At 46.1% G+C, this 144,179-nt stretch overlaps 3 protein-coding genes across 3 annotated transcripts; 1 reads left to right on the plus strand and 2 right to left on the minus strand.

Annotated features, from left to right (window-relative positions):
* Nucleotides 1-1,993: 1,993 nt before the first annotated feature.
* On the plus strand, nt 1,994-17,313 carry ubl7a (ubiquitin-like 7a (bone marrow stromal cell-derived)). The gene is made up of 10 exons (XM_052042706.1): nt 1,994-2,276; nt 5,987-6,106; nt 7,046-7,128; nt 10,712-10,796; nt 11,580-11,637; nt 12,836-12,969; nt 14,054-14,103; nt 15,375-15,542; nt 15,630-15,755; nt 16,056-17,313. Exons 1-10 carry the CDS (start codon nt 2,102-2,104, stop codon nt 16,191-16,193), a joined length of 1,137 nt encoding a protein of 378 aa, XP_051898666.1. The 5' UTR covers nt 1,994-2,101; the 3' UTR covers nt 16,194-17,313.
* Nucleotides 17,314-21,647: 4,334 nt separating this feature from the next.
* On the minus strand, nt 21,648-36,698 carry LOC127585214 (neuronal acetylcholine receptor subunit alpha-3-like). The gene is made up of 5 exons (XM_052042479.1): nt 36,582-36,698; nt 36,440-36,484; nt 32,566-32,675; nt 26,910-27,891; nt 21,648-21,776 (listed from the first exon to the last, which is right to left on the minus strand). Exons 2-5 carry the CDS (start codon nt 36,464-36,466, stop codon nt 21,648-21,650), a joined length of 1,248 nt encoding a protein of 415 aa, XP_051898439.1. The 5' UTR covers nt 36,467-36,484; nt 36,582-36,698.
* Nucleotides 36,699-47,100: 10,402 nt separating this feature from the next.
* Nucleotides 47,101-62,959, minus strand: LOC127585173 (neuronal acetylcholine receptor subunit beta-4-like). The gene is made up of 6 exons (XM_052042387.1): nt 62,914-62,959; nt 58,507-58,652; nt 56,326-56,370; nt 56,127-56,236; nt 53,059-54,031; nt 47,101-47,229 (listed from the first exon to the last, which is right to left on the minus strand). Exons 1-6 carry the CDS (start codon nt 62,954-62,956, stop codon nt 47,101-47,103), a joined length of 1,446 nt encoding a protein of 481 aa, XP_051898347.1. The 5' UTR covers nt 62,957-62,959.
* Nucleotides 62,960-144,179: the final 81,220 nt, after the last annotated feature.

The raw sequence follows: 144,179 nt of genomic DNA on the forward strand, positions 1-144,179 counted from the left end.
CTACCTTGAGTATGCATGGAATGATCTGTACAGAGGGCACACAAACAAAGCTTTTCACTGTGTCTTGGTACATGTGACAACAATAAACTAATTACCAATCCAGACTGATCATGCCATACACAAGAACGTAAAGTCATAGAGTCATACATCACTGAAACAGGCCCTTCGGCCCAACAGGTCCATACCAAGTAATGACGTCCCATCCAAAGCTAGTCTCATTAGCCAGCATTTGGCCCATAACGTTCTAAACCTTTCCAATCCACATACCTGTCCAACTGTCTTTTAAAAGTTGTTATTGTACTTGCCCCACCTCTCAGTCTCTCATGCTCCAAGGAATGAAGTCCTAGCCTGTCCAACCTTTCCCTATAACTCAGAACATGAAGGTAGTAAAGAGAAAACAGAATGCAGAATGTAGTGTTGCTGCTACAGAGAAAATGCAACCAAAGGAATTTCAACCTGAAACATGAACTGATGATTAACCGAGCAACCTGATAGACTACACAGTCGCCTGGGACAGATAATTGGGATAAAGCTCATTATCAATAACAGGACTGGTGCAATGTTGTTTGAATTTGTTACTGTGAAAGAACTGGCAGTTCTTTGTACAGCATCTGTTCCAGAAAAGAGCTTAAATGATCAAATATGGTAGAGATCAGAATTTCTTGCAGTTACAGCTGCTGACCAAGGGAAGAATGTTCAGGAGGATGCACTGCCAAGTAGTAATCTCTTCCTAACTCAATGCCAATCAATCACAAAGGCTGTTTCAATTTATCTTCCTTTTATTGTATGTAGCTTGGAACAAGAAGAGAAAACTAAAGTAAGTTCAATTGCAAGAGATTCCACCTTATTAGATCATTTCAAGGTGTTGATTTTTAATCTGTGGAATTCTACCACAGAAAGTCAAAGTCAAGTTTATTGTCATTTGCACAAGTACATGTAAATAATTGGTAAATTGGTTTATTATTGTCACATGTACTGAGGTACAGTGAGAAACTTTGTTTTGCATGCCATCCACACAGATCAATTTATTACAACAGTGCATTGAGATAGTACAATGGAAAACAATAACAATGCTGAATAAAGTGTTACAGTTATAGAGAAAGTGCAGTGCAGGCAGACGATAAGGTGCAAGGCTATAATGAGGAAGATTGTGAGGTCAAGTGTCCATCTAGGGGACCATTCAATAGACCTATACAGTGGGATAGAAGCTGTCCTTGAGCCTGGTGGTACGTGCTTTCAGGCTTTTTTATCTTCTGCCCGATGGGAGAGGGGAGGAGAGAGAACGTCTAGGGTGGGTGGGATCTTTGATTATGCTGGCTTCTTTACCGAGGCAACGAGAAGTGCAGACAGAGTTGATGGAGGGGAGGCTGGTTTCCGTGATGTGCTGGGCCGTGTCCACAACTCTCTGCAGTTTCTTGTGGTCCTGAGCAGAGCAGTTGCCATCCCAAGCCCTGATGCATCCCGATAGGATGCCTTCTATGGTGCGTCGATAAAGATTGCTGACAGGGATGTGCCAAATTTCTTCAGCCTCCTGAGGGAGTCGAGGCGCTGGTGAGCTTTCTTGGCCGTGGCATCTACGTGGTTGGACCAGGACGGGCTGTTGGTGATGGTCACCCCAACCTCAGCACCACTGATGTAGACAGGAGCATGTGCACCGTCCCCCTTCCTGAAGTCAATGACCAGCTCCTTTGTTTTGGGGACATTGAGGGAAAGGTGGTTGTCCTGACACCATGTCACCAGCCCTCTGCATCTCCTCACCTGAACCTGTCACTCACTAATCCACGGACAGGGGGCGACACAGGGTGTGACCAGGTGCACTCTGGGATTTGTAGTCCCAACATGCACACTGTTGATAAAAAGAGATAAAAATAAAAAAGATAAAACAAAGCTGCCGATACTCGGGATAATTGTTACTGGTGTACCACTCATTTGCTTATTTTTATTTTCCGTTTTAGCCTATTTTTCTCGAGGCTCCGCGGTCATTTCCGGTTCAGTGACGCGGCAAAAAAAGGCTCGACTTCCGGCCCGCGTCTCCCAGCAACCGTGCGGCCTGGTTCCCCGCCCCGCAGCCTCGGACTCTGCTGCCGGCTCTTCCCGGAGGATGCGTCCCGACAGCATCGCCGTCAAGTTGGCGGAGCGGCCGCGGGCCCCCAGGGTGGTGCTGCCGTTGCCCGACGAGCCGCAGCCCGGGCCCGGCGGCGGGCTCCGCATCGCCGCCCTCAAGGAGCTGATCGCGGAGAGGCTGCCCGGAGCGGCGCCCGCCCCCGAGCTCATCGGTGAAGGGGGGAAGGGGGGGGGTGGGGGGTGAGGGAGGAGGGAGGAGGGAGGAGGGGGAAGGGGGGGTGGGGGGTGAGGGAGGAGGGAGGAGGGAGGAGGGGGAAGGGGGGGGTGGGGGGTGAGGGAGGAGGGGGAAGGGGGGGTGGGGGGTGAGGGAGGAGGGAGGAGGGAGGAGGGGGAAGGGGGGGGTGGGGGGTGAGGGAGGAGGGGGAAGGGGGGGGTGGGGGGTGAGGGAGGAGGGGGGGTGGGGGGTGAGGGAGAGGGGAGGTGGGGTGTAGGAGGGATGGGGTTGGGGTGTAAGAGGGGTGGGGTGTAGGGAGTGGGGTATGGTAGGGGTTGGGGTGTAGGGGTTGGGGTGTAGGAGGGGTAGGTGTTGGGGTGTAGGAGGGGTAGGGGTTGGGGTGTAGGGGTTGGGGTGTAGGAGGGGTAGGTGTTGGGGTGTAGGAGGGGTGGGGTGGGAGTAGGGGTATGGGGTAGTGGTGGAGGGTGTTGGAGGGTGGTGGGGGCAGGGCGGGCAGGTTGGGTTAGGGGGGTGGGGTGTAGGAGGGGTGGGGTTTGGGGTGTAGGGGGTGGGGTTTGGGGGTAGGAGGGGTGGGGTGTAGGGAGTAGGGGTGTGGGGTGGTGGTGGAGGGGATTGGAGGGTGATGGGGGCAGGGTGGGCAGGTTGGGTTGGGGTGGTGGGCGTGGGAGGAGGGTGCAGGGCTGCAGGTCGGGAGGGGGAGTTGGAGGAAGGGTGCAGGGGTGGGGTGACTGGGAGCTTGCGGGAGGAGGGGCAGGGAGCACGGGGTGCTGGGTGGGAGGAGGGACAGGGTGCGTTTGAGGGGGGAGGAGGGACGGGGTTCTTTGGGGGGTGGAGAGGAGGGGCTGGAGGCTTGAGGGAGGACGGGTTGGGGTTGCTGTGGGGGAGGGTACAGGGGGAGAGGGTGGGGTGGTAGGAGTGGTGGCTGGGGTTGACTGTAGGGGGGCTGGAATGGTTGATGGGTGGCTGGGGTGGTGGGAAGACTCGGGTGACAGAGGAAGGTTTTCTCCTTCAGGATGTCTTGATGTGTTTAACCACTGTTGAAGTGCTGTCCTTGAATTCTGGTCACTCTTTACTGTAGTTGCCAGCTTGTGCACAGACCTTTCTCAACATAGAATTGTTTCCTAAGGGTGGCCACGTACTCCCCTGTAAAGTATCAACCCCTCTCCCCTTTCTCCACATCTGTGCAAGTTATTACCTCTTGAATGCCAGTGTAGCTCCCTCTCGAAAGCCCTGATTTCATTCTGTTTCTATCACCCTTGCAGTTCCAGACTGTAACTACTATCATTAGAAGTTCACATTTTATCCACCCTCTCACTGTACCTTTTGCTCAAATTTTTAAATCTGTCTCCCTGATCCTCAAATCATCCCCTACTGCCAATAATATCTCCTCGCATTCCCCACCTCAACTAATGATGGTTTTGTACATCTCTATCAAATCTCCTCCCATATTTCCTTGCTCCAGCGGCATTATACCATCTTCAGTAGCTGAATTCCCTCTCTCCTGAAATGAACCTAATGAACTCAGTGACCTTCATATCCTTACTAAAGTAGTGACCAGCATGAAACATTAAATGAACTTCATCCAGTGGGACCCAGTACTTGAGTTGAAACGCAACCAGTGTTTAATGCAGGTTCAACATAACTTCTCTTCTTTAGAACTTCATATCTCTATCTGTGAATCCCAGGATCCCAAATGCTTTACAAATCTTTCTTTCAAAATACCCTGCCACTTTAAAGGATGTGTACACAGATATCTCTGGTCCTGTACGTGCTTCCAAACTGTGCCACAAGAAGTTGGTATTGGAGTTGGTTTGGTATTGTCACTTGTACCAAGGTACAGCGAAAAACTTGTCTTATTTCATTACACAGTGCATTGAGGTAGTACAAGGTAAAACAATACAGAATGCAGAATAAAGTGTTACAGCTACAGAGAAAGTGCAGTGCAGGTAGACAATAAGGTGCAAGGTCATAACAAAATAGATTGTGAGGTCAAGAGTCCATATTATGCTAAGGAACTGTTCAATAGTCTTATAACAGCGGGATAGAAGCTGTCCTTAAGCCTGGTGGTACGTGCTTTCAGGCTTTTGCATCTTCTGCCTAATGGGAGAGGGGAGAAGAGAGAATGTATGGGGTTGGTAGGATCTTTGATTATGCTGGCTGTTTAACCGAGGCAGCAAAAAATATAGACAGAGTCCGTGGAAGGGAGACTGGTTTCTGTGATGTGCTGAGCTGTGTCCACAACTCTGCAGTTTCTTGTGGTCCTGGGCAGAGCAGTTGCCATAACAAGCCATGATGCATCCAGATAGGATGCTTTCTGTGGTGCATCGATAAAAGTTGGTGAGTGTCAAAGGGGACGTGCCAGATCTCTTTAGCCTCCTGAGGAAGTAGAGGTGCCAATGAGCTTTCTTGGCTGTGGCATTGATGTGGTTGGACCAGGACAGTCCATTGGTGATGTTCACTCCTAGGAAGTTGAAGCTCTCAACCCTCTCAACCTCAGCACCATTGATGTAGACAGGAGCATGTGCACCGAACCCCTTCCTGAAGTCAATGACCAGCTCCTTCGTTTAGCTGATGTTGAGGGAAAGGTTGTTGTCATGACACCATGTCACCAAGCTCCCTATCTCCTTCCTGTACTCCGACATCGTTATTTGAGATCCAGCCCACTACAGTGGTATCACCTGCAAACTTGTAGATGGAGTTAGAGCAGAATCTGGCAAAGTAGTAATGAGTGTATAGGGAATAGAGTAGGAGGCTGAGGACGCAGCCTTGTGGAGCACCAGTGTTGAGAACAATCGTGCTGGAGGTATTGCTGCCTATCCTCACTGATTGCCATCTGTTGGTCAGGAAGTCAAGAATCCAGTAGCAGATGGAGGTGTTGAGTCCCAGTTGTCGGAGTTTGGTGATGAGTTTGCTTGGTATTATAGTATTGAAGGCCGAGCTGTAGTCAATAAACAATAGTCTAACATAGGTGTCTTTACTGTCCAGATGCTCCAGAGATGGCATCCATCATAGAGCTGTTTCAGCGGTAGGTGAATTGCAGTGGATTGAGGTTGTCTGGGAGGCTGCAGTTGATGTGTGCCATGACCAGCCTCTCAAAGCACTTCATGATGGTGGATGTCAGAGCCACTGGGCAGTAGTCATTAAGGCACGTTGCCTTGTTTTTCTCAGGGACTGGCATGATAGTGGTCTTCTTAAAGCAGGTGGGACGTCTCCTTTGACAGAATAATTGTTTTTTGTGACATGGCTCAAGGGAATAAACATTGGCAAAATAATGCTAAGAATTCCCCCACTCTCTATGAAAATGGGGACCAGGGGTTCTTTATCTCAAGTGAGGGAACAGGCAGACACTTGGTTTAACATCACATCCAAAAGGCTGTCCTGAACGCCAGCTTTGTGCTCAAGTCTCTAGTGTGGGATGAATCTACAACTTTCTGATTCAGAGATGAGAGTGTTTCCACTGAGCCACAGCAATCACTTCAAAGTGCAGAGTAGGATCGTAATAGCCCTTGCTTGACTCGGCGCTCCCTCATTATTATTGTGTTCTGTGTTGATTCTGAATTTGGAAAGGAGAAGTTCAGTACTGAGCCATGGATGTTGAAACTTTGTTGACCCTCTAGTAGTTCTGAATGACTTGGCCAGGTTGGAAGTGAACTGTTGATTGATGAGTTGAACCAATTGATGTTGCAGAACTGGTGTATTGCGGGCGGAAACTGAAAGATGAGCAGACGCTGGATTTCTATGGGATTCAAGGAGGCTCCACAATCCATGTTCTGAAGAAGTCCTGGCCGGAGCCAGAGCAGAAACCAGGTTTGGAACGTTACTTGTGGTTTATAAATCATTAGACTGATAATCCAAGAGGAAAGTCAAAAGAAATTTTTTTTCACCAGGGACTGTGAAACTTGGAGCTACAGGCTGTAGTTGAGGACAGACTGCATCTCCCCAGGTAGATGGATTTAAGGGAAGTTGGATCAACAGGAGGAAGAAAGGATGGAAAAGTATACCAAGGATGAGATTGAGGATGGGAGGGGGCTCCTTTGGAGCAGAAACATCAGGAGAGACCTTTACTGTGTATTTTGAGCTTTAACTTAAAATATAGTTGGATGGTAAAGAAGAGATTTCTGGTTTTGGTGTAACCCTCATTTGATTCTAATTTAAATATGTTTTAAATAAAAACAAAATGCTGGAAATACTCGGATAAGGCAGCACCTGTGGGGAGAGAAATCAGATTGATGCCTCAGGTCGATGAGTTTTCCTCAGAACTACTTTAACAGTATCGTTACTAGCTATTGGTGGCATCAATCGAGAAAAATCATTGGTGAATTCCAGGGAACGTGGGTTAGAATAAAAAGGGAAATCAAGGGAACTGTTTCACCCACAGACTGATAAGACGTAATCTTTGGATTGCAATGGTGAGGTGCTGGAGACATTGTAGAGAGGTCTGATCAGATCCCAACTAGACAGCTGCAGTCTGTCCTGGGCGTGGTATCTCAGGAAAGTTTTATTAGATTTGGATGGGGTGTGGTGTTGGGCTTGGTTTTAAATTGAGGATAAACTGTGTGATCTTAACTTGCTAGGGATAGTAGTTAAAGCTGGCCTGTGGTTAACAGTCTGGAAGAAGAGTGAGGAGTGTGCTTCACATGCACCTATTATACAAAAATATTTTTGAGTCTCAATGACGGTGCTGTTTTTTTTGTCCTTGCCCACTCCGGACGCTTCAGAAACTGTTGTTATGTTGCTCCTTTACAGAACCTGTGGACCAGGCAGCAGCTGCACGGGAGTTCCGGGTACTCCAGGCAGCACTTCACGCCAGTCCTGCCTACAGGGAAGCGGTAAGTGAAACTTGTGGGAGCAAAGGCCTTTTAGTATGCCACCTTCAGACTTGAGAAGTTTACGGGTACTGCGAAAGTTGGTCATGTGGTTGATAGCAAGGGCAAATGTTCTGGCTTGCAGGCAGCTATAGATGGACTGGTCCGTTGGCAGAAAAATGGTGAGAGGAATTCAGTTTGAAGAGGTATAGGGCAAGGTATTTGGGGATATCAAAACACATTAAGAAGAATGCAGTAAACAGTTGGATACTGAGAACTACAGGTTCTTAGTATCCACTGAGAAGGTATTCAGTATCTCCATGGTACAGAAGGACGGTGGAGTGCAGGTCCATAAATTCCTGAAGGATGGATAGATAAGGTGGTTAAGAAGGTAAGCATAATAAGAACCATGTCAAAACTGTATGAAGCTCTGTTTAGGTCCCAGCTGGAAAACAGTGTAGAATTCTGGTCATCACATTACAAGAGAGATGTGAAGGCAGCAGAGAGGTCCATAGATTGACACGGAGTGGGGAATTTCAGATAGGGGCAGATATTGGATGGGTGGGGTTTTTGCAGCAGGGGAGGCTGAGGGGAAAATTCAATTGATGTATATAAAATTTAGAGATCTTGACGAAATGAACAGGTAGGACCTCTCCTCCTTGGCAGGGGTCAATAACTGATCATGGAATTTGGTGGAAGGATTTGAGGGGTGTTGAAGAATTTTTTCCCCATCCACCAGACAATGGAGGTCTGTCAACAGCTGCTTGAAAGTATAGTCTAGTGAAACTTTCATCACGTTAACATAAACCTTGGCTGAGCACTTGGTGTGCAATAACCTGAGGCTGCAGACTCAGAGTTAGGAAGTGGTCGCTGTTATGTAGCTCCTTTCGACTGGTATGAATACAATAAGCTGAATAGAATTTATGGAAGATAAAGCTGTGATTTCCTGTTTTCCTCCCATTCCCCCATCTCTAAATACTTGCCCCTCCTTTTTTTTGCATTCTCTTAACTAAATGGTTCTTGTTGAAATCTAGCTGTTGATTAGGCTTTGGTGCCTGTTAGATGTTTGGATTGAGCAATTCTAAATGGGAGTAATCTGATGGGTTATTTAACCATAGACCTATGTATACTTGGAAGGATAAATGGATATGGTAGTTGAGGCAAATGGGATGTTGCCTTTCATGCTCTTGTATCCCATAGCTCAGTTAATATTTCCCAGCAGGAGTCTCTAAATAATGATGAATGGATTTACTGTTGTTCCCGGCACATCACTTTCAGTGCCTCTGGTACAAAAGCACAAAATGCTGGAAACAGTCAGCAGGTCAGGCAGCATCTGTGGAAAGGGAAACAGAGATAATGTTTCAGGTCGAAGACCTTTTGTCAGAACTGGGAAAGAGAGAAAACAAGTTTAAACTTGCAGAGAGGGTGGGGAAAGGACAAAGGGAATATCTCTGACAAAGTGAGACCAAGGTCGCTATGATAAAGTTATCTGGTTGATTAATGAAGGTGGTTGGGAGAGAAAACATGAACAAAGGAACGCAAAAGCTGCAAAATGTAGAGTTGTAGGAAATGGCCAGCAGGTCAGTCAGTGCTAGTGGAGAGGGGAAAAACTGGGTCAATGTTACAGAAGAATGACCTGCAGCACAACTGGTCTGTTCTGAGATAATCAGTGAGAGTGAGTAATATGAAGTTGTTAGTTGATATTGTTTCCAGACAGAAGATGAGATGCTGTTCCTCAAGCTTGTGTTGGGCCTCATTGTCATAGTGTAGGAGACCACAGACATGTCAGAGCAGTATGGAGAATTGAGGTGGCAGGCAACAGAAAGATCAAAGTCGTGCCAATGGACTGAATACAGGTGCTCTGCAAAGTGATCACCCAATCTGGTCTCTCCAATGTATAAGAGACCACGCTATGATCACTGAGTGCAGTACATGAGACTGGGCAAAGTGTAAGTGAATCACTGCTTCACCTGAACAGACAGTTTGGGTGCCTGGATGGTAGGAAGGGAAAAGGGCAGGTGTTCCACCTTCCTGCAATTGCATAGGAAAGTGCCTTGAGAAAGGGAATGGTTGGTGGCGATGCAAGTATCTATCCTCCTCTAAATGATCCTTTGGAGTGCTAAAAAGGGATGGGAGGGGAAGATGTCTGGTGATGGAATCTTGTTGAAGATGTACCTGTGGTGGCTGTCTCATCTGACTGCTGGCTAAATGTACCCTGACATGCTGTAATCTGTAAAGCTTGGTATCACAACAGGTGGAGCATTGAACCACTTGGGTTTGATGCTTTTTTTTCCTGCTATTTTTAATAGGTTAATGAACACCAGTTTATACATCATCTTTAATATGATGGGATTTCCTTGCATCTTTCACTGGAGTGTTGTCAAGCAAAATTTAGCCTAAGATACATTGGTTCTGATGACCAAATGCTTGGTCAAAGAGCTAGGTTCCTTGATCTTAAGGAATATCTTGAAGGAGGACGGGTAGAGAGGTTCATGGAGGGAATTCCAGAGCTTGGGGATTTGACTGCTGAATGTGGAGCTGCAGTGGCAGAGAGGTGCCACCCGACAAGTGAAAATTATCTTTAGGTTTGTTGTCAGTCAGAAATGTATCATTTAAAAACTTCACTGTGCTTCCCTGCCCATCTGCCGCCCCATCCCCCTCAAAAATGTATGAAGCAAAGTGAATCATCAGTCTGATTATAATTGTACGCAGTTAACTGGAGCTAAAAATACAATTGATCGAATGTTTGTCACAGATAAAGTGAATGAAATTGGAATGCAATATAAAGAATAAGAACTCTGTTGTGCTCCAGCTCATCTGTCAATGCCACCCTACCCATGTTATTGCATCCCCTTACCCCCCCCCCCACCCCACTGAATCAATCTGAATCAATAAAGAAGATAGTGTGTTTTTAACACTTAGCCCGTTCTGTAATTGCACTGAAAATCTAGAGGCAATCAACATTGAAACAGAATTGAGCCAAATGATCCATTTTGCTTAAATGGAAGGATCCAATACCCCCTACTACTTTTCAATGGTTCTCTCAAACTATATCATGTTTAAACTTAGAAAAAATTAGGAGTGGTACTGTTGATCCTTCGCTTAAATTTGAGGATATTTGGAGTCCATTTATTCAATACTTTCATGTGATATAGATCCCTTTTCAATAACTTTTCAATTTAAAGGAACAGAGTTGACGACATAATATTGCTTTGTTTCTATTGAGAAATTTCAGTCCAGTTTTCTTCTTTTTTTGAAATTTTCTTTTTAGTTTAGTTTGATTATTTACAATTTTTTATTGATTTGGGGATTTTTTTTTCTTTCCTTTCATATATATACACAATAAATCTTTTTCTTTCCTTTTATATTGTATTTATCTACTAAGAGATCGTGAGATCTAAAGATTTTTTTATATTTTGTTATTCTTTATGATTATTTATGCCATGATTGTTCTCCTGATCTCTTTGTATTACATGTATGATCATCGATGTTGTATATTAATATGTATTAATTTGGAAACTAATAAAAAAATTGAAAACAAAAAGAAAGAGAGAGAATTGAAGGAACAGTGAATCAATTTAAAGTAGCTTTATTGATTCCGCTGCAGGTTTTCAAGATGCTGGGTAACAAGGAATCATTGGACCAGATTATTGTTGCTACTCCAGGTCTCAGCAATGACCCCATTGCTTTAGGTGAGTTTGAATAATCTTCCTGGTTCTCTCGAACAGCAATGCGGAGAGTCATTGCTCAAAGTACACGTGCATTATTGTCACCTTGAGTCGCACACCATCCTGATTCATTCCTTCACCTTGCTCAGTACCATGGAGTTCTTGTGTAGCCTCCACCACATAAACCTGTATCTGCAGTGATATAATGCCTTCACATTATAGTGAATTGCACTTTTTAGTTGAAGTGCATTCACTGCTGTTGCATTGGCAAGAGTTTATATGCAGCAAATGTCCCACAAGCATTATTGGAATCAATCAAGTAATAAGCTTCCTACATTGCAAGTTGGGGAAGGAATCTTGACCGGGGCATGGGGAAAACTCCCTGTCCTGTTTCAGAGTGGTGCCATGGATTTTTGATGTACTCTTGAAAAGGCATATAGAGCATCATGGAACAGACCCTCAGTGCCACATTGATGTGTTAGTCTAATGTGTCCCCCTGGGCAGGGGGAATCGGACTCTCGGAACCAGAAACGGCAGTATCAGGTACAGGACGAGGCTAATGTGACTGAGGCAAGCTGCTTGTACACAGTGCAATTCCAAAAACTGTACCTTCATTCCTATTTGAATGACTTGTAAATAGTGGGTAACTAATTCACTTAGAATGCTAGCAACTGATTAATAAGCTTCTTAAATGTATTAGGTGATTGTGGAGATTCAGGGGAGACTTCAACACCTCAGCAATGTAAACCACATTAAGCCAAGTCCAAGTGTTGGGTTTTATTTAAGTTTTGTTTCTTTTTGAACCAGGTGTACTTCAAGACAAAGATTTATTTGTGCTCTTCACTGACCCAAGCCTGCTGGACACGTAAGTGCTGATTTTTGAGCTCTCTTCCCGGGGCCTGCATCTGTGGTTCAGTCTCATCTGCTGACCTCCATTGGTGGGCAAGGCCTGGTGGAGCAAGGGTAGATCTTCACTGGATTCAAGCTGCAATTTGTTTAATTCAGCAGATGCCCAGAACTTAAAGAACACAACTGTTTTTCTGTTATCCTGCCCTGGCTTTTCCCCTCTGTAGTCAGACAGCATGTTGTGGATTATTCCCTTTGTTCTTCGGATTTGCGCTAAACCCAGAGAGAAGTAATAATCCAGTACTTGAATTTATTAATGCATTTGTCAAAAATCTGAGTTCACAAATCTGAAGTACAGTGACTATTTATGTAGTGAATTTGCAGTGGCAGTTTCCCACACTGGAGATGTTTCAAGTGAGAGTCATGACAGTGGGATCTTTAACATCCACCCACATGACTAGAAATGGCACATTGTTATGTTGTCTGTAGTGAAGGTTATGTCAATCATGTACTTGTGATGCATTCTATATAAAATGACAGTGGGTCATGAATCTCCACTTGACTTGGGTGAGGTGCTGATCTGTGAGCTCCAGTTTGTTTGCACTGAGCAGTCGGTAAGCCCCTCTGTCATTGTGTTGCTTCAACCTCCCTGGAGACGGTGGATGGCTCTCGACAGAAGCTGCACAGGTCATGGGCAGTGGTGCTCCACGAATAGGAGATAGTCCGATCCACATTTATATTTGTCATATTCTCTAATGATAGAGAAGGAGGCCATTCACCCATCGAGTCTATGCTGCTCTCAGAGCATTCCTGACAATCCCGTTCCCCTATTTGTCTCCTATTATATCTCGCAAACTCATCAAGTACTGATTTTCCTGCACATCCTACACTACGGGTAACTTGCAGTAACCAGTTAATCTACCTTTGGGATTTGCAAGGAAACGGCAGCGCTGGGGGAAACCCACGTGGTCAAGCGGAATATATGAACTTGCACACACTAGAGTGCACCTATGGACCCGAGTCCCAAGTCGAGGAGAACGCTACAACAACCAGCCCAGTAAGACCTGTTACAGGAGGCACCTCATTTCTCTACTTGGTATTTCAGGAGGCCATTGACTAGACTGATGGAAGGGATGGAGTGCGATACAAAAGAAGGAGATTGAGTTGCTCTAACACGTTACTGCTTTTGATTTTAATGTCCATGGTCTCCCTGACAGGTTAATTTCCTCACACCCTGCACTGGTCAATGCAATGGTGCTGGTTCTACACTCTGTGACTGGCACCACCCCTCCTCCAACTGCTGGCAGCAACTCAAGAAATATTCAGTCTACTTCGTACAGCGAGGTGCCAGGTAAGAATTGTATCTGTGCAAAAACTTAACATTTATATCACACAGCATTTTAACATGGTACAACGTTCCAAGGTGTCTTGTCAACAAAAGTTTGAGATTCCAGTCTAAGAACTGAAGTCAAAGCCGTCGATAGTATATGAAGTAGGGGATGAAAACTACTTAGAATTGAAGGAATGCAGAGTTCCTAGAGATTTGTGAAAACAGAATGGAGATCTCGGCCACTAAGAAAAGGTCCCTATCAGGCATTTCACTTATTGTCCCCCTTTCCTTTGATATCAGACCCTGTTAGTTTGCAGATGAAAGGGTTGGTTACTGTTTTAGCAGTGAACCTTCATTGGACAAATAGGCCAGGTGAAGAACAGTAGCAAACGTGGTAACTCAGCTTGCTGCTTGACTGGATTCACTTCTGTTTTATGACAGATTTCCAGCACTTGTTTTCCATATTTTATTACAATAGGAAGTTTGTAACGAGGGGAAGAATTTGTGTTGCTGGAATTCAAATAGGTTAGTTCCTGAAAGAAAAATTGGCTTTCCATTTTTGGTGTGATTCTTTTGTTCCCCTCTCCTCCCTTTTCCTTTGAGAATTCTACCAGCCATTTCTGCTGAACTCAATTACTGATGTGTTACTTGCAACACATTGTCTGCTGCTTCAGACAGTTTCACAATACCTCCCCACTTTATCATATTGTACTTGTATTTAATTCCCCCAAATGGTTATTCTGTATTTTTAGTCTCAGGTGGGCTTTTATTGTGTTTGATTTGCCAGTTGTAGGCATTCCCTTGACCAATAATTACTCTGAGAGTTGAGCAGATCAGGTTGGATGTGCTCACAGTAGATAGACTGTTCTCAATGCCACAAGTCATCTTGTTAACCCAGGACAAGTTTTCAAAGCTGACTGCACAGGTTGGTTCAATCCAAGCTTCTAATATCTCCCATTCTATTTATCTTTTTAAGGCAAGGCACAGTCCAAACTTGTAGTCTGGTAATCTCGCTATGTGACAGGGGTTGCACGTGTACATAATCACCACACACATTGTCCTGTTTGGAGTTTAATTTGTTACTCTTCTCTGCTCCCTGTTTCAGGGGGATTCCTCTTTGATGGGCTGTCTGACGATGAGGATGAGTTTCAGCAGGTAAACAAATGCCAGCTGGTCACAGAGAAATTGTGTGTGTGTATATCTACACCTTTTGGACCTGGAAATGGCCCTAAACAATTCACATACAATCTCTTTGATGTTTATAGCTTTATTTTCCTTTCCTGTGCTCAAACGTGTTAAGGGTATGTAATTAAATGTTGTTTCACTCTGTGTGAGATTTAATTTCTGAGTTATTTAGAAGTGCTCCCTCTGAGTTTGTTTCAAATTCACCAACACAAAATAGCTGCTTTGCTTACTGGGATTAACCAGCATCTCATAATGCAGGAGTCCTCAACCGTGCTTAGCAATATAAATAGACTTTTGTTTCTATAGCACCTTTCATAATATCTGGGTAACTCAAATTGCTTTACAGGTCCTCCCCAGCTTAAAAACCCCTTGACTTGTGTACAGCCTGGACATACAAAGCAGTGTTTGGGAGACCAGCAGGATGGGCTTGCCAGTTGCTGCGGGACTGCAGGCATCGTCTGCCATGTGGGAACTCGGTTCGTGGCTGCGTTTCCAACTTGTGAACTGTTTGGGTTATGAACAGTTCACAGGAACAGAACACTGCCGTAACCTGGGGAGGACCTGCAGAGTCAATTAAGTACTTTTAGAATGTGGCCATTATAGTAGTATTGGAAAGTAACTCCCGACTATTGTGTAGAAATCTCTCACATACAGCATTGAGTGACAATGACTAAAGTTAGGATAACAAAGGTTTGTTGTTTCTGCTTTCGTTGAGGAGTAAATATTAGGCCAGGGACTTGAAAGAGCTCCCATGCTCTTCGAATAGTCTCTTGGGATGTTTCATGTTCACCTGAGAGAGCAGATGAGCCATCAGTTTAATCTCATTCCAGAGATGACACCCCGATTGCACCACCCCCTCAGTGCTGCAGTGTGTTGTCAGCCTGGATCTTTGTGCTCAACTCTGGAACAGGACTTGAATGCAACCTCCTGCCTCAGAGGTGAGGTTGCTACCCATTGACCTGCAGCTGACACCACTCTTTTCTATGGTCAATGGAGGGCCCACCATCCTTAAGGCCACTGCAAGTTGTCCTCTCATTTTGCTTCTTTTAATGGCACCTTGTGGTGGAAATAATGAGACATTGGAGCCTGTCTAACACTCGCTGTCCAGGCTGTGATGTAGCAGTGCTTGCATCTGTCTTAAATATAGCAACATCTTGATCTGTTTCTAGTTGACTCCTATAAGAGTGGAGAGTGTGTATTCTTGGCAACTGGAACTAAAACCCTTTCTGCTTTCTTCACAGTCGCGGGCCACTGCTTCCTCAAGCAATGCCTCTGGCTCCCGCCCTGCTACGTTGGGCTACAGCGGTTCCGTGGGGCCTCGACCCATTACCCAGAGTGAGCTGGCAACTGCGCTGGCCCTAGCCAGTACACCAGAGAGCAGTGCAGTCACCCCAACGACAGGGACACAGGTGGGTCAATGTCTCCCACCCATGTGCTCCCACTCTCCTTGGCCATGTCTTCTGTCACTAACAAGGTCTGTGCTTCGCTCCCCACAGGGCACATCGTCGAGTCTGTCTCCAGTGATGAATTCGGGTGTGCCATCAGCTGCACCCATCAGTCATGACATATTCAGTCAGGCCCTGCAGCAGGCTCTGCAAGCCTCCAACATCTCAGCACTTCAGGTCAGTGCCTTCGGTAAAGGCTCTTGTGCACACTGCTGAAACCAGGGGGTATCAGGAACTTCTGACCACTTCAGTATCAGGGCGGGGTCTGAGACACCCCGGCTTGATGCAAAAGGTTGGTCCCTGATCTGTGACAATTGAGCCAAAAATTTGTGAAGTGTGTGCACCTATGTGGTGGGTAGAAGAACATACTGCAGATTTTAATGTTGCCAAGTTCAGCTCCTCCGCTTTATTTGGTAGACAAGAACGGGGGCTGGAAGGGGAATAATATCTGACTCTGGCCATGTTTGCCTCCTGCAGAACCAGTGGCAGCCCCAACTTCAGCAGCTGAGAGACATGGGGATCCAGGATAATGAGCTGAGCCTTCGAGCATTGCAGGCAACTGGAGGGGACATCCAGGCTGCGCTGGAACTCATTTTCGCTGGAGGAGCCCCTTAGCTTGGTTGGCCTGAGCCTGTGCAGCTGCCACTAGAAGCAAGGAGCAGAGGGTGCATGGCAGAGTGCTTAATTCCACAGACCGGTGTGTGTTAAAAGGAAATGTAATTATAGGGTGGCATTGGTAAGTACATGGCCCCATGAGAGTCCTGGATCTCTTTATCCAAAGGAAAGGATTGAGAGAACTGGTTCAATTAAAAAAAACATTTCCTGTTGATTTTAAAAAGTGTGGGAGTTGTCTGCTGCTGTCACAGATCATAGTTTATCTGTATTGGAGACACTGCCATAGTTAACTTCCTGGCCTGATTGTCACAAGTTTTTAGATGGGTTGGAACCTGCTATTCTTTTGGCTTTACTTAACAAGCACAAATTGTGCCACACATCAGGTTTTAAATGTTTTGATCGCTGTTATATGCCCTACTTATTGAGTGCCATTCCCAGTTTGGGGAGCTTGTTCACACCTCTGTAGTTGGACATAATTTAAACTCTCAATTCTATTCCTCCCTTCAAAAACAACAATGGAAATTTGAGTCAGCACTCAAAATTCCTAGAAACCTCCTTACTAAAATGCATAGATTTTAGACTACAGTGCTGAGTATTTCTAACTTGAGAGTTTACTTTCAGAGCTGCCTTTTTATGTTGTGGTGTATACTGTCAATGAAGATGTGCATCAGTTATTTTTCATCAAATTACTGAACATTACTGTGTGTTACAGTTTGGTCCATGTTGGACAAGTTGCATGGTTTTGGAAAATGCAGTGACTTTCTTCTTATGACAGCGTAAGCTTCTGAAGGACAAATCTGGCCTTTGCCAACTTGACATTTACTAATATGTTGCCAGCTGAGGAATGATCCCTAACAACTAACTTTTCTGGCAGCTACCCAACCATCGCTTCCCTGTGGAAGCTGGTGTGGTGCTGTGCTGTGTTGCATGGCACTTTAGTTGGATGCCTTGGATGCTTTTGCCTCTCTGCATATGACAATTAGTCATTAGGGGTCTTGGAGAATTGTAATGTCTAAGATTCCCAAATAATCAATGAAGATAATTGGTTTGAGAACAATGGAACTCTTGTGTGTTATAAAAATTTTAAATGCATCAAACATTAAAGATTCCTTTGATCACTCTTTGGGGTTGTGGATTTTACTCTTTCGAGATCCTAGTTTTTCAATTTGTTTGGTTAAAATGTGGCAGTATTATTTTTCCTGATAATTGAATGTCATTCAATGTTTCACATCCAAGGAGTTAATGCATTTTATTATTTTTGAGGTAGAGGTGCACAGGAAAATCTAACGGACAATTGAGGGAGGAATGAGCTGAAGAGCTGGCAGCTATTGAAAAGATCAGGTAGAGGAAAATCGGAGTGAGGGGGTGCAGAGATTGGGTTATATCTGATTAATGCCGCACTCTCAGGACTTTGCCAGACTAGTAGCCGGAGTGTTATATAGTAGTACAATTTTTCCAATAAATCTGGTAAGTTTAAAGGGAATGTAGGAACCAGGGCATTGGTGAGTTTAACAGGAGAGCAGGAGATGAGACTCTAGTGAGCCAGATGCTGAACCACTGAGGTTCCAAAGAATGGGAGAGCAGATTATCAGAGTAATACTGTAAATTGGGCATACTATCTCTGGACATGAGGCTGAGGTGATCTGATTATTGTGATAGGATTTTAACTGGGGTCAGGTAACGCTTTGCCTTTTCCAGAAAAGTCAAATCAGAGAACAAGAAAATTCCGAATGATCTGCAGTAATAGTGCTTTGTGGAACAAGCAGCCAGCCACTGAGCATGAGCTTCCTGGGTAGAAATTGTTGAGATCGATTAATTCAAATACAAATGAGGTTTCTTTCCCCAATCCCAAAAAAATCTCAGGATGCCATGTCTGAGTGACCTGAGACGTGTATTGTCACAGTGCAAGCACTAGTACTGCCCTCAGCAGTATGTTCCCAAGCCTTGGTGTTTACAGTGTGACCATTGTGGATTGCACATGTTTTCACTGGCTGCGATTAGTAAACTGGAAGAAAAGAGCATCTTATCCTGAAAGTTTCTCTACCAAGAGGCTGGCAAAGCAGTGACTGATAGAGCAGAATCACATTAAGTAGAAAATGAACTCGGTGTTGTGTGTGTGTATGTTTGAGAATTTGGGCATTGCTAGCAAGGCCAGTACGTAGTATGTATTGCCCATCCCTAGTTGTTCTTGAGAAGATGGTTAGTAAGCTGCTTTGAAGTGCTTCTGGTGAAGGTGCTTCTGTGGAAGGTACAACAGGATTTAGACCCAGGTTGATGAAGAAAAAATATACCTTCAAGCTAGGATGGTGTGTAACTTGGGGAACCTGCAGGCAGTGGTGTCCCCCTGCACTTTAAGTTCTTGTTCTTCTTGACGGTAGAGCTCATGGGTTTGGAAGGTGATGTCAGAGGAACTGCAGTGTGTTATGTAGATGGTACTGCACTATTTTGTTCTGGTGGTGAAGTGGATTAATATTTGGTGGTGGATAGGGTACCAGTCAAATGGGCTGCTTTGTCCTAGATGGTGTCAAGCTTTAAGTGTTATTGGAGCTGTAGTGATAGACACGGGGAGAGAGATGCAACAAAGGAACAGGCCTGTTGGCCCACCAAGTCCTCAACAACCATCAATCACCCATTTACACTAATCCTGCATTAATCCCTTTTGTTTTTGAAGCCAAATAACCTACCAGCCCACATATCTTCGGGATGGGGGAAGAATGTAGCCCCAGCGAGAATGTGCAAACTCTCTGCTGGCAGCTCACCCAGGTCTTTGGCACTGCAAGGCAGTGGCTCTCCTAGCTGCACCGCTGTGATACCTCGCTCCTAACTTGCTGCTTGTACGTGGCGGAAAGGGCTGGGGATACCAGGAGGCAAGTTGTTTGCTGCAGGACAACCAGCCTCTGACCTGCTCTTGTATTTGGCTGGTCCAGCTGACTCCCAGGATCTTGGTGGTGGTTGACTTGACCAATTAATATGACGAGTAGGTGATCTGATACCCCCTATTGGAGATGGCTGTTGTCTTTTGCGGTACAAGTGTATCAGCCCATTCCTGAATATTGTCATGGTCTTACCGCATGTGCTGAGGAGCTGCAACCATCAGGAAGCATCCCCACCTCCAACCTTATCGTGGAAGGAAGATCCAAGGAGCAGATCTTGAGCTGAGTGGACCTGTTGATGCCTACACTGAGCTTTGGTGAGCAGGTTATTGGTAATGCTAGCAAGTATTGTTGTTGATACCTGCCATTGCTTTGACAACCAGGAGAAGACTGACTTATGTGATAATTGGCCAGGATGGATTGGTATCTCTAATCCTGGGTAATGTTCCCTGCCATAATAATCCTCCCCATCCTGCCTGCTGCTTAGTCAAGAATCTAAGAATCTGACATTACCTGCTAACTGAGTCAGGCCCAACCCCATCTGAATCTGAATGTTTTGACAAAGTATAAACCCCAGCTGACCGATGTAGACATATCCTGTTGGGCTTGAGTCAGGTAGTTAGTCAGGAATATCATACCAGTTGATGTAGCTATTTGTCATCAACTAGGTTCGCCTTATCAATATATCACACCATTACTTTCTCATTAATGAACGTTGGATACAACTCTCCTGTGCTCACTCCCTCTATTGACTCTCCCTATCCCTGCCACTTCCCAGAAGATGTTGATTTACTATTGTGTCAAATCAATTTTTTTGATTTGTCCAAACTGCACCTTTCTACCTGAAATATGGAGCATGTGAGCATTTGCATAGCAATCCATTCCCACGTTTACTGCTCAAGTCTTCGTGGCTGGGGCATGGATTACCTTGTGGAAAAGTACCATTTATCAGGCCCAGAGCAGTCTCTTCACTTCTACCCACGAAGGAAGTCAGAGAGGAATTTTACAGATAGAAAATTTCTAGCCAGATTTCATTGTAACTTGCTGTCTTGGATTGTGTCGTCTTTCCCAGGAGTCCACATGGCTTTTTGATAGTCGATGAGGCAGGTTTGATGAATCAATGTGGAACAGGCTCCGTTTCTTATTAGACCATAAGATATCTGAGCAGAATTAGGCCATTCAGCCCATCGAGTCTGCTCTGCCATTCAGTCATGGCCAATTTTATTAACGCTATTCTCCCCGTAACCTTTAACCCCCTTTAACAATGAAGAACCTATCGATCTCTGTCTTAAATGCACCCAATGACTTGGCCTCCACAGCCCTCGCTGTCAATGAATTCCACAGATTCACCATCCTCTGGCTGAAGAAATTCCTCCTCATCTCAGTTTTGAAGGGATGTCCCTTTATTCTGAGGCTGTGCCCTCGGATCCTAGACTCTCCTAATGTAAACGTCCTCTCCGTGTCCACTCTATCCAGTTCTTTCAGTATTTGGTAGGTTTCAATGAGATCATTGCTTTTTTGAGCCATTGGCAGTGGGTTGGTTACTCGAGCCGATTGTCATCTCCCCGTGATGTTAAGGTTGCCATGCCAATCCTGGTGCCCTACATGTCACCCAGCTGCAATGAGCATGGGATTGATAATCAAACCCATTATATCCCTGCTGGTGTGACTCAGTTCACTGTGATTTGATCTATTTCTACAACACATCACTTGGTAACTGACAGTTATCTCTGGTTTGAGTTCTTGCACATTGCAGTCTCTGAGATCACTCCCTGACCAGTTGCTGCCGTAATTGTTTTGCTGTTCCCTGGGTTAAGAATGCCTGACCAATGGACAACCCTACATATGGACAGGCTCCTATAATGTAAATTCAGAAGTCTGGCGTAGGTACAAACATTTGTTCCTACGAATGGCAGAACTAGTTTCCCCTCTCCATTTTTAGTAATTGTTCTTTCTTAGTCTTATGTTCTTTTGCTGCCATCCATTACAATATTGTTGAGGTGTGATTAGCATATTGAGTGACTTTTGTGTATTTTCCAACTTACGGACAAAATCGACATGGATGTCTGTAAACACGGAACCCATTCGTCACCCGTGAATGGTCTGTATTTTGACTTCCATTTTATTTCTCTCATTTCACAATTAACGTCTAGTGCTTTCCCAGCTTGCTTGAAGAATAGAACTCGCAGTCCTATATTCCACACTCCTTACTATTTCTCCCCACCTTCCCCATCACTTGGTCAACTTGAGACGTTTGACCCTATTTGGTCTTCCTAGCAATTGCTTTCTCAGATTCTGCATAGTCAAATTTGATGTGCATCTCTATCCACAATCCTTCTAAACTCAGAACAAACCTGACACAACACATGCAACAGTCAGTGAGCGGAAAGGAGGATGACAGGTAATTTGCAGAAATGTAAATTTCCTCCAGAGTTGTTCAATCTGCTAGTTCTTCCTATTCCTGCTCCCGACCCTCCCGTCTTCAAACTCCTTAATGTGCAGGATGTTCCAATGTTTTACCCAGTCTTAAACACATTATTAAAAGGAGCGGCTGTGTTTACAACAGAGTCCCCAACCCTGCTCAGATCTCGTTGGTGGACATCAACGGCTGCAGGAATGAGCTGGTTGTTCCTAGGATGCACATCAGGATGAAGATCCAGAGGAAGATCCGATCGATCACCAAGGCAACGTATTTCCAGTCATCCTGTATCTGAAGGGAATGCCGTTAAAGGAAAGTTCAGAAATTATATGACTGAAGTCTAAATGTTGTAAAACAAATGCTCTTCAAACACTAGCAGGGCAGGTACACTATTGACAGGTGCAGATTCATGTTCCCTTTACACTATCCCATTCCTTTACCTGGCCTGTGACAGTAGGGCTTAGCAGAGTAAAACCCCCGCTGTACTTTCCCATCAAATTCCCTCAGCTGAGGGTCTGCGATTAGATACAGAGTAGAGCTCCCTTTCCACTAACTGATCACTTTCTAGTCTTTGTGGATCAGTACCACAAACGAGCAGGGCTTTGAAAGGGAGCAATGACAGATAATTACAGTTTCCTTAGTGATGCCAGTTCAGTAGGGATTGAAACAAAGGTCAGGGAAAAAACCCCACTGAAAGTGAAGTACAGTCATTAACCACCAGGTGTCGACCTCTTCCATGATTTTTCTTTCATAAATGCACGTTGACTTTGCTCAATCATTTTTGTCTATCTGTATTGATATCACAACTACTGATGTCAGGCTAACAGGATGGTAGTGGTTTCCTCTCCCTCCTTCCTCAAATAGTGTGATCATACTTGCTATCCTCTAATCTGCAGGAACCATTCCAGAATCCATTGATCGTTAGAAGATGTTAAACACAGCATCTTCTAATCTCCTCACCCACCTATTTCAAGACTCTGGAACATCCTTGGCATTTTTATTTTTGGTAATATTTCCTTTCTGGTAATATTTCCTTCCTAATACTTTTACTTCCTCATTTGCACTGGAATATTTCTCAAATATTTCTGGGAGGTTTTTTCATATCTTTAGTGAAGACAAAGTATTTGTTTAATTCCTCTGCCATTTCCTTATTCTCCATTATAAATCCTCCAGTCTGTCTGTAAGACCCACATTTGCCCCCACTTGTTTTTTCCTTTCTACGTATCTATAAATGCTCTTACAGCCTGTTTTCGTGTTTCTGGCTAGTTTACTTTCATATTCTGGTTTCCTTTTCTTTATCAATTTTGTAATTATCCATGGGCACTTTCTCTTTTGCTGTTCTACAAGGTGTGCCTTGTACTTTCTGGTTAAACTCCACACTCCCAAGTTGACAGACTGCTACTCTGCAGCAAGATCTCAGTGACGTGTAGTGGTGGGTGTTCACCAAAGCTGGGTAATGCTTTAGACTTTGCATTTGGGGCCTCTTCACGAATGTTGGGTAGGGGTGGGGTGGATTTACCTGCTTTGTAAGTCGATCCAAATGTATAATTCCGTATCCTGACAGCAAGTACAGGTGATCCCCGCATTACAGCCATTTAGTTAACAGAAATTTGCCCTCTACAGAGTTCATAAATCACCACCCAAAATGTTAAGATACGGACTAACGTTCACTCTCATGGAATTAATGTGGGAGAAAAAAGGTAAATAAATCAAACATTTTTCAATTTGCTTTACTTGACGCATGTGCAGATAAACGGCTTCGTGTTACGGACAATCCCAATACGGGCTGTTTTCGAGGCATGCATCCCCCTCCTCCCCCCACCATAACACGGGGGTCACCTGGAATCCCAATTACTTGAAATAATAACACTAGAGCAAAAGGGGGAAAAGAAGAAAATTGTGTGGGGATGGAATAGTTTATGGATGATGAAACAGCAATTGAAATCTTCAGATGATCAAATCTTTCTAAAAATAAAAGTAAAACCTGGGGGCAGGGAAGAATACAGTAAGCAGACAAGAACGCTGAGACATGCAGAAGGAAAATGAAGCTGGGGATTGGCTGATGGAAGCCCCGGAGACCTGACCTGTCCTCAGCCCAACGGGTCACACAACCTTCCTGATCCACAAACAACTGAAGGCTCTCTTGCTGCTACACCAGCACAGCTCGTTCCCTGAGTTGAACATTTATGTAAAATCTGCTAGTAGTCCCAGTAATTTGGTGAGAGAAACCCCACCTAGTGATGGAAGGGAACAATACAGGAGATGTACAATGCTCTTGGAACTACAAAATCACAAGATTCCTGCTCTGGTGTATCTCCTGGTTGAGCAGTGCCTCCATTTTAAAACTCTTACCTTTTTCAAATCTTCCTCCTTCCTATTTCTGTAATTATTTCTAGTCCTGCTACCCTTGGTGATACCTGCACTCCGGCCTCTTGACCATCCCAGAATTTAATCGCTCCACCAGTGGTGCTTGTCCCTCCAGCTGCCAACATCCTAAGCTCTGGAATTCCATTCCCACATCCCTCCTCCTCTCCAGCTCTCCTTCCTCCTATAAGATGCTGTCTAAAACCTACTTCTCTTGAGGAAGTGAAGGGTTAAGAATTGCAACCATACCTATAACTGGTAAACAAAATAAATATATATATGCATTTATATTTCTCTAGCAAGGACTAGCAAGCTGCTGACCCACTAGTTAAGTTGGAATGTTAAGTATGTTAACTGCCTTTGTTTCGGGTAATGGACCATTCTGATAATGTCAGACGGTGGCGATACTGGGTGTAATTAACATCGAGGTGAAGACTTGGTCTGAACACTGAAAGGTGATACCTGCCTTTGAATGCCTTGATTATAACTCAGTTATACTAAGACAAGAGGTGTGATAGCTGTCTCGGGATCTCTATAGCTTGACCGAAACTCGCGGCGCCGTATGCATAGGATGTGTGTGACAATTCCTGTATAAACGTCTGTCTGCCCTTTGTGCGCGGAGAACTCGGGAAGTGACTCTTAGTGAGTGCTGGAGAGAATTCTCCTAGCGGTGCACTGCTAATAAAAGTATTGGTTCGAATCGACCTCGTGGCACTGTGTTACTTACAGCGGACAGAAGGGGAAAATTAATTTCGGGACGACACTCTGACCAAATTTTCAGTCATGTACACTGACATTTTTCGTGGTTTGGCATCAAGTTTTGATTGATAACTCTCCTATGAAGTAACTAGGGATGTTTCTCTCAGTTATTTCACAGAGGGAGGCCATTTGGCTCATTAACTCCATCAGCCTTCCTCAGATATGCTGACGCAATATGACCATCTGTATAGAACATAGAACATTACAGCACAGTACAGGCCCTTTGGCCCACGATGTGCCGACATTTTATCCTGCTCTAAGATCTATCTAACCCTCCCCTCCCACATAGCCTCCATTTCTTTATCATTCATGTGTCTATCTAAGATTCTCTTAAATGTCCTTAATGTATCTGCCCCCACAATCTCTGCCGGCAGTGCGTTCCACGCACCCACCACTCTGTGTGTGAAAAAAAACTTACCCCTGACATCCTCCTCCAATCACCTTAAACTTGTGTCCCCTTGTGTTAGCCATTGTCACCCTGGGAAAAAGTCTCTGACTGTCCACTCGATCTGTGCCTCTTATCATCTTGTGCACCTCTATCAAATCACCTCTCATCCTCCTCCTCTCCAAAGAGAAAAGCCCCAGCTCGCTCAACCTATCCTCATAAGACATGCTCTCCAATCCAGGCAGCATCCTGGTAAATCTCCTCTGCACCCTCTCTAAAGCTTCCACATCCTTCCTATAATGAGGCGACCAGAACTGAACACACTACTCACAATATGCAAGAGCATTTCAGCTGTCCCACTCTCCACAGTCCTGCAAGTTATTTACTCTCTAGGAGTTATCCAGTTCCCTCTTGAATGACTACACACATAATTCACACGCAGGTTCTCCTCCCACCTCTTCCCCCATCTGGTCTGGTTCCACCTGGCCCCCTCTCCCTCCTCCCCTCCCCTCCTCCCCTCTCCCCATTATTACCTCGCTTACTTATCAGAGTCCAGCACCGGCAGCCTTTGTGTTCCTGCTCATCACCCTCCAGCAGCTGCCTCCATCTCTGGCCTCCTTTCCCTTTCCCCCCACCCAGCTCCATCTGCCTCTCTTGTTCCTCTGCCTCCATCCACTGTCTTCCACCCCTCCCCCTTGCCCAGTTCGACCTGCCCATCACCTTTCACCCCTCCTTGGTCCACCAATCTCCTCGGGGCCCCTGTCTCTCCAGTCCCCCTCTCATTATACTGACTATCTCCCTGCTCCACTCTCAGTCCTGAGACAGGGTTTGGACCCGAAACACTGACGATTCCTTCCGCTCCCCCCATCCCACAGATGCTGCTCACCCCTCCACTAATGGGAGCAGTTTCAGTCTCCTCTGCCTAGACACTTCTTGGCTTTAAATACTTCATTCAAATCCACTCACAACCTCCTCTCTTCCAAAGGGATTGACCCCAGCTTCTTCAGTCTGTCTATGTAACTCACATCCCTCATCCCTGGAATCATTGTATAAATCTCTCCTGCCCCCTCTATAAGGCATAGGAAGTGTGATGTCTAAAATTGACAAAATACTCCAATGTAACAGAACCAGCCATAGAGTCACACAGCGTGGAAACAGGCCCTTCGGCCCAACTGGTCCGTGCCGACCGGGATGCCCCGTTCCCCATCCAAGCTAGTCCCACCTGCCAGCATTTGGCTCGAATAACTTCATGAAAAACACAATGATGCCGGTGGAACTCAGCAGGCCAGGCAGCATCCGTGGAGAAAAGCAGGCGGTCAACAATTCAACTTTGATCAATGTGATCAATGAAGAGAGGAAGCAGTGTGTGGGGGGGTGGGGTTTGTGGGGAAAGGGCGTCTGAATTACTTAAAGTGGGAGAATGCTTCTCTTCTTCCTTTTCCCAGCCTCATTTTTACTACCATTCCTTCCCCTCTCTCCTTCCCTTTGACCCATCCCCTGGTGGATCTGCTCTCCCCTCCTCCCCCACACCTGCCCATCACTATCTCCTACCTGCATCTACCTATCACCACCCTGTGCCCACCCCACCTCCCCTCTGTTGTCCACCTATCACTGCTCTGCTTCCCCCTCCTATATATCGGGCTTCCCCTTTTCCTATCTTCAGTCCTGAAGAAGGGTCCTGACCTGAAATGTTGACCGTCTGCTTTTCTTCACAGATGCTGCCTGGCCTGCTGAGTTCCTTCAGCATCATCGTGTTTTTCATCCAGATTCCAACATCTGCAGTCCTTTGTTTCTCTAATAAATTCATTGTGTCTTTCACGTACTTTACGCCTCTATTTACAAAACCTTGAAATCTGGTCTGTTTGTGTATAAATATATTTAATATGATACAATAAATTAACATCTATCTCTCTTACCTCCTTATATTCGTTCTGCAGCTTCATCCGTTCCACAATGTGTGTAATGCTCTTCACGGCTTCCTGAACTTCAGGAGACAAGCCGGAGATTGCCAGCAAAGCATCCGGGGACTCTGCACTGGAGCTCTGTGTCAGACAGACCCCAGTGTCCGGAGCTCTCAGCCTGCATCCCCTGCAGCAAGTGCATTGCAGCCCCTGGCTGCAGGTCTCTGACGAGCTGCTGAAGTCGGAGAGTTCGCCACTGTTGTCCGGTGAGTGTTCCCGAGCTTCATTGCCGCTCCCGGGCCTCGTCATGAACAAGATGCGTGGCAGCGCCTTTAGGAAGATGCTTTTCACCCAGGTTGGCATGGTGTGGGTGGCGGGGCTTCTGTAGTGGACATTGAGCACAAAGACAGTGATGATAATGGAGAGGACCACAAAGATCATGATGAAGAGCAGGTACTCCTCAATGAGAGGGATCACCAAGGAGGTGGATGGCACACTCTCTGTGATGCCCAGGAGAAACACAGTGAGCGAGAGTAGAACCGAAATAGAAAGAGTTATCTTCTCACCACAGTCAGAGGGCAGCCAGAAAACCAGAATGGTCAGAAAAGAAATCATCAGGCAAGGGATGATCATGTTGATGGTGTAGAATAGAGGCATTCGTCTAATGTAAATGGAGTAGGTTATATCTGTGTAGATCTCTTCACAGCAGTTGTACTTGATGTCGTGCTTGTACCCGGGGGCAGCGATGATTGCCCACTCACCGCTTTCCCAAAAGTCCTTCCTGTTGATCTCACTGCCGATCAGGGCCAGGTCGATTTTGGCTTTGTCGTGGGTCCAGGAACCAAACTTCATGCTGCAGTTCTGGTAGTCGAACGGGAAGTAGGTCACGTCCATCTTGCAGGAGCTCTTGAATATGGCCGGTGGGATCCAGGTCACCGTGCCGTTGGACATCAGCAACACCTTGGTCTTTTCATCCACTTGGAAATCGGCAACCGCACTGGGATCGCAATCCAAATGAGCAGAGTGTCAGCAGCAATTCTACGGTCAGCATACTCTTCCCTGCTCTTTCCAGACCATAACCAATAAAGGCAAGTATCTCATCTGCCTTCGTAACCACCTTATCAACCTGCCTTGGTGTTTCAGGGCATTTCCAGTTGCAGGCCTGTGACCGGTGGTGTGCCGCAGGGGTCAGTGCTGGCTCCTCCAACGTTTGTCATTTATGTCCATGGTTTGGATGAGAACGTAGATGGTGTAAGTGGTGGTGTAGTGGACAGTGAGGACCATCAGATACGGGAGCAGAATCAGGCCACTTGGCCCATCGAGTCTGCTCCGCCATTCAATCATGGCTGAATTTTTTTCAACCTCATTCTCCCCTTAACCCCCTTACCAATCAAGAACCTATCAATCTCTGCCTTAACTACACCCAATGCCTCCACTGCCCTCTGTGGTAACAAATTCCACAGATTCACCACCCTCTGGCTGAGGAAATTCCTCCTCATAGATGATGGTTGTCTAAGATCACAGCAGGATACAGATCATCTGGGAAAGTGGACAAGGAAATAGCAGGTGGAATTTAACTCAGACAAGTGTGACGTGATGTATTTTGGGAAGTTAAACTAAGCAGGAGATACACAGTGTAAGGCAGGGCCCTGGGAAGTGTTGATGAACAGAGAGACCTTGGGGTACAAGTACATAGCTCCCTGAAAGTGGCAACACAGGAGGATGGGGTGGCGAAGAAGGCATTTGGCATTCCTGCCTTCTTAGGCCAAGGCATTGAGTACAGGAGCCGTTGTGTCATCTTACAGTTGTACAAAACGTCAAGGCATCTTTTTCTGAGACTTAACATCTCATCTGAAAAGTAGCACTTCTGACACTGCAGCACTCACTCAGCACCACACTGCGGAGGCCTGAGGGGAGACCTGATGGAAGTATATTACTAGAGGCATAGATGGGGTAGATAATCAGAATCTTTTACCCCAGAGTGGAAGTATCAAATATTAGAGGGCAGAGGTTTAAGATGAGAGGGGGGAAAGTTTAAAGGAGATTTTCAAGGCAAGTTTTATTTTGACACAGAGGGTAGTAGGTGCCTTGAGGGTGCTGCTACGGGAGGTAGTAGAAGCAGATACGAGAGCAACGTTTCAGAGGCCTTTAGGCAGGCACATGAATAGGCAGAGAATGGAGGGATGTAGACTGTGTGCTGGCCAATGGGATTAGTTTACTTTGGCATCATCGTTAGCATGGATATGATGGGCTGAAGGGCTTATTCCTGTGTTTTACTGTTTTATATTCCATATATCACTGTGTGTGGTTTTGTTTGATTCGCCCTGTTCTTTGGATTGTACATCACTTCATGTTCAGCCCTATTCTCACTCTCTCCTCTGGACATTGTCAGCTCACACATGGGGCCTGGTCATAAGATACTTATTTTTTTATAAGATATTTATTTAGTAACATGTACATCGCAACACACAGTGAAGTGCATTTTTTTGCATTATTGAGAGTGTTCTGGGGGCAGCCCGCAAGTGTCGCCATGCTTCCGGTGCCAACACAGCATGCCCACAACTTCCTAACCTGTACATCTTTGGAACGTGGGAGGAAACCGGAGCACCCGGAGGAAACCCACACAGACACGGGGAGAACGTACAAACTCCTTACAGGCAGCAGCGGGAATTGAACCCGGGTCATTGGCGCTGTAATAGCGTTACACTAACCGCTACACCACAGTTTCTATAAAATTATAGAAGAAAAACAAGTGCAAATGGGACTAGCTTAGATGGGAACCTTGGTCGGCATGGACCAGTTGGGCCGAACGGCCTGTTTCCATGCTGTATTACTCTGACTCTAACAAAATGTTGGTCAGGATGCACTTGTAATATTAGGTGCAGTTCTGGTCACCACATTACAGGAAAGATGTGATTAAGCTACAGAAAAGATTCACAAGGATGTTGCTTGCATTGGAGGACATGAGTTATAAAGAGAGGTTGGATGGGCTGGGTCTGTTTTCCTTGGAGCAAAGGAGGCTGAGAGGTGATGTGATGGAGATATATAACATTATGAGAGGCACGGATAGGGTGGATAGCCGGTGTCTGCTTCCCAATATTAGGGTGTCCAAAACTGAGGGCATAGGCTTTAGGTCAGTGAGAGGAGCTTTAAGGAGGACCCAAGGGGTAAATTTTTCACACAAACAGTAGCTGCCAGAGGAGGCAGGAACAGGAACAACAGTTAAGAGGCATCTGGTCAGGTGTGTCAATGAACAGGGTATGGAGGGATATGGAATTAATGCAGGCAAATGGGACTAGTGTAGACGGGCATGATGGTCAGCATAGATGTGGTGGGCCAAAGGGCCTGTTTCTCTGCTGTATAACTTGATGACTCTATAACTTGGGCAGAAAGTTACAGAATGTTAGGCGCAAATTACATTCCCCACAAATTGATTTTCCTCGATCTTTTATGCTAGAAGCTAGTTGTGCACACACAACTACCCACCCCCACAGGATGAACTAAATGATCACATACGTCTGTAGGCCTTCCAGGCAGCTCAGTTAAGCTGCTTCTTTTGGGCAACAGTCTGCACATTGCTTACAGCAGCTCAAGTGAAAAGCTCACCCCAGCACGCTGGAACATGATTTAAACCTCTGACTTTCTGATTCAGTGGCAGGACTGCTACAACCTGATACTTCAAGAGCTGCAACAAAATCAGTATGCATTGCAGATTAGAGTTGCTTATCCATAAAATGGATGCCCAGTCTCATTAAATGCACAGTTCATGTAGAATAATTTATTGATTTTAATTTGAATTAATGTTCCTATACATTTTGCATCACTCCAATCCTATTCTGGCAGAAAATTTCTTCGTTGCTTTAAGTCAAATTACATGCAGATTGAAAGGAAGCAGAACCAAAAATCAAATGCATCTGATGGAATTGCCTCTAAACAACTCTTAAATCTAAAAGGTTGAAATAAGAATTCATAAGAGTATAACTTCAATAAGTTCTCATTGCAGGATGAAATTTGTCCTGTAGTGCTTGTCCTACTTTCTGTCCTTTGCTTTGACTCAGCTCCTCATGTGTGGTGAGTGTGCTCATCATGTGTCATCAGATAAGGGTAATGCTCGTCAGGGAAGCCTCTCAGAACCTTGGAATATTGGTGCTCCATGGTACTGATTGGTAGAGGAGCTAGTGAGGTAGAAGAGGCGGGAGGTACAGAAGCCTGAAGCCCCACACCACCAGGTTCAGGAACAGCTACTTTCCTACAGCCATCTGGTTCTTGAACCGACCTGCACAACCCTAACCCTACTTCCGCAACGGAACACTACGGACCACCTCTCGCACTACCAAAGACTTGTCTCTGATTGTGGTTTCTTTTTAACTAAGGTCTTGTTTTGCCCTGTCTATTTTTTCTTCACTGTCATGTATAATTTATATATATTTATGTTCTATGTGTTGTCTGTACCTGTGTGCCTGTGATGCTGCTGCAAGCAAGGTTTCCATTGTACCTGTACCTCAACGTACTTGTGCACATGACAATAAACTCGACTCAACTTGAAGAAAGGTGAAGGAGGCTTCATTTTTCATCAGTAATTTGATTGCCCCAATATTTATGTTGAGTTCGAGCTGAGCCAAGGAAGGTTGCCTTTCAGGGGGCACTGGCAGGCTTCTGCTATCTCACCCATCATGGAGTAATACAGCATGGCCCAATTCGTCCATGCCAACCATGGTGCTTACCACGCTAGTCCCATTTGCTCACATTTGGCCCATATCCCTCTAAACCCTCCTATCCATGTACTTATCCAAATGTTTTTTAAATTCTTTATATGTGTGTGTTTAGGCAGTGGGTTGTTTCAGGGTCACACTTAGGAGTGACACAGTGGCACTACTAGTATAGCTGCTGCCTTACATCTGCAGTGAGCCGGGTTCAATCCTGACCTCTGGTGCTGTCAGTGAGGGACTTGCATGTTCTCCCTGTGACCATCTGGGTTTGCCCCGGGTGCTCCACTTCCCTCCCACATCCCAAAGACGTGCAGGTTGGTAGGTTGATTAGCCATTGTGTTAGTAAGTGGTACAACCTCGGTGCGAGAAAGACAGATGAGGTGAGTGTGTGAAGAATAAAGTGGGATTAATGCAAGTGGGTGCTTGATGGTCAGCACAAATTTGGTGGGCCGAAGGGCCTGCTTCTGTGGTGAATGACTTCAAGACTTAGTTCTGGCCATACTTGACATACGCAATCACAGCTCACTGAATGACAGAGAATGGAAGTCACAGAATTATGGGAATTTAAGCTCAAATGGCCATTCAGCCCATTGTGTTCATGCCCGTGAAGAAATATGCAGGCTAATCTCACTCCTCAAATTTCAGTCTGGAGCCCTGCAGGCTATGGCAAATCAAGTACTATTGTGTTTTAAGTGTAATGAGGATTCTTCCCCCCACCATCCTCTCAGGAGCCTGTCACTAAAATGCTCAGATCAATGGAGCCCTTCCACGAGTGGGATGTCAGAGAGTCCAAACCAAGAGCTGATCCAGATATGTCGTTGGCCTGCTGACTCTGCACAGAGTAACACCCCTTATGAATTAACCCACTGGAGGATTTCAGTTGTGGCAGTGCCACATTCTACCCCAAACGTGGACAGAGATTACACTCCATCTGTGCCCAGTGCTGTGCTAGTATTTCTTACTTGTTGTACAGGATGATATCTGGCTTCCAGATTCTGTCAGAAGGAACTCTAATGAAGCGGACTCCTTCGTAGTCAGCTGGCTCCCATGTTAACTTGTAATCATTCCAAATCTGAGCATGGCAGAAAAGAAAAGAAATAAGTTAAAGACACAGTGGAGATAAGGAGCTTCAGTGTGAAATGAAACTGTAGGTTGTGAGATTCATGTGGTGAAATTGCAGTTTCTGAATTTAAAGTTGGAATATGTAACCTTTTTGTGAGCCACGTCCTTCTTAAGAAATGCCTTAATCTTGTGCCCAATATGAGGTGGATATGGCTCACTACTGGGCTCACACCAAACCATGACATCCAAAGCTAAGGTGGACAAAGCAGTGGGCTTGATTGGCACCTAGTTGCTGCCCTAAAAACTCCCCCCCCCCTCCACCACTGCTGCACTGTGAATGCAGCAGTTATCAAGGCTGCTTTGACAACTCAAGCCAAACTCTTGAACTCAACTATTAACAGAGAGGGCTGAACATTCCCGTCGAAGTCACGCACTTGTTCATTCATCCTCACTGGGTCTAATTCCTATAACTCCTTCCCCAACAGGACTGTGAGAGCACCTTCACCACTTGGACTCCAGTTTAAGGAGACAGATCACTATGACTTTCCAAGAGCAGCTTGGATGGACAATAAATGCTGGCATCAGTGGTACCACTCACATCTCTTGGTGAATAAAAAGAAACAAGGAATGCGCGGACGAACAAAGACAGCAGCTCTGTAAGTAACTTCCCAGAAGGAAAGTAGATCAGTGCCTGAAAGGGATGTAGAACCTGGGAGGAGTTGATGAGAATGCAAAAAAGGGATTGGTATTAGTTGATACCAAGATATAGTGAAAAACGTTGTTTGCGTGCCATCCAGGTGGATCATTGAGTACATCGAGGTAGTAAAAAGAAAAGCAGAAAGTAGAATCTAGTGTTGCAGCTACAGAGAAAGTGCAGGGCAGGGAGACAAATCAAGTGCAAGGGCCACGACGAGGTAGACTGGGAGATCAAAAGTTCATCTTTCGTGTACGAGAGGCCTGTCCAAGAATCTGATAACAGGACTAATGTAGGATTAGTGTGAATGGCTGGTTGATAGTTGGTGCAGACTCAAGAGGGCTGAAAGGGCTATTTCTATGCTGTATCTCTCTCAAACTCTAAGGTTTGATGAATCTTGCTAGAATGTGCAATTGGATAGTGTTACAAAGACAGTCACCTCCTTGATTTTTAAGTAACATGATAGTAGATCACCCTTGGTGTCTCACACATGTAGCCAGGAGGACAGAATTGCTGTCTAGTTTCCTTAGCGGTGAGGCGAATGAGAGTTTAATTACCCTTTGGGTTGCAAGAATGGGTTACCTGACTTTCCCTGTTTTACTGTGGTCACTTACTCATTGATTGCTGACATTGTGCTTCTATTTTCTCTCAGTGAGGCAGAGTCTCAACTGATTCCAGACAATGTTTTTGTTTTCTTTTCTGAAGATTATTATAATAAATGTGCGTAAAAGCCAATCAGCTGCAAGAAGTAATTGTCTGAAATAAATGTGCTGTTCTTGAGGTTGATGAAGAAGTGTGAGAAATCAGCAAACAAACACGTGCACAAGGGCAGTGAATAGAGGAAAGCAGGAAACTGTCTTATGTTATACTTCCAAGACAGTAACATGGCTAAATTTACAAAGAGGCTTTGGTACAGTCGCAGCGTTTAACAATTGCTTTGAACTACCTCCTCGGTGACATCTGAAATATAGTTATGGTTGCACTGAAAGAAAACATTGCAGCCAATTTGTACATAGCAAGCTCCTACGAGTAGTAATATGTTAATAATTTGATAATTCATCTTTTTAAACTTATTAAGAAATAAATACTACCTTTCAGCTCCAAATAGTGCTAGCCACTTGAAAGGCTGTGTCTACAACAGTACTGGACTGGAGTGTTAGTCTGGATCTGTGCTCAAATCTCTTGTGGGATTTGAACTTTCAACCTTCTAACTCAGAGAGGTGAATGCAACTGATTGAACCACATCTGAGATTCGACAAAACATTGTGTCTGCATTTTTCAAAACCTGTTTTACAGCAGTCTCCCATAGCACTGCTCACAACAGAGAACAACGTATAGATCTTATCTCTCCTCAGTCTGTTGTGCGTGTATTAAAAGCAGAACACACTGGAAATACTTAGCAGGACAGACATCATCCACGGGGAAAGAAGCAGCATTAACATTTCCAGTCAGTGATCTAACACCACAATGGCGTGTTGCTATTGTAGAGATACAGCTTTTGCAGGAATGCTGTCAAATATCTTTACATGTAGTTTAATGCATGGAATTTCTTAGAAATTGTTTGCTTGCAGTTGAGTGGTTTTGAATGATGTGATTATCACTTTGAATTAGAAATGTAAGTTTTATCTAATGACTTAAACATCACTGATAAATCATACTTACAGTGCATGAAATGGGAAGCCCCCAGGTCATTGGAAAATGTTAGCCATCAGTGTGTGAGGTGCAATCTTGCCTGACTCACTAACAGATTTACAATGTTTTTATTAAGACTGTTAGTCTTATTCTTCTATCCTCCACGGGTGGGGCTTTTGCTGGATTAAAGTGTCCAGTCCTTCAGGCAATCCTCTGATGCCTTATGCAAAGGACCAATCTTCACACACACCAGCTAACCTGTTCTTTCATTCAAGGGTTAAGGACTAGTTGGCCAAGGCAATATTTACTGTCCATCTTCAAATGCAAGTGGAACTGCATGATGGCCAATTAAGAGTCAACCATATAGCAGTGGATCAGGAACCAAGCACAGGCATAGCCGGGTGAAGACATCAGGTTTCATTCTCCAAAAGGGCACCAATGATCCAAACTATTTTTTACAAGAATTCACGCTCATTATTACTGATGGTAGCTTTGTAATCTCAAATTTAATTAAATATCTGTAGTGGATGTCAAATTTTGATGGGACATATCGAGCAAATGGCAGGGACCTTAGAAGGGTTGATGTAAGAGGGGCCTTGCAACGCAAGTCTACAGCTTGCTGAAAGTGGAGACATAGGTAGATAGGGCAGTGAAGAAGCATTTGGTATTCTTGTCTTAATAGGCATTGAGGATAAGAGCTGGGACATCACATCGGTTAGACTGCACTTGGGACACTACAGTTCTGGTCACCACACTGCAGGAAGGATGCAGCAGCAATAGAGAGAGTGCAGAAGAGATTCACCGGGATGTTGCCTGGAATAGAGGGCTGTAAATTTCAGGAGAGATTGTATGGCTGGGATTATTCTCACTGGAATGTAGGAGGCAGAGGGGCGACCTTACAGAGGTTTATAAAATTATGCGGGGCATACATGGGACAGTTGGACCGCATACAAGGGACATTTTTGTGCCCCTGGAGTGGGACTTGAACCCAGCATCTTCAGATGTGGGAGCATTGCCCACTGAACCATCATTGACAACCCCTCCTAGTTGAACCACAGATTTCACTCGCTCTCCAAGTCTGAATGCAGACTTGGAGCTCATCACCAAACATCTCCAACCCACCGATTACCAGGTGAACTCATGGTTTAACAGGCAGCAGTGATCCCTACCCTTCTATGTGTTTCTGGGACCCGGACTACCTACAGCAGGCACCTCAAAGATACCACCAATGCCGTATCTACAAAACTCTCCAAATCCATTGGGAGGATAAGCAAAGCCAAGACCAGTTTTAGGACAATCTTTTGGTGCGATAATTAGTGGTATTACTATAAGCAACAATTGTATACTTAGCAAATGGCCGGATATCCATTCTCCCTCCGTCCTCTAAGCAAACAAGGCGGTGTGGACCCCTCCACCACCCCCCATCACCCTAAACGCGGGATTCTCACATGTTTCAGCCAGAGATTCGTCTCCATAATTTGATTGACTTCATCCTGTAACAAATCAGGCAGAACCTTATTAGGGCGGCAGTCGATGACACAGAAGAGCTGGGGAAAGCAGAGCGGGCGGAGAACGGGGCGGGTACTATACCACTTTGATGAGCTGAGACAGCGACACCTCGAAGTGTACGATGACTGGCTCCGACACGTTCTTCACCGGCCGAATGTGCCGGCTGTAGTTGCCGAAGAGTTTCTCGAATAGTCTTTTTTCTCCATCTATCGCCAGAACACCTTCCAAAGATAGCGAGGGGGCGGCAAAAATTAAATGTGAGACAATTTTAGTTACCCGCTAAACGAAACAGCTGATAATCCGGCATAAAATGACACTGTGGATAGGGAGAGTGACACCAGCCCGAAATAATGCTTTCTTACATCGATCCAGCGGTGCTGGGTCACTGGGTGAGATTTCGCATACGCATTCCTGGGCTCTAGGGGTTGGGGCTATTGATTCTGCCTATTTTGTTCTAATAACTAAGTTTCAAACCAGAGAAACCAACGAGCTGCTGGAGGAGCTCAGCGGGTCGAGCAGCATCCGTGGAGGGAAGTGGACAGTCGGGTCTAGACCCTTCATCTGGACCAGATGACCCGAAACGTCAACTGTCCACTTCCCTCCACAGATGCTGCTCGACCCGCTGAGTTCCTCCAGCATCTTGTGAGTTGCTGAAGATTGCAGCATCTGCGGTCTCCTGTGGGTCCTAAGTTCCAAACTGCATCTGTTTGCATTGAACGAAATACACGTTGGATAGTTAAAAGCGACAGCTTAGAACAAACCACAACAGATCTGAGTAAACAGAGGACCCACAAGTTAAACTTACCCCCGAGCATCAGGAGCAGAGGCCATGCGGCCAGTGGCGTGTACGAGGCGGCTCTCATTGAGCGCGGGGCGGTGGTGCTGAAAGGACAGCGCCCGCGGGAAGTGCAGCTGCCGGAGTGCGGACACTGAGCGATCCCGGGGCGGAGCCTCGCCGACAGAGGCGGAGACGGTCCCTGCCCCTGGCTGAGGGACGTGCCGTGTCACACACCATTCAGTGGCCCCCTCACATACAGCGGCCCTAAGGTGCTGAAACACCCCGCGGCGTTTCACAGAAGTGTCACCTGACTCAGTGTGACACCCAGCCACCTCTGTGGAACAGTAAAGGAGCGTCGGAGTTCGAGAGGCAGCGAGGTTTGGAGAGAGCTAGTTCCAGAACACCAGATGTGGCGTTAGAGATTCGAGTTTGTGGGGCTACACACTGTTAGGGATAGGGAGAGGCAAGACGGTTTTCCAATCATCCTATCTGGATGCATCACGGCTTGGTACAGCAACCGCTCTGCCCAGGACCGCTAGAAACTGCAGGGAGTTGTGGACACAGCCCAGCTCGTCAGGGAAACCAGCCTCCCCTCCATGGACTCTTGTCTTTACCTCTCGCTGCCTTGGTGAAGCAGCCGGCATAATCAAAGACCCCACCCATCTGGGACATTCTCTGTTCTCTCCTCTCCCATCAGGCAGAAGATACAGGAGCCTGAGGGCACGTAGCACCAGGCTCAAGGACAGCTTCTATCCCATTGTGATAAGATTATTGAACGGTTCCCTTAGACAATGAGATGGACTCTTGACCTCACAATCTACCTTGTTATGACCTTACACCTTATTGTCTACCTGCACTGCACTTCCCTGTAGCTGTGACACTTTTACTCTGTACTCTGTTATTGTTTTTACCCTGTGCTACCTCAATGCACTCTGTACTAACTCAAGGTATCTGCACTGTGTAATGAATTGATCAGTATGAACTGTATGCAAGATAAGTTTTTCACTGTACCTCGGTACAAGCGACAATAATAAACCAATACCAATAATCTGTGCATCGATGGTGTTAATGGTCCTGCCATTAACTCTACTTTCCCCTTACATTTGACCTTTCAAAGTGCAACACCCTACACTTTTGCCCTGATTAAACTCCATCTTCTATTTCTCTGCCCATATCTGTAACTGACCTATGTCCTGCTTCCAACCTTTGTGCAAAATTTGGAAGCAGGTATTTAAGAGGCTGTTAGATAGACACATGAATATGTGGGGAATGGAGGGATACGGATCATCTGCAGGCAGAAGGGATTTAGTTTAATTTGGCATTGTGTTTGATGCGGACATTGTGGGCCAAAGGGCCTGTTCCTGTGCTGTACTGTTCTATGTTCTATGTTCGAATCCCTTGTAAGTAACTATAAGAATTTTAAAGGAAAATCAAAAAAACTGCAGATGCTGGAAATGCGAAATAAAACCAGGAAGTGTAGGAAATACTCAGCAGGTCAGGCAGTGTGTGTGGGGAGAGAAACAGAGTTAAAGTTTTAGGGCAAAGACCCTTCGTCTGAACTTTTAAAATTGAAGTGCTGTGTCAGGGGTCAGCAAGTGTTTTTTTTATTTCAAAGTAAACTTTATTCATAATAAAAATATATACAAGGGAACAAACACAGTGCAAAACTCTTTATCTTCTTGGTGTCATTTGGTCAATGCATCCTGTAGTGTTACCAATACACAAAAAGTGCTGGAGGAACTCAGCAGGTCAGGGAGCATCCATGGAGGGAAATAAACAGGTGACATTTCGGGCCGAGACCCTTCATCAGGACGTTCTCTCCTCCTCCCCCCCCCCCCCCCCCCCCCCCCCCCCACCAACACCCTCGGCTGTACATTCCTGTTTCAATTTTTTCTGGCTTTTCTTTCTCTTACTGTCCATTTTAAAGCAATTGTTATCTTGGCAAATTTGGCTTCCTCCCTGTGTCAGACATTCCCCGGTCTCTCCCTGCAGTTTAAAACACACACTTGTCTTCCTACTTTTCCAGTTCTGACAGAGGGTTCCCGGCCAAAACATCTACTTTATTTCTCTCCCCACTGACGTTTCCTGACTTGCTGAGTGCTTCCAGCATTTTATGTTTTTGTTTCTCCAATATACATAGACACGTTACATATTGTGTAGCTCCTCTCCTGCTGACTCCCTCCTTCTGTCTCAGTACAGACAATGATTCGCACACTCGCTGTTTAATAGTCATTACTGCAGACTGCAGTAGCACAGTGCTATAAATCCCAGTAAATTAGACAGACCATACTCCTCAAGGCATATCCATGTCACACACAGTGCTGTGGATACAGAGCCTGCTCTTTCTAAATATTAAACATTGGACTCAGATCTGTCGTTAGACTCTGTGAAGTTCAGCTCAGATCAATGACGCTTCAAGCCCAGGGGCACTGGGGAGCTCTTAATCAGTTAATATTTACCATCCGGAAAATTAGTTGGACACCTCACTGATCCTTCTGTGTGATGTGGAATCATGATCCTGTACTTATAAGAAGTATTGCTGGGATTATAATGCACCTTACAGGAAAGGAATACTTGTCTTCCTACAGTACCTTCCGTCACACTGGGACATCCCAAAGTGTTTTATAGCCAATGGTGGTGTATACTCAGTGTTACAACACTGGGAAACATTTGTGTGAGGTAAGATCCCAGAAACAGCAATGGAATAAATAATTGGATAATCTTTGTTAATTGAAGAATATTTAGTGACCAGGACATCAGGGATATCACAGCAATACATCACGGGCACATCCCTCTTCACATTCGACAGTATCCACATGAGGCACTGCCTCAAGAAGGCTACATCTATCTTCAAAGATCCCCATCATCTTCTTGCAGCTACCATCAGGCAGGAGGTACAGAAGCCTGATGTCCCACACTACCAGGTCAAGAACAGCTACTTCCCATCAACCAACATGCACAACCCTAATCGCTACCTCAGTATGGCAACACCATGACCACTTTGATCACTCTGCACTGCAATGGGCTTTGTTCTTTTTGGTCTAATTGTGTTCTTTCTTGTAAAAATTATGTATATTCCATGATTAATTTATGTTTTTCTTGTGAGTGCTGCTTATCTGACGCCATGTGCCTGTGATGCTGCTGCAAGTAAGTTTTTCACTGCACCTGTGCACACATGGACTTGTGCATGTGACAATAAACTCAACTTTGACTTTGATCTTCCCTGTTCTTTAATAAATGAAAGGACCTTCTGTACCCTCCTCTAAGGATAGACAGAGCCTCAGTTGACTTTCTCAGCTGAAAGGCAGCACCTCTGACTGTTCAGCACTCACACAGCATTACACTGGATGGGCAGCCTGAATATTGTGCTTGACTATCAGGCATAGGGCTTGGACTCACTAACCTCTAACTGAAAGAGTGCTGGCTACTCAGTCGTTGCTAATACTGGTGCATTATGATATAATGTTATCATTTTAAAACAGCAATTGTCTTGTTCAACCACAAGTTTTCCCTATGGAGACCAGCATTTTAATATTAAGAGGGATGAGTGAAATAATGTGCAGTTTTAAATCAAGTCTGTACAAGTTAGCATCATTAATGGGAGGCTATCAAATATTAAGGTCCCCAATGCCGAAACCCCATACATCCAGGAAATGACAGAACAAGATTTCAGATTAAGAAGAGTTTTTCACTTCTTCACAACCACTCCAATATTTTCTAGGTTTTTAAATATTCATTGGGAAATAAATCTCAATTTTTTAAATTTAATTTTAAGATCTGGATGTTGCTAACAAGGCCAGCATTTTCTGTCCATCCCCATTTGTCCTTGAGAAGGTGGTGGTGGGCTGCGTCCTTGAACAGCTGGGTACCTATTTACCTATTGGGTAAAGGTGCTGCTGCAGGAGTTCCAGGATTTAGACCCAGTGCTGCTGAACAACCAGCGATATATTTCCATGTCAGGATGGTTGGCAACTTATGGAGAGAAACAAAGGACTACAGATGCTGGAATCCAGATGAAAAACACGATGATGCTGGAGGAACTCAGCAGGCCAGGCAGCATCCGTGGAGAAAAGCAGGCGGTCAACGTTTCGGGTTGGGACCCTCCTTCATAGGAAAAGGGGAAGCCCAATATATTGGAGGGAAAAGCAGAGCAGTGAATGGTGGACAAAAGAGGGGAGGCGGGGTGGGCACAAGGTGGTGATAGGTAGATGCAGGTAAGAGACAGTGATGGGCAGGTGCGGGGAGGAGGGGAGAGCAGATCCACCAGGGGATGGGTCACAGGTAGGGAGAGAGAGGGGAGAAAGAGTAGAAACCAGCCCCACCTTGCTACTTCTCTTGTTCCCATTCCCAGCCTCTTTTTTTCTAGTGATGTTCAACGTAGAAGTGCTTTTTCCAAGTGTTGTTCAACATGGAAGATCATTGATTCATCAGCTGAGGGAGGGCAGGAGGTGGTGATCAGGAGGAGGTTACCTCAAGGTCTTATTCTGAAGCTATGCCCCCTGGTTATAGATACCCCCACTAGGGAAAACATTGTCTCAGTATTCGCTCTGTCAAACCCCCTCAGGATCATCCCACATCTTCTAACCTCCATGGTACGGGTCCAACTTGCTCAACCCTTCTTTGTATGTCAACCTCAGGAATCAGCGAGTGAACCTTTTCTGCACTGCCTCCAAGGCCAGTGTCTCATTCCTTCAATACGGAGAGCAGAGCTGCTTCCAGTGTTCCAGGTTTGGTCACACTGTAAACTTGTGTCAAACTCCCTACGTTTATATTCCATTCCTCTTGCAATAAAGGCCAAATTTCCATTAACGCTCCTAATTTCTTGCTGTTTCTGCATGCTGATTTTTTTGTGCATTGTGTACTCAGACTCCTGATCTCTTTGTCCTGCAATATTTTGTTGTCTAACTCTCTTTAAATAGTAAGTTATTTTTTCATTCTTTTTCCAAACTGGATAACCTTCCAAATTCCCATCTGCTGTGAGTTTGCCCACTTTCTTAACTGATCCATAGCCCTTGGCTCTTTGTATCCTCTCACAACTTACTAACCCTCCTATCTTTGTACAAATGTACCTACAATACACTGGGCCCCTTCATTCAAGTCACTCCTGTAGGTTTTAAGTAGTTGAGACACAGACACTCATCCCTGTAGCAGCCACTAGTTACTGACTGACAATCTAAAAATGACCCATTTAACCCTACTCTCTATTCTATGTTCGTTAACCAATCCCCTATCAGTGTCAACATATTACCTCCAACCCCATGGGCTCTTGTGTCGTAACATTTCATGTGGCATTTATTGAATGCCTTCTGAAAATCCAGATACACCCCACTGATCCTCCATTATCCACCCTGCCTGTTACATCCTCACTGAACACTTGAAAACTTGCCAAACGTGATTCCTCCTTCTTCAAACCCTATTGACTAGGCTTGATTGTCTGATTATTTTCTAACCGTCCTGCTATTACAACAATAATGGATTGGAGCAATCTTCCAGTGACAGGTCTTAGGCTAACCAGTCTTGTTTAGTATTTGTTCCCTTTCTTGAATGGTGCCATTACATTTGTGGTTTTCTAATCCTCTGAACCTCTCCACAATCCAGCTGTTATGAAACAGATTCAAGGTCTCGAAGGACAAGGACTCTGAACACAGTTTTGGAGTTACATGATTTATTTATGAAGACAAACCCGAGAAAAGATAATGGGGACAACACACACACGCACTGGTGATAGCGAGCATGGGGAAATCGCAACAAGGATAAGATGCACACACAACGAGCTGGGTACAAACGATCAAGGAAAAACAATATGATGCCTGCCACCCCTTGACTCAGTGCAAGCCTGGCACTACGCTACCGGAATATTAACTTAGAACACTCCTAACCCTGTGGAAGTGCACACTCTTACCAGTGGTCTCTTCAGCGTTGTTTCACGATTCCTCGGAGCAATCAAGAGAGAGAGAACCACGCACATGTGGCACTCTTTATAGTGCTGGAGGGCTGGGGCGTCTGGCCCAGGTAGTTCAAGAGGGCCAATGGCCTGAGGCCAGGTACAAAGGTGCTTAAAGGGACCAATGGTCTGAGGGAGTGCTGCAGCGTTAGGGGCACAGTTTACTGAATTAGATGTTGAAGTAGGGTTCCATCCACCTCTCAGATTAACGTAGAAGATCCCACAGAAATTTCTGAAGGATTCTCCCCAACGTTAATCATTTAATCTACCTCTAAAGCACATAATCTGGTCACTATCATGTTGCTGTCTGTGACAACATGATGTGCAACATTTCAACAGTGATTGTGTTTCAAGTGGGACTTAATTGGTTATAAAGTGCCTTTGGATATCCTAAGGGTATGTGAGATCCCATGTAATCATTTTGAAAAATGGTGCTAAATCCCCAACTCAGAGAAAACCAACAGGTAACACCATCTCCTTCTAATTTGCAGGTTCATTAATCTCAACTAAGTACACAAGATGAAAAATTACTGTCTAACGTAATATCTTTAAAAGCTACTGCTTTCCTCCAGAAATTTGGTCTAACACACATCCTGATGTGAATGAATTAATGGAATAACCAATTTCTTAAAGCAATTTTACCTTCTTCTCTCCTCTTAAAAAATCCACTGAATGGCGCTGGGGTCAAAAACCAGTTGTCCTCTCCAGTTAACAAGGGGATTGGGACATAGGATTGGGAGGAAATCTTTAGAACTTGTTCTATGACAGTTGCTATGGTAATAATGTTGTTGTCATACAACAAATAAACTTAAATGTACTTATTGGAACATATCATGGCTTGTGCTCAGTGCAACATGTAAAGAAGGTGGACTTTGATATGCTCTGGTATTACAAATAAAATAACTTAGAATATAAACATTGATGGAGCCACATGTAGGACTGACGGGAGCCACCTTGGGCTTAGGGGCTTTTCAGTGAGGAACTCTGTCCTACACTATTCCAATAAAGCCCAACGTAAGTCAAGGAACATCAGCGCATCTTTAGACTAGGCATGTCACAGGACTCAACTTTGACTCCAACAACTTCAGATAACCAGCCGACCTGCACTACACTTTCTCTGCAGCCACAACACCATATTCTGCATTCTGTTTTTCTTTTTGCTACCTCACTGTACTTATGCATGACATGATCTGTCTGGATGGCACGCAAACAGAACCCTTTCACTGTATCTTGGTACACATGACAATAATAAACCAATACCAATACCTTCCCAGTCTTGTCCAGTTCTGATGAAAGGCCATCAATCCATAAGTTTTTCTCTCTCCACGGATGCTGTCTTACCTGCTGACTATTTTCAGCATTCTCTGTTATTTTAATTTCCAGCAGTTGGAGTGTTCTGTATCCCAGTTTTCCAGCGTTATTCTTCCACTCTTCTCTGTTCTAATTCACCTCCCTCTATCTCCACCTCTGTTCAGACTGGTCAACTCTCTCAGCCAGCATCATTGCTTTTTGAATGAGTCTGTGTGGGTGAATTGGCCACCATGTTTCTTATCTTATGGTTCAATAGCTGTGAAGTGCTTTGGGATGTTGTGTGTTGGTGAAAGGTGTTATGGATGTATAGATCTTTCTTTTAATGTTACCACTGTGAGTGGGAACTTGCTACAATCAAATGGCTGCTGCATTTGACTGAACATTGGTTCTGCCTTCATTGTATACAAAGTCATTTGGAAGATGAAGGGCCTTTTATAGTAGAGCTCTGATAATCTGCTGTCTGATTTCTGGAAATCCTGAAGGTTCAGCATTAGACTCACCTGGTTCTGTTTATTACACTCCCTTTAACCTCATTGGGGCCCTGTTTCCCACATTCCCTTTAAGTTCACCTGCACCGCTGGGAAACTTAGTCTACTATTTTGTTACATCTGAAAAAAGGCAAATTAAAAATTGTTAGTATATTACTTGGAGTGCTATCCAATGGTCCAGAAACGCTGCCGGTGGGTACCACCAAAGTCCCGAGGATGCTGGATTATTAGAGCTTTAGTGTATTTTATCACCTTTAAGTTTCCTCCCATATGCCTAGATTCCAGGAAGTAGGTATTGTATCAGTAGCATGGCAAGAGTAAAGTCTGATCTATCACCAGTATTCTGCCAAAACACTCTTGGACCAATGTAAAACTATAAGCACTTGGAGAAAGAGGTTGTAACATGAGGTTTCTGGGGAACATGTGCTGTGTGTGCAGTGTCAGAAGTTATGGTGAAACTGTGGGTGGTCAGGTCCGTGGCAAACGCTGGTCCCTTTTATCTTACCTGTAGAATTGTAGAGTCATTGTGGCACAAAAAGAGGCCATTCAGCCTAGGGAGTCATTGCCAGCTCCCAGTACAATGATCCCATCGATGCCTTTCCCTTGCTCTTTCCCCATATATCTGCAAATTATTACTTGTTAACTTATTATTTTGCAGAAGGAGGCCATTTGGTCCATTATGTCCATGCCGGCTCCCATCAGTCCCATTTCCCGGTACCACAGCAGCTCATTCTTTCTCACATGCTCACCAACTTACCTACACCGTGAAAACCAGCCTCCGTTCCATGGACTGTCTAAACTTCTTGCAGCCTCAGAAATGTAATCAACATAATCAAAGACACCTCCCACCCTGGACATTCTCTCTTCTCCCCCTTCCCATCAGGCAGAAGATACAAAAGCCTGACAGCACATACCACCAGGCTCAAGGATAGCTTCTATCCCACCATGACTATTAAATGGACCTCTTGTGCGATAAGATGGACTCTTGACCACAACCTGCCTCATCATGACCTTGCACCTTATTGTCTGCCTGCACTGCACTTTCTCTGTAACTGTGACACTTTATTCTGCATTCTGAAATTGCTTTTTCCTTGCACTACCTCGATGTACTGATGTGTTGAAATGATCTGTATGGATGGCATGCAAATCATTTTCACAAGTTTTTCACTGTACCTCAGTACATGTGACAATAATAAACCAATTTACCAATTTACCAGTGTAATTTGCAGTATCCAATTAACCGCTCAAGCACCCATCCACCTGCCTCTCAAAGGCCCTGATTGATTCTGTCTCCATCACCTCTATAGGCAGTGAATTCCTGAACCTTACAATTTGCCGTGCAACAATAAATTCCTCAGCCCCCTTGTATCTTCTGTCCAAAATTGTAAATCTGAGTCCTTGGTCCTCGAACTACCTGTTCCCCTCTATTTACTAAACCGGTCATGATCTTGTCTCTTCTCTTCAAATCTCTTCCCCACTCCAAGGAGAACAAGCCCAGCTTCTCCTCTAACCTCTCTCAACTCTGGAACCATCCCAGAAAAGCTTTCTTGTTGCATCCCTTGGGCTTTATCTGAAGTGCTCTGACCACAGTTGTTGTGGCCCAACTAGTGTTTTATCCAGGCTGAACGTAGCCTCCCTGCCTTTGTGCTGCATGCTTCTGTGAATCTCAGGATTACGTTGCTCATTCCTTTACTTTCCCCCTTCCCAATACCGTCGGTCAGTGGAGGAGACATGCAACAAACATTTTGCAGTGTTTCAGTTTATTTAGAACAGTGCAACTTTCAAAAATTGAAAGGAGGGTATAAAGTTAAATAATCAAAAATACTTTGTATCAAACCAAAGCCTTAATTGATTAATAGAAGCCAGCTATTAAAGCCAAATTATGCTACAATTCATACATAACAATGCCTCGCTATAGCACAGCTTTCTAAGGATAGATATGTAGTGAGGGCATTTGGAAGGACTTCTGGGGCAGGTAGACGATTACTGAATGCTCTACCTTCCTTGTGAAAATCAGTCAGTGGATTAAAAATTTGGTGAACAGTGAAAGTCTATGTGCAGAGGGCTGCTGCACCAGTCTCAGTGATGGTGTGGTTGGCAAAACGGTTGCAGAAATAATCCAATTGTCCCCAAAATGCAAACCACGATAAAAATCCAGAGGAACAGTCGGTCCACTACCATGGCTACGTATTTCCAGTCTTCATTTACCTGGGAGGGAAGACATTTTTCAAGTTCAAGTTCATGTGAAGCATTTTAATATGTGTTATACAGTGAAACTGAATCTGTTTCTCTTACAAATAGCCTTTGAAAGTTTCATGTACTTTTTTATAACTCAGTAAAAGTCAGAAAGTATCCCATATTATGACAGGTGTCCTGAATTTAAATAGAAAATAAGAACATGAGAAACAGGAGCCGAAGGAGTCAATCAGCTCCTTGAACTGAGGGTTGTGCAGAACAGGCACAGAAGAGGAGTTGAGACCAGCATAGATCAGAGGTGATCACATTGAATGGTGGGGTAGGCTTGAGGGGCTGAGTGGCCTATTGTGTCCTTGAGTCTGCTCCACCCTTCAATGATGGTTGATCCAACCTGTCTCTCCATTTCCCTTGACTCTCTGTCAATCTCCACGCAGGTTCTCCCTGACCGGCTGCGTTTTCTGCTTTTATTTCAGCTTCCTCATGCCCTTACCTTCACCAGCGCTTCGCTCTGACACCCACAGACAAACCTCAGACTCGGGGTGGGGGGGGCCTGGAGCAGGGGGCTGTAATGTGAAGCTGAACTCCGCTCCTTTCCCTGGAACCTATGATCTTGTGTGCAGCACAAGTAGAAATTGAGGACCTCTGGGGTGGTCAGATCCACAGGAAAAACATCTCTATTTATTCTATTCACAGCACTGTAGAATTGTTATGGCACTAACTGGCCCACTGAGCCTCTGCTAGCTCATAGAACATGGAACATAGAACAGTGCAACTATCAGTCAGCAATGTCTGTGCTGAGTATGATGTCAAATTAAACTAATCCCTTCAGCCTGCAGGTGATCCATATCCCTCCATTCTCTGCAGATTCCTGTGTCTATCTAAAAGCCTCTTGAACGCCACTATCGTATCTGCTTCCACCACCACCCCTGGCAGCAGGTTCTAGGCACCCACCGCTCTCTGCGTAAAAAACTTGCCCCGCACAACCCCTTTAAACTTTCCCCCTCTCACCTTAAAGCCATGTCCTCCAGTATGCAACATTTCTACCCTGGGAAAAGATTCTGACTGTCTACCCTATCTATGCCTCTCATAATTTTATAAGTTTCTATCAGGTCTCCCCTCAGCCTCTGCCGCTCCATAGATCACTCAAGGTTGCCCTGCAGGTCGATAGGGTTGTTAAGAAGGCGTGTGGTGTGTTAGCCTTCATTAGTCGGGGTATTGAGTTCAAGAGCAGTGAGGTAATGTTGCAGCTCTATAAACTCTGGTTAGCCCACACCCGGAGTATTGTGTTCAGTTCTGGTCGCCTCATTATAGGAAGGATGTGGAAGCTTTAGAGAGGGTGCAGAGGAGATTTACCAGGATGCTGCCTGGTTTGGACAGCATGTCTTATGAGGGTAGGCTGAGTGAGCTAGGCTTTTCTCTTTGGAGAGGATGAGGATGAGAGGTGACTTGATAGAGGTGTACAAGGTGATAAGAGGCATAGATCAAGTGGACAGTCAGAGACTTTTTCCCAGGGCGACAATGGCTAACATGAGGGGGGCATAATTTTTAAGGTGACTGGAGGAAGATATAAGGGGGATGTCAGGGGTAAGTTTTTTTACACAGAGTGCGGTGGGTGCATGGAACACACTGCCGGCAGAGATTGTGGGGCAGATACATTAGGGACATTTAAGAGACTCTTAGATAGACACATGAATGATAGAGAAATGGGGGGCTATGTTGGAGGGAAGGATTAGATAGATCTTAGAGCAGGATAAAATGTTGGCATAACATTGTGGGCTGAAGAGCCTGTACTGTGCTGTACTGTTCTATGTTCTATGTTCTAAAACAATCCAAGTTTGTCCAACCTCTCCTTATAGCTCATACCCGCTAATCCAGCCAGCATCCTGGTGAACCTCTTCTGAACCCTCTCCTAAGCCTCCACATCCTTCCTGTAATAGGGTGACCAGAACTACATGCAATACTCCAAGTGTGGGCTTACCAAAGTTTTATGCAACTGCATCATGACTTCCTGACTCTTATACTCTATGCCCCTTGCAACGAAGGCAAGCATGCCATACGTCTTCTTTACCACTCTAGTAGAATAATCCCAGTAGAATAATTTCATCTGTTCAATTCCTTGGCTCATTCACTACTCCTCTGTAAAATTAGACAATGCAGAAAGCCAGAGCAAGTCCAATAACTAACCTCCATCTAGCAGACCAATATTTGGAAAGCAAGCTATAAGCAGCTAACATTTCAGGAAAACATTGAGAGTTGAGGAATGCTGTAGGAACGATCCCTGATCTTTATAGTTGAGTATTACTATTATTATAAATTATTATTACCAGAAGAAGAGGTGGGTGGGGTCCTGGAAAATGATCCTCAGCTTTTCAGCTCCATTGTTGGGAACCCCGTGCTCCCACAGCACGTCAAACGTTCCTCCATAACGGTGTCTGAGGGAGGAATTTTCGCTCCCCAGCTCAGCTTGCCTTTGGATCTTCTACTCTGTCAGAAAGGCAGATGTGGCCTTGGTTTTACTCATTGGTGATGCTCCTGGGTTTTCTGCTCAGGTGTGGGACTCAACCCCACAACCTTCTGACTTGGGTGGTGACCTTGGGCGGAATGAGCCACTGATTTAAACAGTTCTCATCCCCTCCTCTCCTGCTGCTCAGACCCTCTGACACCTCATGCATGGAACTAGTTTCCACATGTCAGTCATCCTGAGAATGCCTGTAGCAAGACAGGCAAGTCCCACTCTCTACACACCCTTCCCAGCAAAGCCCAACTGCACAGAGAGAATGGAAGTGCCAGCAGTGGTTATTTTTCACCTCCTTAGTCCATAGAATCCAACAGCACAGAAGGAGGCCACTGCCCATTATGTCTGCACTGACTCTTTGAAAGAACCATCCAATTCCACTCACTCCACTGCTGGTTTTCAGCATATTCTTCAATTTTCAAATATTTATCCAATTCCTATTATTGAATCTGCATCCATCACTGTGATAGACTGTGCAATCCATCAGCCAATTATCTTAAATCAGCATTGTTTGCGACTGACCCTACCGACAGTAGAAGGACTTGAAAGCTAATTGTAGAGCTCTGACTGTACCAAAAGCTGCAGTCAGCCTGGGACTGAAGCCAAAACCTTCTGGTGTATCATAGAGAGACATGCAGCATGGAAACAGGCCCTTCAGCCCATCGAGTCCATGCCGATTATCAAGCACCCACTCATACGAATTCTACACTAATTCAATTTTGTTCTGACTACATTTCCATCCTCTCTTCCCCCCCAGATTCTACACCTCACTTAACACTGTATGGGTAATTTACAGTGGTTGATTAAGCCACCAACCTCCACGTTTTAGAGATGTGGGAGCAAACTGGAGCACCCGGGGGAATCCCACATGGTAACGGGGAGAATATGCAAACTCCACACAGACAGCACCGGAGGTCAGGATTGAACCCAGGTCGCTGGAGCTGTGAGGCAGCAGTTATGTTAGCTGCACAGTCTGTGTTGGTACCATCCACAATGCCTTCTGGAACTAACCCATCGTAAGGCCCCCTGTGTGTTTCAGTCCCATTTCAGAGTAACCTTCCTCTCTCTGCAAAGGCGTGTTTGAAGTTTGATTCATGCTGTGTGGGAATTCTTTTGCAGCATTTTAGCCCGTTGTCTGCAGTTATTAACCCCTTGTTGGCCATCAAAACCCAAGCCAAAGCACCTTTCATCAGAGCCAACGCTCGGCTCACTAAACCTCTGTGTGCAACAAGGAAGGATTATCATTGCATCATGGCCTTCGCAAACATAACATGGCAGTGTGGCACTCAGTTTGCGAGAGATTTAGGCTTTCCATTTGAGTAACCAAAGGTGCATTTCTGTAGCACCTTTCTCAATGTTTTCAGGATCTCCCAAAGCCCTTTACATCCTTGCAATGTGATCACATTTGTGATGTTGGGAAAACAGCAAGTCATGTGTGCACAGTAAGATCCCACAAACATCATTGTGTTAAATGACTGGGTTAACAGAAATGCTGTTTTGGGGATAAATATTGGCCGGCACACCAGGGAGGACTCTCTTGCTCTATACAGCATGGCATCTTACCTACCATTCACCTGAGAGGCGTCATTCTTAATTGCTCCTCTGCCAATAGCAATACGAGAGCTCTGAGACCTGGGAGCCCCATCGCCTCTGGCATTCCCCATGTCCTCCATCTCTACCTCTCTCATTCTCTCTTGTTCTCTCTCTCTCTGTCTCTGTCTCTGTCTCTGTCTCTGTCTCTGTCTCTCTCTCTGTCTTTCTTGCTCTCTCTGTCTCTGTCTCTGTCTCTGTCTCTCGCTCTCTCTCTCTCTCTCTCTCTCTCTCTCTCTCATTCTCCCTCGCTCTCTCTCTCTCCCTGTTCAAGATGCTGCTTAAAACCTACTTCCTTGACCACATTTTCTGCCATGGATTGAGCTGGACGTCAATGGTTTTAGATAGCTCAATGACGCTGTTGTTAACCTTCTAGGGATGTGTTTTGTTGCTTCAAAGGAACCATATAAATGGAAATTGTTGTCGTAACATAGCCAGTGTGGCAGATACTTTTACAATCTGTGAGGACCCACAAATCACAATGTGTTAGAGTCATAGAGACATTGAGCTATACAACATGGAAACAGGCCCTTCGGCCCAACCTGTCCGTATGATCATCTCTTCTAGCAATGTTGGTTGAAGGAGGAATTTTCAGTGGGACACAAGAATCATAGAAATGTACAGCACAGAAACGGGCTGTTTCAATCCAGCTCGTCCACGGCGACTGTGATACTGATCTACATTAATCGCATCACAGAAACCAACCTCCCCTCCATGGACTCTGTCTACACTTCCCGCTGCCTCGGTAAAGCAGCCAATAATCAAAGACCCCACCCACCCCGGACATTCTCTCTTCTCCCCCCTCCCATCAGGCAAAAGATACAAAAGCCTGAAAGCACGTTCCACCAGGCTCAAGGACAGCTTCTATCCTGCTGTTATAAGACTATTGAATGGTTCCCTGGTACAATAAGATGGACTCTTGACTTCACAATCTGCCTCGTTATGACCTTGCACCTTATTGTCTACCTGTACACTTTCTCTGTAGCTGTGACACTTTATTCTGCACTCTGTATTGTTTTCCCTTGTACTACCTCAATGCACTGTTGTAACAAATCGATCTGTATGAACGGTATGCAAGACAAGTTTTTCACTGTACCCTGGTACATGTGACAATAATAAACCAATTTTGTACCCACCTTGGGCCTGTATCCCGCTACACCTTTCCTATTCAAGTACCTTCCAAATGCTTTTTAAACATTATTGTATCTCCTCTGGCAGCTCATTCCAGATATTCACCACCTTCTGTATGAAAGGCTTACCCCTCAGATCTCCTTTACATTTCTTCCCTCTCACTTTAAACCTGTCCCCTCTAGTTCTAGACTGCCCTGAAATAAAGACCTTAACTATCTACCCTATCTATGCTCCCTCATAATTTTATAAATCTCCATAAGGTCACCCCCTCAGCATCCTACATTCCAGTGACAATAAACCCACCCTGTCCAATCTCTCCTTATAACTACAGCCCTCCATTCCAGGCAATGTCCTGGTAAATCTCTTCTGCACTCTCTCTATTGTTACCACATCCTTCCTGCAGACTAGAAGGATTCCCTTGCCTAACAGTGCCAAGGGACCTTTTACCCTGTCAGTGGGGCAGGTGTGGCTTCAACGTTATGCAGAACAGAAGCATTAACCCAGATTTTCTCCTCAACTGCGTGACTGTCGAGGGAGACTTGAGCTAATTGAGATGTTGCTAAAACAACACAAGTCCAGATCCGGTCTAATAAAGCCGCACTTACACTCTGATTCTCATCGTCACTTTTCACGTGATCCGCAATGAATTTCACCCCTTCGATGGCTTCCTGCAGCTCCAGTGAGTGTTTTGTGGAAGTTCTTAGTCTCACGTCTTGATGGCAGCCAAACCCATCAGGTGCCTCTATTACATTCAAGTCATAGACTTTGGTAGATGTTGGGTTTATAAAGAAGGTGGAGTTTTTGTTGTTCTCTTCTGGATTCATGTGAGCACTGCAGACGTTGTTCTTCCTGTGTTGGGACATCTTTTGTTTATTGCAATTGTTTTGAGGCCTTTTTATGAACAGCAGGGCTGGAAGCCTCTCCAGGAATATGGTCTTCACCCATTGGGGCATGGTGTGGGTGCTGGGGGAACGGTGGTGAATGTTTAGTACACAGACACTGGTCACTATAGAAAATGTCACCAGGACCATGGTGAACATGAGATACTTCCCAATCAGTGGAACATCTAAGGAAGTTGGAGGGACAATCTTGGAGATCAACAACAGAAACACAGTGAGAGCCAGTAAAACCGAAATACACAGAGTCATCTTCTCGCCACAGTCTGATGGTAGGTAAAACACCAGAATGGCGAGTGAGGTTATGAGTATACACGGTATAATCAGGTTGATGGTGTAAAAGAGGGGTTTCCTCTTAATGATGAAGTCATACGTCACGTCTACATAAGCTGGGTCCATTGGATTTGTGTTCCTTCTCCCTGGAAGTGACACTATGTCCCACTCCCCGCTGGGTGTGAAATCATCCATGCTTGCACTATCTGTTTTGGGAATCATGTCAATTTCCGTGTGGTCATAGGTCCACGACCTGAATTTCATGGTGCAATTTTGCTGGTCAAAAGGGAAATGCTTCACTTCAATTTTGCAGGCACTCTTGTAGATGGCAGGTGGCAACCAATAGATGCTTCCATTGCACCAGATGATGGCATTGGTGTACAGGGAGACTTCATAGGTTCCATCAGCGCTACCGTGAGAGAGAAAGGTTTGCGAAAATAAACAGAGAGGGAATGAGACGCACAGTTGCACAGGAGCAGGAAGGAATATTTACATGAAGTATATAACACAAGAACTGAAAGTGTATGGCAATAAATGTTCCTCCAGTGACTCTCTAACAGAGACTTCAGATTCACTTTAACTAGTTTCATGCTCTTTTAAAACATCAGAAGTGAGGATTTTGCATTAATGTACCGGATGCTAATCACAGTACCATTGAAATGTGTTTGTGCAAAATTCCTACATCCACCATCTCACCCAAGGTGAAAGTGAATTTACTCTGAATGACAATGCCGTTGTTACAATAATGGACATGTTAATGCAGCCTTTTCTAATAACACACAGTGTGACAACTGCACTGTTGGAAGAATAGATAGCGTAGGGATTGCAGTGCTCCTTTCAGCCTGTTTTCCTCCAGCTGTACTTTATGCTTCACATTTGCAGCCATTCGAACCTCATGCACTCAGCCTGGTCCCGTTACATGTTGTTGTCTCTTTTCTTCAATCATCTGTTCTGCAACATTGCCAAACCCTCATGGTGCACTCACATAGAAAGCCTTTGTGCTAAATCATGCAGTTACATCCCCTTGTCCTCAATCATTCCACCACTGGACCCCCCTTTCCTGATTCTTCCACATCCATCTGCAAAATGTAAACATCTCTTTTGACCTCTTCCTGAGAAGACTGGAGTTTTTCCAATGGGAAGAACAGTAGACACAAAGATTGAAGAAATGGTAATTGGGTGTGCTAATGGGTGATGATGTCCCCAGACTAAGTGACCAATAGGCAATGCCTTCCACTCACTGACGAAACCACTGCCCAGGGGCTTATAAAGGTCAGTACGTGGGCTACTGCAGTCAGCATCCTTGGCAGACTTGCTGCTTCTAATGGCCATCCAATGACTGTCGTGTTTTGTGCATAGTTTCTGTTGTATCTAGAGTCATAGGGTAATACAGCACAGGAGAAGGCCCTTCGGCCCAGCTGGTCCATGCCAACCAAGATGCCCATCTAAGCGAGTCCCATTTGTCCGAGTGTGGCCCACATCCCTCTAAACCTTCCTATCCATGTACCCGTCCAAACGTCATTTAAATGTTGTTGATGTACCTGCTCAACCACTTCCTCTGGCAGCTCTTTCCACATGCGTACCGCCCTCTGTGTGAAGTTGCCCCTCAGGTCCCTTTCTCCCCCTCACCTTAAACCTATGCCCTCTGGTTTTTGATTCCCTTTCTCCGTGCATTCACCCTATCTACGCCCCTCGTGATTGTATACACCTCTGTAAGGTTAATATAACCTCCTGTGCACCCAATGAGTTTATCAGCCAAAGAGCTGGGGGTAGGGCAGGAGCTTTGAGTGAACTCACAAGAACCGATCAATTTAAACAGCACTCTAAGGCAAATAGACCACAGAGTCCCTGTAAACTCGAGAAAATAGAACTGGTGACTGAAACCACAGCAACTTTGAGATTACCATCTGCCACTGTTTCTCCAGCTAAATGCAGTGAGTAGAAGATAAGTTATCTGAGTCAATTACACTAATGGGGTGGGTACTGGAAGGCTCTGCACCTCAAGGAAGCAGCCAGGCTTGGTCTTGAGCAAGAAGCGAGCTGCTGGAGGAACTCAGCGGGTTAGGCAGCGTTTGTGGATGCAAAGGGATAGTCGATGTTTTGGGTTGAGACCCTTCACCTGGACTTGGTCCCGAGATCACTTCTCTGTCAACACATCAGCTGTGGCTCTAGTTGCCCCTGAGACAGAAGGTTGTGGGGTGAAGTCCCATTCTAGAGACTTGAGGACAAAATGTAATATTCCATTGTAGGAAGTGAAAGGGCTGGCCATCTATCAGAAGGAGTGCCTGCTCCCCAAGTCGGTGGAAGGAATCATGGCACTACCTTGGAGAACCTCTCGGGAGTTCTCCTTGTCTGGTATTTATCCCTCATTCAGATTGCTAAGATTACGTTGCTATTTCTGGGATCTTGCTGTGTGCAAACCAGCTGCCATGTTTCCTACATTTCTACACTTCATCTGTGAGGTGGTTGTGAGGCTGTGAAAGGTGCCATGGCATTGAACTTACTTGTTGTACAGTACGATGTCTGGGAGCCAGATGAGCTTGGAGTTGATCCGGAGCTTGTTGATCCCTTCAAATTCCTCAGGGTCCCATCTGAGCCGGTAATCCACCCATTCCTGCAGGGAAGCACACAAGTGGAAGTGACCATGTCCGCTTGCTCGCCGTGGACATTCCCACATTCTGGAAAACCTGGAGAGCCACTCACCTGTTTTAACCAAACGTTTGTTGTCATTATCTGTTCACGTTCATTCTAAAGGCAAAGGGGGAGATTAGAGAGTTAACATGAATGGCTCATACATGGAACGGGATGGTTTTATATCACACAAACTGGACAGAGAAGAGGGAGCAGCCTCGCCTGACTCCAGATTTGATCGGGAAGCTTCCCGTGACCCCCTGTCACTTTGGACGGGGCTACTGATATCAGTGTGGAGCAGTTGTAGAAGAGCTTGTCCAGAGTCAATGGCTGGAACAGACTCTCCAACAAGTCCTCTGAGATACAGGACAGAAAGTTCTGGGAGGCTGTGTTGTCTGTGGCCTTCAATAGCAGAGCAGCATAAAAATATTTGTAGATGTTTGGTATGTCTAGTTATGAGGATATTACTGAGCCGTCCTCTCCACAGAGCTCCCCCTGTGAACCTTTTTGAAGAAGGGGGGCTGAGCTCGTCTCATCCTGCTCCATGGGGCAGACTACGGATCGGAAGGTGACCCTGAAGGATTTTCAGGCAAAGAGCGAGGATTACCAGCTCTTCAACTCTCAGACTTCCTCCTCAACTGCAGCAGGAGCAGATTCTGCATCTCCCTCTGACCTGCCAGCCCTCCGGTCTTCTTGTAGGTGACAGTCAGCTGGCAGGAGGCGATGGTCAGAGAACGACACTGGTGTGACACCAGTGAATCTGACCACGAGCGTTTGGGACCCAGACTAGAAGTCTGTCTGGGATTGGACTGAGTCATCCGGTCCCAATTCAGGTGGATTGCAGCGTCTGCAAGGTTGCTGAAGGTGTTGCATAGCTTAGCATCTTATCCTGTGTCCTGGTGCCCTGTTTTCTGTTGGCCCTGCTGGGTCATTCAGCCTCATTGTTGATGCAGTGGAAGTCACTGGCCAGAGCAACCAGCCGAACGTCACCAGCAGTGGGTGGGAGCTGCTGGAGGACAGCCAGCCGTATGGTCCTCATCGTCAGGGTGTACACGTTGATGAGTGAACAGAGTGTTCTTGTACTTTACACTTCCTACGAGACAACCACCGACCAATGATGCAAAAGTACTGTCCAACTCTCCTTAAATCTGCTCTCCACTGACACTGAAGACACTGTCGTGGCACAAAGCATTAAGACCTGCTTGGCCTGTTCCATTGCCCCTCTGATCAACAGACTACACCCTGGGGATTGGTTTTATTATGTTGAACCATTCATTGTAGTTCAGACAATCTCCATCATTGGGACCTTGAGAATCGTTTCTCCTGGATAAATACACCCAACATATGGGCAGCATCAGCTTCTTTCTACGTTTGCCTCGGCAAAGCCAGGCGTCTCAGCCTGGGATGGCAACTGCTCTGCTCTGGACCAATGGAACCTACAGAGAGTGGTAAACACTGCCCGGTCTGTCACAGGCTCGAAACCTCCTTCTATCCAGTCCATCTTCACCGTGTGTTGCTTCAGGAAGGCTGACAGTATCGTCCAGGATGCCTGCCACCCCGGCCATTCCTTTTTCTCTCTTCTACCTTCTGGGAGAAGATACAGGAGCTGGAAAGCCCGGATGACCAGACTCAAGAACAGCTTCTTCCCCACTGCTGTCAGACTCCTGAACCAACCACCTCTCTCACATTCCCTTCCCGCTGGCGCTGCCAGGTTCTCGGACTCTTAATTCCACCTCTTCCATTATTGTCACTTCAGCATTTCTTTTTGCACTAGTTCAGACTGCACAACTATCTTTGCACCATTCTGCTGTTTTGTGCTCATCGCTGTACTTATTGCTGTATTTATTATTACCATATATGCTGTTTACTCTGTGAGCTTCACGTGAGCAAGGAATTTCATTGCACCCTGGGTGTATGTGACAATAACTAACCTGAATCTGTGTAGAAGAGGCACGTATCCTGGATAGGGCTGCTCCTCTGCTCAAAGTAGATTCATTAATCTTGTAAAACTCTGGCTTCACCAGTGGTCTTTGCTTTAAGACTGGTGGCCATGTCTCCCATTCCCAGGACCCAAGCTCCTTAAACCTCCTCACTCCCTCTCCTCTGTGAAACTTATCTCTTTGGCTGAGCTTTGGTGGCCTGTTCTAGTATCTCCTCATGCGGCTACATTTTATTTGGAAATACTCCTTCAGACGTTTTACAGATACTACATAAATGTTGATCTGTGCTTCAGCTAAGATTGGGTTGACTTACCACATTGATGAGCTGTGCCAGTGAGACCTGAAAGACAATAGAGACCAGCTCAGTGTTGTTCTTGGCTGGTCGGATCAGCTTATTGTATCTCTCAGGGTTCAGGAGATGATTCATTAGCTTCTCTTCAACCTCTGCACCATAGGCACCTGTGGAAAAGGAAACACAGCTTTAAGATCGGCCCAATATTGGTTTCAGATTGATAATTCTGTTCCTTACCCCATCTCTTCCAAAGCACAAATGATTCCCTGGTTAAGCGCACAGCTGGAGGATTTTAATCTACACTCTGCCTTCAAAGATCCTGATCTGGGTTGGTTTAAGCTCAGAGAACAAGGTGAGTTTAATGGTCACGGGGTGCCTGGTGCTGGTTCAGTGGTTCACTTGAGCTGCCAAATCTGGTTGGATGTGTTGCTGGATGTTTATCACATGATGACAATGGTTACCTTGCTGATCAGTGAACCAGAGACCTAATCACTGGTGCCCAACGTTATGTCGAATCCCACCACTGCAGCTGGGGAAACTAAATTAAAAGTTTGTCTCCGTAACTGTGACCATGAAGTTAGTGGTTTGTTCTAAGAACTCATCTGCTTCACTGCTGTTCTTTAAGGAAGGAAATTTGCCCTCCTTATCCAGGCTGTACCAGATCCTCCAATGTGGTTGACTCAAACCTGCCCTCTGAAATGCCCCAGCAAGATACTTGGTTCAAGCGGTGGGAAAGAAATGCTGGCCTTGCCAAAGTCTAGGAAGTACAGCTTCTAGAGCTAACCAGAAATATTTATTTCACTTTATCCAATCCAGATGATTATTCTAGGAGGGAAACAGGACAAGCATAAGACCCCTTTAAGTACTAAATCCTGCAACTGGACCCTAACCCTAACCCTGGACATCCGAAAAATGAGCATCCAACAATAGACTACAAGCAAAAGGAAAAGTGACCCCATCAAGAGAGATAAGGGCCAAACGAGGGCAGATGGGACTAGCTTAGATGGGCATCTCGGATGAGTTGGGCCAGAGGCCCTGTTTCATTGCTATATTACTCCATGACTGTGTGGTTCTAATTACATATCTTTTGTTTGAACCACCAATGTTTGAACAAATGTACTCTTTGCTACCCTGTTACTTCCAAAGAGAAAGTCATGAGAACTTAACGGAATCACTGGTGCCCTCTCCCCCTTCAGTCCTGGCTCTTACTTGGATGTCCCAATGTTATCATTCATTTACTTATGTTATGATTTTCAATCTGATATTTTTTCACATTAGCAAGTGTCAGAGGACTCTTTCCCTTGTCTGTTTTAGTTGAGAGGCTCCTTCACCAATTCCTTGGTTTCATCTGGGTACCTCGTCATAACTGTAATTTCCTAGTAAGTTTTCAATCTTTATTTTGAAAAGATCCTGAAAGTCAGAGGTGCAGTTTCTGGGTGAAGAAGGAAATCAAGGAAAAAACACTGAAATCTAGAAGGAAGTACTCAAGTAAGAAGTGTTTCGTGTATCTCTATCATCTCTTTTGCTGATGTTAGAATTTTCTATTTTGCGTCCCATATTCTCCAGTGGTTTAAAGTGTTTCAGTGCTGTGCCGAGCCACGGATAACAAGGAAGGAGACACAAGAGAGACTGCAGATGCTGGAAATCAGGAGCAACACACAAAGGAGCTGGAGGAACCCAGCAGGTCAGGCAGCACCTGTGGAGGGAAATGAACAGTCGATGCTTCAGGTCGAGAGCTTTCATCAGGACTGGAAAGAAAGGGGGAGAGAGTCAGGGTATAAAGGTGGGCAGGAGGGGTAGGGCAAGAGCTGGCGGGTGGCAGGAGGATCCTGATCCCACTGGCCCCATTGCCCCCTTTCTTTCCCCTTCCCCACCCTCTCCATTTACCCATCCACCCACACACTCCTCGCGCTGGTTCCCCATCCCACCTTCCCTTTATTCCATGGTCCACTGTCCTCTCCCATCAGATTCCTTCTTCAGCCCTTTGTCACTTCCAGCACCTCCCAGCTTCTGACAACATTCCCACTCTTCCCCCCCCCCCTCACCTGGATCCTCCTGTCACCCTTCCCCCCACTTCTTTATACTGCCTATCTCCTCTCTTTCTTTCTAGTCCTGATGAAGGGTCTTGACCCAAAACATTGACTGTTCATTTCCCTCCATAGATGCTGCCTGACCCATTGAGAACAAGGAAGGTCCGAGGTCAGTGTTGAGTGAAGCAACACAAGTGCGTTGGAATTAGTTCAGCTTTCCCTAAGCCAGAAAGGAAAAAGATGCATCCAATGGGAATGCGGCAAATGTCTGGATGGATGTCTCCTTCCCTAATTGTGGAGTTATAGTGGCACAGAAGGAGGCCACTCAATCCATCAAGTCCATGCCAGGTCTTTGTAGAGCATTGGAGTCTGCAGATGCTGGAATCCAGAGCAATCAAACAAGCTGTTGGAGGAAATCAGTGGGTCAGGCAGCATCTGTGGGGGGAAATGGACAGTCGATGTTCATCGGTCCCATTGCCTGTAGTTGAGCAAATTCATTTCCCTCAAGTGCCCCTTTTGAAGTCATTGATTGTCTCTGCATCTGCAACACCCTCCTTTATACTGAGCTTCTCATCCCCATATCCAGCCCATCACAAAGGTCACTTATTCCCACCCCTGTCAGAGTGCTTATCTTTGAACCTCGCTCATCCAGCTGAAGCACTTAACTCTGTGCACATTCCTCCAGGTTCAACTACTCCAATGTTCACCTGACTAGACAAAAACCTCCATGAACAAAGTTCTGCTGACCCTGTCCTAGCTCAGACTGAGTCCTGTTAGCCCCTCACTCTTTGTTCTCACTCATCTATACTGGTGCCCCATCTGACAGGTTCCAACCACCAAACCCCTCCCTCCATCCCTCTCTGTCCCAGTATCTTCCTACATCTCTGCCATTCCCCATCTCTTGTCTCTTGTCCATCCTCTGCTCGCTTCACCCCATTTGTGGCGGCCGTGACTCTGGACGTCCAAGGTTTAGGCTCTGGAGATCCCTCCTAAATCTCCAAAGCTCTTTGCTGAGGAACCAAGCCCTGTGACCAAAGCCATTGCCTTCTTTGGCCAATGTCAGGTTTTTGTCCAATTACAATGTTGGGAAGCCCCTGTGATGTTTCCCTGCTTTGAAAGTGCTGGTCAATGCACACCGTCAGTGACACACTCCTCTCTGGGCTTCCAGAGAGCCACCAACTCCCACAGAACTGCACACGACACCTTTACAGGAGGGACCTACAGAGGAATTTTTCTTGGGAGATGCTCCTTAGGGAGCAGTGTGAAGGAAACAGAACACCAGCTGTTCACTCTGTATGAAGCAGCAGAACCGTCCCCCGAGACTTGTAAAACAAGGATATGAGGTTTGGTATACCTCTCCAGAACAAGACATAGTAAAGACTGATTAGAAATATTTTTAGAGATTCAGTGTCTTTTCAAAACTGAAAAGCAGAACACCTGCCTTCTTAGTCACCTCTCAAAGCAACACAGAATGTCTCTGGTACCACCTTAGAGGTACTTTAGGCAGAACTGGGGAACAGGCAGCCAACAGTGGAGGATATGCTGGAGGTTCCTTGATGTTGAGAGCTGTAAACGTCAGTGTAGGCAGTTCCAGGGTGTGAGTTATGTGAGAGCAGCATTTGTAATGCGCAATATCAAGCTGGCTTAATTCCCAGGGATGGAAAAATGGAACGGTATCTTTTTATAATTCTCTCTCACACCCATGCAGACGCGGTACTCACTCAGATTTATAGCTTCAGTCAACTCTGGCCAACGCCAAGAACCAATGTCCAGTGAGTGACCTGATATTAAGCATTTAGGTAGCCGCCTCTTTCACACAGGGTGACACACTCGCCCTAACACAATAGTGTTGGAGAGAGGCCAACGACTCACGGTGAATGCAACACATGTCGGCCCGGTGTCCGGTCATTGCCACTGACATTCAAGTTAATGCTAATCCCAACTAAGATGCGAAGTGTAAAATAGTTCGCGTTTCAGCATGTCGGCCCGGTGTCCGGTCATTGCCACTGACATTCAAGTTAATGCTAATCCCAACTAAGATGCGAAGTGTAAAATAGTTCGCGTTTCAGCATGGTTTTTGAGTCAACGCGTTGGGCACTGATCTGCCTTCACTAATTCTTCTCTCCTCTTAAGTTATATTTCCAAGTATTGACCACGGACAACCGTCACTCTCCCAGTGTTAAGCACCCATATCGCAGTAAAAATCTTGCACTATTGACCAACGCACAGAAAAAGGTGCAAAATTCCCCCGTTGCAATAGGACTTGAAGATGCAACTCTAACGATATGCACTTTGATCCAGTCTCCCAAACTCGTTAACATTCAGCGGCGCATCTGATACATACATTCCCTCCGGCTAAATTTAACCTGCTAATAGGAGATGTAAATGCTGCACTTACTTGTTGCAACAGTTAGCAGGCAGAGATAGAGCACTGAAGCCATCTCCGCTGAAGTACTATCCCACGCTAGCCTGCACCCGGACCGGGTACTTCCAAGCAGCTGGGGCAGAGGCGAGAGGACGTTGGGCAGGTCCGATGGTTGGGAGCTCTCCTTGGTGCTGAACGGAGAGGCTGGGAGAAGAGAGCGTCACTCAACCGCAACCTGCAGCACTGGGTTCTCTGCATAACAGTGAGGCGGGATGCACCGAACATCTCCTCGTTCCAGCGTCATTGGAGGGGACTTCAGCGACAGGCCGCCTCTTGAGCTGTCCCGTGTCACATAACACGTCCTGTGGCCATAGCAGTGGGTTAAACCGTGGGCTATCGTTCTACAGCAGCCAGCGCCAAGGTGTGTGGCATTCACACATAGAGAACTCGTCTCACTCAGCACCGGGAGGGAGATATTCGGCCCTTCCAACCCATGTTAGCTCTTTGAAAGACCTATCCCATCTATGCCTTTCCTATACCCTGCAAACATCCTACAGTGGAGAAGCATTTAACCCTCTGCATGGATTCTCTTCTCCATTTCATGGGGTCAGAGTTAGATACAGCAGGGAAATAGGCTCTTCGGCCCAACGAGCAGGCTATCAACCACCCATTTTGACACTAATTTCTAAACGAACCCATTTTATTCTTCCCACATTCCCATCAACTCCTCCCAGATTCTACCCCTCACCAGCACAATAGGGTCAATTTACAGCGGCCAATTAACCTACCAACCTGCAGGTCTTCGGGATGTGGGAGGAAACCGGAGCACCCGGGGGAAACCCACGTAATCACAGGGAGAACGTGCAAACTCCACACAGACAGCGCTGGTAGTTGGGATTGAACCTGGGTCGCTGGACCTGTGAGGTAGCGGCTCTACCAGATGCACCTCTGCACTGCCCAATAGGTTTAATAGCAGTGTTGAGGATTTTCATATGGGCTTAGGGTAGTTGTATTAATTTTGGGTTAGATTGGAACAGGACAATCTACTTCATGCACCATCAGATTTCTGAACAATCCATGAACCCATGAACATTACTTCATTATTCCTTTTTTTTTTGTTTTTTGTAATTTATAGATTTTTATGTCTTGCACTGTACTGCTGCTGCAAAACAACAAATTTCACCACATATGTCAGTGATAATAAACCTGATTCTGATTCAGAACATAGTACAGCACAGGAATGGCCCTTTGGCCCACAAAGTCTGTACCGACCATGAGGCCCAATTAAGTTAAACTCATCTGCCTGCACGTGATCCATATCCCTCCATTCCTGGCACGTTCACGTGCCTGTCTAAATGAACACGCTCCCATTTCAATAAACAACCGAAAGTAATCTCTGGGTCACCAGTTTAACATTAAACTCAACTATGCCATTAACTGCCTGTCAGTTATGGGCACTTATTGATTGTAAGATGATTGTAAAACATCAATATATGATATTGGCCAATAAACAAGGTTGTATCCCCACATCAGTGAAAGTCTTGGGTTTGGAATGAAACGGGTCAGCCTGGAAGAAGAACAGATCGGCACAGTTTTGGTAGGTTAGGTGGCTGACATTTTATTTGTCCTGATGAAGGTTCTCGACCCGAAATGTCAACTGTTTATTTCCCTCCATAAATGCTGCCTGACCCGCTGAGTTCCTCCAGCATTTTGTGTGTGTTACTCCAGATTTCCAGTATCTGCAGAATCTCTTGTGTCTCTTCGACCTTTTATTTGTAGTTTTGGATAGCAGTTTCATACTAATTATCTGGAGTTGTTAGTGTTATGTGGAGCTATACCACATCGGCGATGATCTGAAATCCATTATCTGTTGGACTGGTCGAGCAAGGCTTTCAAATGGGAATTGGGTCATCACCCCTGAGGACAAATATTTTACTGGGCTGTGGGATAAAAGTGAGGGGATGGGATTGGCTGGCTTACTCTTTAGAGAGCTGAACAGATTTGATGAACTGAATGGCCTTCTTCTGTGCTCTAGCAGAAAACATCATTTGATAATTTAGGGCAGAAGAAAATTCTGGTCAAAGCATTGGGTCCAGGACTGGGACGTAAGCCCTGGAACTTGTTCCCCAACAGTACTGAGGGAGCACCTTCACCAGGAGGACTGAGGTGGCTCAAAAGATGGTTCACCGCTATCTTCTGGAGGACAGTTAGGACTCAACAATAGGTGGTGGCCTTGACTGGGAAACCCACACCCAGTAAGTACAACAATATGCTATTTTTCATTGACTACGGGGATTCTAATTTAAGGAGTCTTTCACAGAATTGAACTACTGGCCACCCCAACAAAGAGGTGAAAAAAAATACAGCAGATGCTGGTTCTTGAGAGGTTGTTGCATTGACGTTGTTGGAAATGTGAGTCAGATTGATGCACCATTTGGCATTTCATTCTCTGATCTATGGGCTGTTCCCAGGGACACACACACAGACGGACATCAACTGCTGCTGGAAGGTCATCAATGGTGAAAGATGCCCTTTGGTCTGCCCGAAACTTGTTGGTCTCCCAGCACTGCAAGATGTCCATAGAGGAATGCTGCTGACTGGCACATTCCAGGCTGCAGGAGTACGTGCTGAGGGACAGACTGAAGCTGGGTGCAGCCAATGCAAGAGCTCGGTGGGGAAGGACGACAGTTTAGGGCTCTTCTGCCACAGGAGAGGGAGGGGTGGCGTCAGGCGAGGAAGCCCCTTAAGTATTGTAAATATGGGATTGGGGTAGCACCCCAGGGAGCCACACGAGTGGCATCAGTGCTGTGGTTTTTATATAAAGTAACACTAATGATTGATCCATACACGAATGTAAAGGGTTGCACTGTTTCATTATTGTACATAGTTTGTCTTTTATTATGAATAAAGTTTATTTTGGAATAAAAAAATTGGCATTTCTGCCTCATGGGACGGTGACCCTGCTCAGTCCAAAAGGATAATGGACCCACTTGCAGTGGATGTTTTCAGTTGGTCCCACCCTTACCATTAACTCACCATCTTCTTCATTCCCTTCGGGTTGTGCCAGTAGAGTCCCTGCTCATAAAGTGTTAGGATTAACCTTTCGTATAAGTTGATAGAAGGCAGAGGATGATTTAACTTGAGATGTCGAATGTTGGCAGGTATGTCATCAAGGTCAAGTCTCACCCACCTTCCTCCTTAGTAGTGCTGGTGTTATGAAGCAGTCACTAGAAAAAGGGTGTCAGCTGTGGCTCAGTGGGGGTGATCCTCTCAGAAGGTTATGGGTTCAAGTTTCATTCTGTAAAACTATGCACAATATCAAGAAATGAAAGATTGGTGCACCCCATTGTCAAAGGTGAGACAGGACTTTAAACCATTTACATTTTCAGCAGTATGTGGAAAACCCTGTGGGTCAATTCAAAGAGCAATGGGGTTCTCCCTGGTGACTTGGTCACTACCTATCCATCAATAACATTAGCTGCACCACTGTATCACATAATTGGCTGTAAAGTGCTTTAGAGCTCAGAACAGTACTAAATAAAAGCAAAATCATTCTTTGAAGAGGAACAAAGGTTCGCTGATTTCTTCCTGGATTAGGCCACATTTGTATATTCTCAGATGTGAAAAGAGGAATGGAAAATAAGACAGCTACAATCTGCCTGTGCAGTAAAACTCAATGGTTCCACTAAGCCTCCTCCAGCTGAGGAAGCAAATTGTGAACGTGCCTGGGGTTAAAGCCAGATGCCTGGTTTTAATGCTGCACTAAAGCTGACCTTCAATGACTCTTCCAGCAAGGCATTTTATTCCTCTTATTAATTTGGATGTGATTCACCTCCCTGTCCCCCTCTCCGGTGCAGGGAATGTTATGGTGTGAGACGTGAATGAATGTCTTCAGCATCATCCTGCTGGTGACTTTATTGAGTTACCAGCCTACTGGCACTCAAAGAAGGTTGTAATCCTCATTTATATTCCAGCTGATTGGATTGTCTGTGCATCTGGTTATTGTACAGTTTGGACACTGGCTTCTGATTGCCATGGCTGAGATAGTGTCCACATCATATCCTTTCACCAAGTCTAATTTTGCCTGTGGCAATACTTTCTTTACATTAAAGAGATTATTCCAAATAGAGAGACACAGAAAATGCAACTCAACTCAAAACATATCTATAAATTTTGATTAAAAGACCATCATTGCTGCATGGGATGATGTTATCATTCCAAACCAGCTAAGCCTGTGATTTTAAGATACTATTTTGTTGATTTATAGTGTGTGGTAGTAGGGAATCTGTTGGATCTCAGCGGGTGACATATCTGAGTCAAAACTTCTGGGATGAAGTCCCACGCAAGACATTCGAGTGTAAAATGTAAGCTGACGCTCCCACTGTATTAGTGAGAACGTGCCTGCTGGCGAGGCTGTCTTGTAGATGAGATTTAAACCAAGGTCCTACCAGGACAATATCCTTATCTCATGAATAATATCAAAATATGGCAAACAGACTCACCATTCAATGCAATCAAAATGGTTGATCCTCCATCTCAATACCACATTCCTGCTCTATCCCAGTACCCCAGGTTGCCTTTGTATCTGGAATTCTATCTTCATGAATATATTCAGCGGCTTGGCCTCTGTGGTGTCTGTAGTAGGGAATTCTACAGTTCACCATATCTGGGTGAAGAAATTTCTCCTCCTCTTAGTCCTAAAGAGACTTACCTTGTATCCAGAGACTCCTGAACTCTGATTCTAGAACCATTCCCCCCTCCCCCCAAAACTCCACCAGTCAGGGAAACATCCTCACTGCACTCAGTCTGTCAAGCCCTGTTAGCGGTCAATGAGATTTCCTCTCATTCTTTGAAGTTCGAGTGAATACAAGACAGGTTGACCCAACTTCTGCTCATACAACAGTCCTGCTATCCCAGGAATTGGTCTGGTGAACCTTCACTGCTCTCCCTCCATGCCAAATACATCCTTTCTTAGGTAAGGAGACTGAAAGGGCTCACAATACTCCAAGTGTGGTCTCAGAACAGCACGACAGTTTATCCCCACTTTCTGTTTAATATATATTCTTCACTTCTTCTATTATCTAGGTGGTACCACGGTGCTATTTGTGGGATCTTGCTGCCAGGTTTCTGATGTTACAACAGAAGGATGTCATCATCTGTATAAAACACCTAAGGATGGTCAGAATTGGATCTAAAGAAGTCTTTCTTTCAGAAAGATCAGTTGGTAGAGAATGTGTATATGCCATCAGTGTTTGATTTAATATTAAATACTAATCCATTGAACAGATAAAATCACAACCAAGTGACATTTTCAGATGAAATGGGTTCAGGAATAATCATACCCCAACTGATATATTCCATCCTTAACACCACAAATGTGGACGTAGAAATATCATGCAAAGAGTATTTTGATTTTATATTCTTGTATCCACATTGACACTGGAAGCTGCTCAAGTAAACTGACCGTTTTGAATTATAGCTTCCATTGTCGATGGGGCTACTGCACTGCTCCCATAGGTAGAAGTGTGTAATTGCAGTGTGACATGTTTACATAGGGAGTCTCCATTATAAATCCAGACAAAGGATTTGTAATAGCAAAATCTAACAGGAAATATGATAAGGCTTATCAAGGCAGTGACATTTAAAATAATTAGTTTATTCTATCTTACAGGGTAAACAGTTCCACCTTAAACTCATAGAGATTTCTGGCAAAGCACAGGCAAGTTGTCAAGGGCATGATTCGATTAGCAGAATCTAGTTGAAATAACTAATCACCACCCATCCCCAGGCCTGCAGTTCCAAATGATTTGATAATTTGCTCCCAGGATAATGATCTAATGTTTTCACAGGAATTGTGTTTAACCCTTTAAATCCTCGGGTTTTTTTCTATCTTGTGGAATCTATGATCAAAATGCTTCCCAGGCTGAACTGGGTAGGAGACAGAAGTAAATCAGAAGTAGTTAAAGCTGCCAAGCTCGGATTTTAAGAGCCTGGGTTTATTTTAGATCATTCAGAAGCAATTTGCTTTGTACATGCAGCAGTCGTGATGGAGGCAGTAGGGGAGCCAATTTTACACACAGCAAGCATCCACAAATTGGTTAATAACCAGTTAATCTAATTTTAATGATGTTGTTTGAAGAAAGAATGTTGCAACAGCTCTTTGGATGTTATCTGGCACAGTGGAATCCTCTGCACCCACCTGAGGAAGATCTTCTGATTCACCTGAGGAATGTCACACTTAATAGCCCCACGTTGCATTGTACCAATGTGCCAGCCTCCTTCTCCAACTCCTGAAGTGGAGCATGAGTCATGTTGCTCTGACTACATGCTTTCCACTGAGCATCCTAACATTCTTCTTGAAGGTATGTGACATTGTTAGCAAGGGAGGCAGTGTCTGATGAATGTGGGTTAATACATAATATTGCAAGGGGCTTATTATTTTTTGTGTTCCATTAGATAAGTAAAATATGATGCACGCTACAGTTGAATAACAAGGACAGAGTAATAGACAATGGTGCTAACTGCATCTAGAAATGCCAGACTTTATAAATGTAAAAAGAATGAATTAAAATTTTATGGAAGCAACTTGAGATGTTCCCAAAACTCTTTACAACTAATGAAGTAAGTTTTTGTGTTGTATAGTCAGTTTTTTTATATAAAATGAAACACAGCAGCCAAATTATGCACAGAATGATCCCACAAGCAACAATGCAATAATGAGCAAATAATCTGTTTTTGGTGACATTATTCAAGGAATAAATGTTGGCCAGGACACTTGTATGGAGTAAAGCATAGTTCTGGGAAAAGTCAAGGGTCAAGTAGTTTTTGTGGAGACAGAGAAACAAGTGTTAATGTTTCACATCTGATGGATGGTTCCACCACAGATGCTGCCTGACCTGCTGAATATTTCCAACATTTTCTGGTTTATTTCAGGGTTCCACAAATCTGCACCATTTTATTTTTGGACGCATGAATTTTAGAGTCGGAGAGAGATTCAGCATGGAAACAGGTCCCTCGCTACCAAGTCTGTGATGAACATCAGCCACCCATTTACATTAATCCTGCCCTAATGTATTTTGTTCACCCCACATTCCCATCAACTCCCTGCAGATTCTACCACTCACCCACACACTAGAAACAATTTACAGCGGCCAGTTAACCTACCGACTCACACACCTTTGGGATATTGGGGGGAAGCCCATGTGGTCACAGGGAGAATGTGCAAACTCCACACAGACAGTGTGGAGGTGAGGATCCATCTGAGGCAGCAGGTCTAACAGCTGTGCTGCCCGTTTATGAACAATGTCTGTGGAATAGCATTTTAACCTTTATAAAGCACTGATTGACTCTGATTTGTGCAACTATTTTTAAAGCTGACCCTCTCTCTCCACTTCTTGTCTGGCTGGGTGACTTGGAAGTGTTTTTACAGGGGTTTATCACTGGAGCTAGGGATGCCGGGAAAACATAACTCAAACAGTTGACGCTGTCGGGTCAAGCCTGGGCTGAGTGAACAGGCAGTGGTGCTTTCCTGCAAGGGCCCAGTGCTGGGGCAGGACCCCTGACATCATGGAGACAACTTTAGCCCCATCCTCTTGAAGCCAAGAAGGGGAGACATTACAGAGTGCCCTGGTGCAACTTGTATCGAACTCCTGTGGATCACATGCTCTGGGGCAATCTTCACTATTCTGAACAGTTTTCAAATACTAAGCTCGCCAGCATATTTGTGGTATTAGAGAAACAAAGGGCTTCAGATGCTGGAATCTGGATGAAAAACACGATGATGCTGGAGGAACTCAGCGGGCCAGGCAGCATCTGTGGAGAAAAACAGGCGGTCAATGTTCCGGGTCAGGACCCTTCTTCAGGACTGAAGGTAGGAAAAGGGGAAGCCCAATATATAGGAGGGAAAAGCAGAGCAGTGATAGGTGGTCAAAGGAGGCGAGGCGGGGTGGGCACAGGGTGGTGATAGGTAGATGCAGGTAAGAGATGGTGATGGGCAGGTGCGGGGAGGAGGGGAGAGCAGATCCACCGGGGGATGGGTCACAGGTAAGGAGAGAGAGGGGAAAAAAGGGTAGTAAAAATGAGGCTGGGAAAGGGAAGCATTCTCCCACTTTAAATAATTCACCCCCCCCCTTCCCCACAACCACCCCCAACATGCTGCTTCTCTTCTCCGTTGACCACATTGATCAAAGTTGTAACATTGACCGCCTGCTTTTCTCCACGGACGCTGCCTGGCCTGCTGAGTTTCCCCAGCATCAGTGTTTTTCAGCATATTAGTGGTGCTGGTAATAAAACAGAACACATAAAGCCTGGAGCGTAAATCACACCAGGCAACAGTTTTATTGTTTTTATTCATTGTCTGAATGAGGCTCCAATGCACAGGATCGCAAGAGGCTGCGGAGGGCTGTAGACTCAGCCAGCTCCATCGCAGGCACGAGGACATCTTCAAGAGGTGGTGCCTCAAGAAGGCGGCATCCATCATTAAGGACCCTCACCACCCAGAACATGCTCTCTTCTCATTACAACCATTAAGGAGGAGGTACAGGAGCCTGAAGATCCACACTCAATGATTCGGGAACAGCTTCTTTCCCTCCGCCATCAGATTTCTGAACTGTCCATGAAACTCTACCTCATCATTCCTTCTTTACGCACTATTTATTTATTTTTGTAATTTATAGTAATTTTATGTCTTTGCACCGTACTGCTGCTGCAAAGCAACAAATTTCATGATCCTGCTGCAGGTAAGTTTTTCATTGCTCCTGCGCAGACATGGAATTGTGCGGATGGCAGTAAACCCGACTTTGACTTTGATAGTAAATCTGATTCTGATTTTGATTCTTGACGGTCAGAACCACAGCAATGCTGCATCTTACTTGCCCTTCTGGCTCAGAGAGTAGAGCAGTTATGATAACATGGAAGGAGGCCATTCGGCCTATTAGGACCATGCCAGCTCCCAGGGCAGCAATCCCATCAGTCCCAACCCCCCTACCCCTCCTTATTTCTCTCCTTACTTATTTACACACTCATCAACTGATTCCTTTTTTCATTGACCTACACAAAGGGTGGGGGGGGGGGGTTTACACAGGGAATGAACCCACCCGCACGTCTTTGGGCTGTGGGAGGAAACTGGAGCACCCGGAGGGAGCCCACGCAGTCACGGTGGGGCGTGAAAACTCCACCTGGAGGTCAGGATCAAATCCTAGAGGTGTGAGGCAGTGGCACCTACCACAGTGTAACTGTGTCACACAGCTTTCTCTTGGAGGTTCGAGTCCCACTCCAGAGGCTGGATCCCGAAGTTACTGTTGGGGATCCTGTGCAGCTGCGTGGGCGGCACAGTGGCTCAGTTGGCAGAGCCACTGCCTCGCAGCCCCAGCGATCTGGGTTCAGTCCTGACCTTGGGTGCTGTCTGTGTGGAGTTTGCACGTTCTTCCTGTGACCATGTCTGTTCCCCTGGGTGCTCTGGTTTCCTCCTATGTCCCAAAGTTGTGCGGGTTGGTTAATAGGTCACTGTAAGTTGCCCTTAGTGTGTAGGTGAGTGGTAGAACCCAAGGAGGAGTTGTAGAATCATAGTCATAGAGTCATACCACACAGAAACAGAAACAGGCCCTTCGGCCCATCCTATCCATGCTGACTATCCTACCCATCTATGCTAATCCTATTTACCAGCACAGCCCAAAGGTTCTATGCCTTGGCAATTCAAGTGTCTTATTTGATGGAACATGGGGAGAATGGGTTACAGGGAAGATGAGTGGGGGGAATGTGATTGCTCTGTGAACAGGCCTAGACTTGATGGGCTGAATGGCCTCCTATGTTGTGAAGAAATATGGATATAAGGAGAGTCATGCAGTGATCAAGTGCCAGTTGAGGATCTTAACACAAGACCTTTACACCTCTCTCTAGTGGATTAAAAGGGTTCCAAGGTGTTTTATTGAAGTAGGGAGTTTTTGTTTATATTTTGTGACATCGCTGTAAAGCAGATTATCCAATCAGTGCTGTTTGTGGGATCTTGCAATGCACATGTTGCCTGCTGATTTTTTTTTACCTACATTACAATGTGGATTACACGTATGCAATTCTCTTGAGAGGGCGGATATGGGAAGGACGTTTCCCTGGTTGATGAGTCCAGAACTGAATCACAGTCTCAAAATAAAGGGTACGCTCTTTCTTTGGATATTCTGGGACCCCTGCTCTTTGTGATTTTTATAAATGACTTGGATGAGGATGTAGAAGTGTGGGTTAGTAAGTTTGCTGATGATACAAAGGTTGCTGGTGTTGTGGATAGTGTAGAAGGTTGCTGTAGATTACAACAGGATATTAATAGGATGCAGAGCTGGGCTGAGAAGTGGCAGATGGAGTTCAACACAGAAAAGTGTGAAGTGATGCACTTTGGAATATCAAATTTGAAGGCAGCATACAAGGTTAATGGCAGGACACTTAGCAGTGTGGAGGAACAGAGGAGACAATGGCTAACATGAGAGGACATAATTTTAAGGTGATTGGAGGAAGGTATAAGGGGGATGTCAGAGGTGAGGTTTTTTTACACAGAGAGTGGTGGGTGTGTGGAACGCACTGCTGGCGAATATGTTCTATTGGGGGGGGAGGGGTGGGGGCTCTGATTCATTGCTGATATTTGCTCTGTGTTCCATAGAAAGGCAATAGTCTAAGAGCCCTGAGATATTCTTTTGGTTTAGAGCATGTGAATTGTTCAAAAAAAAATAGTCAAACAAGTGTCTTGAAGGCCATTCAGCCCAACTTGTTCTGTCTCTCACCTGCCCACCAGCTCCCCTTTGATTCATTTGTCACTTGCCAACATTAGGGGTAATATACAGTGGCCAGCTGATCTACCAGCACATTCTTGGGGTGTGAGAGGAAATCAGAGCACTCCTTGGGGTATGGAAGGAAGCTTGAACAACCCACGTGGTCACAGGGGGAGCGTGCAAACTCCACGCAGTTAGCACCCTAGGTCAGGATTGAACCAGGGTCACTGGAGCTGTGAGGAACAACACTACCCGCTGCACCACTGTGCTACTTTAAGTAGACCACCTGCTCCACTGGGAATTAGGGGACATCTTCCCTTTAAGACATGGCCAAGTATTTGACTGAGACAGTGGCTGTGCACATCACTGATGGATTCCTTGAAGGCACTCCATCTGGTTAACTGAAAGATACCATCTGTCCAACGCACGGGGAATGGTCTGCCCACTGATCACACACTGGTTGGTGTAGCCTGATTTTTTTGTTTTGCAAGACAAATGCTTTTTTAACCAGTCAGATTTGGGGAACTGTAGAAAGTTTTTCACTTGCCAATGTTACATGAATTCTGTTGGAATCCTTTTCATTGTTGTTGTAACTCGGATTAAAGAGGAGATTCTGCTCCCTGTCAATGACACACTTTACCTTGATGAACACCAAATCCATCAGAGGAACAGGATGTTCACATTGTCCACGTGGATAACATCATCCGTCTCAAAATGGCCCTCACAAGGCCCCCTACCAACAGGAAGATCTATTCCAAATTTACAGAACTGTTAATGTTATAAGCTGTGCCTTTGTAGCTGATGTCTTTGGCTATAATTAATAAACCTATTCAGTACTGAGGGAGGGCTGTAGTGTTGGGGGCTCTGCCTTTTGGTGAGATTTTAAACCAAGTCTCCATTAAAAGATGTAAAAATTGGGTATAATTTATGTTTTAGTTACCTTTTCCTCCTGAATGCTGCTTATCTGATGCTATGTGCCTGTGATGCTGCTGCAAGTAAGTTTTTCATTGCACCTGTCACAAGTACATGTGACAATCAACTCAACTTGTTTGACTCTGGCCTAAATTGATCTTGATAGTTAATATAATTTGCTCATTTCAAATGTGCTTGGAAGTCAGTTGACAAAAGAGGTATTACCCATAATTGACTTGTCTTGTGTTATAAGGTAACAGATACAAAACATTGTTAAATGGATAGAAGGAAGATAGGTTACAGCCAACACAAGTTGAGCTGCAAATCTGGCCCACTGTGGCTAATGGATCGTGTACCAATGTGCTCATTGTTTAGGTTTGTACTGTGGGGCAAATCAATACAGTTTTCTGACATGGTGCACCTTTCCCCCATCTCTTCTATACTTTCTCTCGTCCTCCTTTCCTCAGGTTCTCTCTCTGACTACCTCCAGTTGGAAGGATTGATCCTGCCTTTTCAAACTCTCAGCAGAACCTTCCAACAACGTACTTCGTGGCTGCGTTTTTGTTTGTAAGTTCTGTGTAGAGATCACACCAGGGACAAGCCTTAGCTGGGCCGTTTGCTCTGCAAGTAATTTATGTCTTCTGTTGCTGTACACCAAATGGTCCTGATATCATCTACGTTAAAATTCATGTAAGTATAATGGCTTGAAAGCTATGAGTCAGTGTAATAGATGTTGAAGGGTGCCCCTTTATAAAATATGTATGTTAATGTAATTACATGCTGATGTGATTCATAATGATCACTCCACTGGCATCATTGACCTTGGCTTAATGAGGATGCATTTACCTTCCAATTCAATCAGAAAAAAAACATTTTCTTTGATTTATTCTCTATGTATTTACAGCAGAGAAGCAAACCTTGCGGTGTAACAAAGAGGGGTGAATGGCTGATACTTGTTCACCAGCACAAACCCTCTCTAGTTTCTCAGCCAGATTTGGACAGCATCATCTGGACTATCAGCAGGGGAAGACTCTTGGCTGTATCCGAGTTTCCAGCATGGGGTTATTGAAGTGGCATTCCTGATCACCATTGGCTCCTGAGCAATGGACCCAAAGGCAGGATGCTGCCTGATTCAGCTCAGAGGGGAACCTGCATGAGGAGGACAGCCCAACTTGACCATGAACGCAGTAGAAAAGCCACATAGGCCTCCGTGTTCCTTGGGCATCCTGTCCCTGGCTGGTGATCGGCTGCAGGCAGTCAGGATGTGACCCGATTTCTTCAAATGATTTTCTTTATTCGAAACGTGGGCATTTGTTGTCTGATTGCTCTTGAGGAGATCATGCTGTGTCACCATCTTGAACGGCAGCAGTCTGTGTAGCAAGGGTGCTGCCACAGTGCTGCTGGGGAAGGAGTTCTGGGGTTCAGACCCAGTGACGATGAAGGTGTGACGATATATTTCTAAGTCAGCATGGTGTGTGACTTGGGGCAAAACCTGCAGGAGATGGTGTTCCCCTGCACCACCTTCTTAGTAGTAAAGGTTACAAGTTTGGGAGGTGCTGTCAGACTAGCCTGGGTGAGTAACCGCGGTGTGTTTTGTAAATGGTGCACACTGCAGCAACAGTGCATTGGTTCTGGAGGCCATGAAGTCAAGTAGCCAAATGCCAGTGGGCATCAGCTCCAGTGCTATTTGAAAAGTGAACCCTTCACAAAGAGATATCCAATGTTCTTGGGAAGGCCTCCCTTCAGCTGCATTCAGAAAGCTAATATCTGGAGTCTGGCTAATGGCTACGCATGTTCCCTGGCTGAAGTGACCACAGTTTGTCACCCAGTTAGAAGCAACCGGTTTGCATAGACCTCTCAAGATGGTGTCACCTTCCCCTCCAGCGCTGGTGTAAGGTGGGGGTCAGGATTTTATATCAGTTACAGAGACCAGTTACAAAACTGCTCTACTTAGGATCAGATTACAAGTCTTGTATAGATGCTATATGTTGGCCAGTTTGGAATTAGAAGACAGCAGGTGATATTTAAGCTGTAAGGGTACAGAGTGGAGGGGTGAGGTATTGGGATTGGTTTATTATTGTTACTTGTGCTGAGGTACAGTGGAAAAACTTGTCTTGCCTACTGATCGTACAGATCAATTCATTACACAGTGCAGTTACATTGGGTTAGTACAGAGTGTATTGAGTTAGTACAGGTAAAAACAATAACAGTACAGAGTAAAGTGCCACAGCTACAGAGAAAGTGCAGTGCAATAAGGTGCAAGGTCACAACAAGGTAGATTGTGAGGTCAGAGTCCATCTTATCGTATAAAGGAACTGTTCAATAGTCTTAGCACAGTGGGGTAGAAGCTGTCCTTAAGCCTGGTGGTACGTGCCCTCAGGCTCCTGTATCTTCTACCTGCTGGAAAAGGAGAGAAGAGAGAATGACCCGTGTGGGTGGGGGCTTTGGGGGTGTTGGTGGAAGGAGAAACATCTGAAAGGGCTGAGACAGATCACAAAATAGAGCTTCCATTGTAACCAACCCATTCAGCCCTGGAATATACAGAAACACATGCACAAAGCTGGAGGAACTCGGCAGATCAGGCAGCATCTATGGAGGGAAATGGACAGTCAGCGTTTTGGGCTGAGACCCCTCATCAGCCCTGGAATATTAGTTGTGGAAGTATAGCTGGAGCCTTTCTCTTTGTCCAAACTGTGTCATCCCTGCTCTTGGGAGGGTTTGAAAGAACAATGTAGAGGATCCTTTACACTTTACCTAACCTGCCCTAACGCTGCACTTGGGGGCTTTTAACGGCCAGTTAGCTGGGGCTTTACTCTTTACCTAACCCGTCCTGTGCCTGTGTGAAGCAAGTGTGAGGACATTGCATCCTCTAATGCTGATGTCTCAAAATGGGAGGAAAATCCCTTCTTTAAAGACCTGCAGTCACTGTTCCTGCTGAGTTGCAACTAGAGCCAGAATATTTCATGGACATCACTATTCCTGGAACATTGATGCTACGGATAATTTAATGAGATTCTGAGTTGTTTATAAATCAAGCAGCTCCCGATGAAAGGTTTGGCAGGCCTGGGAGTTGGTTGCTCTTCAATGAAGGAGCTTGGTTCTTCCCAAATAAAAGGGAAACGACATCCATGTATTTTCTGGGTGGGATAAAGATCCTGATCACTCTGGAAAATGCCACAGCAACCAGTTCCTGCTGGTGGTGGGCAAGTGGATCTCAACCAGGAAGGAAGATGTCTGTCACCGCTGGCCGCTGTAGGCTGCTGACCACGGGACAAGCTTCCCGCAATCGAAGGCGCTGAACATCAGGTTAACTGGTCACTTGACTCTCGGCAGTTTGTGGGATCTTGCTGTGTGCCCAATTTTAACTGCAGTTGAAATTACCTCACTCTGCATGTCATGAGATGTGTTACTCTCTCTGTTTTTTTGATGTTTGTTGTGTCACAGGTTAGTGTAACGCTTTACAGCACCAACGACTCGGGTTCAATTCCCACCGCTGTCTGTAAGGAGTTAGTACATTCTCCCCGTGTCTGCATGGGTTTCCTCCAGGTGCTCCATTTTCCTCCCGCGTTCCAAAGACGTACAGGTTAGGAAGTTGTGGGCATGCTGTGTTGGCGCCGGAAACGTGGCGACACTTGCGGGCTGCCCCCAGAACACTCCACGCAAAAGATGCATTTCACTGTGTGTTTCGATGTACATGTGACTAATAAAGATATCTTATCTTTGGAAGGGCATCTGGCCTGAGGCTGGGCTTGGGTAACCCACCCACAACCCCCCTTGATGGGTGAGGCTCACTGCCAGCACCTACAGGCAGCATGGTCACTTTCAGGGGGTATCAGGCAATGCCCCTGAAGAACGTCTAAGTGCAAACTGGGCACCTCCTCCTAAAGGGACAGCACTTACATAGCACCTGAATATTGCAAAGCCCTTTACGGTGGTCCAGCCAGTAGATCCACTGCCTCACAGCACCAGAGACCCGGGTTCAATCCTGAGCTCAGGTTCTGTCTGTGCGGAGTCTGCACATTCTCCCTGTGATTGCGCAGTTTTCCCGGGTGCTCCAGTTTCCTCTCGTTTCCCAAAGATGTGAGGGTTGTTGGGTTAATTGGCCGCTGGAATTTGCCCCCCTGTTTAGGTGAGGAGTAGAATCCGGGGGGAGGTGATGGGAATGTGGGGAAAATAAAGGAATGGGATTAGTGTGAACGGGTGGTTAATGGTTGACACGGATTCAGTGGGCCGAAGGGCCTGCTTCTATGCTGTCTCACTCTGTGACAATGCAGAACTTCTTGAAGTCCAGTCAGAGAAATACAGCAGGTAGCTTGTGAAAACGACCACTTCTATTTTTATTGGGACCAACTGGAGAATCAACATTGGTCAGGGGACTGCAGAGATGCCTTTGCTCTTAGTCACAAGAAAGAGAACAGATAGGACCTCTGAGTTTGTCTCATCCAAGGAACAGCACCTGTGACAGAATTGTGCTCCCACAGTGCTGTGCTATGGTTCCAGTCAAGACCTTGACTCATACACTTGAACCATGACCTTGAGTCTGTAGCCACTGACTGGACTCAGCACTGTGTGAAGGCACCTGGAGAGTTGTTGTGTAACTTGGACAGCTGCCTGGTGCCACTGGAATCCAACAACTGGTGGCGTAATGAAATTGTTGAAAGCTAATTACAGCTCCAGCAACAGATATAAATCAGCGTTAAGCATTAAAAGAGACAAGTAATTTTTTTTTGTGTTCAATTACCGTTGAAGTTGGAGAGATACTGGATGGGAAGTACTGAGGCAGAGAAAAAAAAGTATTGGTCAATTACCCAAATGTGAGAGTGGATTTAATACACTCAGGAATGTCATGGGATTGTTGACCCATTCCCAGAAGTCCCTTGAAGTATCAAAACACTTCCACATACACTCCCCGGGATCGCTCAACTGTTGTGAAGCTGTTCAAAGTTATAAAGGCTATGGGATGTATGGGAAGAACTGTTCTACCCACAAGAGGATTGATAACATTGGGGGTTGTACAGGTTCAAGATAATTAGCAAAAGAAGCTTGGGAGATCAGGGTGAAGAAGATTGTCTAATTTTACATGTTTAGTTATGGTCTGGGATGTATGACTTGAAAGGGTGGCAGGAAATGTTGCATTCAATACAGCATTACAAGTAGTAACTTCCAAAAAGGAATACAGGAATTTATTTGAAAGACCCATTTTTTTTTCTTGCCCAGGGGGAAAGAGCAGCGTTTGTGGAGCTAATTGGGTGACAGAGCCAGCATAGTTACAATGGGCAGAATTGCCCCTTCAGCCCTACCTTGGCCCTGATCTGCTGCCCTGTACCTAATGTCCATAGGAGACTGGTTCATTGGAGTAGACTCCTGTAATATTCCAGGGAATTCTCTCTGCATTCCATTCTATAAGGCAGTCCAGTAGGATCCTATCACTGTTGCACTAACGTGCCAAGAAGCTTAATTCAGAAACACATGGGGTTCTCAATAGTTGTCAGGCACACATTCCTCAATGAACCACAGATTGATCCTCCCATTGTCCCCTCGTGAGCCATCCCTCCTTCTCAGGCATCCTCTCCCCAACACCTCCTGCTGTTGGTTCCCTTTATGGAAATAAACCCCCCTCTTTGTTCTCCACAGTGAATCTCCTCAAGGATACCCCTCTTACTGGTCCCCTAGCCCACCAGGATCCTCCTCCTGGGTACCCCACTGACTGCACCTTCTCCAAAGCCTTTACTTCTTAAAGATGATAAAATATGATCAAGTCTAATGACAGATAGACATTGGTAAACACCTGTTGAAGGAGGCTTGTGGAGGCTGGATCACTGGAGGTGTTTAATGTAGATAAATTTTTGAAAGGTCAGAGAATTGTCAATGGGGAAGTGGTACAGAAGAGGAGATGAGGCCTGGGGTAGATCAGCCATGATCACATTGAGTGGCAGGGCAGGAATTAGTGGCTATTTCCTGCATCACTTAATTCATTGCATCATTTGGGCTGCAACAGGGTTGTAGATATCGGAAATGGGTGACAGACTGGGGACCTTTCCTTTAGAAAGGTGGAGAAGGCAGGGTTGCCTGATTGAGGTCTTTAAAGTGGTGAAGGGGTTTGATGGTGGACTGAGAGAAGATATTTCCACTGGAGAAGGCATCCAAAACTGGTGGCCATGAATAGAAGAGACACTGATCCAATAAGGTTCAAAGGGAAATGATATCACCCAGGGGTCTCTGAGAGTTCGCCAACATGGGATGTGGTTGACGCAAATTACAGAGCAAGGCTTAAGGAAAAGTTGGATAAACAAGAAGGGAGAAGATGAGACAGAATTGGGCAGGAGGAAGTGGAGCATAAATACCAGCACAGGGTAGAGGGGCTGAAAGGCCTGTCTCTGAATGTCTCGGAGCAGTTGGATTTTGATGGACCGGATGGATTTTTGCTTCATCCTTGTGCCTTGCCAACCCATACATGCTCGTTCAAATGTCACATTTACCTCTCACACTTTCAAAGATAAATAGTTACTGGCGGAACAACTGTGGAACATTAAATAATTTAGGAAGGTCTATCAGGGCAATGCTTCTGCCCAGTTAATGCAGTATGAAGGGACATGCCCTTGCATGTGGAGAGTCATAGGTCGCATGTTTGCTGCAGTAATCCCAGGTGCAGAGAGCACCTTAAAAACAGAAAATGCTGGAAGGACTCAGCAGGTCAGGCAGCATCTGTGGAGAGAGACACAGGGTTATGTTTCAGGCCTTTCACAGATTCTACCTGACCTGCTAAATAGTTCCAACATTTTAGAGGTCTTTGTTTCGGATTCCCAGCATCTGCAGTGTTTTGATTTGCTCATGAACAAACTTGCAAAAGTGACTTTATTAGATTGAAATATTAAATTTTGCAATGATAGAAGCTGAATTGGAAACAGCGTTAAAATAAAATATATAAGGTGCAGGGGAGCAGGGGGAATGTTATTCTTCAGGGCTGAAACATGCCATTATGCTAGTCTTCACTGAGGCTGGCACTGGTTGGTATCATCGGTATTGGTTTATTATTGTCACTTGTACCGAGGCACAGTGAAAAACTTGTCTTGCATACCAATAGTTACACAGTGCAGTTTCATTGGGTTAGTACAGAGTGCATTGATATAGTACAGGTAAAAACAATAACAGTACAGAGTTAAGTGTCACAGCTACAGAGAAAGTGCAAGGTCACAACAAGGTAGATTGTGAGGTTATAGTCCATCTCATCGTTACCCTCCATACTGTCATGGAGCAAAGGTAAAATGGAGACAGATGTGAGGAGACTGTTTCAGAGTCAATGATTCCTCCTGATTGATGGAGTCAAAGGCTTTAGTGAGGTCAAGAAAGGCCGTGTGTAGTGACTGGTGCTGTACCCTGTGTTTCTCTTGGAGTTGTTTCTACCTTGAAGGTCATGTCCACTGTTGTTCCAGAGGGACGGAATCCCTGCTGGGATTGGGTGGGGGATCAGATTGTCATTCGTAGGCAGGGGGCAACAATGAAGGACCCCGGCAAGACTTTCCCTGTGCCAACCAGCAGGAAAACCCCTCTGTTGCTATCACAGTCTCTTTTCTTTAAAGATGATTACTATCACATTTTTGAGGTCCCTGGTACATCCTCCTCTTTCCAGATGAGGGCAATGAGTTTGTGGATTTGTGGCTGAATCTCCACCTGTTTCAGTGGGACACCGTCTGCTCCCAAGGCCTTTTTTTTATAGTTGGCTTTGGCATTTTTGACTTGGAAGGCCAGGCCAAGCAAGGCTGTGTCCCTTGTCCCAAACAATTTGCTTGATCTTTTTTACCCCAATGTTGCACCTCGCCTCCACCAAACTTGCTGTGGGACTGGAGCTAGTCTTGAGAACTAGTGGGGAAGTTGTTCAGGAGTGAGGTCACCATTGGTTGAACAAAGGTCAGCGGGACCTCAGTAGCTGAGCAGATGACACCTGCATTTGCACCTGCTCAGAAGCCAAGCTCCAAGCCACTGTTGCTGGACTTATGAGAGGATGGGCCTTGCACTCAACATTTACAAGACAAAGGTCACCCTACCCCTGCTGAAGAAGGTCGTGAGTCTTTGGAACTCAAAGGGCAGAAGAAGCAGAGCATTTGAATATTTTTAAGGCAAAGATCAATAGAATATTGATAAGCAATGGGGTTAAAGGTTATGGGGACAGGTAGGAGTACAGAGTTGAGGTTACAATCAGCCAAAACCTATTAAATGACAGAACAAGCCTGAGGGGCCGAGTGGCTCCTGCTCCTAATTTCTATGCTTCTTGGAGGAGTGAATTCTGTGTTCTAACCACTACCTAAGTTTTTCTGTGAATTCTTTATCCATGTATTAGTGCTTATCTTCTGTTTGTGGACTACACGCCACTCCTTTCAGCTGTGGCTCAGTGGGCCACACCCTTACTGCTGCATTGGAAGGTTGTGAGTTGAATTCCCACTGCAGAAGCCAGAGCTCTCCCCTGTGGTAGTGGAGGTGTTGCAAGTGCAGTCTTTTGTACTGGGCATAACTGAGGCCTTGTGTCCTCTCCGCAATAGATATATATAGCCGACAGCACAATTTCAAAAAAGAGCAGTAGAGTTTCAATTGTCCAAAATTTATCCCTTGTTCAAAATTAATAAAATTAGAATACCTGGTCTTAACCTTCTGCTGTTTCTGGGAGCTTGATGAACATTACCCTACATTACATCAGTAACAACACTTCAAAATTCACCTCATTGATTGTGGAGGATTTTGAAAGGGAGAGGAGAGGCACAATGTAAATTCTTCTTTCTATTAAACCCCCTTCGTGACTTAAACACTCCCTATCCGGTCACCTCTCAGCTCTCTCATTTGCAGAGAATTATAGCTCTGGCCTGTTCAATCTTTTCCCGAATGGCCTGATTCACGTTAAACAGAATCATTCAATGAATGCTCATTGCCAGTTTTTCATCCATCTCAAAGAATGTACCTCTCTATCTGGGATCATCAATATGTCAGGGAAGCAATGGAGATTCTACAATGGAAAAACTGTTGCCTGTAACTATCAGTTAGAGGAAGTTGGCTCCCTCTTGATGGATGATGATGGTTATGATTTTGGCTTTGACCTTCCAATCCTCAGTTCTGCCGGTTCTTCACTAACATCACTTCTGCCCTTTTTATAGGTATCGACTTTGTAGGAATATGTGCTGCAATTCTCAGTGCTGCTTCAGGCTTTGATGGGTTTTACTGGTTAATAAAAGTGCATCATGCCCAGAGAATCATTCAAGCCTACTGGCAGCCTATCCCTCTTGTAGATTCTCCAATCAATGTTGTTAATTAAAACCTTAACAGCATCATTTGTTATGGTGCGTAGATTCACTTACTTATCTTCTGGGATATTGGATTGAGAATGAGATTTCTAATGAATCTTGAAAGATTTGAGTTTCTGTGCAGATTTTTTAACCATTGTGATCACCTCTTTAACTCTCTGTATCTATCTTATTGTAGCACATTTCCAAATATTCTTGGATTTCACCCAAGAAAAAAAGGGAAGTGTTGTTTCCAAGGACGTTGCTATCCATCAAAGTAAGACTTTTTATTTAAGGGAGAGTATTGTGGCTGTTAAAGTAAGGGATGTTAGAGCTGGGAGAATGGAAAGATTTTGAGTATCTATCGCTCTCAGGTCAGGTGTGGAATGGTTACCCACAGAACGAAGGTTCATCGATATTATCTGGTTGAAATAACTACAGATGTCAGGATGGAAACAGCTTGTTACAATGGGAGGAGGCAATGTGAAGTACAAACTGTAGGTTCTGAGAGCTTTTTGTCTCATCAGAGTAAAGCTCCCTCTACACTGTCCCATCAAACACATTGAGGTAGGGACAGGATGGGTTAGATATGTAGTAAATCTCTCTCTACCCTGTCCCATCAAGTACTCCCAGGGCAGGGTTTGCACGGGTTAGATACAGAGTAAAGCTCCCTCTACAATGTCTAATCAAACATATCCAGGTAAGGACAGGATGAGTTAGATATGTAGTAAATATTACACTACATTGTCCCATCAACCACACCTAAAATAGGGACAACATGGGTTAGATACAGAGTAAAGTTTCTCCCTATGCTGTCCTGTCACACACTGTCAGGAGACGGGCATCAGAGATTAAATATAGAGTAATGTTCCCTCGATGCTGTCCTGTCTCTCACTGTCAGGGCGGGGACAACACAGGTTAGGTACAGGGTAAAGCTCTGTCTACGCCATCTCATCACACAGTGCACACTGTCAGGGCAGGGATAGCATGTGTTAGATGCAGGGTAAAGCTGCCTCATCGTGGTTCAGCACCCACCCTGGGAGAGGACCTCCTGCTGCATTGTACATGATGATTTACACTTCACCCATTAATCCCCCTCTAGCTTCTTAGGCTGTCCTGCATGTTCTTCCCTCTGAGCCAAAGTAAATTCCTCCTCTACTCCAGAGAGTTTATTGATCAACATCTATCATCTGCCCCTGGATGGAACCTTGTCCTCATCACTGAGCGACCCACCCCCTTCAACCTTGATCAACCATTCATCTCCAGGATACCAGTAAATCCAGAGCAGTTCATTCATCCATCAACAACCCAGAGCTGGAGTGCATGGGACCTAGTCTCAAACTGGCTCCAGTAATGAAATGTGGTTAATACTTGTTTACTGATGCAATGGAAATCTTGAGACAGTCTTTTAAACATTTTTAAGAATTTTATTTACGGCGTGGTAACAGGTCCTTCCAGCCCAACGAGTCCGCGCCGCCCATTTTAAACCCAAATTAACCTACCCGTACATCTTTGCAATGTGGGAGGAAACTGGAGCACCCGGAGGAAACCCACGCAGACACAGGAGAACGTACAGACTCCTTACAGACAGTGACAGGAATCGAACCCTGATCGCTGGCACTGTAATAATGTCACGCTAACCACTACACTACCGTGCAACTTGTTGGTTGCCTCATTCCAAAGGGTCTCCAGGTGCTGTAGCTGGTAGTTCTGCTGCCTCAAACTCCAGGGACCTGGGCTGGATTCTGACTTCCAGTGCTGTCTGTGTGGAGTTTGCATGTTCACCCTGTGACTGAGTGGGTTTCCCTGGGGTGTTCTGGTTTCCTCCCACATCCCAAAGACACACAGGAGTTGAAAGGTTTATTGGCCACTGTAAATTATCCTTGATGTGCAGGTGGTCAGAATTTGGGGGTGGGGGAGAGTTGATGAGAATGTGGGGTGAATAAAATGGGATTGGTGTAAAGGGGTGCTTGATGAGTGGTATAGTCTCAGTGGGCTGAAGGGCCTGTGTCTGTGCTGTTTGCAATCCTGTTGATTTCTAATTCTTTAACCCCAAGACATGACATTTACAGGATGATCCCATTGAAACGTGGTGTGACAGGGCAGATGCTGAGAGACTGGTTTCTGAGGCCAGAGACTAGGAGTGGGAGCCACAGGGTAAGGAGTTGGCCCTTTTGTCATAAGTTAAGGAGAAATTCCTTTCATAAAGGCATGTGAATCTTTGGAATTCTCTAGTCCTGAGGGATAAGCATGCTCAGAGTGTAATTGAGTCTGGGATTGATAGATGTTTGAACATTATGGGATCTGGGAGAGGAGTGGGTGATGGATCAACAACAAAGGATATTTGAGCCCCCACCACCTAAAAAACCAAATGGCGCCATAGGAAGAAAGGTTGTTGTGTCTACAAATATTACATCAACCACAAATCAGCAAGTTCAAGAGTCTGAATGGGTTCCTCCTCCTTCCTTATGTTTTGGATCCTGCAGCGTGTAACTCACTCACACCCAAAATGACACCACTTCAGTCACTGCTCTGTTGACCCCACTATTGCTGCTAATTAGAGCTGGGTGGTTGGAGATTGAATGGGGGCAGACAATAAGAGCCAGGTTTCCTGCTCCTGATCACTCTTTGCAGCCAGCTGCTGAGGAAACTCCTGAAAGTTTCAATTGCCTTCCAGTAACCAGACCCTTTGGGGGAGATTATTGACCATGTTTAAACTCTTCACTACAATAGACAGACTGGCTGGCTTCTGTATGCACCACCAAATTGCTCCAAACTCATGCCACATGACAAATGCCCATTCTACAGAGTCTATTGCAGAGAGAAGGGTGTCTGTGCAATGCCTGGGTAACACTATATTATCAGATATTGGCCTGGATCTTGCTGACCTATGAATAAAACCACAGCACAGGGGTTTTACTGCCTCACAGCTCCAGCGATCTGGGTTCAATCCTGACCTTGGGCGCTGTCTGTGTGGAGTTTGCACGTTCTCCCTGTAACTGCGTGGGTTTCCCCCGGGTGCTCTGGTTTCCTTCACATCCTAAAGATGTGCAGGGTGGTGAGTTAACTTGCCTCTGTAAATTGACCCTAGTGTGTGGGTATGTGGTAGAATCTGGGGCAGTTGATGGGAATGTGAAGGGAATAAAATACGATTAGTGTAGGATTGGTGTAAATAGGTGCTTGGTGGTTGGTGTAGGCTCGTTGGGTTGACAGATCTGTTTCCATGCTGTATGACTCTATAAACTGATGCATTTGCCCACTTCAGTGGAAGCAGATCTGGGCATCCGTACATAGACTGCCCAGTGTGGAAGTCCCAGATCTACTAACAGACTCTGAAGTCCAGTCCAGCAGTGGAGCCCAGCTCTGGTGAGGTTGCTCTTCACTTACGTCAGGGAATTTCCCCTCGGATCTGAGCCAGAACACACCCCGGTTCAGGATCCGGGTCTCCGGTGATCGTAGTAGCAAGTCCTGAGCTGTGGAGGCAATGGGAAGGTAATTCCTTAACTTGTTGAATAAATCTTTGTGTGTGGCACCTTGTCAAAGGCCTTCTGGATGTCCAAATATCCCAGATACCATTTGTGCCAATGCAATACTGTCAATATTGCATTTGAAATAAATGGATTAATTTTATAGTTACAGAGTCAAACAGCATGGAAACAGTCCCCACAGCCCACCATCCATACTGAGCACCAAACACCCAATTGCATCAATCCCACTTCATTCTCCCCACATTCTCATCAACTCCACCCCCCCCAGGTTCCACCTACACACTGGGGGTAATTTACAGCAGCCAATTAACCTCCTGACGTGCACATCTTTGGAACGTGGGAGGAAATGGGAGCACCCGGGGGAAACCCACGTGGTCACGAGGGTTAAGGCAAATGGGACTAGGTCAAGAAGGCACTTTGGTCTGCATAGGTGAGTTGGGCTGAAGGGCCTGTTTCTGTGCAGTATAACTCTGTATCTCTATGCAAACACCAGACAGCACCAGGTCAGGATCGAACCCACGTCTCTGGAGCTGTGAGGCAGTGACTCTACCAGCTAAGCCACTGTGCTATCCATGAAGTTTATACCAGCATCAAAATATTTCACAAATTTATGTTGGGCAGTGCATCGAGAGAGATAATTAAAGTAAGTCTTTGGCAAACATCAAGTAGAGTTGACCAAAATTCCACATCTGTGGAATGTTGGTGAACTGTACTTGGCTTTGTAGAGATAGGAGATTAGATGTATTTATTTATTAGTCACATGTACATTGAAACACACAGTGAAGTGCGTCTTTTTGCGTTACTGAGAATGTTCTGGGGGCAGCCTACAAGTGTCGCCACGCTTCCGACACCAACATAGCATGCCCACAGCTCCTAACCCGTACATCTTTGGAATGTGGGAGGAAACCGGAGCACCTGGAGGAAACCCCCACAGACACGAAGAACATACAAACTCCCAACAGACAGCGGCGGGAATTGAACCCAGGTCACTGGCACTGTAATAGCATTACGCTAACCGCTACACTACCGTGCTGCAATACTTGACTTTAATAAACATCATTGGTGTCTGTGCTTTCTACCCAATGGCAAGAAGGGTAATACCATGTGGTATCTTAGTGTTATAAGCTATCAATTTCATATTAGTTTGTATTTATCTGAAAAAGGCAAATAAAATTTAAAAAGCTTGCAAAGTGATCTGGACCAGCTGGGAAAATGGGCTGGAAAATGGCAGATAGAATTTAATGCAGACAAGTGTGAGGTGATGCACTTTGGGAGGACAAACCAGATTATTATCACTTAGGGGGTTATTTCAATTTGTATTTAATGTGATGGGTGCTGGCTCCATATCATCACAACTAAACGTCATTGTCTTTTAGATTGTGTCCTTTACCCAATGATGAGATGCAGCTTTTTAACCCTTTTGTTATTTGCTGCATTTCCTTCTTCCCTGATTCCTGAAAAATCGTGAAGTGAAGTTGTGTTTGGAATTGGCTGCTATAGTTTTGAATGGTGTGACGCTGGCTATGGTGTAATTAGACATCACAGCATCAGGCTTTTGACAATATGTTGGATGCTAAGGGACTGGCATAGGTGACGTTTTATCCTGTATATAACTGGTTCAGTACTTGCCCTCGGAGCGTGCGATGGAATGGTGTTGAGGGAGTTTACTCTTCACTGGAGACACAAGAGACTGCAGATGCTGGAATCAGTCCGATGCAGGGTTCCAGCTTGAAATGTTGACAACTCCTTTCCCCCCACGGATGCTGCTCGACCCACTGATTTCCTCCAGCAGATTGTTTGTTGCTTTGTACTCAGCACTGTCCCTGTCCTGGGAGTTTGTGATAAGGCAGTGTAAAGGGATCTTTACTCTTTATCTAACCTGTCCAGTCCTTGCCTGGGAGTGTGAGATGGAACCATGTAGAAGGAGCTTTACTTTATCTAACCCAGCCTGAGCCTCCTCTGGGAATGTTGGATGGGATAATGTAGAGGGACCTTTACACTGTATCTAACCCATGATGTTCCAGTCTTGGAAATATTTAATTCTGACACTGGGTGCCTGAATTGGAAAGTGCTCTGTATTAATTGCATAGTTAATACTTCATTTTTGTACTTGATTACAATTTATCCCCTTTTGAAATTATTCTCAGGAAAATTAAACAACAATTTATTGGTGCTTTAATTTTCCAAGCAGGTCATTAAGTTAATGAAAATTTCCAAAGTACATTTTCTAACTTGGGAAGTAATTCATTTTTAAATTGCAGTGTACTAATTGTCTCTTCTGAACATATGTGATGGAACATCACCAACACCAGGGTGATTACTTGCAGAGTGTCTTCAGTTCTGGTTTATTTTAGATCTGATGATGCAGAAAGTGGTGTTATGCTGAATATTGAAACTATTTTATGTTTGTGAGCAATGTCAATGTTGACAAAACATCCCAAGGGCAGGGACAACACAGGCAAAGTAAAGCTCCCTCTACACTGTTCCCTCAAACATTCCCAGGGTAGGAGGAGCACAGGTTAGACACAGAGTAAAGCTCTCTCTGCATATCCTGTCACACATTCTCAGGGCAGGGATGGGATAAATGCAGGGTAAGGATTTGATTCTGCTCATTCAGGGATGTCTGTATGTACAGTGGAGAGTATTCTGACTGGTTGCATCACCGCCTGGTACGGAGGCTCCAATGCACAGGATCACAAGAGGCTGCAGAGGGTTGTAGGTTCATCCAGCTCCATCATGGGCACAACCCTCCCTACCGTCAAGGACATCTCCAAGAAGTGGTGCCTCAAGAAGGTGGCATCCATCATTAAGGACCCTCACCATCCAAGACATGCCCTCTTCTCGTTACTACCATCAGGAAGGAGGTACAGGAGCCTGAAGACCCACACTCAACATTTCAGGAACAGCTTCTTCCCCTCCACCGTCAGATTTCTGAACAATCCATGAACACTACCTCAGTAGTCTTTTGCACTATTTATTTATTTTTGTAATTTATAGATTCTATGTCTTTACACTGTACTGCTGCTTATCACTGACATATGAAGTGACAAATTTCATGTCCTATGTCAGCGATAATAAATCTGATTCAATGTAATATATGGGAGTACTCAATCCCAATTTTGTCTGTGAACTCGAGCGATAAAATGGGTATCACTGGTGGAAGATAAATATTGCACTGCTCTAGCCCTTTTCATGTCTGTATTTCCAAAAGTGTTTTATATCCAAATATGCTGTTGCAAAAGAGAATCCAGTGTGTGCATTGCAAGCTCCCACAGATAACGTGAGTGTAACCTGGCAGTCACTGATCAATTAGTATTGATCAGAACATCAGGGAACACAATCTATTGTTCAATATAATGTCTTGGGATCTTTAATGTCCAACCGAGAGCAGGTGGGTCCTTGGTCTTGTATCCGGTCTGTCGGGGGGCTTTTGACACTGTGGCACTCCTTCAGTACTGCAGCAGGGATTTGAGCAGAGGTTTTTGTCCCTCCACTGATTTTGAACCCTGAACCTTCTGCCTCTGAGGTACAGATGCTACTGCCAGAGCCACAACAACTGCCATCATGGTGAAGCTGTGAGGATAAACTCTGACTGAGAAGTAGTTTTACCACTCAGGAGTCGGGGAGGAAGGAGCTGTCCGTTTCTATAATCGAACTCCCGCTGTTACCACAATGAGGCTTATCGCCAAGACGGACCTTTCAACTTTCTCACTTTCTCTTGCCTCCTCTTGTGAAGTGAGAACTCCGTCCTTGGCAACACTTCCGGGGGTGGTGTCCTCTCCCCAGGTGGCGGGGAGGGGAATGGGGAGGGTGGGATCTATCCTCTCCCCAAGCCATTGCCTCAGTGCCCTAGCTGTGAGAACAAGGCAGGTATTCTGGTGCCTCCCCTGCCTGGGGCAGTCCATGGCCATGGGTGGAGTAAGGTTCCAGTGCCCCAAACACTCGATTGTTGGTGAAAACTCTGGCTCAGAAACCAGTTTCCCACATGGGTGGCAGCTGCTCAGGCTGTTACTCGTCTGTATTTATGTGACATGTAAAGACAAGGTGGAGTCCCACGGTTAACGCTTCATCACTAAACTTCATGCTTTTGGATGCTCGTTTGATACGGTGCAATGTTTGATTATCTAAGTGAATACTTCACAGAAGGGTGAGATACTCCATCCACAGAGGACATGCTAAGCAGGGGAGCAGACAATCAGAAGTCCACAAGTGTGGAGAGGACCCCTATGTGACTCCAGACCCACCAATTGATGCAGGTTTCGAGCCGAAACATCGACACTCCCACCCCCCCCCCCCCCCACACACACACACACACACACACACACACACAGCCCTCAACCCGCTGAGTTCCTCCAGTAGATTGCTTGTTGCTCCAGATTCCAGCATCTGCAGCCTCTTGTGTCTCCTCTGTCTCCAACTCGTTCTGTCAAAGGGGTAATTGGGATTTGACAAAAAGCGCTGGTGTTGGCAAATCCCTGAGAATGGACAAATGAATAAAAAACCTTCAACGCCTGTGAACCACAACCCACAAAAATACAAGATGCAAAAGAAAGTCTCAGTACAGAAAATACTAGAACAAGAATATCTGCGCTTAAAATATGTTTGACCAAACAATCCATACATGCAAATAAAATTGAATTTGGAATATTGTGAGCAATTTTGGGCCCTGTATCTAAGGAAAGATGTACTGGTGCTGGAGAGGGTCCAGAGGAGGTTAACAAGAATGATTCCGGGAATGAAAGGGTTAACGTGAGGAGTGTTTGATGTCTCTGGGCCTGTACTCAATGGAGTTCAGAAGGATGAGGGGGGAATCTCATTGAAACCTACCAAATACTGAAAGGTCTGGATAGAGTGGATGTGGAGAAGATGTTTCCATCATGGGAGAGTCTAGGATCAGAGGGCACAGCCTCAGAATAAAGGGATGTCCCTTTAGAACGTACATTTCCCTTGCATCATCTCCTAGAAGGGGGTGCATATTCCCTTTAGAATGCACATTTTAGGCATTTGATTACTAGTTTAATTAGTTCGGCACAATGTGGACCGAAGGGCCTGTTCCTGTGCTGTACCGTTCTATGTTCTAACTGAGATGAGGAGGAATTTCGTCAGCCAGAGGGTGGTGAATCTGTGGAATTCATTGCCACAGATGGTGTGGAGGCCAAGTCACTGGGTGTATTTAAGGCAGAGATTGATAGGTTCTTGATTGGTGGGTGGGGGTCAAGGGGTTGAGGAAAAAAATCAGCCATAACTAAATGGTGGAGCAGACTCGATGGGCCAAATGGCCCAATTCTGCTCCTATATCTTATGGTCTTATGGAATCCAGTGTTAAAATAGACTTTGAAGTATTAAAGAGAGACGCATTGACGTGTACACAGCGCAATGTTCCTTGCTCTGTTTCTGTCCAATGTGCATCTTCTCTGTATTATATATCAAGCTAGTTTCAAAGTAGTTGTGGAAAACAGTGACTGGGATTTTGGGAATATTATAATGAGGCTATGCTTATTTCCCTGAACACATTTTTAGTTGAAGGAACAGGCTCTAACCCTTGGACATTGAACGAATTTGGACAAGTTTGCGGTTATGATGGAAGCAGCAGTGGTAAATATTACTGTTTTACACATTGCAGTGAGGGGTGTCAGTGGTGGAGGATGGACCACGTTCAGGAAACAAGTATCAGCTTCAACGTAGGTGCAAAACAACCCTCTGCCTCAGTGTCACAACCTCAGGGGTGTGCCTCCTACTGCACTAGTGTGGGATTACTCCAATTCTAATATCAACCACTCACATAGAGGGTGGTGGTGCCAGAGAAAGTGGTGAAAGAACAACATTAGACAGGTACATGGATAGGAAAGGTTTAGAGGGATATGGGCCAAATGTGGGCAAATGGGACTAGCATAGATGGGCATCCTGGTCAGTACAAACAGGTTATGATTGTATGACTCTATCTGCAGACTTTACCCCGACAGGATTTCTCAGCGACTCAGAGGCAGGACCAGTGGATCTGGAATGAGATGATCAAATCCCATTCCATTCAAAGCAGGCTGATGTGATACTTCAACATAATGAATTGGTGTGGGAGAATTGCAGTGTTTTTCCAACCGAGTTTAAATGAAATGCAGCCATGCTGTCTCAAAGGATTCGTTTTCTTTCTTTTAATGTCAGACATGTAATACAATTCTGTAACTAGGATAAGGGTTGACCTTTCAAGAAATGAAACATGCCATGCTCCCTTTGTAGTCTGAAGCCTTTAAATGTCATATTTAATCCCACATAATGTGCAGCAGAAGTGAGTGGATTTAATGCATTGATTCACTGAGGACATGGGCTGAAATACCACCACACAATACGGTAGACAAAAGCATTCCCGAATTCATTTGAAAGACCTTTGCCCACAATATTAATGGTAGAGGTAAATAGTAATTCCTGGATTTTAATTGTCATTAACTTGGGTTGCAGGTCCAAATCTGTTATCGAAGACTTGACTGCATAGAACTACAGAATCATCATGACACAAAGGAGACCAATCAGCCCATCAAGACCATGCTGGGTCCTTGTAGAGTATTCAGTCCCTACTCATTTCCCATTGCACTCAAATGCACATCCAATTCCCTTCAGGAAGCTCTGACTGATTTTATTCTCACCATCCTGGAGGGAAGGAGTTCCACGTCTCCCTCGAGATTCACATCTCCCATGTCTCTTGTGCAACACTGAATTTGTGTCTCCTGGTCCTTAGAACACCCACTACTGGGACCAACTTCTCTCTATCTGAGCCTTGCCCACCCCAGTCAAATCTCCTCTCAACCTTCTTTGCTTCAGGGAGAACAAGCCCAGCTTCTTCAGTCTAACCTTGTAGCTCATCCCGGTTCTAGTAAATCCTTCCTGCACCCTCCGCAGAATCTTCCCAAATCTCCTGAATTGTGGTAACTAGTGCTGGACATTATATATCAGTTATGGCAAGTATAACCAGGATTTTATAATGGTTTAACTTAACCTCCTTCTTAGGCACTTTACGCCTCTGGTTACAAAGTCTAGGATCCCATATTCTTTATTGACCAGATTCTCTACAAAGATTTCTACTTATTTGTAGCTGGCCCCTTCTATTCCTGCACCATCTCTAGAACTCTTCCATTCAAACTAAATCCTCTTGTACTTTCTGTTAAATATATCACCATACTTCACAAAATCTAGACTGACACTTCAGTGTTCCACTGAGGGAGTGCTGCACTGTCAGAATGCTGTTTCTTGGACAAGATGTTAAACAGAGGCTGCTGGCTCCAGTGGATATAAAAGTTCCCAAGGCATCATTGCAAAGATAAAGTTGAGGTGCTCCCCCTGATGCCCTGACTGATGTTTATCCTAAACTCAACACCCAGAAATGGATTAAATAATTGTTAGCTCATTGCTGTTAGTAGGAGCTTGCTGTGTGCAAATTAACGGCTGCATTTCCTACGTTACAACAATAACTACATTTCAGAAGCAGTTCACTAGCTGTAAAGTGCTTTGGGATATCCTGAGGTTATCCCAAAGCACTATAGGAACTCAAGGCTCTTTCTTTCATAGGATAATATTAATATGTTGACTACTGAAATCGGTCAACACGATCTCAAATCCACATCCATCATTATTATCTTTAGTCGTTCATTTCAAGGTTGTGAGATACACAAATTCACACACCCACATACCGTCGTTCTCAAGGGACTGGAGTGCTTTACAATCTATCAATCAGACGGCACTGAAAGAGGTCGATTTGGCACATCATGTCAGTGCTGGCTTTTTGAAAGAGCTATCCAATTAGTCCCACTCGCTGCTCTCCCTAAAGCCTTGCTGTTACTTTCCTCTTGAAGGATATGTCCAATTCTCTTTTAAAATTAAGCTTCATCACCAACAGCTGAACACCTGATTTATTTTATCTTAACATTATCATTTGGAATCATCTCACGTTCTCTGTACAGAGAACGAGAGCGTTCACTAAAAGCTGCAACCCTCTTGTTCTATCCCACTGCAGTAGGACAGTGTAAATGTCTGACCGTGAACACAAACACTGAGCTTATTGGATCCTACACTGATTTCAGGTTGTATCTCTCGTGGAATTGGTGTCCCTGTGTTAAGTAAATTATTACTGGCTATGCAAAAGATCTGGTGAAAGCCTCTACACAAACATGCATTTCACTGTGTATTTCGATGTACATATGACTAATAAAGAAATCTTAATATCTTATCTTAAATTTCTTGTTCTTTGGTGAAATACCTTAGCAGTAGGTTAGATCATAAGACAGTACAGCGCACGATGTTGTGCCGAACTAATTAAACTAGTAATTAAATGCCTAACTAAACTAAACCCTTCTGCCTACACAATGTCCACATCCCTCCATTCCCTATCTAAGAGCCTCTTAAACGCCTCTATTGTATTTGCCTCCACTACCACCCCTGGCTGCCCATTCCAGGCACCCACCACACTCTGTGTAAAAAAAAACTGCCCCACACATCTCCTTTGAATTTTCCTCCTCTCACCTTAAATGCATGCCCTCTAGTATTAGACATTTCGACCCTGGGAATAAGATACCGGCTGTCTGCTCTATCTGTGCCTCTCATAATCAGGTCTTCCCTCAGGCTCCGCCGCTCCAGAGAACACAACCCACATTTGTCCAACCTCTCCTTAAAGCTCTAATCCAGTCAGCATGCTGGTAAACCTCTTTGAGAAGTTGAGAGGTTATAATATTCTTAAAGTAACAGCTTACACAAGGATACCTGCCTCTTTTCACTCTGCCCCTCCATGGTACAAGCTGAACTCTGCGACTATCCCAAAGTTTAATCTGACAGCAACTCACCAAGGTCTGACACCTGGTAACTGATCAGGTCACCTTTTCTGACGGTGACTGGGAGGTCTTACTTTTAAGCTAAACTGCACAGCCAACAACAATAGTAATTATGGCTTCTCCTTTGACCTAAGGCGAAGTTTCACACTGCCCTTCTCCTACCAGCCTTCATCTCCCTCCCCCTTTCCTGTCTGGTACATTCATCAGCTGTTTGATACAATTTTTAATTTATAAGGTCATAATTTTGACTTACGTTCCAAACCATTAAACACAATTCCACTGGATACAATGGGGTCACTTCAAACAGATTTCAGCTGAGAAGTCAGTTTAATGGAACTACGCAGTCGCAATTCAGATTCAGATCAGTTATTGTCACATACACCAGGGTGCAATGAAATTCCTTGCTGTTGAAGCTCACAGAGTAAACAGTGTACATGGTGATAATAAATACATCAATAAATACAGCGATGAGCGCAAAACAGCAGAATGGTGCAAAGATAGTTGTGCAGTCTGAAGTAGTGCAAAAAGAAATGCTAAAGTGACAATAAAGGAAGAGTTGAAATTAAGAGTCCGAGAACCTGGCAGCGCCAGCGGGACGGGGATGTGAGAGAGGTGAGTAGCTCAGGGGTCTGATAACTGTGGGGAAGAAGCTGTTCTTGAGTCTAGTTGTTCAGGCTTTCCAGCTCCTGTATCTTCTCCTAGAAGGTAGAAGAGAGAAGAGGGAATGACCGGGGCGGCAGGCAATCTTGAAGGTACTGTCAGCCTCCCTGAGGCAACGCACCGTGATGATAGACTGGCTGGAAGGAGGTTTCAAGCCTGTGACAGACCGGGCAGTGTTTACCACTCTCTGCAGGTTCCATCGGTCCAGAGCAGAGCAGTTGCCGTCCCAGACTGAGATGCAACCCATCAAGATGCTTTCTACAGCACATCTGTAGAAGTTTGAGAGAATCCTTGTGGACATGTTGAATCTTCTCAGACGCCTAAGAAAGTATATACATTGACTTGTTCTCTTGATCAACTCGGTGTGGAGGATCCACTTTAGCTGTGTGTCAGCTGCACACACTTCATAACCGTTCCTTCATCATCACCGTGTCTAAATCCTGGAACTCCCTCTCCGACCACCTTCATCAGAAGGAGTGCAGTAGTTCAAGAAGGTGGTCCACCCCCAACGGTAACCAGGGGTGGGCAATGGATGCTGGCCTTGCCTCCATCAGCAAAGTGATTGCAGAGAGAATTCAACTGTATGAAGCACTGGGGCAGGTGAACAAAATGTGTCTTAAAGGGGAAAGAGAGACAGAGGGGATTGGAGGTGGATTCCAGAGCTTACGAATTCGAAAAGCTAAAGACTCAACCACCAACGCAGAACCGATTAAATCTGAAGACATGCAAAAGGCATGGTTTTAGGAGCACAGCAAGGGTTAAGGACAGAAAGAGATTAGAAAAATAGGGAGAGATGATAGGGCTCGGGAAAGCTTGGATCATTTTAAAACCGAAGAATTATTAGACTGTGATCCAGTTTATGTCAGCAAGCTTTGAGCTGGCAGTTCTTACCATTTCTTAAAGCTGGATTCTTTATTAAATCTTGCCTCATTGATGCATGCAATTTGGAAGATGCCGGGAGCTTCAGAAATTCTGTGGCTGTGGAGAAAACTTTATGAAACCTGACTTCAGCTGTGCAATAAATATTATTAGGATAGCAGCTAATCTGCAATTTGGAGCTAATCTGAACAACAGGTTGTGTTGCTACCATTTGTCTTCCTGTAATTACTTACAATTCAGTTTGAACAAAAGCAAAATTAAACAGACAGGCTGACTCTGTTAAATGCATTTCGGAAGTCGTCAATCTTTAATTGACTTAGTGAATGCATTAGTTATCCTGCCTTAATATAAAATCTTGTGCAAGTATGCTTTTAATATTACTGCATGCAATCTCTCCAACTTTTATCGATGCACCATAGAAAGCATCCTATCTGGATGTATCACGGCTTGGTACAGCAACTGCTCTGCCCAGGACCGCGTGAAGCTGCAGAGAGTTGTGGACACAGCCCAGCACGTCACGGAAACCAGCCCCCCTGTCTTTACCTCTCGCTGCCTTGGTGAAGCAGCCGGCATAATCAAAGACCCCACCCACCGGGTCATTCTCTCTTCTGTCCTCTTCCATCAGGTAGAAGATACAGGAGCCTGAGGGCACGTACCACCAGACTTAAGGACAGCTTCTACCCCACTGTGATAAGACTATTGAACGGTTCCCTTATACGATGAGATGGACTCTGACTTCATGATCTACCTTGTGACCTTGCACCTTATTGCACTGCACTTTCTCTGTAGCTGTGACACTTTACTCTGTACTGTTATTGTTTTTACCTGTACTACCTCAATGCACTCTGTACTAACCCAATGTAACTGCACTGTGTAATGAATTGACCTGTACGATCGGTGTGCAAGATAAGTTTTTCACTGTACCTCGGTACAAGTGACAATAATAAACCAATACCAATACCAATCTTCAAGTGTTAGCTGTATTTTAGTGGCAGAACTGTCCCCTTTAGGCAGGAGATCGTGGATTAGAGTTCTACTACAGAGACTTCAGCACAATAATCTCTCCCGCCTCTCAGTGCAGTGCTGAAGGAGATCCACGTTGTCGGAGATACCAACTTCCTGATTCAAAATAAACAAACACTCCATTTTCTATATCGTAGACATTAAAACCCATGGTGGTATTAGATCTGTGGTGTGCTGCATAATACCTGAACTTGGGGTGAAAAACAAGATGCTGGAGGAACTCAGCGGGTCAGGCAGTGTCTGTGGAGGGAAATGGACAGTTGATGTTTCGGGTCAAGACCCTTCATCTGGAGTGAAACAGAGGGGAGATGGCCGGTATAAAGAGGTGAGGGGAAGGGTTGGAGCAAGAGCTGGCAGGTGATAGGTGGATCCAGGTGAGGGGGGGGGGGGGGTTGGGGGGTAGATGGGGGAGGGAAACAATGACAGGGGCTGGGAGGTGAGAGCTGGAGGCAACAGAGGGCTGAGGCTGATGGAATCTGATAGGGGAGGAAGGTGGGGCAAGGAATCAAGTGAGGGAGATGGGGGGGGCAGATGGGAACAGTGGGGGGAGGGGAGCCAGGGGGAGGGGTGTGTGGGTGACGGGCAGATGGAGTGTGGGGGAGGAGGGGGAAGGTGATGGGGGGGTGGGTGTAGGAGGAACTGGGTGGATCAGGAGGAGAGAGAAAAGGGACAGAGGGGGAGCAGGTTACCTGGAGAATTCGATGTTCACACCGCCGGGGTGTCCACTGCCCAGGGGGAATATGAGGGGCTGCTCCTCTAGTTTGTATTTGGCCTCACCCTGGCAGTGGAGGAGGCCGAGGACAGACAGGTTGGGGTGGGAACGGGGAGGGGAATTAATACCGGCAGCCTGGAGCTCCAGCCGGACACGGCAGACAGAGCACAGGTGCTCGGCGAAGCGGTCGCCTGGTTTGTGTCCAGTCCCACCGATGCAGAGGAGGCCACAACAGGAACACTGGATGCACTAAGCTTGTGCCTCCTGGACCTGAACTTGCTGGGACCAACTGCAGGTCCAGTGGATCAGTAAGTGCCACCAAGCTCAGGGATCCTGTGTACGTGTGGAAGGCACAAGATTGCTCGCTCTTTGGCAGCAGTGCCCAGACTCTGAGCTAACATTAGGGAGCACTCACAGGGTGCAAACGGCCCGGGCATTACACTGGACAGTGTCCATTGAACCTGCACCAGGTTAGAGCTGGCATGGGAATAGTGAGTCCATTCATTTGAATGGAGAAACACGGCTCTAAGGCAGAGGATGTTCATGAGTCCTGATGCAGGTTCCGACCTGAAATGTCAACAGTTCCTTCCCTCCCACAGATCCTCCCTGACCCGCTGAGTTCCTCCAGCAGATTGTTTGTGCTCCAGATTCCAGCAACTTCCGTCTCTTGTGTCTCGATAAGTTTAAGATAACTGATACTTATCCAATTACTACCAATCATTGTAATCCTTGATTCCTCTGGTCCAAATATCAATCTATCAGTGCCTTAAAGTTTGCTTTTCTGCTTCTAATTGTGTTAAAATATTTGAGTATGATTTCATTTTGGATTTTGTTCTATCTTATTAATAACCTAATTTTTTATGTTGCTTAGTTAACGTTTACAGTTTTTGAATATTTCTGAATGTCAGGAGCATTCAGAAACATTCAAAGGTTTTGCAAACTTTGACAGCTGGCAAAGCCATCCTTTAGCTTGCAGTCATTTATGTTCAGCAGTTTTATGGGCGGGGGTTGTTCTGGCTGATGCACATTACAAAACTCTGGCCCTGATGCCACAGAGGATCTTGCTGCAAAAAGCAAGTTCCCACAAGCAGTAATGAGAACAACCAGTTAATTAATCTCAACATTAATATATTGCACAGTGGATGGGTTCATTATTATACTTTCTAAACTGTACATTTGTTTCCTCTGTCACTGTACTTGTGCAATGTAGGGTCTGTGTAAAGATATACCCAGCATTGGTTCAAAATATTGGCTTTGTAAACAGCTCAATAACTTAAACATTTCACAGATCTTTATTGTGTTGGACAGACATCTCATTTGCAAGGTCTCAATACATCAGTGCTTTGGCACTGGGAGTTCTTCCAGATTCTAAATGAAAACGTAAATCTCCACCGGATGAGTGGTTTGCATTTGATTGTGGTGAAGGTTTGATAATGCATGGCCGACTAATTGAAAAGCATTCATGAATATTATTGTGCACTCTTCACCCATTAACGGCACACACACCAGCTCCTGCAAAGGTAGTCACACTGATTCTACTCTGATTATTTCCCAGGCCTCAGCATCATGGAGGGCTTCCCTCTTCTGCCACACTGAACCCCTCATCTTCTCACCTGACATCCTTTACCCCTTTCTTTGCCACCTCACTCTTTCTCTTCTGCTCCTTTCTCTCTCTCTCTCCCCTTTTCCCTGACAAACTTCCTCGCTCACACTTTCGTCATTGCCCTTTTCCACTTTACCCTTTCTCCCTTGTCCCTTCCCCCTCGCCCACCCTTTCCCCTCACCCATTTCCTCCCTCACCCCTTCCCTACCTTGCCTTTCCCCTCACCCCTTCCCCCTCATCCCCCTCGTCCATTTCTTCCCTTTCCCCTTCTCCCCATCCCCCTTGTCCCTTCCTCCCTTCCCCTTCCCCCACCCCTTTCCCCCTCACACCTCCCCCTCGCTCCTTCCCCCTCCCCTCTCCCCCCCATCCCATCCCCGCCTGCCTTTCTCCCTCCTCATCCATGCCCCCTCCTCTTCCCACACCTTCGCACCTACCCTCATTTGATTACACTCCAGTGAAGTGCTGTGGGAGATGTCAGCGCTGACTAAAATGCTGTCGTTCTTGCGATCACCCCTCGCAATTGGATAATTAGTGACGGTGTCATTTGGGGACAGAGACGGCGATGGGAATGCAGTGTTGAATCAGAGGCTGCACAAGTGTCCCATGGAAGGCAAGGCTTGAAGAGTTTGCAGAGTTACTGTTTTGTTTAATTATCTGAACCAGGGCCCCAGCTGATTTTTAATTTTTATTGTTTGTTTATTGGAGATTTGTTCTGCTGCCAATTTGTTGTCCATTCCCAGTTGCCCCAAAATGGAAGTGATGGGGTCAACTCCTTTGGTGGGTCTGCAGTCACACATAGGGCAGACCAACAAAGGACAGCAGCTTCCCTTCCTGAAAGCTGTTAATGAATCCAATGGGTTTTTATGATTAAAATCTGTAGTTGATAGTTTTTGGGTCACTATTAATGAGGCTAGTTTTAATTCCAGAGTTATTTAATTATTTGGATCTGAGCTCCCCCATCGTCACAGTGGGATTCGAGGACATTGGTCCAGAACTCAGTGCTTGTCCAGTAACTCCTCTCCTGTGGAATTCTGGGTTTGGGGGTGGGGACTTGCTGTGCAGTGACTCCTCCTGGATCGTGTGGGTACAGGGTTTGATCAAACTCATTTCTGCTGCCTTCCTGAGAGAAAATAACCCACCTGCTCCTGAAATCGGTCCAACATGTAAAGTGAAATGGGGACAGTGAGTCCTTTTCCAGTCACTTCAAAGCTGGAAGAGAATGAATTACCGCAGGGAGCGGGATATTGTACTCCTGGTGGATTTCACCCTCACTCCTCATCCGGACAGGAACAATCCAGTTTTGGATCAATCTGACAGCAGTTTATTGGAGTTTTACTGTAGGTGCATCAGGTATGAGTTGTGTTGGCTTTGAAAAGATTATAAATCCTCAGTTCTGTGTTGGATGACAGGACAGTGTCCTGCACTCTGTGGGTGGGTGGGTCCATGGACCGTCTGCCTGGGCTGAGAGAGGATTCTGAATAGCCAAACTGGGATGTCAAAACATGTATGGAGTTTCTGGGCTCAGATTAGGCTGGGTTGGGACTGGTCAAGTTCAAATTGGGCTTGGTCAAGTTCAAGTTGGGATTGGTCAGGTCTGCACTGGGATCGGTCAGGTCTGGGTTGGGATTGGTCAGGTCTGTGTTGGGATTGGTCAGGTTCAGATTGGGATTGGTCAGGTCTGGGTTGGGACTGGTCAGGTCTGGGCTGGGATTGGTTTAACTTTACAGGAGCAAGAGCGGGAAGGAGTTAAAATAGCAAGTCTCGTTGATTGGCTTATTGGCTAATTGGGCAGCAGCTGCCAATAAAAGGAAGGCTGTTGTAGAAGCAGCCCAACGTAAGAGAGGCTTTGGTGAGGACAAGACCCTTCACCTTTCCTCTTTAAACAACTCAGACAGACTAATTGCTTTGTAGCCTTGTTGTTAAGATTTAAATGAGGTTACTGACAACATAGTAATTAAATAAGAATACACCAGATTACAACTAATTAAATAAAATAAGGATGCAGGATCAGGTGATGTGCTGTAGCTGCAGGATGTGGGAGCTGGTGGACCCCATTGTGGTTCCTGGTGACCACACCTGCAACAAGTGTTGGTTGCTCAAGGAACACAGGCTCAAAGTTGAGGACCTGGAATCTGAGCTTCAAACACCACGATGCATCAGGAAGGGGAAGAGTTACCTGGGCGCTGTGTTTCAGGAGACAGTCACACCCATTAGATTAACTGTTTTAAATTCGGTCTGTGGTCAGGGTCGAGAGGGTGTGACTGCAAGGGAGGCAGGTAGTGCTGGAGGAGACTCAGCACTTGAGCTTGTCCAGTAGGTCTGAGATTCTTGCTCCCTGTGCGGATGAGAGTGGGGGCTGTAGGAAGGATGAACAACCAAACTGTAGAACTGTGGTTCAGGGAGCCATTCAAGAGGGGGGATAAGAAGAGAAGTGTAGTTGTGATTGGGGATGGTACAGTCAGGGGAATAAACACAGTTCTCTGTCGCAAGGATCGAGCGTCCTGAAGGCTGTGTTGCCTGTCTGGTGCCCGGGTTCGGGACATCTCATCTGACCTGCAGAAGAATTTGGAATGGGAGGAGAAAGAGCCAGTAGTCATGGTCAATGTGGGTACCAACAACGTAGGTAGATCAAGGAAAGAGGTTCTGTTGAGGGAATCCGAGCAGCTAGGGACTAAATTAAAATGCAGAAACAAAAGGATAATAATCTCTGGACTGTGACCTAAGCCACGTGCAGATTCGCACATGGTCAATACAAGGTCAGAGAGTTAAATGTGTGGTGTGGGAGAAGTGGGTTTGAATTTGTAGGACATTGGCACCTGTACTGGGGAAGGAGGGAGCTGTTCTGATGGGACGGGCTCCACCTTAACCATGCTGGGACCAGGGTCCTGGCGAATTGCATAACTAGGGCTGTGGATAGGGCTTTAAACTAAATAGTAGGAGGGTGGGTTCAACAGATTGGAAAAGTATGGATAAAGTAAAAGGGAAGGAGAGGGCAGGAGAGGTTACTGATGTCTCCAGAATAAAAAAATAAGACAGAGTTTAGAAAGGGATTAGAATTTAACTTCAGGAAATCCATGTGAGACAAATTTGAGAAGGGGGGTGGTGAATACAGGACTGAAGATGTTATATTTGAATGCACACAGTATATGAAACAAGGTAGATGAGCTTGTAGCACAGTTAGAAATTGGCAGGTCTGATGTGGGCATCACAGTCATGGCTGAAAGAAGATCAGAGCTGGGAGCTAAACATCCAAGGATACACATCCTATCGAAAAGACAGGCAGGTGGGCAGAGGGGTGGGGTGGATCTGTTGGTAAAAAATGGAATCAAATCCTTAGCAAGAAGTGACATGGGATCAGAAGGTGTAGAATCCTTGTGGGCAGAGTTAAGAAACTGCAAGGGTAAAAAGACCCTGATGGGAGTTATATACAGGCCTCTGAACAGTAGCCAGGATGTGGGGTACAAATTACAACAGGAGATAGAAAAGGCAAGGGATGCAATGTTATGGTGATCATGGGGTCTTCAATATGTAGGCAGACCGGGAAAATCAGGTTGGCATTGGATCCCAAGAGAAGGAATTTGTACAATGTCTACGAGATGGCTTTTTAGAGCAGCTTGTGGTTGAGCCCACTAGGGAAAAGGCAATTCTGGATTTAGTGTTGTCCAATGAACCAGATTTGATTAGGGAGCTTAAGGTAAAGGAACCCTTAGGAGGCAGTGATCATAATATGGTAGAATTCACCCTGCAGTTTGAGAGGGAGAAGCTAAAATCGGATGTATCGGTGTTACAGTTGAGTAAAGGTAACTACAGAGGCATGAGAGAGGAGCTGGCCAGAGTTGATTGGAAGGGGACAGTAGCTGGGATGACGGTAGAGCAGCAATGACAGGATGTTCTGGGAGCAATTCAGAAGACACAGGATCATTTCATCCCAGAGAAGCAGCATTCTAAAGGGAGGATGAGGCAACCGTGGCTGACAAGGGAAGTCAAAGACAGCATAAAAGCAAAGGAGAGGGCTTACAATATTGCAAAAATGAGCAGGAAGCTAGAGGATTGGGAACCTTTTAAAAATCAACAGAAGGCAACTAAAAAGGCAATAAGGGGAGAAAAGATGAAATATGAAGGTAAGCTAGTTAATAATATAGAAGAGGATACCAAAGGTTTTCTCAGATATATAAAGAGGAAAAGAGAGGCAAGATTAGACATTGGACTGCTGGAAAATGACGCTGGAGAGGCAGTAATGGGGAACAAAGCAACGGTGGACGAACTGAATAAGTATTTTGCATCAGTCTTCACTGTGAAAATCACCCGTAACGTGCCAGAAATTCGAGAGATTCAGGGGGGCAGACGTGAGTGTTGTTGCTATTACGAAGGAGAAGGTGCTTGGGAAGCTGAAAGGTCTGAAGGTGGATAAGTCACCTGGAATGGACGGACTACACCCCAGGGTTCTGAAAGAGGCAGCTGAAGAGATTGTGGAGGCATTAGTAGTGATCTTTCAAGAATCACTAGAGTCAGGAATGGTTCCAGAGGACTGGAAAATCGCAAATGTCACTCACTGTTTAAGAAGGGAGGGAGGCAAAAGGCAGGAAATGATAGGCTGGTTAGCCTGACTTCAGTGGTTGCTAAGATGTTAGAGTCCATTATTAGGGATGAGGTTTCAGGGTACTTAGAAGAACATGATAAAATAGGCTGAAGTCAGCATGGTTTCCTTAAGGGGAGATCTTGCCTGACAAATCTGTTGGAATTCTTTGAAGCAGGATAGACAAAGGAGAGTCAGTGGATGTTGTTTACTTGGATTTTCAGAAGGCCTTTGACAAGGTACCACACATGAGGCTGCTAAACAAGGTAGGAGCCCATGGTATTACAGGAAAGGCACTAACATGGATAGAAGATTGGCTGACAGGCAGAAGGCAAAAAGTGGGAATAAAGGGGGCCTTTTCTTGGCTGCCGGTGACTAGCGGTGTTCCGCAGGTGTCGGTGTTGGGTCCGCTACTTTTCACATTATATGTTAATGATCTGGATGATGGAACTGATGCTTTTGTGCCCAATTTTGTAGATGATACAAAGATAGGTGGAGGGGCAGGTAGTGTTGAGGAAGCAGGGAGTCTGCAGAACGACTTGGATATGTTGGGAGAATGAGCAAAGAAGTGGCAGACGGAACACAGCGCAGGGAAGTGTACGGTCATGCACTTTGGTAGAAGGGATAAAGGCGTAGACTATTTTCTAAATGGGGAGGGAATTCAGAAATCAGAGGTGCAAAGGGACTTGGGAGTCCTAGTGCAGGATTCCCTAAAGGTTAACTTGCAGGTTGAGCTGTTAGTAAAGAAGGCAAATGCAATGTTAGCATTTATTTTAAGAGGACTGGAATATAAAAGCAAGGATATAACCCTGAGGCTTTACAAGGCATTGGTCAGACCACATTTGGAGTATTGTGAGCAGTTTTGGGCTCCACATCTAAGGAACGATGTGCTGGCATTGGAGAGGGTCCAGAGGAGATTTATGAGAATGATCCTGGGGGTGAAAGGGTCAATGTGTGAGGAGCGTTCGATGGCTCTGGGCCTGTACTCACTGGGGTTCAGAGGGATGATGGGGGATCTCATTGAAACCTACTGAATATTGAAAGGCCTGGATAGAGTGGATGTGGAGAGGATGTTTCCATCAGTGGGAGAGTCTAGAATCTGAGGGCACAGCCTCAGAATAAAGGGACATCCCTTTAGAACTTAGATGAGGAGGAATTTCTTCAGCCAGAGGGTGGTAAAGTGGAGGTTGATAGGTTCTTGATTAGTGAGGGCGTCAGAGGTTACAGGGAGAAGGCAGGAGAATGGGGTTGAGAGGGAAAAATAAACCAGCTTTGATCGAATGGTAAAGCAGACTCGATGGGCCGAATGGCCTAACTCTGCTCCTATGTCTTATGGTTGGGTCTGGGTCGGGATTGGTTGGGATTGGTCATGGCCTTTTCGGGATAGAATTGGGTGCGACCAGCGGGGTGGGGTTCCCATGGTCAAGTAGGGTTTAAATTTTGAACCCATACAAGAACCCTCATGGAGGCTGATAATAGAAACTTTTGAGTCAAAGTTAATTTCTCAGTAAACCATTGAAGGTGTTGGGAACTTTGTTTCCTGCAAATTTTGGTTAACAAATAGAGAAAGATTTACAGGAAAGCACATTACTTGGACTTTCTGTGAACTATTAAGATTGTCAAATGTGCAGAGTGTACTGTTGATGTAACCCCTGGCACTTTGCCAGTCACCAACAGTAACAATATTTAATTGAGGGAATGAGTGAGAACATTTTCATTCAAGAGAGCTGAGGATGTGAGGGAGAAGGGAATTTGGGAGGTCTAAAGGAAACATTGAGCCCACTGAAGACAGAGCGGACAATGTGCATTAGTACTTTGCACTGTTTCCCTCAGATTCATTTCTTTCCTGAAATAACAAGAAATAGCAGCAGGGACAGGCCATTCAGCCCTTCTATCCCTTCAGTAAGATCATGGCTGATGTGATCAAGGACCCTGGGGTTGAGAATTATAAAAGATGAACAACTCTCAGAGAAGGAATTCCTTCTCATCTCCCTCTTCTGAAACTGTTCCCTCGTCCAGTAACTCCGCAAGGGGAATCATCTTCTCAGCACCTACCCTGTCAGACCTCCTCAGATGCTCGTGCGTTTCAAGGGTCACTTTGCATTCTCCACTCAGTATTGGCCCAACTTGCTGCCTCGCAGCGCCAGTGACCTAGGTTCGATCCTGACCTCGAGCACTGTCTGCGTTGGTGTATGATTGGGAATTACATCCAAATCTGCCAGTCTGATACCACCAAAGTCCCGAGGATGCCAGATCATCGGAATTTCATTGTGGTTGGGCCTGCTGGGGCTTGGGTTAGGAAACCAGGATCCAGTCCTCACTCCATATAATAATTCGAGCCATCCTATCCTGTCCTAGGAACAGGATGAGGCCACTCAGCCCCTTGTCTTTTCTGCTATTCAATGAAATTGCGGTCCTCTTGTGACCTGGACCTGGGTCTCTGCTACTGTGCTGCCCCAGACGTTACTAAAGTGTTGTCATGATTGTAGTAAAGGAAAATGTGACAGCCAATTTGTGCACAGCAAGCTCCCACAAACTGATAATGTCCAGGTCTACTGTTTTTATTAAGGTTGCCTGAGGGATCGACACTGGTTCTTCCGTAACCTCCAAAATGGTTCTTCTACGTCCACCTGAGAGAGGACAAGTCTTGTCTCAAAGGACAGCATCTCTGACAGTGCCGCACTCTCTCAGTAGTACATCGGGAGTGTGTCATATGAGAAACACTTCAGGCAAGTGTGTTGCTGTCTGACCTACCTGTTGATATTCAGCAGGGCAGCATTTGAAGAATTGAGTCTTGGCTGAGGAGTTGGAGATTTGGAAAGGACTTTCCTTACCGCACATGGTATTTCCTTACCGCACACAGTATTTCCTGTTAATTATTAGGGGAAAAAAGAATTTTACTGGTATAAAAATGCATCTTTTGGTACAATTATTTGTGTGGTTCTGGATGTTTCCTTAACTTGAGTAACCTGACTACACTTCTCGTAAATACCTTAAATTTGTATTTTTTCAATTGGAAATGGGGATATAATTTTGAACAATAACTTCATAATTGCTGTTCCATAGATATGTTTTGGTTGATTTCAGCTGATTACTGTCACGATCCCGTTGGGTAGTCGATGTGTCAATGTCAAGCCTGGAAAGACTTGGCTGTGAAGCTTACCACAGTTCAGTAGGTTACCGTTGAGACTTGTATAAGGAAGGTTGCTTGGGACCTGTGAAAGAGAGTAGGGGGTCAGCTTGAGTATAAAATTAAAATCTGCCTTGTCCATGGCCAAGGTGAACTTATTGTGGCAATATCGTCCTCTGCTCTACACTGTTGTTGTGTCCTGATGAAGGGTCTCGACCCGAAATATCAACTGTCCATTTCCCTTCATAGATGCTGCCTGACCTGCTGAGTTCCTCCAGCATTTTGTGTGTTAATACACTCTTTTTTCTTTGTTCAAACCTCCGGAGCAGATCTAGAAGGTTGATAGCTTTGTACAGAAGACTGCTGGAGGAAGGAGTGGCTTCATGGGTTTAGGGCAGCCTGATTCCATTGGGAGGCTCAAACAGTCTCACTATCCTTCACACAACTCAACAACCCTTCTCACCCAGCCTCAATGCCTGGGTCACTCCACTTTGGAATCACCTAAGTGGCTTATCTGACCTGGTGAAGACGCTTCTCTCTCAGCTGAAGATCTACCAGTCGAGATCCGCCTCACTCAAGAGTCTAGCAGTGCCTACTTCTCTACCCCAGGAATGCACCCTGTTGGTTCCCACAGTCTGCAGCCCATCATCCTCTCCAGCTGTTTGCAAGGCCATTCAGGGATAGTAAACTGCTGCTCACAGATGTCCCATTTTTTAAAAAAAGCAGGCCTCAGCAACTAGGTGATGGGGTGAGAATGGATGAGATCTAAAGCTGTCAGCTTGCTGCAGACTCTACAGAACAGTTGATGGAGTCAGAACATCTCACACTCCGCAACTCTAAAGTGTGACAGCTTGTTCGCACACAAGGGATATGCAAATGAAATGTTTCTTGGCACGATCAGCCGAGTGCTCAGGGAGATGGTTTCCTGTTTATTCCCTGACTCCAGCGATTTCAAGACAGCAGAATGCTGAGCCTGGCCCAAGACTCTGCTTAACAGCAGGCTTTAAAAGCAGTGCTGTCCTTGCCTTTCGGGGCTGGGTGGGAGTCACAAGAGGCAGCTACCATCAGAAGCAAACCTTGCTCTTCATTGAGAGAAGTGAGTCCAAGCTAAAAAGAACGAACAGATTTGTATTTCCAAAGCAACTTCATGTTGCCTCTTGCAGTGATTACTTCTAAAGTGCAGTCACTTCGGCAGTGCACAGGAAGCTCCCAGGGAACACTGTGGTAGAGCACTGGAGGAACTCAGCAGGTCAGGCAGCATCTATGGAGGGAAATGGACAGTTGACGTTTCAGGTTGAGACCCTTCATCTGTACATCGATGCTGCCTGGCTCAGTGAGTTCCTCCAGCATCTTGTGAGTTGCTCCAGATCCCACCATCTGCAGTCTGTTGGTCTCCACCGATGTAGTTGAGACTGATTGCTTTGATGCTGTTGGTTCAATGGCTGGTGAGATCCCCTCCATCCACAGTGAGGGCCAGTCCCTTGCTGTGATAGTTCAGAAGGCGGCCATGCAGCATTCCCTCGGCGCTGAAACCGGGAAGTTTCATTTTATAATGACACGGAGGGAGGCCATTCTGTCCCTTGGGTCCATTCTGGCCCTCTCACACACACGTCAACTCCCCTTTGGTCCTTTCGCACTTACCTAAGGGGTAATTTATAGCGGCCAATTAGCCCACCGACTTACCTTTGGGATATGGGAGGAAACCGGTGGAAACCCACAGGGTCACAGGGAGAACGTGCAAACTCCACACAGACAGCACCGGAGGTCAGGATTGAACCCGGGTCACTGGCGCAGTGAGCAGCAGCACTGCCCGTTCCACCGCCACATGGTGATTGTGCTCTAGTCTCTGGAGTGGGACTTGAACCCGCAACCCAATGACACATCGTTGGGAAGTGTGTTGGGCAGGAGCAGAGACTTGCCATTTGTCTGTACCTATGTGCCTGTGATGCTGCTGCAAGCAAGGTTTTCACTGTACCGGTACCTCACCGTACTTGTGCACATGGCAATAAACTCGACTTGACAATGTCCTCCCAGACATGGCTCACTCTCCCAGACCACACATGCCATCAAAAGCTGCTGGAGATACTCAGCAGGTCAGGCAGAACCTGCGGAGAAAGGAACAGAATTAACCTTTCAGGTCAAAGCCTTTTCACAACCTGAGACATTAACTCTGTTTTTCTCTCTCCACAGATGCTGCCTGACCTGCTGAATATCTTTTGCATTTTCCATTTTTATTTGGATTTCCAGCATCTGCGACTTCTTGCATTGGGATGAAGATCACCCCACTAGAGTAAGGCAGCTGATGCCCATGGATCAATATCGAAGTGTGGAGTTGGCTTCTCCAGGAAGACTAGAGAAGCTTTGGAGAGTTCAAACAAGCTGGCAGGTACTGTTTCAGGAGAATACTTTGGGAAGGATTCAGTGGATGCAGCTGTACAGAAGTTCCTTCCTTTTAGCCCCATTATTGTGAATGGCAATTGTCAGAACTGCAGGTCCTTTGTTAGAGATGTTGTAAGATAAGATCTTTGTTAGTCACGTGTACATCCAAACTCACAGTGAAATGCACCTTTTGCGTAGAGTGTTCTGGGGGCAGCCTGCAGGTGTCGTCACGCTTCCAGCGCCAACATAACATGCCCAGAACTTCCTAACCCGTACGTCTTTGGAATGTGGGATGAAACCGGAGCACCCGGAGGAAACCCACGCAGACACGGGGAGAACGTACAAACTCCTTACAGACAGCAGCAGGAATTGAACCTGGGTCACTGACACTGTAAAGCGTTATGCAAACCGCTGCACTACGGTGCCAAAGTCCTAGCCTGTCCAACCTCTCCCTATAACTCAGGCCCTCAAATCCTGGCATCAACCTTGTGAATCTTTCCTGCCCTCTTTCCAGTTTAATAGCGTCTTTCCTATAGCAAGGTGACCAAAACTGAACACAATGCTCCAAGTGTGGCCTCACCAGCACCTTGTACAATCACACTACAACTTGCCAAGTGCTGTACTCAGTGCCCTGACTGAAAGCCAGTGTGCCAAAAGTCATCTTCAACACCCTGTCCACCTGTGACTCCACTTTCAGGGAACCATGTACCTAAACTCCAAGTTCTGGTCTCCCTATTACCTTCTCATATTCAGTCCTGATGTAGAAGGAGGCCATTCAGCCCATTGCCTCATGCCAGCTCTCAGTGCTATCCCATTCAGTACACATTTCCCTGCCGTTCAGGACTGAGATCGGCTGAAGTGTCTTTACCCAGAGGATGGTGAATTTGGGAACCTTCTCCCCAGTGGACGTACAGGGTCACTCGCTGAGGATATTCAATAGGATTTTGGATGCTAAAGGAATCCAGGAATATGGGCACTGAGGAGAAAGTAATCACTGTGATCTGATTGGATCAGAGGGGTGGGGACTGGTCTGGGTGGAAAACCTCATTGGTTGTAATGTAATTGGGGAAGTCCAAGAAACAGGCCATTTGGCCCAGCAGGTCTGTGCTAACCACCAAGCACTCATTTAAACTACTCATCCCATTTTATTCCCTTCACATTCCCAACAACTTCCCTCTCCTCCCCCCCAGATTCTACCCCTCACCTACACACCAGGGTCAATTTACAGAGGCTGATTAACCTACCAACTTGCACATTTTTTTGGGATGTGGGAGGAAACCGGAGCACCCAGGGGAAGCGTGCGAGGTCACAGGGAGAACGTGCAAGCTCCACACAGACAGAGCCAGAGGTGGGGATTGAACCCGGGTCACTGACACGGTGAGGCAGGGGCTCAACCCGCTGCACCACGGTGTCACCCACAGGTCCTGAGGCTGTGAGAGCTGCTACGTAAATGCAAGTTCCAGTGAGTCAGATGGCAGTTCTATCCACAGTGAGTGTCTCCTGCGGGAGCTGGGTCCCTGACTGTTCTGGAATGTGGTAACGTACTGTGCTGCTGCTGCAAAGAATTAATTTTCATGGCATTTGTACCCCGTCTATGACAATGACCTTGAACTTGGTCCCACTGGCCAGGAGCAGGGTTCCCCGCTGTCCTGGAGCAAGCAGAGAACCAATAACCTGCACAAAACTGTCTCACAGCAGGTAAACCTTTTCTATTTCAATATATACTTTATTCATTAAAATATCAATCGTGTATATTACAGAACATCCAGATGATGTCACTTTAATCCAATTACTTGATATTAGCACGACCTCTGGTATCTTGAAATTAAATCCTTGAGCAAATAGTTCATGAGGTTTTAACACCGATTCCAGCCACTCGGTGTTCAGAGGCAGGAGAGCCTTAATCTACGGGCAAATACTCGATCAGGTGCTTGTGCCTTAAGGATCTACACACACAATGGATGGTAGAGCCCCAGGTAGAATCAGCACTTCTAAGCTCTCAGTGGTGTGACTGCATCGTGTGTGCTGTGTTTATTATCCAAACCCAGCCCTGGCAGCGCTCTCCATTATACAAGCACTCTGCCAGTAATCCTGCTCTCACTGTGGGAGTCAAGCACGTGAACCTTTTGCAATCTGTATGTGAGTGTCCCTTCACTCAGTTAACTCATGGGGCTAAATGAATATCTGTTGTCCTCCCGCAGGGCAGTGAACTGTCGCACACTGCAGTGTCTCTCACACACAGCGTGAGGACGGCCACTGTCCTTCCCAAATGGGCAGCAGAAGAAGGTTCAGGTTTACTTGTTGCTCTGGGGTCCCTCTGCTCTCGCTTGGTGACATTTCACCTTCCCTGACCTCGAGGTCAGTCACACAACCTCCCTTGTTGGAACATCGAACAGTACAGCACAGGAGTGGGTCCTTCAGTCCATGATGCTGTGCCAAAGTAATTAAGCTAATGACACCTAATTAAACTAAACCCTTCTGCCTGCACATGGTCCATAACCCTCCCTTCCTGTACATTCATGTGCCCATCTAAAAACCTCTTAAACGCCTTTTCATATCTGTCTCCACCACCACCCCTGGCAGCACATTCCAGGCACCCACCACTCAAAAAGAAACTTGTCCTGCACATCTCCTTTGAACTTTCCCCCTCTCACCTTAAATGCACGCCCTCTGGTATTAGACATTTCAACCCTGGGGAAAAAAATACCGGCTGTCTACTCTGTCTATGCCTCTCATAATCTTATAAACTTCTATTGGGTCTCCCCTCTGCCTCCAACGCTCCAGGGAATCAACCCAAGTTTGTCCAACTTCTTCTTATAGCTCATACCCTCTAATCCAGGCAGCATCCTGGTGACCCTCTTCTGCATCCTCTCCAAAGCCTCCATATCCTTCCTGTAATGGGGCGACCAGAACTGAATGCATCACTCCAGATGTGTTCTGCTCTCTGTAAGCTGAAGTTCTTCCAAAACCCCACTGCCTGTATCCAAACTGTCCTGTTGACATTGCTCACCAGCTCCCAGTTAAGCAACGCCTCAACGTTAAAACTCCCATCCTTGTTTTCCAATCCCTCCTCGGCCTCGCCCCTACCCCTCTCTCTATAACCCCTCCTGCCCCAGATGCAGGATCTCGACCCGAAACGTTGACCGTCCATTCCCACCCGCTTCCCCCCCCCCCCACCCCCTCCACAGATGCTGCCTGATCCGCTGACTTCCTCCAGCAGATTGTTTGTACCTCCCAGGTCCAATCCAATTCCAGCCTCCTAACGATTCCCGGATGGATCTAATTGCTTCACCACTGGCAGTTGTACCTTCTGCTTCCAGAGATCTGAACTCTGCAATTCCATCCCTAAATCGCCCTGCCCCTCCTTCCCCTTTATAGATGCTCCTTTGGATGGCCCTCTCTGATCCACCTTCACCTGTCTGTGTCTCTCTCCCCGTGCCAAATGTTGCTGGACGTCGCTCCTGTGGCATCACTTGCCCATGTATTGGGTGAGCAGCTGGGAATGGCCCAGGTTCCCACTGCAGGAAGGCTCTGGGGCTGTCGAGGGCTGGGCCTGTTCACCAGGTCAACTGCAGGGCGCCACTGCCACCTGATGGACAGAAGAAGGAATTGCGCACCAATGGCACGGGGGCCAGGATGGCGGGAATGGGTTGGAACATGTCAGACTGACGGGCAGCTTCCCAGAGGACCCATAGTCCAGGAGAGATGAGTCATCTGGCGCTGTGGGACAAGGCTTCCATCTTCCAAAGTCCTTCCTTCGAGAAGCGCTCAGAGGAAATCAGGTAGCCATGATGCCGAGTGTTGGAGATGGGTGGAGGTGTTGGGGAAGGGTAAATCACTTGGCTTGGGGGCTGGGGGCTATGGACCAAATGTGGGGAAATGGGATTAGTATGAATAAGTACAATGGTCGGCCGAAGGGCCTGTCCTGTGCTGTACCACTCAATGACTCTCTGGATGGGAGGAGAGACTGTGGGGACACCACTCAAAGGGGTCTTCCCAAAGCCGGGCTCCCAACGCCAGGAGCTGTGACCTTGAACCTCGTGCAAGGCTGAAGGAGGTACACAAGCGATGGGAGATTCTGTGCCATTCAAATTCAGGTTTATTGTCATCTGTAAGTCCACTGTAAGCACAGATGCAGTGAAAAACTTACTTGCAGCAGCATCACAGGAGCATCAGAGACACAACATTCACAAGAAAAACATAACTTATAAATTATACACAACTTTTACAAGAAAGAACACAACTAGAACAAAAAGTCCATTGTAGTGCAAAGTGATCAAAGTGTTGCTGTACTGAGGTAGTGATTAGGATTGTGCCGGTTGGTCCAGGAACCAAATGGTTGAAGGGAAGTAGCTGTTCCTGAACCTGGTGGTGTGGGACTTCAGGCTTCTGTACCTCCTGCTCAAAGGTAGCTGTGAGAAGATGGCATGGCCCGGATGGTGGGGAACTTTGAGACAGCACCTCCTGTAGGTACTACCAATGGAGGGGAGGGATGTCCCCATGATGTGATGGGCTGTCTCCACTACTCTCTGCACCTTCCTGTGCATTTGAATTGCCGTACCAGACCATGACGCAACCAGCTGGGATCTTTCAATGGTACATCTGTAGAGGTTTGTTGGAGAGTTCACTTGGGGGTAGGATCACAGTCCAGCATCCTGCTGCCTCTGGACACTGAGGGACTGGGTCCTGTGTAACACCCTCTCTGACAGCACTAATTGAATCAGTGTGAAAGCAAAATTGATTTCATAAAGTAGAACATAAATCTTCTAAGTAACTAGAGTAATATATCGAGTTATACAACACAGAAACAGGCCCTTTGGCCCAGCAGGTCCATGCTAACCAAGATTCCCATCTAAGCTAGTCACATTTGCCCGTTTGGCCGATATCCCTCCAAACCTTTTCTATCCACGTACCATCCAAGTGTCTTTTGAGTGTCGTTAGTGTACCTGCCTCAACCGCTTCCTCCGCCAGCTCGTTCCACATACGGACCACCCTCCGTGTGGAAAAAGTTGCCCCTCAGCTCCCTTTTAAACTTCTCCTCTCACTTTAAACCCACACCCTCTAGGTCTTAATTGCCTTTCCCTAGGAAAAAGACTGTGTGCTTTTGCCCTGTCTCTGCCACTCATGATTTGTACACTTCTATAAGATCAACCCTCAGTCACCTACACGCCAATGAATAAATTCCCAGCCTGGCCAACCTCTCACTAGAACTCAGGCCCTCGAGTCCTGGCAACATTCTTGTAAATCTTCTCTGTGCTCTTTCCAGCTTAATGACAGTATACAATTACCTTGTGTAGAATGCCCCATATTACTTATTTGCTAGTTTTGTGAATAAAGTATATTTTCAGTGGAAATAAAAGACCAGCCAATGATGTTTGCATCTGTATGTTGAGGTCATTGGAGTTAGGTCACAGATTACCCTACGTCTCATTGAAGCACAGACGAGCTCAAGGTGCTAAATGGCTTCCTCTTGTACCAACGTAAAAGAGTGAATGAAATGAATTGCACAGTGCCTTGTGATAAGTTGCTGTGGCCACTGGGTGGCAGCATTAAGCCACAACAGCACTGCCTCCCCTCCAGCTGTGGGCTTGGGGGTTCATTCCGCCAGACTCCTGGGAATCTCTGCTCCATGGCAGCTCAACATGGAGAAGGAGCAGTTGAGATGGGATTGGGAACATCGAGGTCACGCATTGGGAGCACACTGAAGCCCTACGTAAGCCATCTCCTGCCCCACCTGTAGGCAAGTACCCTCTCTGGCCTCATCAGTCACCTCATCAGGAAGTCCTCACCGATCCCAAGGGACTGCTTCAGAAACTTCAACCCCCACAATCCGACAATTAGACGATAGCTTCTCTCTGAATTAACCCTAGTTATTTAATTTTTTAAAAATTCATGCAACCTGACCATTAGAGTCATACAGCACAGAAACAGGCCCTTCAGCCCATTGTGTCCATACTAACCAAAATGCCCACCTAAGCAAGTCCCGTTTGCCTGCGTTTGGCCCATGTCCCTCTAAGCCTTTCCTATCCACGTACCTGTGCCATTGAAAGCCCATGTTTTCCGTCCATCCCCTGTGAGATTTTGTGTGGGACAAGTGTTTTCCGATTTCCTCCTTAAATGCCCATGGCTGCTGCTGATTGGATGAGGGAAGGAGGGCATCAATCTGTGTGAAGAGAGCAGATGGATAATTCCTGGAGCCAGAGGAACAGAGACATTGACTGGACAAACAATGGACTTGGAAGCAAATATCCCAGGAGAAGCCACCCCCTCAATTCCCTGCTGCCCCGATGGATCTGTGGAGAAGTTGTGCTGCTTCCTGGTAGGTGTGACATTACTGGGCGGTTTGTCCCAGAGATTGAGCTGGGATTGGGATCTTATCCTGAGCTGCTGCCTGTGCCCAAGAAAGTTGGTCTGGGTTAGTCACCAGCTCCAGTTCCCTACTCCCCAGCACAGTGACACTACTGGGCCCTTTGTAACCATGGTGATTTGCTGTGGGATCTGCCCATCCATCCCTTCCTCAATCCACCCTGTGGATCCCACTCTCCCTCCCCTCTAGAATCCCGCACTAGGGATTCCAGTCATTGGGAAAAGCAGTTAAAATTCCCTACTAGTCAATGGGCCGAATGTTCTCTCCCGGCTTCTAACATCAGATGGGGGTTCAATCCCAGGGCTGAATTTTCATTTCCCTCGAACCCCAGTTCAGAAGAAGTGAGGAGTGAAAGATTAGAGAGGGTTCAGTGACCTCCACCATAATAAGGCCCATTGCAAGTTTGAGGAACAGCACCTCATCTTCTATCTGGGTGTCTTGCAGACCTCCAGAATCTGTATCGAATTCAACAGCTTCAGGTAACTCACCTCCTCTGTATCAGAACAGGGCAGTTCTGCTGTCAGTCATTTATCATAACATTGGCCCAGTTATTCTCTCTTCACTAACACAGGTTAGTGTTTCCTACAGCTCTGCATTTCACAGCTTTTACATTCCTTTGCTCGGGTGTTCTGTCTCTGTAATCACGCTCATCAACCAGATAACTTCATCAACAGCTTGTTCCCCCGGCAACACTGGCCTCACCCTAACAGAGACATTCCCTTGGTCCTAGTCATCCTGCCCCCTGCCCTCTCTCTTTCCCAGTCCTGGACCTGAAACCTTCATCCTGTTTCTCTCTCCACATTCGCTGCCTGACCTGCTGAGTGTTTCCAGCATTTTCTGTTTTTATTTTACCTCGTGGTGGCCCTTGTACCTTATTGTCTGCCTGCACTGCTCTTTCTCTGTAACTGTAGCACTATATCCTGCATTCTGTTCCTTTTTCCTTCTTATATTATCTCGATGTACTTGTGTGTGGAATGACCTGTCTGGATGGCACACAAACAAAAGCTTTTCACTGTGTCCCGGTATGTGTGACAATAGTAAACCAGTTACCAGTTATCTCAAGATTTCCAGCATCTGCAGTGTTTTGTCTTTCAACGGGAAGAAGAATACTTTGTTGTCTGAGACCCCTCAGTCACCACAGCTTTACACAGGCGTTCTGAGCTGACCCTGGATCCAATCCTGCGAACACAAACCCAGCCGCAGAAGACACGACCCTTTCCTCGTGGGGCAGCTGCTCAGTGGTGGGGTCCCTTCCCCCACCCACCCACCCACCCACCCACCCACCCGTCTCCTTCAGCTTCGATAGTGGAGCAGTTCCTGAGCCACCCGTTGTCCGACGGAGAAGAGAAACCAGAGATGGCTCCTTTCTCCCACCTTGTGAGGCTCAGACCTGAGATGTAATCAAGTTCAAGTTTATTGTCATGGGCAGGAATACCCAGGGCATAAGTGCCATGAAGATTAGCTTTTTGCAGCAGCAGCTCAGTACGTTACAGACAGGACAAACAGAAATCATATAAACAAATTAACATAAATTATACATTTAAAAAATCCCAAAAGTAAACATGATAACATTAGCTCAGGTTGAGGGAAATAGTTGGATGTGCAACTCGAGTTCAAGAACCTGACAGAAGCTGGAGAAGAGGTACATCCCCAATAGTCCAACATCAGATTGTTTGGGAATTCCGACTGTCCAGCTCACTGGCTTCTGTTTCCCATGTTCTCCTTAAGACCAGAAGACACAGGAGCAGAATCAGGCCATTTGGCCCATCAAGTCTGCTCTGTTGTTCAATCCTGGCTGATCTTTCCCCTTCAGCCCCATCCTCCTGCCTTCTCCCCGTAACCTTTGACGCCCTCACTAATCAAGAACACACTGAGACCCTGTACTCTGCCCTTCCTTTAAATACACATGGTCCCATTTTTCACCCTTCCTTTAAATATTCAGGGCTCTATTTTCTGCCCTTCATTTAAATACACCGAACCCCATTTTCCACTTTCGCTCTAAACATATTGGGGCTTGTGGTAAATTTATTGTACTACAATGTAATATCTTTTAAAAAAGTTAATTAAAAATATGTTGGATATTAACAGGAATAACATCCAATAGTCCGTGAAATCTGTCAGCACCACCAAAGGGTGCTGGACGAATGGTGTGTCCGTGGAGAGTGCCCTCTGACCACTCAGAGGATCCCTTGTCTGTGGCTGAGCTGCTAGGAGCAGGGATCTTTTTCAGGAGACGCCAGTCCAGCATCCGGGCACAATGTGGGGTCCAGCGGAATTGTTGCGTGAGGGACATCGCCTCTGTGCTAGTGATGGGTAACTGCGGTGAGGGTACTAAGATGCCTGTGCCGATCTTCCCAATCCTCGAGGGGTTTTGGTTGGCCAAGACTGGGGGCCTTACAATGCCAAGTGAGGTGTTTGTGGGTCAAGGAGAGAATTAAGTGATGGGTCCAGGGAGGGTGGAAGAGGGAATGGGAGAATCATCTGAAATTGCCCAGCTTGATGTTGAATCTAAAAGGCTTTATTGTGCCCAGTCAGAAGGTTAGGAGCTCTCGTTGACCTTCACTGAGTCAGTGGAGGGGCCAAGGGCAGAGAGGTCCGCTGGAAGAAATATTGAAGTAACCAACTTCAGGCACTTAAGATCATAAGAAAAAGGAGGAGTAGGCCACTCGGCCCCTCAAGCCTGCCCTGCTGTTCAATGTGATCGTGGCTGATCTGCCCCTGGGCTCAAGTATTCTTCTGTGCCAGTTCCCTACAACCCTCAATTCACGATCTTTCAAAAATATATCTACCTCCTCTTTTAAATACCTCCAGTGATTGAGCCTCCAAAACCCTTTGGGGCAAAGAATTCCAGAGGTTCAGCAACCTCTGTGACGGGATACCTGTCCAACCAGGAAGGGCACAATTATGTCTCCTGGGCTTGGCCTCAGGGCCAAAAGCAGACTGAAGCAAGGGGCTTGGGAAGTGAACATAAGCCCCTCCTCTGTGGAAGCCCACCAGCACCTCTACGTCCTCAGGAGGCTAAGGAAATTTGGCAGGTCCCCGTTGACCCTCACCAATTTTTATTGATGCACCATAGAAAGCATACTATCCGGACGCATCATGGCTTGGTACGGCAACTGCTCTGCCCGGGACCTCAAGAAACTGAAGAGAGTTGTGGACACAGCTCAGCACATCATGGAAACCAGCCTCCCCTCCATGGACTTCTCACTGCCTCGGTAAAGCAGCCAGAATAATCAAAGACGTCACCCACCCCGGACATACCCTCTTCTCCCTTCTCCCATCGGGTAGAAGATACAAAAACCTGAAAGCACGTACCACCAGGCTCAAGGACAGCTTCTATCCTGCTGCTATAAAACTATTGAATGGTCCCTTAGTATGATAAGATGGACATTTGACCTCACAATCTACCTCGTTATGGCCTTGCACCTTATTGTCTGCCTGCACTGCACTTTCTCTGTAGTTGTTACACTTTATTCTACATGATCTTAGTTCTTTTCCCTTGTACTACCTCAATACACTGATGTGGTGAAATGATCCGTATGGATGGCATGCAGAGTTTGTCCCTCTACCTCGGTACATGTAACAATAATAAATGAATTACCAATCACCAACCTGACCGGACACGGCCCAACATCTCCCACCTGCTTGCCTCCACCTTTCTCTGAAGGGAGGCTTGAGGGGAGAGTCTGTGAAACTGTGAGAGGCACAGACAGGGTCGGCAGTCATTTCCCAGGGTTGGAATGTCAACTACTAAAGGCTTAAGGTGGGAGGGGGGATGGTTGAAGGAGGTTTACATGGCAAGTATGTTACACAGTGGGTGGTGGGTGTCTGGAACACACTGCCAGGGGAGGCAGCGGAGGCAGATACAACAGCAACGTTTAAACAGACAAAAGAACAGATGGGAAATAGTGGGATGTGGACCAGATGCGGGCAGGTGGGATTAGTTGGATTGGCATCCTGGCTGGCGCAGACATGGTGGGCCGAAGGGCCTGTTCCTGTGCAGTAATGTTCTCACCCTGCCGTACCTCCCCGACCTTTGCACGGAAGCCCTGCTCCACTTCCTGAGCAGATGGATAACACTCTCTGCTTGTTTCAGGAGAGCTGTTTTGCCAGACGAGGCTTGTGTTTACTAACGACCTCAATGGAGCAGTAATCCTGACTGTGGGTTATCGGAAAAAGAAATCATCTCGAAAATAAATGCAGGAAATAGTCTGTGTTCATATTTGAGAGCACACTGTAATTATAATAGATTACGTCCCACAAAACTCGTACTGAGCCATTTATTGCTTCAGTGGCTGTGCCTTATCGTGCAGCCTGCTGTCTTTGCACAGATTACTGTTTATGAGTGTTTTTTCCAGGGTGGTTAGGGAGGTTTAGATGCTTTTTACAGAACTATTCAGGGTTGCTGCTGAGGCTGGCATTTTCTCAACACCTCCAACAGACAGGGAGCGGTTCACAGAGGGAGTCCTGTGATGGTCAAACCTCCCTTGTCAGCGTAGGGTTGGGCAGGGAGACTGGCATCCTCCTGTGTAATCCAGGTGTGTTACCCAGGTAGTGCATGTGCCCCATGGCAAAGATGTAGTCTGGACAACTAGAGGCGAGAATAGTGCAGAGACTGAACCGCACCAAAGGCAAGTCAATGGAAGATGAGGTGCTGTTCCTCAAGCTTGCAATGGCCTTATTATGGGGGAGGTCACTCCTCTCCAATTTTTCATCCCTCTTGCTCTTGCACTCCAGGTTTTCTGAACTGGGAGTTCAGAAATCAGCCCTGGGATTCAGCCCTCAAGGACTCAAACCCTCTGATGTCAGGATCTGGAGGAAAACATTCAGCCCATTGACCAGTGGTGAATTTTAACCGGTTTAGCCGATGACTGGAATCCCTGGTGCAGGAGGGAGAGTGGGATCCACAGGGTGGATTGAGGAAGGGATGGACAGGCAGATCCCAGCAGCAGATCACAGGGGGCTGTAAAGGAACTGGTGGTGTCACTGATCTGGGGATTGGGGAGGTGGGGCTGGGGACTGAGGCCAAGCTGGGCAGGAGAAGGAGCAAAGATGCTACAAATCCGAAATAAAGCAGCAAATGCTGGAAACACTCATCAGGTCGGGCAGCGTCTGTGAAGGGAAAAGCGGGGTTAATGTTTCAGGTTGAAGACCTTTCAACCTAGCCGGGAGAAGTTGGAAATCAAAGATGTTTTAAGTTGCAGGGAAGCAAGGTGGGTGGGGAGGAGGGGAGTGTCTGTGACGGGGGTGGGGGGAGATCACAAGAGACTGAATGACACAAGTGGGGGTGGCGCTAGCTGAGAGAGGGAGGGGACGGGAAGGGAGGGCTGGTTAGTCATTGATTCGTCTGGAGGAGATCATTGTTTCTCCATATTTTTTTCCTTATGACACAGAATGAGGACGGTCGGCCCATCGTGTCAATACTGGCTCTCAGCACATCTGTCCCGTTAACTAAATCCCTTTGTTGACGTACTCGGATGGCACACTGATGCAGCAGGTAGCGCAACTCAGCGGCCTGGGTTTGATCCCAACCTTCGCTGCGGTCTGAGTCTGTACGCTCTCCCTGTGACCGAACAGGTTTCCCCCGGGTGCTCCGGTTTCCTCCCACATACCAAAGACGTGTGGTTTGGTGGGATAATTATCCACTATGAATTGCCCCAGTGTATGGGGAGGGGAGGGGGGTGGGGGGATGGAGAATCGGAGGAGGGGATGAGGGAGGGTAAGTTCCTATTACACAGTTGTTGGAAATCTGAAATAAAACTGAACTGCTGTTGGGTATTGTTGGTGTTCACCAGAAGGTGTTGGTTGATTGTTGTTTGCTGGGTGTTGGTTATTGGGTGTTGGGTGTGGGTTGTTGAGTGCTGGGTGTTGGTTGCTGAGTGTTGGGTGTGGGGTGTTGGTTGCTGGGTGTTTGTTGTTGGTTGCTGAGTGTTGGGTATTGGTTGCTGGGTGTTGGGTGTTGGGTGTGGGGTGTTGGTTGCTGGTTACTGGGTGTTTGTCGTTGGGTGTTGGTTGTTGGTTGTTGGTTGCTGGGTGTTGGATTTTGGGTGTTGGTTACTGGGTGTAGAGTGTTGGGTGTTGGTGGCTGGGTGTTGGTGGCTGGGTGTTGGTTGTCGGGTGGGGGTTGTTGGTTACTGCGTGTTGGTTGTTCGGGTGTCGGTTGCTGGGTGTCGGGTGTTGGTTGTCGGGTGTTGCTGGGTGGTTGCTGGGTGTCGGTTGTTGTTGGTGCTGCCCAGAAGGGTGCCAGGAGAGACTTACTCCATGGCTGGTTCTGTACAATAGGATCCCAGCTCCTGTCATACAGCTTCCAGTGAACGATGTCCACTTACAACAGGGTCCCCAGAACCACCCCAGCCAATGAGGTACCCTGAAGTAGTGCTAGTAATGCACCGGGCCACGTATGCACAGCATGATCCCACAAATAGCAGCACGGTCGTGATCAGATGTTGAGGAGTAAATATGGTCAAGGGAGAACCCCCTTCCCCGTTCGTTCTTGGAATAATACAAGGGATCTTCTTCATCTACTTGGGTCCCAGTTTAACAATTAACCTGGAAAACAGCACAGCGCTCCCTCAGTACCACCCCCTTTTTTTTAATATCAACGTTTATTAACTAAAAGCACTACAAAAGGACAACCAGTGTCAATACACTACAACTAATACAGAAAGAGAAGAAAACTAACTGAGCAGCTACAGAACTACAGCAAAATAACACTAACTAAACACCCATGAAATGCACCACACAACACTTCAGAGAAGAATCGCATTCTCACTGTCCACGACACACACGATACCCCGAGGGGCCCACCGAGCGCTGAACTCAACCAGGGTGCCCGTGGAGACCGCCTGCTCCCTCTCCAAGGACACCCGCGCACGGACGTAAGCCCGGAAGATGGGCAGGCAGGCTGACCAGCCGGAACCGTCGGCCACCCGCCGCCGCGACCCGTGGATGGCCAGCTTTGCCAGGCCCAGCAGAAGACCCACCAGGAGATCCCCTGCACGACCTGCCCCTTTTTTTTGTACAAAACGTTTATTCGTTAAAAAAACACTACAAAAACAACCAACAGCAAACACGCTACATCTAGTACAGAAGACACAACCTGGCCGAAACCAATACCCGTGCAACACTACGCCCGCAACCGCAAAACGCACGACACCTCACACCAGAATCGCATCCATCTCGTCCACCACACACGCGATCCCCTGAGGGGCCACCGAGCGCGGAACTCGGCCAGGGCGCCCGAGGAGACCGTGTGCTCCCTTTCCAACGACACCCGCGCGCGCATGTAAGCGCGGAAGACAGGCAGGCAGGCTGACCTGCCGGAACCCTCGGCCACCCGCCGCCGCGACCCGTGGATGGCCAGCTTTGCCAGGTCCAGCAGAAGACCCACCAGGAGATCCCCTGCACGACCTGCCCCTTTTTTTTATTATAAAATGTTTATTCGTTAAAAAACACTACAAAACAACCAACAGCAAATGCGCTGCGTCGAGTACAGAAAGAAACGAGCCGGCTGAAACCAATACCCGCGCAACGCTACGCCCGCAACCGCAAAACGCACGACACTTCACACCAGAATCGCGTCCGTCTCGTCCACCACACACGCGATCCCCCAAGGCACGACCTACCCCTCCCACAGTGTGACCCTCCCTCAGCATCACACTGTAGCATTCTCATGCTTCAGCCTCTGGTATGGGACTTGAACCTGCGACCTGTGACTGGATGAGTCTGGGTTGTAGGTGGAGATCCATTGGGTGTACTGATGTTTACCCAGTAAATAAGTTACAACATGAACACGGAGGGAAATGACTCAAGAGTCAAGCTTCCGATAATTGAAGTAAATGCTGAATGTTGGGAATATTGCAATCACAGGACCAGTCTTTCCAGTTGGTTGGGTGATGAATTGTGAGCTGATTGCAGGTTTTGGGGACTCTACAGGTCTCCTCGCCAGGTTACAACAGGGTTCCGTTCCCGAGAACTGTACATAACCTGAATAGTTTGTGTCGGAAGTGCAGCCGCCCTGCAAGAACACAGGTCAAACAAGGGCAGTGTGAGGTTAAACCAGGGCGTTCCCACCCAGCAGAAAATGCCTGCAGACCCACAAATAAGTGTGAGGTGATGCATTTTGGAAAATCAAACCAGTATAGGACTTATACTATGAATGGTAGGGCACTGGGGAGTGTAATGGAGCAGAGGGACCTAGGAGTACATTGTTCATTGAAAACAGCATCACAGGTAGGCAGGGTGGTGAAAAAGGTGTTTATCAAGCTCAAAACATTGACTGTTTATTTCCCTCCATGGATGCTGCCTGACCTGCTGAGTTCCTCCAGCACTTTGCGTGTGTTGCTTCAGATTCCAGCATCTGCAGAAGTTTTTGTATCTCTGTTTAGCAGGCTGACCTTCATCAGTCAGGGCATTGAGTACAGGAGTTGGGATGTTATGTTGCAGTTGTATAAGTCATTAGTGAGGCCACACTTGGAGCACTGTGTACAAGTTTTCGTCACCCTGTTAGAGGAAAGATGTGGTTAAACTGGAAGGAGTGCAGAGAAGATTTATGAGGATGTTGCCAGGACTAGAGGGCCTGAGTTATAGGGAGAGGTCGGCCAGGCGAGGACTTTATTCCTTGGAACGTAGGAGAATGAGGGACGACCTTGTAGAAGTGTTTAAAATTATGAAAGGCATAGATAAGGTGGATAGTAACAGTCTTTTTCCCAGGGTGGGGGAGTCCAAAACTAGGGGGCATAGATTTAGGGTGAGAGGGGAAAGATTTAAAAGGAACCTGAGGGGCACACACACAGAGGGTGGTGAGTATGTGGAACGAGCTGCCAGAGGAAGTTGGTGAGGCAGGTACAACAGGATCATTTAAGAAGCACTTGGATAGGTACATGGAGGGGTGGGGCTTGGAGGGATATGGGCTGAACGCAGGAGATTGGGACTAGCTGGGTGGGCATCGTGGTCGGCATGGACTTGATGGGCCGAAGGGCCTATGTCAGTGCTGTATTGCTCTGTGACCCTAAATCCATCCTGCCGGCCTCCCAAATGTTTGATTGTGTGTATGGGCTGTACATAAGTTGGGCATTTGTAACCTGGGGTGGACGTACTCAGCAATAATCACCTTCCCTTTCCCAACATAAAGTCTCATCAGACCAGCGTTGCTGGACATCACCCAGTCCATCAGGGAGCCCCCGGAACACCCCGCTCTCTCCAGCGGGGGATGTCAACGCTTATCGCCTGCCAGACCTTCAGACGGTCGTGGGTTCAGTACTGCGGAAGGTGTAACCTAGTGCGGCGCTGAGGAAGTGCCTCACTGCCGCTTCTGAGGTGCCGGTTAAGTTGAAGCTCTGTGTCCATCTGCTTGGTGAGCCAGCAAGGTAAAGGTCCCTTCGAAATCGAGCAGAAGTCCTTCCTGTAAGCTGGCCAATTGGTCAAACAACCAGTCAGCAGAAGAAATGGGAGAAGGAACAGGCCATTCAGCCCCTTGAAGCTGCTCCCCTATTCAGCAAGATCATGACTGATCAGCTACTTCAGTGCTTGTCATTTAATGTAGATATACTTGGGATCTTGATGTGCCCCAGTTGATGGTGTCTACACAACAGTGACTACACATCTAAGTTACAGTGTTGACTGTGAGGGATGTATTGGAGATGAAAAAGCCGGTCTAAAAATGCAGCAGAAAATGAGCTGCTGGTCAAGCAGCCTCTATGGAGGGAGATGGACAGTAGATGTTTCAGGTCGAGACCCTTCAGCTGGACTGGAAGCTGGAGGGGAGGTAGCTGGTATAAAGAGGTACGGTGGAGGGGCGGATCCAGATGAGAGGGGTTGATTGACAGATGGAGTCAGGTGGGGGACGGAGGGGTGGAAGTAGTGACAGAGGCTGGGAGGTGAGAGGCCAGAGGCAACAGAGGGCTGCGGGTGATGAATCTGTTCAGAGAGGAAGGTGGAGCGTGGAGCCAAATAAGGGAGGTGGGGAGGGCAGATGCGAACAGTGGGGGGAGGGGTCCCAGTGGGAGGAGTGGGTGGATGTTGGGCAGATGGTGGGGGAGGGGGAAGAGGATGATGGGGGTTGGGGAGGGGGAGTGGGTTGGAAAGAGGAGGGTGTGAGAGAGGACCTGGGAGAGAGAAAGGGACAGAGGCAGAGTTGAGAAATGAAAGCTTGTGTTTCTGGTCTAATTGGCCTTTGCTTTTATCATCTCCTGGTTTCTTAATGAGTGACATTCCGGGTGATGAGATGAGCTAACTTTATGGGTCAGCCTGTGACTGCCGAGAATTCTGGAGCACAGCAATGATGCAGTCATGAAATCCTGAGTGTGTGACTCATTATCTGTAATCAATGGACCTGAAGTCCGAAAATCAATGGTCCTCCACTCTCCATTTATTTCCAATCAATCCCCAGCATTTTTCCTTGCAAGGCTCCCTGTCCTGGTCAGGAATGCAAATGCTGTAGAAGTCTGCACTCTACAGCCCCTGAAGTAACAGGATGGGTGTGCGGTTTGGAGGAGAGTCCACAGGGAATTCTTTCCTGTGTGTCTGTCGCCTTTGTCCTCTTGGTTGGTAGAGACCATGGGTTCGGGAGGGAAGTAACTCAGTGCGTTTTGTAGATAGTGTAAACTGGAACCATCCAGGAGAAGTGAATGCTTGAGGCGGTGGGTTGGATGTCAATGAACCGGACTATTTGTCCTGGACAGTGTTGAGCTTCCTGAGTCTCCTTGGAGCTGCAGTCATCCAGTTTCCCATCAGACTCTTGACATCTCGCTGATGGAAAGGCTTCCTATTGTTGGCACTGAGCTAACGAGGGGGAAATTATGGCACGTAACCAAGTGGGGGGTCTTAAGATAAGATATCTTTATAAGATATCTTTATTAGTCACGTGTACATCGAAACACACAGTGATATGCATCTTCTTTTGCGTAGAGTGTTCTGGGGGCAGCCCGCAAGTGTCGCCACGCTTTCGGCACCAACATAACACTCCCACAACTTCCTAACCTGTATGTCTTTGGAATGTGGGAGGAAACCAGAGCACCCGGAGGAAACCCACGCAGACACGGGGAGAACGTACAAACTCCTTACAGACAATGGACGGAATTGAACCCGGGTCACTGGCGCTGTAATAGCGTTACACTAGCTGCTACACCACCGTGCCGGCCCTGGATAGAAAAAGGAGGGGCTTGGAGAGTTGAAGCGCTGCCTGCCATTGGTGGACTTCCCCAATGGGGACATGAAGGTTGTCAATGCTTGCAGTTTAGACCCACACTTGGTGAATTGCCACCAGGAGAGCTACAACAAGAAGGAAGGAATAACTGCAGGAAATAACTGAGTGGACAAGTAACAATAGTGTCTTTGGCACTGGATAGCGAAAGCTTATACACACTGTAAAGAAAACCTAGATAAAGCGGACGGATTACTGTTCGGCTGTCAAAGTGGTTTCACACTTCACAATACCCCAGAGCTCTGTGCTGCAAAGGAGCACACAGCAGCAATTCATTTCAGTCACCAAAGCATATTTACTTTCAATGACTGTGACCACTCCTTGCTCCTGACTGCCTCGTGTTCCAGAATTTGATTTCATTTACCTGAGTGCTTTTTTTTTCAAACAAGGGATTGCAGTGTTGATGTATAACCTGACAGGCAAGGCAGCCACAAAGAGGGAGCTCCAGACAAAGAACAAATGGCCTGCCAGCTGCTCTGTCCATTCCCCCAGTGTCGGACGTAACCCCCACTTTTACGATGGTTGGGGACAAAACTACCACCGGCTGTACAAGATGTAATTAATGACGGCAAACCAGAATTTCTTTCTCTTACTAAAGTTGAGAGGTTACAATAATTTAAAGTGACGGCTGACACTACAATCCCTGATACCCGCTCTGTCTAAGTTACAAGCTGAAACCTACATCCTCTCTGCAGTCCCAGTGGTCACTCCCCATGCATTGTAAACCACAAGTATTTCTCCTGAGATTTAGTCTCTGAGTTCAGCGTGAACCCATCCATCAGGGGTTAGTTAAGACTCACATCCCCACACTAAATAAGCACTAAAATTTATATTGTGTAAAGCTCCACAAATAACATCATGAAATATTACATGAAACCACAAAGTGTTACAAGAACCTATGTGATATAAAATGCTACAAAACATTACTATGAAATAAAATAGGTGTAGAACATGGAACAGTACAGCACAGGAACCGGTCCTCGTCTCAATAAGTCTATGCTGACTGATGCTAATTGCATGAATCCCAACTCACTGTACATGGTCTATATCCCTCCCTTCCCTGTCTGCTCATGTGCTTGTCTAATTGCCTCTTGAATATTGCTGTCATATCTGCTTCTACCATCTCCCCTGGCAGCATGTACCAGGCACCCACTGCTCTCTGTGTAAAAAAACTTGCCTCGCAAATCCCCTTTAAACTCTTCCCCCCTCACCTTAAACTTTTGCCCTCTAGTGTTTGACATTTCCAGCCTGGGTGAAAGACTCTATCTGCCCGAGCTAGCTATGCCTCTTAATAATTTTATATATTTCTATGAGGTCACCTCTCAGCCTCCAGTGCTCCAGAGAAAACAACTCAAGTTTGTCCAACCTCTCCTTATAGTTAATACTCTCCAATCCAGGCAACATCCTGGTGAACCTGTTCTGCACCCTCAGCAAAGCCTCCACATCCTTCCTGTAATGTGGTGACCAGAACTTAACTCAATATTCCAGATGTGGCCTAAGTAAAGTTTTGTACAGATGCAACATCACTTCCTTTCATACTTAAAATGCCATACTTTTATATAGCATCTGTACTCTATCTAACAATGTGTTTTAAAAAAATTAAAACAAAACTGCAGATACTGGAAATCTGAAATAAAAACAGAAAATGCTGGAAAAACTCAGCAGGTCAGGCAGCGTCTGTGGAGGGAGAAACAGTTAATGTTCCCAGTCTCGGGCCCTTCATCAGAACTGAGCCTTCATAATGAATGAATCAGTCAGATAGACAATTCAGTGACAGCGATGGAGTGATTTCAGCTCTGAGCTGAGACAGGATGAAAAGATTTGATCACAGCTTTGACCCCCGTTGAGTTATCTCAGTTCCTGGTCTCAGCTCTCTGCTAATTCCCAAAAATGTGACTGTTAATTTCATCTGTCCCCAAAAGAAGAGCTGCAGTTCACACTGGTAACCCTTCGAGGACTGAACACTTCTGTTAGAACAGCTGGGAGTATTGTCAAATAGATCAGTGCAACGGTCAGATATAGTCAATCATTGGAATGTTAATCCTATAGAATAATCTGTAAATAAATAGTAGAACATAGAACAGTCCAGCACGGGACAGGCCATTCGATCTTGATGTTAATTTATACTAAATGTCCTCTTCCTGTGTATCATCCAGATCCCTCCATTCCATTCACATTCATTGGTCTATCTAAAAACCTCTTAAACCCCACCAAACTGCCTGCTTAAACCCCTGGTAACCCATTCCAGGCACCTACCACCCAGCGTAAAAAACTTGCCCCTCACATCACCTTTAAACTTCCCCCCATTAACCTTAGAAACAAGTCCTCTGGTGTTTGACATTTCCACCCTGGGGAAAAGATTCTGACTGTCTACCCTATCTATGCCTCTCGTAATTTTAAAAACCTCCATCAGGTCTCCCCTCAGCCTCCGACGCTCTAGGGAGAACAACCCGAGCGTGTCCAACCTCTCCTTATAGCTCATACCCTCTAATCCAGGCAGCATCGCGGTAAACCTCTCCCACACCCTCTCCACAGTTTCCACATCCTTCCTGTAAGGGGGCGACCTCTCTAAATGTGAAACAAATATGCTGATTTCTCAATGGATAAAGTAACCACGTGTACTTCCTACATGAAAAAGATGAAGACAACTGTCTCTGACTCATGCTCTCTTCACCCCTCACTGTTTTAGACCACCACTTCTTCCTGCACTCTCGTTACCTCTTTAACTCTCTCCTTCTGTCACTCTGACCCAGTCCATCTCTTGTTTCCTCTTCCCCTACTCACCTTGTCCCTTCCTCTATTGATCCTCTTTTCTCTCCCACTCCCTCTTCTTCCCCACTTCCTCCTTCCTCACTTCCCTTTCCCGCTTCTCAATTGGGCAGAAGTCTCATGAGCTTTGGTGACGATGATCTTGGAAACGAGGATGTGATTGCTGTGGAGAGGGTGCAGAGGACAACCTCTGAGCTGGTGCCTGGGCTGGAGTGCTTCAGCCCAGGAAAGACCAGAGAGGCCAGGACAGAGGTCCCGGAGAGACACGGCACCAAGTCAGGCCCTTTAGCCCAATGAGTGCGTCCAACCGTCAAACCCCCACTGACATTAATCCCAGTTTATTCTCCCCACATTCCCACTATTCCTCCAGATTCTACCACTCACCTACACACTAGGGGCAAAACGTGGCTAATTGATCCACCAACCTGCACGTCTTTGGGATGTGGGAGGAAACCGGAGCACCCGGGGGAAACCCACGCGGTCACAGGGATTTCGTGCAAACTCCACACCGGGTCACTAGAGCCACGAGGCAGCGGCTCTACCCACTGCACCACTCTTCCTGAAGCAGAGAAGGCCAAGTGGGGGCCTGATAGAGGTGTGCAACATTATGAAGGGCATGGATAGGATAGATTTATTTCCCTATAAAGTCAGAGGGCAAGGGTTTAAGTTAGCAGGTAGAAGATTTAGCAGGAGAATTTTTTCATGGAGGCTGATTTAAGTCTGGAATGCATCGGCTGAAGGGGTGGTGGAGGCAGATACCTTCAAAACATCTACAAAGTACTTACAGGAGCAACTGAGACACTAAGACGTAGACGGCTGTGCCAAAGTGTTGCAAACTGAGGTGAGTGCGGATCGATAGTTGACGGCCACCTCACACACAGTGGGTCAAGGGGTCTATTTCCAAGCTGCATCACTGTGACTCCTTAACGTTCCCTCTGTCTTTCCCTCTCCCTCTCTTCACTCGTCGCTCGCAAACCTGCCAGAGGGGATGATAAGGAAAATGAGAAAGTCAGGCTGGGGGGTAAGTCTGAGACAGAAGAGAATGGCCTTGGGCTGAGGCAGGGGTTAGTGCGATGGATCCCTCCGTCAGGACCAGAATGACAGGGAGTGGGGATCAGCAGGTGGGAAAGGGAAGAAGGTCCCCTGTAGTGGCTGCAGTAACTCGGGTGAAATAGAGAAAAACCAGGTGCAGTGGAACAGCTGGAGGCTAGAGGTGAGAGACAGAGGTTAGTTATCAGTTGATAGGCTTCTATTGGGTCCTGTCCAACTGCGAAATCAGAGAATCTGCCTGAGATATGGGAGCAGTAATCAACTCTATGATGTCCAACCTTTAGAAAGAACAACTCATGTTGTCACAGGGGTACTTTGCCGTGTGTTAAAGGATGTTCCCCTTCCCCTGCCTCTAGAGATTTCTACACACTCGGCTGTTGATAGGGAGGACGTTACAGGTGTTTAAAACACGGTGACGTTTGAGTACATTAGGTCCAGTGAGAAGGAACGGTAGAATGTCAGTAATTTTGGAATAAGTATGGAGGGGAAAGTGCTGAAGGGACCCTCATCACCCAGGACTTGCCCTCTTCTCGTTACTACCATCGGGGAGGAGGCACAGGAGCCTGAAGACCCACACTCAACGTTTGAGGAACAGCTTCTTCCCCTCCACCATCAGATTTCTGAATGGTCCATGAACCCATGAACACTGCCTCGTTATTCCTCTTTTGCACTATTTATTTATTTTTGTAACTTATAGTAATTTTTATCTCTTGCACTGTGCTGCTGCCGCAAAGCAGGAAATATGTCAGTGACAATAAACCTGATTCTGATTCTGATCCAAGGAAACGAGAGGAAGAGGCACGGAGAAGGAACCCTTAGCTGTGTCCGAGCGAATCCTCCAGCCACGCTCATGTCTGCTGTTCATACTGAACATTACAAATGGTAATGAGAAAGTGTGTTCAAGGGATGCGCTGAGGTTAAGCACCATTAGAACAGAAGAGAACTCCTAGTGTGTGGGTTAGTGGTAGAATCAGGTTTATTATCACTGACTTATATGATGTGAAATGTGTTGTTTTGCAGCAGCAGTACAGTGCAAAGGCATAAAAGTTACTATAAATTACAGAAATAAATAAATAGTGCAAAAGAAAAGAATAACGAGGTAGTGTTCATGGGTTCACAGACCGTTCAGAAATCTGATGGTGGAGGGGAAGAAGCTGTTCCTCAGTCGTTGAGTGTGGGTCTTCAAGCTCCTGTACCTCCTCCCCGATGGTAGTAACGAGAAGAGGGCATGTCCCGGATGGTGAGGGTCATTAATGATGGATGCCATCTTCTTGAGGCACCACCTCTTGAAGATGTCCTCGATGGCGGGGAGGGTTGTGCCCATAATGGAGCTGGCTGAGTCTACAACCCTCTGCAGCCTCTTGCAATCCTGTGCATTGGAACCTCCACACCAGGCGGTGATGCAACCAGTTGGAATGCTCTCCACCGTACATCTGTAGAAATTGGTGTCTTTGGTGACATACTGAATCAGCTCCTATAGATAATTTTACGGCAGCTTGAAGCCAGTAATCTGATGCTGGATTGGTGGAGAGATAGAGTCATAGAGTAATCTAGCATGGAAACAGGCCCTTCAGCCCAACTCGTCCATGCCGACCAAGATGTCTACCTGAGCTAGTCCCATTTGCCTGTGGTTGGCTCACATCCCTCTGAACCTTTCCTATCCGTGTACCTGTCCAAATGCCCTTTAAATGTTGTTATAAATACATATAGGTCTCCGAGTGTTGCCGGCTGGAGGAGGTTACAGAGAGGGGGGAGTGCGAGGAGGGATTTGAAAATGAGGACCAGAAGTTTAAGGTTGTAGCACTCCTGAACCAGAGTGGGTCAGTGACCAGAGAGTGAGGTTAGAAGATGTGTGGCAGAGTTCTGGATGACCTCTTGTGTTGGGCCTGACTTACAGTGGGTTGGAGGAGTCACGTCAGGAGATAACAAAGGAATATTTCATCAGCATGTGGGCTGGGGGAGGGATGGAGGGGACGTTGCGAGGGATTGGCTAGATCTACGAGCCTGGGAGGGCCTCGCAACTGAACTCAGTCCTTCCCACCTGCGCTTTTTGGCATTGGCCAGCAGACAGCGACTAGGAGCTCCTCATTAAATTCCAATCCACCAAAATCAACGATTTGGACCAAACACTTTGAAGCCAACCCCTTACTGTTGCTATGGCAAGCATCCAGATGGTTGCCTTAGCAGCTAATAGGATGAAGGTAGGTAGTACTGCCCAGCCACAGACTAAGGCACCAACAACGTGAGGTTTACTGGCTTTGCTGTCGATACCAATTTGACTTCCTAAGTCTGTTCAGGACTGACTAACTCGATTTTTGCCCCATATCCCCTCATACCCATAGTTATCAAAAATTGACGCATCTCTGTTAAAAGTTGACCTGCCATCAATGGCTGATTGCAGAAGAGAGTTGCAAATTTCCACAGGTTGAAATGTTTCCCGAATTCCCTCTGCAGGAACGTCTCTTTCACACGCGTCGACTGCAGTCTGGGTAATGATCGCAGGGTTAAATCATTGGGAGGCTGCAGCAATAATTGGATATTCATAAGCCAGATTTACATAGGTTATTGTTTAATGCACTGGAAAATGGCAGGCAGAGCTAATGATCACTAATGGAAGGAATCTTGACTAAATAGAATTTTTATGATTCTTTGTCTGAAGGCTGCTACTGGCAAGCAATGGCTGATGGTCGTAAAACCCAAGCTGCTAAGTTGTCATTGGCTGCACTAGGCCATCAGCTGACCCGGACTCCACTCAAATGAGTCCTCAAAGAGATTAAAACCAGCATTCCAGTTAGCAAAGGAAAACAAAGCATTACAACAGTATGGCGAGAGAGGTTTGGTGATTGCTAAGGAGGGAGCTTAGCCTGGGTACCTGCCTTGGGAATCACTGATGAATGTTGTGCCATATGGGAATGTTTATTTTAGTGTCCCGGGTTGAGAAATATCGTTTTAAGTTACACCGAGACTACAGTTAGGGAACTGAAGCAACAAATAAAATGCTGGATGAGCTCAGCGGGTCAGGCAGCATCTGTGAAGGGAAATGAACAGTCGACATTTCAGGTCGAGACTCTTCATCAGAACGAGCCCGTCCCTCCACAGATGCTGCCTGACCCGCTGAGTTCCTCCAGCTTTTTGCGTGTTGCTCCAGATTTCCAGCACCTGCAGTCTCTTGTGTCTCCAGTTCGAGAACTGAGACATTCAGTGGCGCAGCTAGTCGAGCCACTGCTTCACAGCTCCAGAGTCCCAGGTTCGATCCTGACCTCCAACACTGTCTGTGTGGAGTTTGCACGTTCTCCCTGTAACTGCCTGGATTTCCCCCGGGGTGCTCCAGTTTCCTCCCACATCCCAAAGACATGGGTTGGTAGGTTCATTGGCTGCAGTAAAATTGCTCCTCCCCCAACCAATGTGTATGTGAGTGGGGGAATCCGGGGGGGGGAGTTGATGAGAGTGTGGGGAGAATAAAAATAACAGAATTAATATAGGATGAGGGTTAATATATGGTTGATGGTCCGTGCAGATTCAGTGGGCCAAAGGACCTGTTTCGTACTGTATCTCTCTATACAAGATGATAAGAGGTGTACAAGATGATAAGAGGCATAGATCGAATGGACAGTCAGAGCCTTTTTCCCAGGGTGACAATGGCTAACACGAGGGGACATAATTTTAAGGTGATTGGAGGAAGGTATAAAGGAGATGTCAGGGGTAAGTTCTATACACAGAGAGTGGTGGGTGCATGGAACGCACTGCCAGCAGAGGTTGTGGGGGCAGATACATTAGGGACATTTGAGATACTCTTAGATAGACACGTGAGTGATAGAAAAATGGAGGGCTATGTGGGAGGGAAGGGTTAGATAGATCTTAGAGCAGGATAAACTGCTGGCACAGCATTGTGGGCAGAAGGGCCTGTACTGTGCTGTAGTGTTCTATGTTCTATAACTCAGTGGGAGGGGAGGGGATGGTGACAAATTCCTTGCCAAAACCCACTGTCCTGTGAAATGTATTGAATGAACTTGAGTCTTCTTCAATTTTGGTATTGCTTGACCCACGACCTCAATCACCAAGAAGGACAAAGGCAGCAGGGTCAGGATGAGTACGCTTAAATGGAGAGAAACTGAGAGGTCTCGGTGTTCACAGGGAATTGGTGTCCTTATCCACAAATCACTGAAATCTAACGTGCACTTACTGAGAGCGGTTACAAAGCCAAATGGTGTGTTGGCCTTTTGTTGTAAGAGGGTTTGAATAAAGATGTATTTCTAGAGTTATATACAGTAAGACTTCACCTGAAAAACTGTGCACAGGTCAGGTCTCCCTACCCGAGGAAAGCTTGAAATGTAACCGAGGAAATGTAGCAAAGGTTTGAATCCTGAGATTGGGGGTTGTCCTGTAGGGGAGATGATGCACACTCAGCCTATACTCTCTTGGGTTTAGAAGAATAAAATTTGGCACATACAAAACCCTTAAACAGGGCCTTGACAAGGGGTACTGATTCTCCTGGCTGGGATGTCTAGAACCAGGGGTTTCATACTCAATATAAAGGCTCATCTATTCAGGACACAGGTGAGAAGAAATGTCTTCACCTGGAGAATCTTTGGAGTTCTCCACGCAAGAGTATTATGGAGGCTCAGACTGTGGGTCTACGCAAGACAGACATTGATAGATTTTTGTACATTAACCAATACGGGGTGAGTGCAGGAAAGTAGTGCAGAGGAAAAGGATCAGCCGTTGTCTTACAGAATGGCAGAGCAAGCGATGGCATTCAACTTCTCATACGGTTTGCAGTGTCCTGTGTGTGTGCTGCCCATCCCTCTCAATGCTAAAGGCTTCATCTTTGGGAGATACTGGGAAAAGGTAAATTGGTTTATTATTGCCACATGAACCAAGATACAGTGAAAAGCTTTGTTTTGCATGCCATCCATACAGATCATTTCATTGCATCAATACATCAAGGTAGTACAAGGGAAAAGCAATCACAGAAGGCAGAATATAGTGTTACAGTTACAGAGAAAGTGCAGTGCAGGCAGACAATAAGGTGCAAGGTCATAACGAGGTAGATTGTGAGGTCAAGAGTCCATCTTGTTGTACTAAGGAATCATTCAATAGTTTTATAACAGCAGGATAGAAGCTGTCCTTGAGCTTGGTGGTACGTGCTTTCAGGCTTTTGTATCTTCTGCCCAATGGGAGAAGAGAGAATGACCGGGGTGGGAGGGGTCCTTGATTATGTTGGCTGCTTTCCCAAGGCAGCAAGAAGTGTAGGCAGAGTCCATGGAGGGGAGGCTGGTTTCCGTGATGTGCTGAGCTGTGTCCACAACTCTCTGCAGTTTCTTGTGGTCACAGGCAGAGTAGTTGCTGTACCAAGCTGGGATATATCTGGATAGGATGCTTTCCGTGGTGCATCTATAAGAAATGGTGAGGGTCAACGGGGACATGGCAAATTTCATTAGCCTCCTGAGGAAGTAGAGGCGCTGGTGCACTTTGTTGACCATGGAAACACTGGGAATCAGAGGCTTTCAGACCAATGAATCCCACAGCTCGAAAGTTCCTTCATTTGCCTGTCACTCACTGAATTCTGACCTGTGCAGTCTGTCCAAGCAGCTGAGTAATTATAATCTGAAGGACTGTGTCAGTGTCCATACTGTGTTTCTGGTTTTATACAGTGGCACACATCTTCGGTGTTCCCTCGGGGGCAGTTTCTGTTTGTACTGACAGTGTGAATGTGTTCAGGAGGAACGTTCTCCTTTCACAGACAAAGAAGAGGCACGTGGACAGAGGTAGCTTCATAACCTCACCACAGTCTCTCGCCTTCCAAGAGAAAGGTTGTTGCAATATTTCAAAATGCAAGTTAAGCTGACTCTTTCTCTCTATTGCAAGATCACCAACGACTCCTTATACAGGCTGTCCCCAGGTAATGAACAAACGTCCTTACGTCGATTTTGTCCGTAAATCTGAAAATACGTAAAAACACTCGATATGGTGACCACACCTCCACAGCACTGAACGGCATCACAAGCACATAAGCCTTGATAAGAAAGAACAATTACTAAAAGTGGAGAGAGAGGAAACTAGTTCTACCGTCTGTAGGAACAAATATATGTCTGTACATAGGACTTCTCAATTTAATAATATGGGAGCTTGTTTGTATGTGGGGTGTCCGTAAGTCGGGTGTTTGTAACCTGGGAACAGCATGCATGAAAATGTGTGTGTGCGTGCATGTGTGCATGTGTGTTAGTGTGTGTATCTGTTTGTATGCATGTGTTTGCACATGTGTGTATATCTGCATGTGTGTTTGTGTGCGTGTATATCTGTTTGCATGTGTGTTTGTGTGTGTACATGTGTGTGTCTGTTTGCATGTGTGTGTGTGTGTTTGCGTGTGTGAGAGAGAGAGAACACACAAAAGAAAATAGGAGTAGGCCACTCAGCCCCTCAAAACTGCCCCACCATTCAATATGTTTGTGGCTGATCTACCCTAGGCCTTGACCCCACCTCTGTGCCAGTTCCCCACAGCCCTCAATTCCCTGATCTTTCAGACTTATCTGCCTCCATTTTAAATACCTCTGATGATCCAGCCTCCACAACGCTCTGGGGTACAGGGTTCCAGAGATTCACCACCCTCAGTTTAAATGACCAACTTATCTTGAATCTATGTCCCCTTGTTTGACACTCCCCCACTGGTGAAAACATTTCAACATCTACCCTGTTATTGCCCTCTTAGGATCTTATCTACTTCAATATCATCATGCTTCAGTCTTCTAAACTCCAAGGAACAGAGGCAGTACCTTGTGTGAGCCATTTTCGCCCTGGGAAAAAAGTTGGGAAATGCAGGAAAACACCTAGTGTTAAGCCTGCTTTGCAGCCCCAACCTTAGGGACCTTTTGTCCATATGCAAATGTATTTTATGCAGATGCCTAATGCCTGTGCCCTCTAGTTTAGACTCCTTCACCCTTGAAAAAAGACCCTGACCACCTCCCTTATCTATGCCTCTCATAATGTTATGAACCTCTATAAGGTCACCCCTCGGGATCTTACATTCCAGTGAGAATAAACCTGGCCTGTCCAATGCGCAGTAAAACAATAATCCGCGTTCTGACCAATCGGAAATCCCAACGGTTCCAGCATATGACTCACCAGGAAGGCATCTCGGTCAGCATGGGTGCAATGGGCTGAAGGGCCTGTTTCTGGGCTGTATTACTGTGACTCTACGACCAGGTGACGTTTCGAGCATTTTCTTCTGACACTCCAGTTCTTGTGCTCTCTTCAAACTGACCGCGGTCCCTTCTCTGGGCTCCTTTGAAATTTACGGGCGGACTAGGAGATTTATTATAATACAATGTAACATCTAAAATAAAAGTGAATTAAAAATGTGTTAGTGCAGTAACAGAACTAACATCCAATAGTCTGGAAGATCTACCAGTTCGATACCACCGAAGTCCCAAGTGTGCTGGATAATCGGAGTTCTGCTGTGTAAGGAGGGAACCAGTGAGCAGTGCGGGGCAAGTGGCCTCTTTCTGTAAATCCCGTATTACTGTCTGAATTTATTGATTTCCTGCAAAACATCTCCACCTATTCAACTGTCGTGCATCGCGCTGAATCTCACACTACCTGTCGAGCTGTCAGGCTGATAACAGGTCACTGTGACAAGCATTAATGTTTTAATCATTTGCTCTCCACGGCCCCACAATCTGAATGCTGCACCGTTCAGCATTCAGAACCACTCCCACTTCAGACCTCGGTGTAAAGTTTCCCTCCGTCCATCGCAGGGTCAGTAAACATTGTGGTCGGAGGCTAATTGGCCTACTGCTCCCGCCAGGTCTTGTCCCCTGAGCCCCTGTCCTATTCCCCAGTGCAGGGATTCTGTCTGGTAATTAGGATCATTGATCTTGGCATTTAGACCAACACATGAACAGGCAGGGAATGGAGGGACAGAAACCGTGTGGAGGCAGACGTGCTGTTTAAATTGGCATCGTGGTCAGTATTGTTCTGTATTCTATGAATTAGTGTTAACTGGGTGCTTGATGCAGAGTGTGAAGTCAATGGCTCTGTGGCCAGTTTCTGTGCCGGATGGACCTCTGACTGTGGAATTGGTTGGAAATGGTCTATTATTATTGTCACATGTATCAAGGTACAGTAAAAAACTTGCCTTGCATACCGTTCATACAGATCAATTCGTTACACAGTGCATTGAGGTAGTACAGGGTAAAGTAATACAGAATGCAGAATAAAGTGTTACAGAGAAAGTGCAGTGCAGGTAGACAATAAGGTGCAAGGCCATAATGGGGTGGATAGGCAGGCATGGTAGTGTAGCAGTTAGCATGACGCTTTACAGCGCCAGCAATCTGGGTTTAATTCCAGCCACTGTCTGTAAGGAGTTTGTACGTTCTCCCCGTGTCTGCGTGGGTTTCCTCCGGGTGCTCCGGTTTCCTCCCACATTCCAAAGACATACAGGTTAGGAAGTTGTGGACATGCTATGTTGGCGCCGGAAGCGTGGCGACACTTGCGGGCTGCCCCCAGAACACTTTACGCAAAATATGCATTTCACTGTGTGTTTCGATGTACATGTGACTAATAAAGAGATCTATTATGATGTCAAGAATCCATCTTATTGTACTAGGGAACCATCCAATAGTCTTATAAAAGCGGGATAGAATCTGTCCTTGAGCCTGGTGGTACGTGCTTTCAGGCTTTTGTATCTTCTGCCCGATGGGAGAGGGGAGAGGAGAGAATGTCCGGGGTGGGTGGGGTTTGATGATGCTGGCTGCTTTACCAAGGCGGCAAGAAGTGTAGACATCGAAGGGAGGCTGGTTTCTGTGCTCTCAGCTATCAGATTTGACTTGTTGACCTGTTGACCTTTATTAAATCAACATGTAATCGACTCAATACCTCCACAACTCACACCTCTCCTCCCTCAGGAAGGGGTGAGGAAAGGCTATATGCAGGGCCCCACGCAAAGAAATGCCCCACAGGGGTGCAGCGGGTAGACCCGCTGCCTCACAGCTCCAGGAACCCAGGTTCGATCCCGACCGTGCATGCTGTCTGTGTGGAGTTTACAAAGCTACCCCCGGGAGCCCTGGCTTCCTCCCCCTTTCCAAAAACATGAGGGCTGGTCAATTAATTGGCTGCTGTAAGTTGCCCCTAGTGTGAGAGTGAGGGGTAGAATCTGAGGAGAGTTGATGGGAATTTGGGGAGAATAAAATGCAATAGTTTTCTCTGAAACATCGGAAGATGAAGCGAGAGCTGATAGGAAACTATTAGAGGTGTCAACATGGTAGATAGTTGGAGTCGCTTTCCCCGGGTGGAGATATCAAATACTAGAGGGCATAGATTTAAGGTGGGAGGGGGAACGTTTAAAGGTTATTTACGTTGCAAGTTTTTTACACACAGAGTAGTGGGTGCCTGGAACACACTGCCAGGTGTAGTGGTGCAAGCAGATATGATTGCTGCATTTGAGGCATTTAGACAGGCACGTGAACAGACAATAGAGGGATATGGACTGTGTGCACGCAGATGTGCAGCTTAAATTGACCTTGTGTTTGATGCAGACGTGGTGGGTTGAAGGTTTGTTCCTGTGCTGTACTGTTCTATATTCTATGAACCAGAATCAGAATCAGGTTTATTATCACTGACAAATGTTGTGAAATCTGTTGTTTTGTGGCAGCAGTACAGTGCAAGACATAAAAATTACTACAGCTTACAAACAAATAAATAGTGCAAAAGAGGAATATCGAGGTAGTGTTCATGGACCGTTCAGAAATCTGTTGGCGGAGGGGAAGAAGCTGTTCCTGAATCGTTGAGTGTGGGTCTTCAGGCTCCTGTACCTCCTCCTTGATGGTAGTAAGGAGAAGAGGACATGTCCCAGATAGTGAGGGTCCTTAGTGATGGATGCCGCCTTCTTGAGACACTGCTTCTTGAAGATGTCCTAGATGGCAGGGAGGGTTGTGCCCGTGATGGAGCTGGCTGAGGCTACAACCCTCTGAAGCCCCTTTTGATCCTGCACGTTGGAGCCTCCATACCAGGCAGTGATGCAACCAGTCAGAATGCTCTCCACCGTACATCTGTAGAAATTTGCAAGAGTCTTTGGTGACATACCGAATCTCCTCAAACTCCTAATAAAGTGGAGCTGCTGGCATTAACTGGATTAACTGTGTTGACGGTGGACATGAAGTCGACGGGCTGAAGGGCCTGTTTCCGTGCTGGATGAGCCTATGACTCTATAAGATTTGACTTGAAATTGATCTGTCAACCTTTCTTAAATCAACAAGTAATCTACTCAATACCTCATTGGTGGCTGTGGGATCTTGTTGGGCTCAATTTGGTTGCCATAGTTCCTCCATTATAACAGTGATTGTACAAAATATGAGATCACAATGTGTTTATGGATCCTATGGGGATCTGAAAGTCACTTCCTCAGATCTACCCTCTCCCTCCACTCTTTATTTCAGGGAAGTTTGGGTGGGTAATGGATGCTGACATTACCAGCAGCTCCACATCTTAAAGACAAATTTAAAAATAACTTTTCAGAGTGAGCAATCAGGAAAGCTCTCAAAGTCACATGAGATTTAATCTGAAAACTCCTGAGTAGCGAAATAAGTTTTATTTTATCACTTCAAAGATTCGCTGATGAAAACCTTTCAATTATTCATTACCCCAAGATTGGCTGTATTTGGCATTTGAAACTTTTGACAAACAGCATGTGCTCAGCCAAAGGAAATAAACAGTTGAGAAGACACCCAGTGGCCCTGGTATTGATGGCATCAGGGACTGGGATGGGAAGGGTGGGGGGGTGGGGGTTGAGAGCGGGGTGCGGGAATGCTTGGAGTCTGAGGCTGAGAGAGAGTCGGACAAAGTGGTTTAGAAAATCAAAGCCTGCAGATGAGAAGGGGGTTGATCAGATTAGGATAGGTTACATCTCCTGACTCAACAGCAGGTCTGTACTCAACCATCGCTCTGAAAATTAGTGGGAAATTCATCTGGAGACACAGGAGACTGCAGACGCCAGAATCTGGAGCAACAAACAAGATGGTGGAGGAACTCAGCGGGTCAGGCAGCATCTGTGGAGGGAAATGCACAGTCGAAGTTTTGGGTCCTAGACCCTTCATGTCGACTGTCCACTTCCCTCCACAGATGCCCTCTGACAGTTCCTCCAGCATCTTTGTGAGTTCCTCCACCATCTTGTTTGTTGCTTGGGAGATTCATTTTACTTTTAAGGAACTTTAGAAATAAAGCAAGAGTTGTTTGCAGGCCATTTGGTCTTCAAGGCTTCACTGCCATTCAATAAGACCACACTGATCCTGTTGTTCATGTTCCCCCTTCCCACTCAATACCCAGACCCTTGGAAACCCTTGTGTAAAAATCTATCAGCCTCCGGAACATATTCAATGAATGAGCACCCACAGCCCTCTGAGGATGATAACCTCCACAAAATGGCAGCTCTCTGAATGAAGATATTTTTGCTCAGTCTCAAATGGCCAAGTCCTTTTCCTTGTGTCCCCTTGTTCCAGACTCTTCAGCCCCTCAGCAAGGACCTCTCGCACCTTGGTGAGACTGTGTGTCTGAGGTTCACAGTGCTGCTGCTTTCGCTTCCCTGTCCAGATGTATCACAGCTTGGTACAGCAACTGCTCTCCCCAAGACAGCAATAAATTGCAGAGAGTTGTGGACACAGCTCAGTCCATCACATAAGCCAGCCTCCCCTCCATGGACTCTCCACTTCCTGCTGCCTC

The sequence above is a fragment of the Pristis pectinata genome, chromosome 32 (genome assembly GCF_009764475.1).
Source record: "Pristis pectinata isolate sPriPec2 chromosome 32, sPriPec2.1.pri, whole genome shotgun sequence".
NCBI lineage: Eukaryota > Metazoa > Chordata > Chondrichthyes > Rhinopristiformes > Pristidae > Pristis > Pristis pectinata.

Coding starts and splice junctions, on each gene's coding strand:
- LOC127585173 (XM_052042387.1), bottom strand. CDS start 62,956: ATGGCTTCAGTGCTCTATCTCTGCCTGCTAACTGTTGCAACAA. Junction 56,237..56,325: donor CAAACGTTTGGTTAAAACAG/GTGAGTGGCTCT, acceptor GCTTCCCTGCAG/GAATGGGTGGATTACCGGCT. Junction 54,032..56,126: donor GACATCGTACTGTACAACAA/GTAAGTTCAATG, acceptor CTCTCACGGTAG/CGCTGATGGAACCTATGAAG.
- ubl7a (XM_052042706.1), top strand. CDS start 2,102: ATGCGTCCCGACAGCATCGCCGTCAAGTTGGCGGAGCGGCCGCGGGCC. Junction 10,797..11,579: donor CAATGACCCCATTGCTTTAG/GTGAGTTTGAAT, acceptor TTTTTGAACCAG/GTGTACTTCAAGACAAAGAT. Junction 11,638..12,835: donor GACCCAAGCCTGCTGGACAC/GTAAGTGCTGAT, acceptor TCTCCCTGACAG/GTTAATTTCCTCACACCCTG.
- LOC127585214 (XM_052042479.1), bottom strand. CDS start 36,466: ATGGAGACGAATCTCTGGCTGAAACAT. Junction 32,676..36,439: donor CGAATCTCTGGCTGAAACAT/GTGAGAATCCCG, acceptor TGCCATGCTCAG/ATTTGGAATGATTACAAGTT. Junction 21,777..26,909: donor TGCAGAACGAATATAAGGAG/GTAAGAGAGATA, acceptor CATTCCCTTCAG/ATACAGGATGACTGGAAATA.